The 144,179-nt window shown below is 38.5% G+C and overlaps 1 protein-coding gene across 4 annotated transcripts; it reads left to right on the top strand.

Annotated features, from left to right (window-relative positions):
* Nucleotides 1-58,318: 58,318 nt before the first annotated feature.
* GRTP1 (growth hormone regulated TBC protein 1) lies at nucleotides 58,319-136,406 on the top strand. 4 transcript variants are annotated; one of them, XM_078147339.1, is made up of 8 exons: nucleotides 58,319-58,470; nucleotides 61,714-61,865; nucleotides 79,610-79,768; nucleotides 83,730-83,854; nucleotides 88,205-88,301; nucleotides 126,283-126,455; nucleotides 126,577-126,762; nucleotides 135,990-136,406. In XM_078147339.1, the coding sequence occupies exons 2-8, from the start codon at nucleotides 61,859-61,861 to the stop codon at nucleotides 136,077-136,079; spliced, it is 837 nt and encodes a 278-aa protein (XP_078003465.1). In that variant the 5' UTR covers nucleotides 58,319-58,470; nucleotides 61,714-61,858; the 3' UTR covers nucleotides 136,080-136,406. The 4 variants fall into 4 exon arrangements, with proteins under 4 accessions (XP_078003465.1, XP_078003464.1, XP_020820848.1 ...); XM_078147338.1 differs by having other exon boundaries at nucleotides 58,326-58,496; XM_020965189.2 differs by lacking the exon at nucleotides 58,319-58,470 and adding an exon at nucleotides 58,970-59,856.
* Nucleotides 136,407-144,179: the final 7,773 nt, after the last annotated feature.

Here is a 144,179-nt window from a genome sequence, read left to right as displayed (position 1 = left end):
CCTGACTTTAACATATGGGATTGTTTGATTTAGTGAAGTATTTCTTCCCTATTCTATTTTACATGAAATGTATATTGAAAGGGTTGAAACTTGGAAGAATTTAGTGATCAAGAGTGCTCTTTATACTGGAAAGCTTTATCAAGGGAGGCTGTGAAAAAAAATCCTTTTCTGGAGAGTTTTAAAGAACTTTAGGCACCTAATAGAGACTTAATAAATGTTTGTTTTGCATTTAGGAACTATGCTCCCCAGAGGCAGGGAAATATCCTGAAAAGTCATATTTCTATTCCTTCCAGCCATGGGAATATTCATAATCCAGAAAGAAGTAGGATTTCCTTCCTTCCCTCCTCCCTTCCTTTCTTTTTTTTTTATAATCATGTTCATTATTAAGATGTTGAATTTTTATTTCTGTCTGTGCTGTTGTAAAGCAGGGTAACCTCTTATTTTTTTTTCTGTACCAGTAGGGAGCCATCACCACAAGATGCTTCCTTGCCTTTTGAAGGAGTTAAAGAGTGAGTTTGTGTTTTTAAGGGGCATTTACTCCCCTTCCTTTGCAAAACAAGTTGCAGGCACAGATCTTTCCAGAACTACTTCAGTAGCTCCACCTTTGGATTATGGAAGCAGCTGGCTGCCTTGTTAGGTATCCCAGAGAATATGGCCACTGGCAGGTGCCCAGATCTCTCTGACACAAAGTGCTGGGGCAAATTGGCGTGCCAACCAATAAGCTTTGAGGCAAAATAGAAACCAATGATGGGAATGCACATGTTTTCTTCTCCAAATTGTCCATGTCATGAAAGAAAGGTAGAGAGCTTTAATTAGCTATTGTGACTGTCCAGGATCAGTTTGCACAAAATGACTTTGGCAAACACAAACTTGGATTTGTGCAAAGGACTCCCATTTAAAAGCTTTAGGCTGAGGAGAGTTACGTGTGTGTGTGTGTGTGTGTGTGTGTGTGTTTTCTTCGGTACTTTCAATTTATCTCTTCTGTCCTAGATTTCCTTCTGTGTCCTGTCAATCAAAAGATGTCACTAATACTAGAGATAGGAACTGGAAAGTCTTATCTTGGTGGTGTTTCCTTAAAAAACACCCAAGTGTTTGGGACCTAGATAGATGTTCAAATGTCACTGATACTTTCCAAGGGGAGGTGAATTTCTCCATGGGTGAGAATGATCCCTCTGAGCATAAGTCATTTGCCCTGTCTCAGTGTTCGTTGGGATGAACTGTGCCAAGACTTTGTGAGGTTTCCTATCCTTTCCCAAGACATTGAGTTATGATAAAGTTACAAAGTTACATTTTTCTAAATATGCTGCATTTGTGCAGCAGAGATTATCTGGGGGCATGTTCAGGCTGCTTTCTTTTGTTTTAAATTGTATATATTCTTGCAGAGGCAAACCTTTGCTAATTAAAACTTTTTTTAAGGGCTGTTAGTAAGGACTTGATTCATTAATAATTATCACTCATTACTATCCACAGCAAGGATTTTGGCAGGTCTGATCTGTTCAGTAAAGGTCAAGCTGCTTAAAGCAGCCAATTAAAAGCAATCCCATAATCTTTTAAATGGCACAAAGCTTTGGAAAGTTACAGAGCAAATCAGGCGGTGTAAAGTTCATGCAAATGAGCTGCTTTCAGGCTGTAGGCAAGGGTTTCAAATTTCATTCCATTTGTGAGTTCTCCCCTTTACCAACTATGTAATTAATTTTTAAGTTCTGGAAATTGTATAAATTCTTTAAATGAAATAACTTCAAATAATGGAAGACCTTAAGAGAAGCTACAATGACAAAGAACAATGAACCAGGAGGTAGAATACTGGTTCTATCATTACTTATCCACACGATCAATGCCAAGTCATTAACTTCTCTGAACCTCATTTTCCTTGTCTGTAAAAACTGGAATAACAAAATGTTGGTTTACTGTATGATGGGATTTTTGTGAGGATCAAATAATCGAATGTATGTAAAGGTACTCTGAAAACTGTAAAGCACTGTGTTGGTCTTAATTATTATTTCTGTTGTTATTATAAATGTCTCCTGAATATGCACTTCTCTGACTTGGATATTAGCAAGCTTACAACCCCTCCTTTGGAAGAGTTGAGGACTTCATCCATCTTTTAACATCTTGAGAAGGTGCTCTGGAAACCTTTCCTAATTCATTGTGTTTCTATGGAGTTAGAAGCTCCATCTAACTTTCTCCCCTTTTATATCCTCATCTATAATTTCTAATGTCAGTAAGTATGTAACATACATATTTATTATACAATTCAGCTGTCTGGACTAGGAATAAACGATGGAATGTACTGTTCCACAGAGGAAGTAAGATCAGATGGAAATACTGCTAAAGAAGGAGCCAATTAAAATAGTTCTTTCGTAGGTTTCAGTTTGGTTTCTGGGTAATGCTAATGCCTGTGAAGCAAATGAGCTGAAGCCTAAATGATTTTACAGATTCACAGAATTTGAGGGTTCTCAGGAACCTTGACAATCATCTTTTTCAACCCATATACAAAAAAGAATCCCCTCTATCACAAATAGGATACATGGTCACTCTGTCTCTGCTTGAAGGCCTCCAAGGAAGTGACCCTACCAACTCCTGAGTCCACCCATTCCACTTTTGGACAGCTCTAGTGTTAGGAAGTTTTTCCTGACATCAAGCCTCAATTTGCCACCTCTTTGCAACTTCTATCCATTGATTATTAGTTTTTGTGGCTTTTTAAAATACATTTAAATAAAACTTTTAAAATAAAATTAAAATTGTATTTTTAAATACATAGTAAGTGCTCAATAACCATGGTTGTTGCTGATGACAATGATAAACATAGTCAAAAAGTAGCTGTTTTAGAGCTTCCTGAGGCCAACAAGTAATCTAACTGCTCTCCATTCATGGGGATGCTTATAGAGAAGCAAATCAGGTTCCTGGGCCTTTATTTGGCATATGGGACAACCAGAAGTAGAGAAAAAGAAAAGATGAAAATGCTAAAGTCACTGAGCATTTTATTTATAAAATAAGAAAAAAAGCTATGGTTTTAATTGCTGTATTATTAGGAAACGAAAAAAAAAACCCCAAGCATTTATTAAGCATTTATTGTATGCCAGGTATTTTACAAATATTATTTTATACAACAACCCTGGGAAGTAGCTGCTATTATTATCCCTATTTTATAGTTGAAGAAAAGGAGGCAAATAGAGGTTAAATGACTTGCCCAGGGTCACACAGCTAGTAAGTGTATGAGGTTGGATTTCAACTCAGAACTTCTTGACTCCAGGCCCAGAGATTTCTTCACTGTACCACCTAGCTGCCTAAGGTGCCTATTAAACTAGAAGACAAAAGAATGTCTTTAGTCATTTAAGTTTAAGTAATGGAAAATAACCATTTTCCTTCTCCAGATTATCTCATTAGAGAAGTTAGACAGAGTCAGTCTCTGTTAAAACCATCTAGCAGTTGCATGTCAGGCTTACCTAAGTTTGCCAGTAAGCCCCACCCATCTGGCTCTACATGCCTGTTTCTCCTAATGTTGCTAAAGGTGCTAGAGTATTTGATTCCATCCAAGTTTTTAAATGCTAGATCCATTCTTGTTTAGGTAAATAGAAGTTATTCCATAAGTAATTTTCATGAAGCTTTTCAATAATTTCTAAATTCTAAATTTCTAAAGATCAGTTGATAGTTCAGAGTGTATATTTATGCTAAAAATATTACCGTCATCTCTACTAAAGAAAGAACTGTTAAAATTCATAAAACCAAGCTAAAGTCTGGGTCTAATTACTACTGAGATAATATGTACAAAGGGAGGATATACTTTTCAAAAACTGCAATGTCATAGGAGACTTTTAAAGAATTTTGGATCATGTACTTGATTTTGTATATTTGTATGGTAACTTATTTATTTAATTACAAATAGCACTTTTTTTTACAATTTCTTTTTTTACGATTTATCGTCTTGCCTAGGAACCAAAAAAATCTTATAGAAAATGTGCACACACAATCTCAGAGCAAACAACTTTTCTTCAAGTAAACTATGACCCTGAAAAAGTATATTTAAAGTTATTCTATAAGGTAGAATTTTTGTCTGAAATGTCAGAGATTCAGTGTAGTTTCTCTATTCTCTCCTGGAGGACACTTTTACTATTTAAATCACAATCTGGTGACTATTGTTGAACTGCCACCATTATTTATTTACATTTCTTATTTGTATCATTTGTTTGGTTTTAAATGATGGATCATAATGTTAATGAAGGATGATAAATGAAGGATAATAAATACTAAATGAATTTTGTTTGAATTCTCTCCTTGTTGACCTCATTTGAAAGAAAGTAAACAAAAATAAGTAAAATGTGATCTATATTTCTTTACTTAGCATATATTTAAAAGATTCCTTAAAGAAGGTTCACCATGCTACATAGGGACTGCCTACATGGGTTTATGGGCAAAGAAAGAACCTCCCAAAGCACTGAGGATGACAGTCAACCATAGTAGGAAGATGCCATCTTGTGGCAAGTTTGAGATGGCCAGTTTTAAGTCAAAGCAACTGTGTAATTCAACCAACAATGTAGGGGCATTCACTGGAGAAACTGTATGCAATTTGATATAGGCTCTACATATACATTCATATTAAACCTATTTTTACATTAGTCATGTTGTAAAGAAGAATTGGAACCAATGGGAGAAACCATAAGAAAGAAAAAACAAAAGAGTGAGAGAGAAAGAGAAAGCAAGAGAGCAAGAGAGCAAATGGCGTGCTTCAATCTGCATTCAAACTCCTTAGTTCTTTCTCTGGATGTGGATAGCATTTTCCACCATGGGACTTTTGGAGATGTCTTAGATCCTTGCATTGCTAAGAAGAGATAAGTCTATCAAAGTTAGTCATGGCCCAATGTGGCTATTACTGTGTACAGTGTTCTCCTGCTTCTGCCCACTTCACTCAACATCAGTTCATGTATGTCCAGGTTTTTCTGAAATCCACTTGCTCATCATTTCTTATAGCAAAGTGCTTTATGAATCTTAAAGTGTTAATATTAGTTATCACTACTACTTACTACTACTACTACTACTACTACTACTACTACTACTACTACTACTATTACTACAGCACACTCCTACACAATAATGCACATCAGTAGTGACCAATGAAGCAACAGTCTGCAAGGGGAGCTGTCAAACTCAGCTAAGGCTAAAGGCATACATTTCAACGCATGATCCTGGACAGGCCCTTAAAATGTAATCCCTATGTCTGAGACTCTTATGAAATGCAATACATTTTGAGGAACTTTCTCATTTCCCTTGGCTCACAGTCCCCAGCCAGGGAAATAGATGTGTACCATGTTCAATTATTTCCTTGGGTCTTACTTTCCTCACTTACAAAGTGACCAAACTAGATGACTTGTCTATGGTTCCTTCTAGCTCTCAGTCCTATGAATACATTTAGGAATCAGGATTCAGCAAAGTTCCTAGTACACAGGAAAATGCTTAATAAATGCTTGATTGATTGATAACTAGTAATCCTCCATTTACTGAGACTGACTTTCCATTTACAAGCACGTGGTTGACAATATTACAAGAATTTTATTTATTTATTTTTATTTAAGGAGGAAAACAAAACAGATGATCCCTGAATGATCATTAGTTTCAGAGAGCTCTCTAAATCCCTAAGTTGACAAAAATGCTTTACAGTCACTCCTCTAATTGACCCTTTCTCCAAAAAGTCCTGTATTCATCTGGTATTCTCTGCTCTTTGAAGGTAGAGAAGAGGGCTTTTTTCCTTCTCTAGCTTCCTTCCATTCTTCATGGCTCTCTTCAACAGCATAACACGGCCACCTATTTCATGTACTTTCTCAGTCAAGTTTAGGATTAATCATTAAGGTTCTCCATTTTTTTTTTAGTGTCATATCTCCTGTGCAAGAAAAGATGCCTGAGTTGTCTGTTTCCCTGGCAGTACATCCTAAGTGACTGAAGGTGCAATTTGTAGAAAATTACATACAAAAGCCTTCCTATTTATTTCTTACACTTCTATTAAGTGGGGGCCGAGTCTGGTTGTTTTGATTTATATCTTGCCACTGGACCCAGATGGCTCTGGAAAAGAAAGTAAGGCTGGTGACTTTGCATAGCCCTCCCTCACTTAAATCCAATTCACTTGCAAGTCATGGCATCATCTTCTTGATGTCATGGTCCTCTTTGAGAATGAAGGACAAACAACAACTTTTATTAAGTATACTCTCCATAGATACATATATCACTCTTATAAAGATTATATAGTGACAAGAAAGCAGTCTTTTTGCATCAGTAGTTGTTGATATTCCCTTAATTACCTTTTTTGGGGGTAATAATACTATCTACAATTTTTTAAAAATCATTGATATGATAGCACCCTTTCTGGGTATAAGCTCTCTCGATTCACACTCATTTTGGAAGGCTGGGTCTCCAGCAGGTAGCTGATTACTATTCCCCTCAGATTTCTAGGAGTAACCTATGAGAGATGGTGGGAGAGTCTAGTAAGAGTCTGGTGGGAGAGTGTGTACTATTGTTCACAAACCCCCATTTGATGCGTTCTCCATATTAATAAATCAATAAAACACTATTAGTTTGTAGAAAAAGGCATTTACTAAAACTGTATCACAAAGAATAATAGTTAAAAAACAATTTGACCAAACTAGGGACATCCTCTCCCCTTTAATACACAAGATCCCTGGGGAGGATGGGATCAAGCTCAAAGTACAATGGTAATGAGGTATAGAGAGAACATGTGTAGACAAAGGGTACCTTCTAAATCCTGACACTGAAAATCCTTTTCTCATTTATGAGGTTTCTCCTTAAGTACAGCTCCTGGGCTCAGTATACCAGTACCTTTCTAGAATCCATAGCCAGCATTTCTCTACGTCATGAGTGGTCAAATTTCTGAAACTGCCACCATTTTGAGGAACTGATTTCCACCTCTCCCTTCAGGTACTTCCTTTGTCGTCCGTCATTGCTGCTCCATCAGAGTCTGTTCCCAATTCTAGATGTTTCCTGGATCTCTTATGACTTTCATGGTTTTCTCCGTCGCCTTTGTGCTCAAACACACATAGTGACTGGAGAAGGGAGGAGGGAATAGCAAGCTTCCTTCCCCACGTTGGCAAATCCAAACAATCCTCCTCATTCAAAAGCCTTCAGGAAGGAGAGTGGAGGACCAACTGTTCACACTCTTTATATTCACACTCAAGTGTAGCTTAGTCTTTGCTGAGATATCTGGTTTTTACACTTTGAAGCTGATTAAAAGGTTTTTCATTATCACCTAGTACTAAGTGCAGAGGTAGCAATCGACAAAACAAGAAATCAAGCCTTGGTTTGTAGACATTTGCCATTTCCTAGGTATGAATGCTCACACTGAAAATTTAACAGTTGGCTACCTTGAGCCCATGAACCAATTCTAGCACACCACTGGCACTAACTTTGAGTCACCATGGCCAAAATCAGGTTCCCTACCAACTTTCCACGTGGTCACTAGGACTAAGACCAGTCAGGTAATATCAGCACACGCTTCAGAGAATGGACTATAATTGCCTAGTATTTCATTATAGTATTTTCAGTGGGAGTAGGGGGATTTGAGATATTTCTAAAATTAATCCTCCAATGCTCTCAAAATTCCATCACCACCCTCATGGGTTTCATTCATTCATTCATTCGCCTATTATAAGTTTAATGCTGCATTAGTCTCTGGGAATACAAAAACAGAACATGGGTTTCTAATGTGTATCCAGTTGTCATTCCTAACTTCATCTTCTTAAATGTATTTTTCTTTTCTCATAACATAATTGGAGTCTGAAATGTAAGTATCCAAATATGATGAATCCATTGTCTTAAATGATAAGGCTAGGTCATTAAAGAAATATTAATACATTTTTCCATTTTCTGTGTATGTGTTGTCCCTTAAATTTCATCTCAGAGCTTGGGAACTGGTTCTATAATTAAAAATGTCTAAATGATATAGGGTATCCAAAAGACAAAATATCACAGTGTCAAGAGAGTTATGTTTCACGTTGGGGAAAATGTGTTGCAAGCCACTCCCTCTCTGTGCCTCATTTGCAAGTTTAGGAGTTATGCTAGGTGACCTCTCAGGTTCCAGTCAGCTCTACCTCCATGATCTCTTTCCTCAGTTATTTTTTTCTCTATACTTCCCACCAGCCTCTACCAATTACCAGGTTCCTTCTATTACTCATCTTACTCATCAGCCATGTTGTGTGATGACTAACATTGATAGACTTAGCCCTTCTCAGCAATACAAGGCTCTAAGGTATCTCCAAAAGTCTCATGATGGAAAATGCTAACCACATCCAGAGAAAGAACTATGGAGCTTGAATGCAGATCAAAGCACACTATTTGTTCTTTTTTTCCTTCTGTTTTGTTTTGTTTTTTCCTCTTTCTTATGGTTGCTCCTATTGGTTCTAATTCTTCCTTACAACATGACTAATGTGAAAATATGTTTAATAGGAATGTATATGTAGAGCCTATATCAGATTGCACACCATCTTGGGGAGGGAGGTAGGAAGGGAGGGAGAGAAAAATTTAAAACTCAAAAGCTTATGCAAGTGATTGTTGATAACTAAAAATAAATTAATAATTAATTAAAAATTCTTAAGCATTCTAAGTATAAGAGATGGATGGTGAGGGAGAAGGGAGAAGACTATGAAGAGAGATGTAGGTAATATAAAAACAAAAGGTATTGATTTTTTAAAAAATTTAGAAAACCTTAGATGGCTTGCACTGTATAGTCCTGTGGTGCTTTCTGAAATAGTGAACATTATATCTCTTATTAAAAATTTGGAAGTGGAAAAATAGTGCCAAATATAAAAGGAGTTTATAAAATTATGTGACTGATTTTTAAAAAACAAACCTACCAGAACTATTCTGAATGATGGTTGTTACCTTCAATGGAGTCACCTTAAAACTCCCCTCCCCGCTCTCCTCCTTTGAAGCTGCACAGATAATCTCTGCCTTTTTCTGGTTGTGGATGACTCATTTCGGTGTTGAGTCCCCCAGATCAGTTGCTAAGCTGGAACAGAGCTGATGTTATGGGGTGCCACAGAGAGTAGAAGAAGATCAGGGTTCTGGCTGGTGGCCCTCTTGGCTTCTGTAGCAAGATATGATTTCAGCCAGGGGTAAAGAAATGAAAAATAAAAAGGGGCCTTTCTCTGGCCTGGCATAATGGTGATGAAGACCAGTACTTACTATATGGAGAGAGGATTTAACTAACACAACATGACCATCCTTTCTCTGTGTTAACAACAATAAAATATGAGGTGTTTTTTTCCCCAAAAGCATAGTTGGCCATAAAATAAAGAGAATGATTCCCTTTTGTGGTTTACAAGTTCCAGAAACGCTTTGAGCAATGGCAGAATTGGAATAAGTGGACAGGTCTGCTCAACCCCCATCCCAAGGGTTCTGGAACTTGAGAGCACTGTGGAGGCAGACTATTTTGATTGTAACAAAGAGCACCAAGGAGTGAAGATTGGTTTTTCCACAGCCAAGAACATACCCTTCAACAGTGGCTTAGTAAATGTAATATTCATGAATGATAGAGACCATGTGCATGTGTTTATATATAGTCTAACAATAAATGGATTAATTATGGAATAAAAGAAAAGAAATGATCGATGTGAGAGATTCAAAGAAACCATACAAGACTTATATGAACTGATGCAAGATGAAGTAACTACAACCAGTAAAACAATATACACAATAACTACAAATTGTAGTCAAAAGAACAGAAAAAGAAACTGAATACTGGGTGATTATAATGATCAAGTTTGCCTCACAGAAGAAATGAGAAAATGCACCTCCTCTCCTCTTCTCAAAAATGAGGGCCTGCATATGTGGAATGTAACAGATACTACAGATGAAATTAATGTTTTAACTGTTTTTGCTGAACTTTTTTCTCTTTCTAAATCTTCATTAGAAGGGATGATTTGCTGAGGAGAGGAGGAGGAGGATATATTTAGAAATGAAAATTATGTAAAAACTGGAGAAATTAATAAAAATAAGATTTTTTAAAAATATTTCAGAACTCTGATCAACATAGTGATTTCAGAGAACTAAGAGTTAAACATGCCTCCCACCTCTCAAAAGAGAAGTGGTAGCCTATAGGTGCTAAATAAGAAATACATTTTCAGATGAGGGTAGTGGGAAACTTTGTCTTACTTGACTATAATCATTTCTTATTTGGGAGGGTTTTAAGGAGAAAGTCATTTGGAAGTGACAGCGAAAGAAAAAGAAAGCAATATCAATAAAATATTTTTTTAAAAAAAGGAACAAACCACTGTTAGAAGCTATAGATAGAAAATCTCCATAGCATTATGGTGGACACAAAGCACCAGCAGACTTCTTTTTGTTGTTCAGTTGCTGCATCCAAAACTTCATGAACCCACAGACTTTCTATCTATTTGCCAGGCCTTTCTATCCTTCACTATCTCTTGAAGTCTGTCCAAATTCATGTTCTTTGTTTCTCTTCCCAGCAGGTCATAATAGAGAGTTCTGACAAAAAAAGTTGTACATTGGAGAAGGAATGGCAAACCACTCCAGTCTCTTTGCCAAGAAAACCCCATAGACAGTACTAAAAAAACCTTCTAGCACCCACTAATCACCCAGTAAACAATTATTAACATGAAAATGTTATCATCCTTGTATTTATAGACTCTGGTAGTAGAAGCCTCTCAATGTAGCAAGCCGAAAATGAAGTAAAAAGTCGAGAGGAGATGATACATGATGGAACAATGAGAAGGGTGAGACTCTTTTAATACTTTCTAGATCCTGAAAGGGATTTGATTTTCATTTAAGATTCTGAAAGAATCTGAGACTGGCTGACTTTTTTATTGTGAATGGTCTCCTGTCTTCAGTTGCTCTAATTTTTAGGGGATTCCAGCCAAAATGGAACTAGAGATGTACCACCACAGTTTTCCCACCCTGTCATATTGGAGGTGGAGGCTGTCTGACAGCTTTCAGTCTGCTCAGTGATTGATGCAATCATTGCCACATCTCAAAGACACCAGCAATTAGTAGAAGGTCATGCCAACCTTCTGTTTGCCCAACCCCTCTAGATATAGCCTGAAACAAGTGAACATGACAAACAGCATCTTGTGTGCTAGTGGGAAGAATGTAGTCCTATGTCTTTCAAACATTCCTGGTCTACATCAGCCAGAGGAAGCTACATCTTTTCTTTTATGTGAGTCTAGGAGGATCTGTTATCTTAAAAACTGAGGGATCTATCAGAAGTTATGAATTACAGGGTATAGATTTAGAGCTGGAAGAGACTGAAGAGGTCATTGAGTCCAACACTCTCATTTTACAAAGGATAAAACTGAGGCCTGGAGAAGTGAAGTGACTCTGCTGTTTTGTCATTTCAGTCACATCTGACTCTTTGTGACCCAGTTTGGGGTTTTCTTGGCAAAGATACTAGAGTGGCTTGCCATTCCCTTCTCCAGCTCATTTGACAGACGAAGAAACTGAGGCAAACAGGGTTAAGTGACTTGCCCAGGGTCACACAGCTAGTAAGTGTCTAAGGCCAGATTTGAACTCGGGAAGATAAGTCTTCCTGATTCTAAGCTCAGTAAACCACAGTGCCATATATCATGGAAGTGAAGACGCAACATTCAAATGAAGGTCTTCTTGACTCCAAGTCTAGCACTTTGGCTAATGTGTCAGATGCAGGATGTGAACCCAGATCTGCCTGGCTCCACGCTCTGAATTCTCTGTACCATGCCACATCTTTCTTTTCTTTTATTCAAGATCAACCAGACCTTATACTCTCAACTATGGCCTCAGCAATGAGAATGCACAGAAATATTCCTGGGACCACTAGAGGGCTCTCCTAAGTTTCTATCAACTCAGGCAAATTTTTATTAATTGCTTTTGTTTTAAAGAAAAGGTCATAATAATATTAACAGCACCTGTAAATATTAATTTGCTGTTAAATCTTTCCTGGTCCTGACTTTTGTTAAAATTAGATCTATAATATTGCTTTTTAACCAAAAAGTATGACAACAGTGACATTTTCTTCATTTTTAACTATTCCACCTATTAAAAACATTATTGGTATATAAGTTTAGAAGTGTCAAGGAGTCCATCTTCCTAAAGTTGCCTCAGAAGCCTTTCACTAAATGTGCTATCTCCATGACTAATGTGGAAATTTGTTTTGCATTTCTACACATATTTGTAGTAGGTTTTGTTTTTCTTGCCTTCTCATTGGGTGGGGAAGGGAGAAAATTTCGAGCTAAAAAAGAAAAAAGAAAAAAATCTGTGCTTTAAAAGAATAAAAATTATAAAAAGGAGGCACAATCAAGACTGTGTGTATGTTTTTACAAGCACACATATGATCTCCATCATTCATGAATGTAACATTTCCTAAGCCATTGTATTGTTGGAAGGCTGTATAATTGGCTATGGACAAACCACTTCACTGGTACAGTTGGTTTTTTCCTCTATAAAATAAATGAACTAATCTTGATTCATTCTGAACTGAACTAAATTCAGTTCAATTCAACAAATATTCATTCTGGTACACTAAGTGGGGCTGAGGGAGATACAAAATTTCAATAAGATGTAATCTTTGCTCCATGGAGCTTAGAAAGAAATATAAGACATACATGCAATTGTAACACAAAATAATAAATAAATACATTAAAGGCATGTAAAAAAGAGAGATATGTAAGGTCCAAAGGAAGAAAGACAATGATTAATTGTAGCAATCTGGGAAGGCTTCATGGTTGGCACTTAATAAATGCTTATTGACCAATTGATGAAGGAAATGCCATGTGGACTGGGCTTTAAAGGATGACTTCTGGGAAAAGGTAGTCAGATGAATTTAGAACATCTCGTGAGGAGTATTTTTTTTGTTGTCAAAAAGTTATCATCTCGAACATTACCATAATAACTATGGAACTAATTGTTCTCTTTGGCTGATGCTTCCCATCCCGCCCCCTTTATCTCTAAAGTCCTTATGTTTCTGAAAAACTTTTTTCTAGTAATAGGGATAAGTTTTGGAAGAGATGAGGCAACAAATGATTGTCTCTATCTGCACTGAAGAAAATAGGATAGAATGGGATCTTGTCACTTTCTTGATTTTTGACTTATGACCAAATTCCATACAGAATCTACCATTAAACCTCTCAGGATAAGCTCTCCCTTGATATGTCACAGTATAATAATAAAGAACTATTGCTGGGACAAAGGGGTGGAGTACTGTACCCTTAGCTCTGAACCCATGCACATAGTGACCTCATTCACTCCAGGGGGAGCTTGGCCTTTAATGAGCAGGGATAAGCTCTTTTTCCCATATTCTTTGGCTCTTTATACCCCAACTCTGGAACTTGAGGGAAACATTACTTAAAGTTTAGTTTTGCTTATGTCTGGGATCTCCCCAAAGAAAGGAAAAGACGGGTACTCAATGTATAGTATGAATCAGGTATAGGACAGTTATTTATTTCCCTCACACAAAAGAAATGATAAACACAAACAACATTTACAAGCATAGATTAACAAAGACGTAAAACAAGCAACTCTGGTAATCATAATTACTGTTAAACTCTCCCAGAAGGTTGATACTTAAAACATCAAGACATGATGCACTTTCTGGTATTACCAAAAAGGCATTTTACATTTTACCTAGGCTTTGTACTAGCTGAACAATTTCCTCTTGTTTCATGTCTTCTTGAAAGCCAGACCAGGTGTTGAGCTCCTTTCCCTATTGGTAGTATGTTCTCTGATGCATAGACTTCCCTTGTTGTCAATCAGCTCCAACCAAGGAACCTAGTATCCCTCAAGTCTCAAATTCACAAGACTGCCTCCAAGGCTGGAATATCCATTTTAGGACCCCTGTTTGATCACTTGTGTTCAGGGAATAAAACGCAAAATATAAAAAAGGAAGTCAGGGTCTCCAAGACCCAGGCTTAACTCACTGCCATGGACTGAAAGACACCATGCTTCTAGAGTGAAGGAAAGAGTGCCACCCTCCCTCACCTAGTCACAGAAAATTTAATTAAAAAAGAGAAAGCAAAAGCTTGCTACACAGGCATTCAAGGAAGTGAGTAACCTTGTGGCTATCTCTCTATTCTAAACTGATGCATCCCCACTCACATCCATCACAGGGGTAAGAGACTAATCAAAGGCTTTTTTTTTTGGCAATTGGGGTTAAGTGACTTGCCCAGAGTCACACAGCTAATAAGTGTCAAGTGTTTGGTCTGAGGCCAGATTTGAACTCAGGTCCTCCTGACTTCAGGGCCAGTGCTCTATCCACTGCACCACCTAGCTGCCCCTAAAGGATTTCTTAATAATCCTGAAGCATCCAAGTCCTTAAGAAAGTCACCATGGAATACAACTCCACTACAATAGAATCAGAATTATAAAGCTGAAACATCCCTTAGAAATATCTAATCCAAAGTCATTTTTGTTTCTCACAAATTTCTCTGTTTCCCACAATCATATTAAATACCCATTATCTTCCTGGCACTGTGCTAGGCTGTATGAGACACAATAATAATAATTCATTGCCCATAAAGAGCTTGTGGGGGCTGCTGAAGTCAGGGAAGGTTGGAGCTTGAGCAGCTGCACCTTAAAGGATGAATAGCCTTTGAATTGCCAGGAGAGAAAAGAATAATGAAACCAATCAGTTAGAGAAACTTTTTTTAGGCAAGCAAATGTTTGCTATCAGCAGCTATAACTCTTGGTGTGCCCCTGAACAGAGCCTGGCTGTCTCTGCCCATGCCTAGGATGCCTGCAGGGCTGTTGTTGATAAATGCCAGAGAGCCTCTAAAAATAACCCTGGTACACTCGCAGGCTCCCAAGTTCTCCTTTAATTATTTATTGCCTGAGCTACAAATTCTGACATTCTAAAGGCCAGTGACTTTTCAGGGGCTGTTTGTTTTGCTGGATCTGGCTTCTTTAGGTTATTCTGGATGAGCAGGAACAAACAAGACCCCTGTTTGTCTGTTGCTAATGTTCTTCCATGGTGGCAATCTACAATTTTGGAGACAAGTCCTGAGGGTTCCAAGCCAGTCTTTGGAAGGCCTCTTAAAACAAACAACTCACTCAGAGTAAAAAGCCAGGTTTATTTACTGAACAGCTAGCCAGCCTAAAGGCACGAGGCTTGCCATCCTTGTGACAAATCACAACATCTGTGCCTTGACAGGTGCATTGTGGCTATTTTCTGGACATAGGAATGTTGTTGGACTTTTGTAACTCATCCATTCCAAAGAAAGCACAGAAGATACTTGCCAAAAAAAGAAAGCTATGTTGAAATTAAAAACAAACCAGAAAAAGATAGCTTTGGTAATGGAGCTAGCGTGTTATGCATAAGGGGCTGTCCACACACCAGGTACTGGAGGGAGTGAGAAAAAATCTGATAACTCTCAATACTAAAAATACTCCCTGACTCATACTTGAATGGGACCAATGCTGTTCTCCTCATGTGGCTAAACAGTAGGCCACATGTTGCTCTGAAATTAGCTTGGTCAGGACTTTTTTTTTTTCCAAAGACTGGAAAGCCCCCTCTCCAGGGCTTTTTTTTTTTTAATAAAACCTGCAGGGAAGGCAATGACAGCAATGGAAGTGGCAGCTGTGTTATCATTTATCATGCTATTCCCAAGGTCTAACACAAATTTTCCATCTAAGTTAACTTAGTCTTTCTTTATATGAAGTAAAATAAACACAGATGAGGGCACGGAAAATACATGAACACATAAATATAAACTAGGATGTCAACATCTAGCTTGGGTACATGCCTTGTGAAACAAAGTAGATCACTTAATATGACCCTTGCTTCCTACAGGATAGATCCCATGGACAGACAGGAGCTGTTGACCTTGGTTGGTTCCTTCTTTTCAATACTATCTGACAATCTACCATTCTTCTAGTCTCTTAGGTTCATACCTTTGGTGTTTTCCCAGCTTCCTCATTTTCCCTCACCCCATAAATCCAATCAGTTCCCACATCTTGCTATTTCTGCCTCCACCAACTCTCTTTCATCTGACCCCTTCTCTGTAATAACGTGGTCACCACTTTAGTGCAGGGCCTTATCACCTTTTGCCTTGTTTTTGGTTTCTCTGCCCCATTTCAGTCCATCCTCTGTATAGATGATGGAATGATACTCCTGAAGCATATCACTGTCCATATCACATTCCTACTCAGTAAACACCAGTGACTTTCTGTCACTTCTTGGATAAAATGTAAACTGTCCTGTTGAATTTTTAAATCCCTTCACAACTTGGCCCCAAACTATCTTTTCAGCCTCAATTAACGTTAGTCACTCTCTTCCACTCTGCAATTTAGCCATGCTGGCCTTCTCTATGTTCCTCAAACATGGCACTGCATGTGCTATCTTTGTGCCCTCCATGCCTGGAATGCACTCCCTCTTCCCCTCCTTCTCTGAAATTCCCTCTAATCCTTCAAGCACTGCCTTCTACATGAAGCTTTCCCCAAATGCTAGTGCCCTCCTCACAACAATCTAGTATTCAACTACTTTGCATTTAATATCTTTAAATTTGTTTTGTACATGTGTATGTCACTTTCCCTATTAGATTGTAAGCTCCTTGTGAGCAGATATTGTTCCTTTTTTTTTTTTTGTATTTGTATCCCCAGCACCCAGAACAGTGCCTGGAATATTTTATTGTAGTTGCTGCTGTTCAGTCATTTCAGTTGTGTCCAACTCTCCATGGGGAGGGTGTTTTTTGGGGGGGGTTTCTTGGCAAAGATACTGGAGAAGTTTGCCATTTCCTTCTCCAGCTCACTTTATAGATGAAGAAACTGAGGCAAACAGGGTTAAGTGACTTGCCCAAGGTCACGCAGCTGGTTAATGTCTGAGGCCAGATTTGAACTCAAGAAGATGAATGTTCCTGATTCCAAGCCTAGTGCTCTATCCGCTGCACCATCCAGCTGCCCATGGCATATAATAGGTGCTTAAAAATACTAATTGATTCTTGACTGGGCATATTAGATATTGCCCATCTCTGATAGAATATAAGCTCCCCAAGGGTAAGGACTGTTTCATTTTTGTCTTTGTATTCCCCCTGCCTAGTATAGCGTGGGGCTTAATAATTAATTACTGGTTGGTTGACAGATCTATTCTCAACATAAGGCAGTATTTATGAAGAGTCCCCAAGTACATGGTATGATGCCATTCATTGCACATTGAAATAAAGTAGTCCCTGATGGAAGTGCCTCATTTTTTAAAAGACTGAAGTACACTCAAATCGAAACTGTAACAATGATTAGCTGTGTGACACTGGGCAAGTCTCTTAACCTCTCTGAGTCTCAGTTTCCTCCTTTGAAAAATTAAGACAATAATGCGCATTTTCTGCCACGCAGGGTTTATGAGAGAAAAGTACTTCATACTCCTTAGAGCACCAGAGAAATGGTATTAGCAGTATTAGGTATTATTATGTACAGAAAGTATACAAATTTTGATATTCATTCTATGAAGTTTGTGAAATTTATTTACTCACTAGTAGACTAGATTTCAGTGCATGGACCGTGGGACCTGGAGTCAGGAAGACCTGAGTTCAAATGTGGCCTCAGATACTAGCTGTGCAACCCCAGGCAAGTCACTTAACCCTCTTTGCCTCAGTTTCCTCATCTGTAAAATGAGCTGGAGAAGGAAATGGCAAACCACTCCAATATCTTTGCCAAGAAAACCCCAAATGATGTAACAAAGCATCCAACATGACTGAAATGACTAACAACAACAAAGATTGGATTTCATATATAAATAAGAATGAAAATAGTAAAAGTATAATACTATAATTGGGGCAGATGGGCGGTGCAGTGGATAGAGCACCAAGCCTGGAGTCAGGAGGACCTAAGTTCAAATTCAGCCTCAGACACTTACTAGTTGTGTGATCCTGGGCAAGTCACTTAGCCTGTTTGCCTCAGTTTCCTCATTTGTAAAATGAGCAGGAGAAAGAAATAGCAAACCACTGCAGTATAAGACAACCCCAAATGGGATCATGAAGAGTGAACATGACTAAACAATAATAATGCTATAATTATTTTAGAAGCATTTAATAAAGAACACAGTTGTAATTTACGTGGACATCTCCCCTGAACTCACAGAGCTTAAATTACAATTAATAATCAGGAGCAGGTATATAGAGGGTAGGTGTTGAGGAACAATAACACAGTGTTTTTTCTTACAGAGCTGCCTAAGACATACAGAGATTATGAGCCTTCGCCATGGTCACACAGCTAGATAAGCATCCGAGGAAAGATTTTAGTCAAGGATTCCTAATATTAAGTTTGGCACGGTCATTATACTAAACTGCTTTTTGTGATGCATACCCAGGCAAAAACATGAGACAGCAAAAGCAATGCAAAATGACATTGTACAATACTGACACCACACATAGGTCAAGGAAAAACACATTTCAGGATGAAAAGACAAAAGTAAATAAACAGCTGGGGGTCGGGGGAGAGAGAAAGGAAATAGCTATGGAAACATCAAATTCAAATTAGACAGAAGATAGGGCAGCAACCTCATGGAGTGAATCACTGGAGGGGTAACAAAGACAGAGGAAAAATATTAGCCTTTCTAGAGTAGTTAAAGAGTGTGATTTAAATTAATAGTTATAATTGTTGTTTATCATAAGTAATTCAATTTATTACAAATTTAATTAGTACTCAAAACACTTATATTTCCTGTTTTGCAGTTGGAAAAACTTACGTAAGTTAATTGGCACTAGAAATATAGAGTTCAGAGAAGCCCTGAGATTTCTTGTCTCCACAACTTGTCTGTTTCCTTCATCTAATCTTTTCTGCTCATTGCAATATTTATAAAAACATATTTTTGAGCACAATGAAAAAAAATATTAAACATTAACATAACCTCTGCCTGGGCAGACAGGAGCCATATCTACAATGTGACTTATTCCACGTCTTTCTGTTCTGGAAGGATAAATTAATATTTGTTTTATAGAGTATAGAAAAGTAGTAGATAGAGCATCGGGCCTGGAATCAAGAAGCCTGAGTTCAAATCCACCTTCACACACTTACTAGCTGTGTGACCTTGAGCAAGTCACTTAACCTCTGTCTTTCTCAAGTTTCCTCAACAGTAAAATGGTGATAATTATAGCACTTGTCTTTCAAGGGTTGTTGTGAGGATCAAATAAGATAACATATGTAAAGTGTACAGTGTCTGACAGAGTTGGAGCTATATAAATGCTAGCTATAGTTGTTGTTATTATATCAAAATCTTCATTTTTAGTTAAAATGAAAATATTAAGAAATAACATATCTCCAACCTAAATCTCTTTCCAGGCTTTTTTTTTCTCTTTAGGAAAATGGGTACCACAGGCCAAAGGTGATAACCACACTTAACTATGGTCTAAGTAAGATCATTGCCTCTCCATCTACCTGAAGTGATTGGAACCATGACCCACCTAAGGGCAGTGTCTCCCCTGAATTCAAGGTCAATATGTTAATCAAAGGAAGGAAACTGGGAGCCCAGGATTAGGCTAGGTTGAGCCCAGATCAGACTCATTTGTTCCTGCCTATTTATCCTTCACATCCCAGGTGAATTTACCCTTAAGACAAGTAAGCCTGTGTACATGCTCATTCATCTAAGCAAAATAACCTATTAAAAGTTACTTTGCAATGCAAAGTAGGAATTTGGTTTTTCATGCCAATTTCCTTTTTGTTCACCACAGAAACATTCTCCTGAAAGTTTTGACTTGAGATTTGTTTCTGTGCTATTTCAGAGCCTAGGATCACAGAACAAAAAGGATTTCCTGAAAACATACCAGGGAGGTGAGGAACCAAGGCCTATGAGAGCAGTATCCCATTTGGGAATCTGAGTGAAAGTCCCCTCCCTCTAGTTACTTATATTTTTAAGTGCCTTTTGGTTATTTCTGGTGCCTCATTAAACAAAATCCATTTATAGGGTCCTCTGAGGATCTGTTCTATTTTCTTATGATCATCATACAGAGGAAACATAGTATAAAGAGTTCAACAAAGAACATAAATTAAGAGTGGATCATCACAGACATTTTAATGCTGGGACCATTGCGCTACAGGTTCAGTTTCCCAATCAGTAGCATAAATATGTAATAAGTAATGACTTATACCTAATCATACTTTTAAGAAACATGTTGATCACCATAAGATCATAGATTTAGAGCTAGAAGAGAGCTAGGTGATGCAGAGGATAGAGTACTGGACCAGGAATCAGAAAGACCTGAGTTCAAATATTGCCTTAGACACTTACCAGCTATATGACCATGGGCAAATCATTTAACTTCTGCCTGCCTCAGTTTCCTCATCTGTAAAATAGAGATAATAATAGTACCTACCTCCCAGGGTTGTTGTGAGGATAAAATGAGATACATATTTGTAAATCACTTTAGAAATCTTAAGGCGCTATTTAATTGATAGCTATTATTGTGATGTCGTTTAGTCCAACTCCATCATTCCACAGAAGAATAGAGGAGTTCAATGATTTGCCAAAGGTCACATGAGTATTAAGTGGCAGAGCCATCACTTGAGTCCAAGTCCTTTTACTCCAAATCCAGTAGAGTGGAAAGGGGTGGGGAATGCTTGATAAATAGAGAGAAAAAGTTGTAGATCCTGTCAACCCTAATTAGGAGTTGGCTGCATGGCATACTTTTGCCACTTACAAATTTGCAAAATCCAAAAGGTTTCCCTAACAGTCTGACCAGAAAGTCTTCACAAAGAATTTGATAGTAAAGTTGCAGAGCTTCTGCAAAATTTTCTAAGCCACTAAATGGTGTATTTGACTGCATAAGCTATGCTCAAGGTACACTTGCTGTTGGAGTAACTGAAGGTATCAGCCCTATAACAGTTCATCTTGCTCAAGATCTTTTAAGATTTAGAAAGCTTTATGAGGTAGGCAATGCATAGATTATCCCCATTTTATGGATAAGGGAACTGAAACTCAGAATGGTTAAAGCCTTCCCCCAGTGTTATACAGGTACAAAAGACTAAAGCCAGGGCTGCAAATTCAGGTTTTCTGATTCCAAGTTTGGTGTATTTCATCAATCTAAGAGCAGGGCTTATTGGTAATTTGCTCTAAAGAAAAGATTTCTAAAAAAGAGGATGGGTAACAAATACAAACTTATATGCCTGGTATCACCTATCACTGGTGACATTATTGGGAGAGGGCAGAAGGAAAGATTTCTGTGCCTGAAGAATTATTTTTCCTTCCTGTGAACTCTCATACCACTTTGCTTGTGTCTCTTGTCCAGTTTTACACTTTACTTTGAATTATATTTCTCTGTTGAAATGTCATATTCCTCCCTTTTTAAAGTATAAACTCCTAAAGAGCACATCCCATATTTTCTTCACCATCTATATATTCCCCCTTAGTGCCTACACATTGTTCTATATTAGACTGTTGCTAAGTGTTTTTAATTGAATTTGTCAAATTAAGTTCTATTTGGAAAGACGCAACATCTTATGAAGCAATTTTACAATTATAACCCTTGTGATAGTTACTCCTTAACACAAAGGGCCCAGTGGATAATCTAGGAATTGACATCACTCCCAGAAGGGTAGTCATGAGTTCCCTTTACAAGCACAGAGTCTCACTAGGCTCAAAATAAACAGATTTATTTAGAGTTTAAAGGAATCAAAAATAAAAATCATTTCAGAACCCACAAAAAATAGCATTATCCACTAGCAAGCAACCCATCCCCCAGAGATCTACATAGTCTTACTCATTTACAATAGAGTGTCCAACGTAGGAGGCCATCAAGGAACACAAGAGTGGTCCTCTACATTGGCACCTCCTATCGCATCTTGCATCTCTCCTCGGCTCCCAGGAGATGGCAGTCATTTGCCATTCTCCATGGCAACACTAATTTGCCTGCTTTCTCAGCTGCTTCTCCCCATGTAGTTTTCCCCATCCTCCAGCAGATGGCAACATACATTAATTAAATAATGAATCAATTCAGTTTTTTTTCCCTGTCTTTTGTAGTTTCTCACACTGAATCTTTTCTTATCATTCAGCAGGTAGTGGTCAATCTATGGCTCTCTGCCAGTTAGTACTATAGCTCCAAAAATTAGCCCCAGCTGCTTCTATTTCTAATGTCATCTTTGACTCTTGGTTCCTGACCCCAAAGATCCCACACAAATAGACTTTGCTAGGTTCTGAGGATACAAAGACAAGAATGAAAACGCCTGCCCTCAGAGAGTTTACATTCTATCAGCACAAACAAGACGTGCTCATAGATGTACATAAAAAATAAATAAAGGCGATGGGAGATGGAATGTTGGGTATAAGAGGAAAAGCAACTAAGCCAGTTTGTCTGGAATGAAGAATTCATGAAAGGGAGCAGGAAAAAAAGAGCCACTTCGTAAAGGGCTTTAAAATGCTCAACAAGGAAGTTTGCTTTTTTTGCCTACAGGCAGTGGTGAGCTGATAAACCAGCTTTCCAGAAAAAATGTACACAGGACACATTTTTTGAAAATATGTTATTTTTTCCTCAATTATGTGTAAACAAAAAAAAATTAATATTAATTTTTAAAAATTTTGAGTTCCAAATTACCTCCCTCCCTCTCTTCCTTTTCCCCTCCTTGAGAAGGCAAACAATTTGATATAGATTATACATGTACATTTCCATATCATCCATGCTGCAAAAGAAAAACATATTGTTCAGTGAAGAATTGTGAATGACAACTATTCTAAGCAATACAATGATCCAAGACAATCCCAAAGGACTAATGATGAAGCACATTATCCACCTCCAGAGAAAGAACTGATATTGATTGAATACAGACTGAAGCATGCTATTTTTCACTTTCTGTCATTTTTTTTCTTTTTATTCAAGTCTTCTTGTACAAAATGACTAATATGGAAATGTTTTACATAATTGCACATGTCTTGATCTATATCTGATTGCTTACCATATCAGGGAGGGGAGAAGGGAGGAACAAAATTTGGAACTCGAAATTTAAATAAAAATGTTTTTTAAAATTGAGAAAAAAAGAGAAAGAAATGTGCCCTTCTCCAGTCTTGTGGTACTTCAACCACTTTTCATGCTTTTAAAAATATTACTGACAGGGGCCCAGCAATCACTTTTGCCACTTCCTTCAGTGTAAGAGAGTAGAGTTCATCTGGGCCAGGTGACTTGAATTCATTAAGGACAAGTAGGTGCACTGATACTATTTCCTTACTTATTTTGGGTATTAATTTCCTATTGATCATTTCGCTTGTTCTGTCATTTTCAAGGTCACTCTTCTTGGCAGGGAAAACAGAAATAAAGTAAGATCTGAGAAGCTCTATTTTCTCTCCGTGGTCAGTTATTGTCCCACAGACCCCAAGTAAAAGTCAGACCCTTTCTCTCCCTTTCTCTAAAAAGAGGAAACAAGAAACCCTTTTGTTATCCTCAGAAGCCCTCAGAGACAATCTAGGTCACACTTAACTTTACCTGAATGCCATTATTATGCTCTATAGCAGCGTAGCTCCCATATCTCCTTCATCTCATATTATTATTCCCAATAATCAGAAATTTAGAATGTGTGACCCAAATAAAATTTTATTATATTGGATTTTAGGGAACATGGCCCACAATTCTCTTTCTTCCTTCTTCACATAGCAAGTTCAAGAAAACTGTTTTCTCTGCTATATAGCCATACCCAGACACTTCTGTGATATTTTGAGAAAATCTTTATTTAAACAAATAATGATTGAGTATAATGGCAATATAAACATGTCTAGTAAGACATTTCCCTTTTATTGCTTCTATTATAATCACATTCAAATGAAGGTAAACATAACCTTACAAGATACCCTGAGGAGTTTATACTATAAAAATAGTTCATTGGGGTCATTCAGGGATCAGAAGATTTGAATATGATCCAAAGGAAGAAATTAAATGGAAACTAAATTTTTTAAAAATATAATGATTTAGCATTAAAGAGAATAAACATTCAACCAAATGTGGCCTTTTCCTTTTTTTTTTTTTAATGAATATACATCCCCAAGAAATTATTTGCACATGAAGCACAAAGATTAGTAGCAGGTGATCTGGGGAACCAGCTGACCTATGGAGAGATGACCCTCCTATGGATCAGGTGGACTACTTCAGGTGTCATGGAGATGGGAGTGTTTTAGACTCTTATCAGTGAAAAAGATTCTTTTTTTTTTTTTTAAGAATGCTGAAGAAATCCCCTTTGGTCCCTGTGCTTGGGGAGATGTGTCAAGAATAATTGACAACTGAGCTATCTCTTTCCAACTCTGCCTCTCCATATGCATATAAATACACATCTACATATACATACACACATGCTTATATTACCCATCTGGGAATAAGGGTAATCGTCTGCTGGAATCTCTATGGATAGCTATTATATTGCCTTATCCATACTATTACTCTCTTCCACTAGAGATTCCATTAGAATGGAAGCTCCCTAAGTGTGGGGATGATTCTATTCTTTGCATTGGGAACCTCAGACCCTAGAACTGTGGGTAGTAGGCAGTACGCATTTTAAAAGAGTTTGTTGATTGTTTAAATGTAAGAGAGAATACAATAATTTTTTTGAAGTGTCTATACTGATGGGCTGGTAATTATTAAAGACTGTGGGAGAAAAAGACATCTTTAGCTATACCTAAAATATGCCGTATCTACTTTCCCATTTATTTTGTTACTTTATATTCTATACCACACTCTAACTCTAAACCACATTCTAATTCTATACACACTCTAGTTCAATGAACAAAAAGAAACAAAAAAGGTCTGTTTGATCAACTTTATTTTGAAGAAAAGGGTATTTATTGTTTTTCTCAGATACTCAAGGTCATTGACTGTTTCTTAATTGGCTTCATGTAGATATTTACTTTTAAGAGGTAGGACCCTTTCATGAGTAACTTTGTCTCCATAATTTTCTCAATCTCACAGATGTTCTCTCAACTGCACGCTGTACTATATCTCACCCCAAATCTTTCTCCTCCTTCTCGTTTATTTCCCAGGACTGTGCACCCTAATATGAGTGTCAAATCTTTGAGATCCCTTCCCTCTCCACTTTTTTGATCTAATTATTAAAGCCAGCCTTCTTCCTATCCATGACAGAGCCCCTTGGAGTTATGATTGTATAACTAGAACCTGAGTGTCCATCAATGCCTTGGAGTTCTACCCAAATTACCCAGCTACACAGTTGTGAGAAATAAACTTTGAACAACCTACCTGCTAACCAGAGTATAGTCTTATTTCTGCCACAACACCGCCTACTATATTCTCAGTTCTGTCTGCGATGCACTGGGGAATACAAAAGATGACTTCAAAATCCATGTCCTCAATAGAGGGAAAAGATGCGCACAGGAAAGAGTTAAACAATAGGAGACAGTGCTATATGAGATTGAGAGTCAGCATGGCATAATGGATAGAAAGTTGGCCTCACCTCAGGAAAAACTGAACTTTGCAAAGAAGTATACTAAATGAGGGTTCCCCTGATCTTAGAATCCTCATTATTCCTCCCAGGCTCCTTGGGGCTCACTTTGGATGTTGTGGCAAAAGAAGCTAATCAGATGCCAGTCCCACTTTCCCCTTTTTTCTGGGTTCTCCCCACCCCCACCCACAAAATACTTGTTCAACAATGTACTCATTTTACATTGCATTCTTTACTTCCATATCTTATTCCTATTTAAATCAGAACCTTCCTGGAGCACCAAATGATGCCTATGTACCCGGAAATCATTTCTTTCGTGATCAAGTAGACCCCATGAAAGGCCACGTGGTCAATTTGGTGCCAGCCATGCAAAGCACACCAGGCTTATTACACCACTCTATTAGATATGCGCCATCTCACTTGTAGTACTAATGCTGTTGTTCAGAAGATTAATCTAGAGCTTTGGATTCTTTCCTGATTGAATGCGGCATTTAATCCTAGAACTTGATTTATATGTTGACCCAGGTCAGTCCTTCCCTGTTTGTTTACCATCAAGACATGAGGTTAAAAACTCACCTGGGCTTGCTTAAATTCTTTAGGGTTGTGCCCATAGCGGCAGTGGTCACCGCTGGTTTTAGTTGTGTGACTTGAAGGGCTGTCATGGGGTAGAGAGATTTAATTTTTTCTGGACTGAACTAAGGAAAACCCTCCTGATAATTAGATCTATCATGAAATGGAAGGGGCCACTTTACTAGGCTGCATCAGTATAATCAATTAGTCAGCAAAATACCAAGAATTACAAAGTTGGGGGGGGAAAATCTCTTTTATAACATCTCTGGTCAGAGATTCTTTCAATTCTGTGATATCTTGCTGACTAATTGACGACACTGGTGACCAACAGACAATCATTTGGGATAGAGGATAGGTACTAGATCTGTCATGAAATTGATATAAGGAATTTCTGGGTGAGGAAACTCCCTCTACCAATTCACTTTGGCTCCGTCTCTGTAACATATATTCTTAATTGCATAGAGCACTGAAAAATTAAATGACTTTGCCAGGGTCACACAGCCAGTATGTTTCAGAATCAGAATCTGAATCCACAACTTCCTGACACTGAGGCTCCCTCTATCTACTAAGCCAACTTGCTTCAGCTGACTGCAAATGTGACTGAATATAATCTAGTGTAACATGTATTGTGAAAACTGCTCAAAAGCTGCAGGTACCCTTTGTTTTCCTCCTGCATATCCAGTTAGATGCCAAGGAAAAACTGAAGTGGAGGTGAGGAAAATTCTCAGCTAATGTAAAGGACTAAATTTGAGTGTCAGAAGAGGAGGTAAGTCATGACTGCACATATATAATTTCTATCAAATTGCTTACCATCTTAGAGAGGGGAGAGGTGAGGAAGTGAGGGAGAAAATTAGGAACTCAAAATTTTCAAATGAATGCTAAAATTTGTCTTTCTATGTAATTAGAAAAAATAAAGTACTATTTGAAGAGACTATAAAAAGAGAAGGTAAGTTCCCATGAGGATTTTCAAAGGGAAGGGAAGCCACAGGATGCTTCATCCAGCCAATTGACAGTGGCTCAGAGAGGTTCATGTTGGGCCTATTCTACAGGACTTCCTTGTAATTAGATAAATTCTGGGACCTGAAGTTCATTCTTGGGTTCACATGGATAACTGAGGGCTTTGCTTCACTCTGAGAATGAATTTAGGTGTCAGCTAGGTGACATGGCGGATAGATCTCTGATCTTGGAGTCAGGAAAAACTGAGTTCAAATCTGGCCTGAGATACTTATTAACTATGAGACCCTGGGCAAGTCAATTAACATTTCAGAGCCTCCAGTTCCTCATCTATGAAGTGAGGAATAATAATATTTGTATATAAAGCCCCCAGAGGTGTGGTTAGCCTGTTTGCTCACCCAATTACATGGTTCTTTTCATATTTCATAGAGAGATCACAAGAATATAGACACAACTTATTCACACAAATTTTCATTTGTGACTATATTCTGCCACAGTTTCCTCAACTATAAAATGGGAGTAATAAGATCACCTACCTCCAGGGTTGTTGTGAGGATTAAATGAGGTAATATTTGTAAAGTGCTTTGTAAGCCTTAAAGCATTATGCAATGCTAGCTATTGTTATTATTAACTCTTGGGTTTGGTTCAGAATTGGAATGCAGCTAAACCCCAGAACTTTTGCCTAGGATAAAATTTCAAGGCAAGTAGGATAAGGGGATCTTATAAGACCTTGCCAGATCAGTGACTCAGTGTATCTCAAGAGAAAGAGCTTCAGACATTCCAACAGGCCCAAATATGATGGTGTTCATCTCATGCCACCCTCTCTTTCTACTCTGTGTTCTAATCCTAGCAATCTCCTGACACCTTCTTCTTGTAGCCACCTGAACTCCTCTTTGTGCTGAATCTTCCTGGGTTATGATGCTCAGGGCAGAATATCAAGAAAGCTCATACACAAGCCACCCTGACGTCTGCATCTCACCACAATTCTTAGGTGTATATGTTTTTGTGAATCTATAAGCTATAGAAGGAGGGTGTGCAAACTATGGACTTTGTACTCCTCCCCAACCTGTTTTTCTTCTTTAGACAACTGGGTAAATAGGTCTCTTCTCATGCTTAATGTTTCTTTTTCCATATGTGCTGTGCATGTTCTTCTTTCCTGTAACAGGCCCCACTACACATTTATGTTGAGCATTTTAATATATATGTTTATCTAATGGTTGCTAGGGCATGACTTCAACACAGTCATGAAAATTTAATTGCAAGTCTTAATGGAACCTCTGGGGAAAGTGATGTGGATGGTCAAACAAGACTGGAGGAAAGAAAGTTAGCAACTAATAAACCAGTGTTTCTCATCAGGGGCAGGGCAATTTCTATTTATAGGAGAAAAGATGTTTGTGTACACAATATGTTTTCTTTGATTCAGGAATTCTCTGTTTGTCATAGTTAACTATAGTTGCCAACTCTGGGCAAGATGAAAGGTTTTGGGAGAAAGCCTGATAATACTCTCCAAGTACTGAGGATTAGGAAGCAAATAGATATACAAACTGGACACAAAGAGGTCCAGCCATATGACTCTTCCCAAAGCTGGAAGCCTGAGTCAGAAACATAATGATGGTGCTAGATAAGCTAGAGAACTGAGAGGCCCCAACTTCCTTTTTTTCTTTTATTTATTAGGGATTTTCTCACTTTTTTATTTGTGTCCACAGTCCTTAGTATAGTATCTGGTACACAAGAAGAACTTAATAAATGCTTCTCATTCATTCATTCATTCCCAATGGCTCCTCACTACCACCACCAATAGAACCTTCCCTTGCAACAGGTAAATAAAACCTGTTGTCCATTTCTGAAAATCTTTGTTTCATTCCTCACCTAGTCAACCACCTCTTTGTTGAAAGGCAGAATGGTCCCGTATTTTTCCAAAGAATTAGGGTTATCCATTCCTGTACCCCACCTCTTTCCGTCTTTGGCCTTGTACAGGGCCTTTTTTTTCCCAATAGGCATATCTCTCAGTTTTTCTGACATGAAATCTCGCCCCCCATTCCTTGTTGTCAAAAAATGTACTCCCATGACTCCTTTTCCACCATCCCAGCAAACTATTTAGCTGGTAAGAAATGCCCATAATATTTGTTTATTTGTTACTCAGTTCCTCTATGTCCTTTGTGTCTGCTTGTTTCAGAGATGTTTGTGTTAGACTGTAAGTTACTATATGGCATGGATTCCATCTAGGTATCTTATTGTGTGGGAACAGCTAGGGGGCACAGTGTTTGGGGATACTAGAGACTCTGAAATCAATCTTTTCTTTTCCTTTTGTTTTTGTTTTCATTTTTTTGATGAGGCAATCAGGGTTAAGTGACCTGCCCAGGATCACACAGCTAGTGTCAAGTGACCTGCCCAGGATCACACAGCTAGTAAGTGTCAAATGTCTGAGGCTGAATTTGAATTTTTTTCCTTTTTTAAAAGCTACATAATCATACTATTTGGGGCAATTAGGTGGCATAGTAGATAAAGCACTGGGCCTACAGTCAGGAAAACTCATCTCCCTGAATTCAAGTCTGGCCTCAGACACTTACTAGCTGTGTAACCCTGGGCAAGTCACTTAATCCTGTTTACCTCAGTTTCTTCATCTAGCAAATGATCTAGAGAAGGAAATGAAAATCCCATGGTCATGGGGTCATGAAGAGTCATATAGGACTGAAACAACTGAACACCAACACAGAGAGTTTGGTGTAGAAACACTTAATTACCTTTTACAAAGGAATCTTTACTTCAAAGGTATAACAAGAATAAATACACAAAATCCCTGCCTGACATCATACATACTACCTCAGTGTCTGGGGAAGGAAGAAGAATTAGGTTTACAGCCTCAGTTACTATATACCATAGTCCTACCAAGTTCCAAGTGCAGAGCCCTCCTGGGTTTTTGTTCTGGTACCCTGGATTCTCTGGGTTTGCCTGCTAGGCTGATAACAACATTCTGCCTAGAATCCTTCCTTTAAGGTCACTATGGCTCTAGCTCCTCAGTCTGGGGACTTCACCACCTGAGCTTAAAACTGAAAAGGACAGATGAAACAGATCAAAACCCAAAGCTCAAACCTTGGAGGCACAGGGAGCATGGAGCCATTTGGATCTTAAAGGGAGAAAGGGAAGGTAATCTTTGATCTGCACCCAAGTCAATGCATGGCAGCAAAGGTTTGAGAAAATAGAAACTTCAATCCCACCAGCTGGAGAGAGAGAGAGGGGGAGAGAGAGAGAGAGAGAGAGAGAGAGAGAGAGAGAGAGAGAGAGAGAGAGAGAGAGAGAGAGAGATTTCCATTGTGATAGTTTTAAAGACAGATTATTCAAACTATGAAGCCCAGAAAAAGAGGTCATGTATGAGGCTATTTATCTCTGAAGCAGAATCCTGACATCTCCCACATGGGTGCTTCCATCTTAGGTATTTGGGACGTTCTCAGTAAAGTCCTGTTATATAAATATCAAAGACAGCAAAACTACTAGTAAGGTACCTCAACCCCCCCCCCCAACTAGATAAATCTAACCACAAAATAAATAATAAAGAAGTGAAGGAAGTGAATAGAATTTTAGAAAAGTTAGATGTGGTAGACCTCTGGAGAAAATTGAATGGGGATAGAAAGGAATATATCTTTTTCTCAGTGGCACATGGCACCTACACAAAAATTGACCACATACTAGGGCATAGAAGCCTCACAATCCAGTGCAAAAAGGCAGAAATATTAAATGCATCCTTTTCAGATCATGGTGCGATAAAAATTATATGTAATAAAGGGCCAAGGAAAGACTGACTAAAAATTAACTGGAAACTAAATAATCTAATTCTAAAGAATGAGTGGGTCAAATAACAAATCATAGAAACAATCAATAATTTCATCCAAGAGAATGATAATAATGAGACAACATATCAAAACTTATAGGATGCAGCAAAAGCGGTTCCTAGGGGAAGTTTTATAACTAAATACTAACATGAATAAAATAGAGAAAGAGGAGATTGACAAATTGGGCATGTGACTAAAAAAGCTAGAAAAAAAACAAATTAAAAATCCCCAATTAAATACCAAATTAGAAATACTGAAAACCAAAGGAGAGATTAATAAAATTGAGATTAAGAAAACTATTGAACTAATAAATAAAACTAAGATCTGGTTTTATGAAAAAGCCAAATAAAATAGATAAACCTTTGGCAATTTTATTTAAAAAAAGAAAAAAGAAAACCTAATTACCAGTATCAAAAATGAAAAGGGTGAATTCATCACCAATGAAGAGGAAATTAAAACAATAACTAGTAACTATTTGCCCAACTGTATACCAATAAATTTGACAATCTTAGTGAAATGGATGAATATTTACAAAAATATAAATTGCCCAGATTAACTGAAAAGGAAGTAAAATACTTAAATAACCCCATCTCAGAAAAAGAAATTGAACAAGTCATCAACGAACTCCCTAGGAAAAAATCTCCAGGGCCAGATAGATTTACAAGTGAATTCTATCAAACATTTAAAGAACAATTAATTCCAATACTATACAGACTATTTGAAAAAAATAGGCAAAGAAAGAGTCCTACCAAATTCTTTTTATGATACAAATGTAGTGCTGATACCTAAACTGGGAAGAGTCAAAGCAGAGAAAGAAAATTATAGACCAATTTATGAGTGACTCTGATACACTTAGGTCTTCTCAGCAATACAAGGATCTAAGACAATTCCAAAAGACTCATGATGGAAAATGTTGTGCACATCCAGAGAAAGAACTATGGAGTCTGAATGCAGATTGAAGCATACAGTTTACTCTCTCTCTTTTTTTGTTTTGTTTTATTTCTTCTTTCTTGTGATTCCTCCAATTTGTTCTAATTCTTCTTGACTAATGTGAAATTGTTTAATAAGAATGTATATGTAGAGCCTACATCAGATTGCACGCCATCTTGGGGAGAAGGGAGGTGAGAGAGGGGGAGAAAATTTTAAACTCAAAAACTTATGGAAATGAATGTTGAAAACTAAAAATAAATTTATGAAAAAATATAAATATTAAAGGTTTGTTGTTGTTAATTAGTATGATTTGTTGTTTTTGTTGTTCAATCATGTTGGATGCTTTGTGATCCCATTTGGGGTTTTCTTTGCAAAGATGACTGGAGTAAGGTTTGCCATTTCCTTCTCTAGCTCATTTTACAGATAGGAAATTGAGGCAAACAAGGCTAAGTGACTTGCCCAGGGTCACACAGCTAGTAAGTGTCTGAGGCCAGATTTGAACTCAGGAAGAGGAGTCTTTCTTGACTTCAGGCCCCTATGTCTATCAACTGTGCCACTTAGCTTCCCCAATGAGTATGATTATGTAGTTTAAAAAGAAAAAAAAAGATTGATTTCAGAGTCTCTAGGATTCCAAAACACTCAAATGTTTTCTGTACCTTAATGAAGGGAAGAATGATAGGATTTAGAACCGGAAGGGTCCTTAGGAAGCAGCACAGTATACTGGTCAGAGCACTAGATCTGGAGTTAGAAGATCTGGCTTAGGTCCTGCCTCTGACACTCCCTGGGTGACCTTGGCCAAGTCCCAAAACCTCACTAGGCCCTGCAGATTGCAAGGATTGGCTAGAGAGCCTCCTAGGTCCCTTCCAACTCTTGACTTAAGATCCTCTGAACTCCCTCATCCTAAAGACAATGAAACTGAGGCCCAGGCAAGTGAAGAAATTTTGCCCAAAGTTGTCCAGATAATAAGTAACAAGCCAATCTTGTTTCCACTCTACCACTCCCTAGGCTTTATGGAGCCAATTAGATTTCATATAAATACCATCAAGAGGACATATCCCCAATTGATGAATTGATATAAAAGGGAATTACTGGCTTCATCAACAGTCCAAAGGAAGGCTGGAACGCTGCCAAACTCTGCCTGTCCCCAGGGACACTTTTGTCATTTATGAGATGATAAGAAAGGAAGATCATTTTCTTAGGGCAAACCAGTTAACCAAAATTCACAGTGAGACTGATAGCCTCAGTCTGCTTTGAGTTAAGCAAATATAAATAAGCTTTTGATACAAGGAGACATCTTCCTTCATTGACAAGTAACTAATTAACTTAATTCCATCATCTAATAACACTGATGCAAGGCCTACCATGTCTGCCTTCTGCCTTAGTTCTGTGATGAGAAGTTTGTTTTATTCTTTATGATAAAAGAGTTCTTGATTATCTATTGCAATGGGTAAACAGTTTGAATAAGTTATGACTTGGGAGTGGTGAGGAAACAGGAAGCTTGTCTCTTCCTGACTATCAGACTATAATTTGGGACTAGGGGGATTATCTGTCAAGGCTTTGATAATCCAGTTGCTATCATTCAATCTATCAACAATCTTTATTAAGCTCCTACAAATTGGCGGGCATTGTGCAAGTTGGAGGAAATAAAAATACACAAATGAAGCAATCCCTACTCTCCAGAAGCTTGCCTTCTATTTAGAGAGATAAGATATGTATGTATGTATGTATGTATACATATGTGTGTATAGATGTGTATATGCATATATATGTGTGTGTATATATATACATACATATATATATGTATGTATATATATGAAAAATACCTCTCTCTCTCTCCCTCCTTCTCTTTCTTAGACCTGCCTCTCTCCATCAAAAAAAACCCTAAATGGAGTCACAAAGAGTCAGACACAATTGAATATAACTCAATAACAAGATAACAAGTTCTACTTTTGACATGTTGAGTTTGAGATGGCTCTGGGAAATTCAATTTGAAATGTCCAATAAACATTTGGTGATGGAGTATTGAAGGCCAAGGGAGAGACTGGGACTCAATGCACAGATCTGAGTTACCTATTCAACCTGTTGAACTAAAGAAGTCACCAAGAGAAAGAAGGAGAAAAGAAGAGGACCCAGGAAGAACCATGGGGGAACATCCACAGTTGGGGGGCATGATATGAATCATATGTTCCCAAAGTGGGCAATACTGACCTCTCGGGGGTACTGGAAACATTCCAGGGGGTTGGAAGTAGCCTCAGGTGCAACTGAGGGGTGTTGAATAAAAATAAGGGGGCATAAGAAGAGAAGGTAAGAAATTTTTGAAAAACCATTCATACATCTTTTGTCTGTTGTGTAACAGAGGTAAAGGTATAGTTATTACATTATTTTCCAAATAAATAATGCAAAATGCAAGTTATAACCAATCAGTGGTCAAGTTCGCCTAAAGGTCTTAACAAGCAAGTTTTGGTAAGCTATCACATCACCTGTTGTTGGGAAGTCCAGCATGCATCAGCGGGAATATATGTGTGTAATAACTTGTTCATGATACAATACTGTATGGTTACATGACAAATATTGCCTCATCAAAATTTCAATGCAAGAGAAAGCCCACAAATTTACAATAAATTATTGAATTTAAGGTGCATCATTTTTTAAAAATCATATTTTTTTAAATGATACAAATTTTTTTAAAAAAATCATTGAAGGGTTAAAGAAACTAGATTTTCAGGGCAGGGTGCTGAATGATTTTTTTTTAATTTTTATTTTGTTTTGGTTTTCATATTTTCACATTAGTCTTGTTATAAAGAAGAATTAAAACCAATGGGAGGAACCATGAAAAAGAAGAAACAACAAAACAAAACAAAAAAAAAGAGCAAATAGTGTGCTTCAATCTGCATTCAGACTCAATATTTTTCTGGATGTGGGTAGCATTTTCCATCATGAGTCTTTTGGAGTTGTCTTAGATCCTCGCATTACTGAAAAGAGCTAAGTCTATCAAAGTTAGTCATCGCACAATGTTGCTGTCACTATGTACAATGTTCTCCTGGTTCTGCTCACTTCACTCAGCATCAGTTCATATAAGTCTTTCCAGGTTTTTCTGAAGTCTGCTTGCTTATCATTTCTTATAGCACAATTCCATAATATGCATATACCACAACTTATTCAACTATGCCCCAATTGATGGGCATGCCCTCAATTTCCAGTTCTTGTCTACCACAAAAAAAGCTGCTATAAATATTTTTGTACATGTGGGTCCTCTTCCCATTTTTTGATCTCTTTGGGATACAGACCTAGAAGTGGTATTGCTGGGTCAAAGGGTATACACAGTTTTATAGCCCTTTGGGCATGGTTCCAAAGTGCTCTCCAGAATGGTTGGATCAGTTCACAACTTCACCAACAGTGCATTAGTGTTCCAGTTTTCCCGTATCTTCTCCAACATTTATCATTTTCCCATTTTGTCATGTTAGCAAATCTGATAGGTGTAATGTGGTACCTCAGAGTTGTTTTGATTTGCATTTCTCTAATCAGTAGTGATTTAGAGCATTTTTTCATATGACTATAGATAACTTTAATTTCTTCATCTGAAAATTGCCTATGCATATCCTTTGACCATTTATCAATTGGGGAATGACTTGCATTCTTATAAATTTGACTCAGTTCTCTATATATGTTAGAAATGAGACCTTTATCAGAGACACTGGCTGTAAAAACTGTTTCCCAGAAGCAGCTAGGTGGCACAGTGGACAGAGTTCCGGCTGTGGAGTTAGGAGGACCTGAGTTCAAATCCAGCCTCAGACACTTGACACTTACTAGCTGGACAAGTCACTTAACCCAATTGCCTCATCAAAAAAGCAAAAAAAAGAAAGTGTTTCCCAGCTTTCTGCTTCTATTCTAATCTTGGTTGCATTAGCTTTGGTTTTGTGCAAAAACTTTTCAATTTAATGTAATCAAAATCCATTTTGCATTTCATAAAGTTCTCTTATCTCTTGTTTGGTCATAAATTCTTCTCTTCTCCATAAATCTGACAGGTAAGCTATTCTTTGCTCTCCTAGTTTGGTTATATTTCTGTTTCTTCCTGTAACTCCCTTAATTTCTCCTTTAAGAATTTGGATGCTATACCATTTGGTGCATATATGTTTAATAATGATATTATTTTATTGTCTATGATACCTTTCAGCAGGATGTAGTTTCCTTCCTTATCTCTTTGATTAGATCTATTTTTTGCTTTTGCTTTGTGTGAGATCAGGATTGCTATCCCTGCTTTTTTTTTTCACTTCAACTGAAACATAATAGATTCTACGCCAGCCTTTTACCTTTGTTCTATGTGTATCCCTCTGCTTCAAATGTGTTTCTTGTAAACAACATATTGTAGGGTTATTTTTTTTAATCCATTCTGCTATCCATTTCCATTTTATGGAAGAGTTCATCCCATTCACATTCAAAGTTATGATTACTATCTGTCTCTTTCTCTCCATCCTATTCCTTGCCCCCTGTTTATGCTTTTCTCTCTCCTTTCTCCTTTTCCCTTCCCACTAGAGTTTTGTTTTTGAGCATCACCTCCTTCAGTTTGCCCTCCCTTCTATCAGCCCCCTCCCTTTTCTTTCCCTTTTCCCTTACCACTTCTTCCCTCCCTTCTATCCATCCCTTCCATTTTCTTTCCCCTTTCCCCTCCTACTTCCTATAGAGTAAGTTAGATTTCCATACCTCACTGATTATGTTATTCCCTCTTTGAGTCAACTCCATGAGAGCAAAGTTCAAACAGCAATAGGTCTTTGTTCCTATTGTGATGTAATTTACCTTTTTCTGCCTCCTCCTTTCCTCTTTTCCCAGTACAATCTCTTTTCACCATTTAATTGGATTTTTATCATTACATCAAAGTCAACTTGTACCTACACCCTCTGTCTAAGTATATCCCTTCTAAATGTCATAATAAAGATATAGTTCTCAAGAGTTACTAGTATCAGGGTAGCTAGGTGGTGCAGAGGGTAGACCACCAGCCCTGAAGTCAGGAGGACCTGAGTTCAAATCTGGCCTGAGACCAAACACTTGACACTTATTAGCTGTGTGACCCTGGGCAAGTCACTTGACCCCAATTGCCTAAAAAAAAAAAGAGTTACAAGTATCATCTTCCCATGTAGAGATGCAAACAATTTGCCCTTATTGGATAACATATTGTTGTTTTTCTCTTTCCTGTTTACTTTTTTGTCCCTTATTTCATTGAATATCCATCTTCTCCCCTGAAAGATTATGCTCAGTTTCACTGGGTAGTTGATTCTTGGTTGTAATCCAAGCTCCTTTGCCTTATAGAATATCATATTCCAAGCTCTCCAATCTTTTAATGTAGAAGCTGCAAGGTCCTGCATAATACTGACTGTGGTTGCACAATACTTAAATTATTTCTTTCTGACTGCTTGCAGTATTTTCTCCTTGACCTGATAATTCTGGAATTGAGCTATAATATTCTTTGGCATTTTCTATTTGAGATTTCTTTCAGGAGGTGACTGGTGGTTTCTTTCAATGACAATTTTACCCTCTGGTTCTAGGATCTCAGGGCAGTTTTCTTTGATGATTTCTTGAAAGATGCTGTCCAGGATCTTTTTTTGATCATGGTTTTCAAGTAGACCAGTAATTCTTGAATTATCTCTCCTGGATCTATTTTCCATGTCAGTTGTTTTTCCAATGAGATATTTTACATTTTCTTCTGTTTTTTCATTCTTTTGATTTTGTTTGACTGATTCTTGATGTCTCATAAAGTCATTAGGTTTCACTTGCCCAGTCCTAATTTTTAACAACTTGTTTACTTCAATTAACTTTTGTACCTCCTTTTCCATTTGGCTCATTTTACTTTTTAAAGAGTTCTCTTCAGTGAGTTTTTGTGCTTCTTTTCTGTTTGGCCAATTCTACTTTTTAAGGAGTTGTTTTCTTCAGTGTACTTTTTTTTTCCCATTTGGCCAATTGTATTTTTTAAGGACTTGTTTTCTACAGTCATTTTTTGTGTCCTTCCTTTTCCAAGCTATTGACTCTCTCTTGCATACCTCTCATTTCTTTTCCCAAGTTTTCTTCTATCTCTCTTATTTGACTTTTAAAATCCTTCTTGAGCTCTTTCAAGAAGGCTTTTTGGGCTTGAAACCAGTCCATATTCCCCTTTGCAGTTTCAGATGTGGGTATATTAACAATGTTGTCCTCTTCTGAATTTGTGTTTTGATCTTCCCTGTCCCTGTTGAAAGAATCTATCGTCATTGTCTGCTTCTGCTTTTTGCTCATGGTGTTTGCCTATTTCCTGGCTTTTAAAGTTGAGCTCTCCTGATGGAGCACAGGGGGCACTGACTCAAGCTTCTTGTGCTGGGGGCCAGGAACCTGGTCACTGGCTTTGTGTGCTAGGGCTTCTGGTGCTGGCAGCTTGAGGCTATAGGGGTCTGGCAGCTTACCTGGTGTCAAGCTGGGGTCAGCAACATGGAAGCTCTTGGAGTGGGGTAGAGGTCTGGCTCCTGGAGGATGCCTGCTCACTTGGGCTGCTCTGAAGCACTGGAAGGTGTGGCTGCTGAAGGGCTCTTGCCTGTTGGCACACGTAGTGGTTTTTCAAGCTGGAATCTACCAGTTTCCCTGCCTGTGCTCACACACTCAGGGGAGAGGGGATTCTGGTGGTGGCACTTGCCCGCTCCACCACCCTGGGGCTCAAGATCTCCCACTGGTTTGCTGAGGTGGGGCTTGCCACTGGTTTGCTGGTACACCTCCTGTCATCTACTGCTCCCCTTCCACCAGAGCAAGAGGGACCTTTACCATTAATCCTCCAAGCTTCCCAGGCTAGAAGACTGTTGCACCCATCTCTCTGCTTGCTCAGCTGTTCCAGGGTTTTTCCTGTGGCAATATTTTCTGGATTTTTAGAGGCCAATAAGGGAGAGTATGAGTGACTTACTGCTTGCTCCACTATCTTAACATTTCTTTTTTAAAAGAGGGTGGTAGGCCAAATAATTTTGGGAACCTCTGACATGGATGACAAACCGATAAAAGAGATTGCGAAGGATCAATCAGTCAGATAGGAGAACCAATAAAGAGGAGTATCATGAATGCAGAGAGAAGAGAGAGTATCTAGGAGTAGAGAACGATCCAGAGTGTTAAATGCAGCAGCAAGTTAAGAAGGATAAGGAGTGAGAAAAAAAAAACCATAAAAAAAATCACTGCTAATTAGAGAAATGTAAATTAAGGCAATTCTGATGCTCTATCTCACAGCCATCAGAGAAGACCAAAAAGGGAAATGATAAATGTTGGAAAGCTATGGGAAAGCAGGCAAAATGATACACTGTTGGTGGCCCTGGGAAGGGGCACAACCATTCTGGAAATCAACTTGGAATTATATTTAAAAATTTACTAAATAATATGTACCCTAAGACCTAGACATACTCCTACTAGACCTATGCCCAAAAGAGATGAAAGAAAGAGAAAAAAGTCCTTTATGTATATAATATTTATAGTAGCTTTTTGTGGTGGCAAAACTCTGGAAACTTAGGGGATGTCCAACAATTCACAAATGACTGAATCATAGTATATGAATATGATGGAGAACTACTGTGGTATAAGAAATGAGGAAATATTTTCAAAAAGAAACAGAAAGACATGAAACATCACACAGTAAGCAGAATCAGAAGAATTATTTATACCGTAATGTCAATATTAGGAAAATGAACAATTTTGAAGATTTTTATAAACTAGTTAAGGATGAAATAAGCAGAACCAGGAGCATAATTTATACAATAGCAACAACACTTTAAAAACAAACAACTCTGAAATCTTTAAGTACCATGAGCCATACGATAATCATTCATGATTCAAAGGCCTGATGATGAAACATGCATCCATTATAGAGAGGTGATGAATTTAGGGTACAGGGTAAGACACTTATATTTTTGTATATAATCCTTGAGGGAATTGTTTTTGTTTGACTATGCACATTACTTACAAGAATTTTGTTTTTCTTTTCTTTTTCAATGTGGTGAGAATAGAAGGGAGAAAAATAGATTTGTTATTTTTTTTTAATAGAGAGATGAGTGGTTGTTACAGATGTGAAATGTTGCATGCACTTTCAGACAAGGTCACTGTATTATTAGTTTTACTTTGTTACAAGGGATCTCTCAGGAAGTAGGAAGGAATCTATAAATATTTGGAACATAAAAATAAAGCACATAAATAAAACTTTTAAAATAAAGACCAACAGATTTGACAATTAAGAGATCATTGATAACTCCTCCAAACAGATCAACAAAATGTACCAGATGGAATTGTGACTGGGAAAATCAAGAAAGCAATCACATTGAGATATTTTTTTTTCCTCGCCCAGGTGGACATAAAGAGATAGACAGATTTGCACCTGATGGAATCTGGCCAGGAGCACAAATGCAGAGCATTCCAGCTTAGGGCAAGGAGAGGTCCCGGATCCAGCATAGAAGGACATTTTAGGGCTGGGCTCTGAGCACTGTGAATGCCTGGGCTTGCTCTGCTGCAGCTGCTTTCTTGGGGTATTGAGTGTTATGCTATTCCAGGATCTCAAGCATAACTCAGGCTTGAGATTTGCAAGCTTTTGGTACTCTTTGAGTGGTATTTTCCAGGGCAAAGTCTTATCCTAGTCTGAGTTCTGCAAGTTTCTGACCTGGGTTTGGTTCTGAACAACAAGCCTGTGAGTTTGCTTTGTTAGGCTTTCAGTAGACTGCTGCTGCCTAAGACAGCTAGGTGGCACAGTGGATACAGTGCCCAGCAAAGCAGTGGCTGTGTGGCTCAGACCTCAAGAGCAAAACTGGGTCTCAGAATAACCAAGACAGGAATCTCAGGCAAGCAGCTCTGTCACTCTTAACCAACAGAGCTTTCCGGATAACTGGTTAACCCCAGCAGCAGTTGCTGTTCGGTCATTTTAAGTCCTGTCCAACTCTTTGTGACTCCATTTGGGGTTTTCCTGACAAAGATACTGGAGTGGTTTGCCATTTCTTTCTCTAGTGTGTCCCCCTTTTACAGATAAGAAAGCTGAGGCAAACAAGGTTAAATCACTTGCCCAGGGTCTGAACTCAGCAAGTAAATCTGAGGCCAGATTTGAACTCAGAAAGATGAGTCTTCTTGGCTCAAGGCCTGGCACTGTATCCTCTGTGCCACCTAGCTGTCCCAGGCTTACTGAAAATCTAAACAAAGCAAACTCACAAGCTTGTTGTTCAGACCCAAACCCAGGTCAGAAATTTGTAGAACTCAGATTAGGGGGTCAAGGACAAAACTTTGCCCTGGAATAGATCACTTTAAGAATACCAAAATCTTGCAGGTCTCAAGCCTGAGTTATGCTTGAGATCCTGGAATAGCATAACACTCAATAACCCAAGAAAGCAACAGCAGAACAAGCCTAGACATTCCCAGTGCTCAGAGACCAGCCCTAAAATGTCCAAATACAGGAAGTAGGCTAGAAGAATGAGCAAACAGAAAAAGAATCCCATCATTAAAAACTGTTATGGTGACAGGGATGCTCGAGGTATAGACTTAAAAGAAAATTTCTCCAAAATTTCTACAAGTAAAGCTTCAAAGAAAAACACAGCTTGGGCACAAATTCAACTAGAATTCCTGGAGGAGATGGAGCAAAATTTTTTTTAAGAATTTAAAAATATATTTACAAAGGAAATGAAACCACTTGGGAAACGAAATGAGAGTCATGGAAGAAAGAACTGGAAAAGGAATTAGTAGCTTGGAACAAAAGGTACAAAATTTTGCCCAAGCAAAAAACTCCTTGTTAATTACAATGGACCAAATATGAGCCAAAGACTCCATAAGAAAATAAGGAATATTGATCAAAGTTAAAACACTGAAAAAAATTAAAGAAAATCTCACAGCAAAAACAACTGACCTAGAAAACAGATTGAAGAGAAACAATTTAAGAATCATTGAACTACCTGAAAGACATGACCAAAAAAGAACCCAGACATCATATTTCAAGAAATCCTAAATGAAAATACTTCCAGGTCAAAGAAATAGTCCAAAAGAAAGAGTTTAAGAACTAAGGAGCCACAGTCAGGATCACACATGATTTAGCAGTGACTATAAAGGAGTAACATGCTTGGAATATGATATTTTAGAAGATAAATGGCTTACAACCAAGAATAACTTACCCAGCAAAATTGAATATAATCCTATGGGGGAAAACTTCCAAGCATTCCTGATGAAAAGACCAAAGCTACATAGAAACTTTGAAGTTCAAACATAAGAATTAAGAGAAGTATAAAAAGGTAAATATAAATAAAGTTAAAGGGACTAAAAAAAAGGCTAAACTGCTTATATTAGCTATGGGAAAATAATACATGTGTCTCTGTTGAACCCTATCATCATCAGGTATCATAGAAGGAATCTAAGTAGACAAGGTCTAGAAATGGTTCTGTTAATATCTTAATCTTCAGAGAAAATGCAAAGAGAGAGGAAGGGGAATAACCTGGGGAGGAATTAAGGGAAAGAAAAGTTAGGGGAAATTATCTGATAAAAGTACTAATAAAAAAATTAAAAAGTACTAATAAAAGCCTAATAAAAGTACTAAGTTAAACAAGGAGGAGGTGGTGATGGGAGCAGCCAACACTTCAACCTCACCTTCGTCTGAGTTGTTTAATCAGGGGAAGAATACACAGACACTATAGAAATGCATTTCACTCAATAGGGAAATAAGAGAGAGAGAAGAGAACTGGGGTGGGGGAATTTAGAAGGAGGGTAGATTAAGGGAGCTATTTGTCCCAAGCAAAACAAACTCTGAGGATTACAAAAATATTTCTCTTTTTGAAGCAGCAAAGAATAGGAATCTGTGGGAATGTTCATAAATTGGGAAAGAGATGAACAAGTTATAGTATATACATATGATGGAATGTGATTATACTATAAAAAGATTATAAAGGAGATGGTTTCAGAGTCCCTGGGAAGACTCGTACGAACTAACTGATGGAAAGTGAAGTGAACAGAACTAGGAGAATCATTTAAACAAAACAATAATATTATAAAGACAACTTTGGAAGAATTAAGAACTCTTATTAATGTAATGACTATCCACAATTCCAAAGGTCGAGTGATGAAACTTGCTATCCACCTCCTGATAGAGAGATGAAGGACTCAGAGTACAGAATGAGACGAATTTTACTTGGAAAATGACCAATGCAAATATTTGTTTTACTTGACTTATACATATTAGTAAGGGCAGCTAGGTGGAACAGTAGATAGATCACTGTCTTAGAATCAGGAAAACTTATCTTCATGGGTTAAAATTTGGTCTCAGACAGTTACTAGCTGTGTGACCCTGGGCAAGTCACTTAACCCTTGTTTGCCTCAGTTTCCTCATCTGTAAAATGGGCTGGAGAAGGAAGTGGCAAACCACTACATTATCTTTGCCAAGAAAACCCCAAAACAAGGTCATGAAGAGTCAGAAATGACTGAATAACAATACATTTGTAACAAGTTTGTTCTTTTGTTCTCTATGTGGGTGGAGAAGGAAGAGGGTGAGCTGTCTGAAAAAAATATAATTTCAAAAGATAACATTATTGTAAAGACAAACGATGTTGAAAGACTTACAAACCCTGAGTAACATAGTGACCAGCTACAATTCCAGAGGACCAATGATGAAACATGCTACCCCCTGAAAGAAATGTGAAGGATTCAGAGTGCAGAATAAGATATTTTTTGACGTGACCAAGGCAAAATTTTGTTTTGTTGACTATATATGTTCATAACAAGAGTTTTATTTTTCCTTTTCACTTGGTTAGACAGTGAGGTGGGGAAGAAAAGGATGATTTTTGCTTCCTGAAAAATATAAACTTTAATTTTAAAAAAGATTATTGGTAACTTTGAGGAGCAGTTTCAATTGTATGATGATAATGGAAGTCAGATGCTGAAGGGTTGAGAAATGAATGAAAGGAAAGCAATATGAATAGCTTTTTCTAGGAGTTTTTCTGAGAAATGGAGAGAAGATGATACTTGAGGGGATACTAGAGTCTAGTGAAGGCTTTTTAAGAATAGAGGAGACTTGGGTATGTTTGAAGACAGAGAGAAAGAGAGATTAAAGATTTGAGTTATGGCCTAAATCCAAAGACTCTTCTCCTATCTCTACTCTTCCCTCCCCCTAAAAAGAAAAATCAGCATGAGATAGTCATTCCAACCACAGAAATTATAATACTAGGAATCTTTTTCTGCTCCCCAACCCATATTCAACAAGTTTATCATCTAACCTCTCTTTACCCCCCTCCCACTCCTCAGTACCAGGGTACTTGGTTGCCAGTGTTCCGACCCAGGCCTCTTGCTAGCCAATCTCCACGTTGCCTCAACTCTTCCCCTTTTTTTTCCAAGTGAATGATCATCAAATGAACTCAAGGCTGAGGCCTGGGGGATGGCTACCACTGCTCCTAGCCAGCTCTCTTCCATTCAGAATCCTTATGATTCAGAGTCACAGGTGAAAACTTCCTTTCTCATGCCCATCCAAGTCAGCCCTACCTGTATCCTGTATCCCTATCCCACTCTACAGTCCCATGGGACTCTAACGAACTGCCATTTCTTTTTACTAGATGTCTTCTTGTCCTATGTCTTCCATTTTCTCAAAATCAGAAACCTGGTTCCCCCTAGAGGACACTGCATTTATATCCATCTTCTTGAGTCTAGTACTGAATTTATCACTTTTCATGCTATCTAAAACAGTGGGCCCATCAGGAGGAACAGACATGTTTCATGCTTTTCCTTCTCACTTCTAGACTTTCCCCCTGTCATCATCACTCAGCAATCATCCTTTTTTTGAGATTCACTCTGTACTGATAGAGATCCAGGTCACAGGATCATGGGTCCATAGATTTAGAAATGAAAGGGAACCTTGAAGCCATTCAATCCAACTTCCTTATCTTATAGATAAAGAAACAGGTTCAGATGACTTTCCAGAGTAACACAAATAGTAAATGTAAAGGGCCAGTTTTGAACCCAGATCCAGGAGGCAGTAATCTAGAGGTTGCTAGACCGTTTTCTCTCTTTTCTCAAAGAGGTACCTGATTCTATCTTCCTTTCCACCTTAAGATGTCATCTTACATCTGTGAAGCCCTCATTTTTCTCATGTGTAATATAAAGGGGTTGGAAAAGATGACTTCTAACGTCTCTTTTAGTTCAACACATATGATCCCATAATCCTTCACTTTCACAAACAAACTCCTAGAAAAAAACTGTCTATACCCACTGCCTTTATTTGTGAATTCCCACCTATTTCTCAGTCCTTGTGGTTTGGTTCCCAATTTCACTAGTTTACTAAAAATGTTCTCTCCAAAGCTATCAATTATCTCTTTATGGCTGTATAGCCTTTTATCCATCTTCATCTGTAGCATTTGACACTGTTGATCAGCCCCCTCTTAGAGATACTCTTGGTTTTTCATTATATTGCTTTCTCATAGTTCTATTGCTATGTGCCTGACAACTCCTTTTCTCAATCCTTTTCTCTTTTGGTCACCTCTTGAGTTTCACTGTCATTTTTTTTACATTTGCCTCCCAAATGTACATGTGGGAGCCTTCATCTCTCTCTGGAGCTCCAGCCCTACATCATCGACTGTCAGTTAGATATCTCTGCCTGGAAATCACCTACGCATCTCAAATTCAACATGTCCAAAACAGAACTCATTGCCTTTTCCCCAAACCAGCAGTGTATTGCTAAATGTTTAACAACTGACTTTCTGGGACAAAAAAAAGTATATATTATATTTTCTTTAAGGCAATGGGGTTAAGTGACTTGCTCAGGGTCAGAACCAGTAAGTGTTGAAGCTGGACTTGAACTCAGGTCTTCCTGATTCCAGAGCTGTGCCACCTAGCTGTCCCTCATATGCTACAATTTTAAGTTTAATCTGCATTATGAACATTTTCTTCATTACTTTCTTAAATTTAGTTGATTGTTTAGACTTCAGAAAGTAATAGAGAAAATGTTCATAATGTAAATTAAACAAAAAATCAAGCCCTGATTTGTAGCACTTGCAGATTTCCGAGGAGTAAATTTTGGCAATGGAAAGTTAACAATAGACTTTTTATAAGACAGATATGCCAGCTCACCCCCCGCCCCAAACCCACTGCTCCTAACTTTCCCATTTCTAACTATAGCATCACCATCCTTCCAGTTACCTCGGTTTGCAACTTCAACATCATCTTCAACTCGTCACACTCTCCCTTACCCCCCCATATAAAAGTTGGCAAGTCTTGTTGACTGCCTTTACAACATCCATCTCATCTCCACATCTACAACTCACATCCATTGAATCCTTTCCCTTCCCATAGCCACCACTATGGTTTAAGTCTGAGTTACCTGTTGTCTGGACTGTAACAATAGCACACAAAAATGTACTTTAGGAATTCCCTTCCTTAAAAAAAACTTCTAGGGGCATTTAGGTGGTACAGTGGATAGAGTACCAGCCTGGAGTCAGGAGGACCTGAGTTCAAATCTGGCCTCATACACCTAACACTTAGTAGCTATGTGACCCTGAACAAGTCACTTATCCCCAATTGATTCACCAACAGAAAAAAAAAAAGGAAGAAAAGAAACCAGTGGTTCTATATTATCTTTAAGATAAAATACAACCTTCTGTTTTAGACATTTAGAACTCTTTGTAGTTTTGTTCCAAACTGTCTTTCCAAGCTGATTATACCTCATTCCCTCTAATATATTCTGGACAGACATGTCTGCTTACTGTCCAATATACAACATTCCCATCTCCTACCTCTTGCCTTTTCAGAGGTTGTACTCCATTCCTGCAATGCTCTCACTCCTGACCTTTACCTCTCCAAACCTCTAGCTCCAGTCAAAGCTCTGCTCAATGCCAGCTCCCACAAGAGACTTTTCCTGATGGCCCCTGATGACCAGAAAGTAATGCTCCTCCTCCCAAATACATTTTATTAATTTAGTATATAGTTTGCCTTTATGTAACTGGGAGTAAGTTGTGACCCCTCAATAGAATGTAAGTTTTTTGAGGCCTTCCCTCTGCTAATTATTTCCCATTTATCCTATATGGGTAGCTAGGTGGCACAGTGGATAGACTGCTGGACTTGGAGTCAGGAACACTCATCTTCCTGAATTCAAATCTGACTTCAGACACTAGCTGTGTAACTCTAAGCAAGTCACTTAACCCTGTCTGCCTCAGCTTCCTCACCTGTAAAATGAGTTGGAGAAGGAAATAGCAAACCACTCCAGGATCTTTGCCAAGAGAACTCCAAATGGGGTCACAAAGCATCAGACATGACTGAACAACAACAAAATTCATCCTATACACAGCTTGCTTTGTGTGTGTGTATGTACACACACACACACACACACACACACACACACACACACACACACTTTTTTTTTTTTGCTTTTTGTCTCCCCTATCAGATTGTAAACTCCTTGAGGGCAAGAACTGTCTTTTGCCTCTTTTTTCATCCCCAGCACTTATCACAGTGCTTGACACATAGTAGGCATTTAATAAATGTTTATTGTTTGTTGATTGACTGATTGGGAATTGTTTTGTTTTGCTTAGGTATCTCAAACATCTGGTATAGCACCTGAGATATAATAGACCCTTGACAAATACTTGTGGAACTGAACTAAGCTCATTTATCATGGAGAGAGACTAGATAATTAAAATCCAAACACCTCAGGATCATAGATTTGGAGCTGGCAGGGTTCTCAGATGCCATCTAGTCCAATCTCACTTCATAGCCTCACACATGAGGCTAAGACTAGACTAAGGGAGGCTAAGTGACTTGGTTACACCAATAGTAAGCATAAGAAGCTAGACTAAAACCCAGGTCCTATGATACCAAAAATAATAAGCTTTCCTGATGCTTCACTATTCCTAGTATCATTTGTTGTTCAGTTGTTTTAATCGTGTCTAACTGTTCATGACCCCATGTGGGGTTTTCATGGCAAAGATCCTAGAGTGGTTTGCCATTTCCTTCTCCAGCTCGTTTTACAGATGAGGAAACTGAGGCAGACAGAGTTAAGTGCCTTATAGCTAGTAAGTGTTTGAGGCCAGATTTGAGTCTTCCTTACTCCAGGCTCAGCGCTTTATCCACTGTGCCTGGCTGCTTTCCTGGTATCATAGGACCTGGTGAGCCTGAGGTATCTGGATATTAATTATTTAGACTGATGGACAGTGAAATGACCAAAATGACATTATTTGGAGAAAGAAAGCATATCTAAATATGACAATAATCTGGCCTTACTCTCCTAGAGTGAGGCTGGTTACATCTCCCCCTTAGAGTTCTAGAGGTATCCCAAAAGAACTGGGGTGATTCTCAGAAATTCCTTCAGCTCAAGTGCTGATTCTAGTTCATTCTCCTACTGTTGACTAACAGTGATTAGCACCCCAATTCCACTTAACCAATCCATGTCAACTATTTTTTTTTTTTACAGAATGCCTCCTAGTACAGAATGTGCTAATGCTTGGAGATGAGAAATGAAAAGAAATGTATAGAGATGAATACATAGGCAAGTTTGACTAGAAAAGAGTGTGTGTCAGATATGTCTGGAAAGGTTGGCTAGCACCAGACTGTAAAAAGTTTAAAATGGAGTTTGTATTTTATCTTTAGCTACTTGAACAGGGTCATACCATGGCCAGACCTATGCCATAGGAATATTATTTTGGCCGCTATGGGTAGTACCAATTGGAAAGGGAAGAGACTAAAACTAAGCAGTGAGACCACTTAGGAAACCATTGCAATGAACCAAGTAGGATGTAATAAACACCTGATCTAGGGTGGCAGCCACATGAGTGGAGAGAAGGAAATGGATGCAAAAAGTGTTTTGAAGGTAGAATTAAAGAACAAGTGATTATTTATGGAGGAAGGGGAGAAGGGGAGGAAGGAGTCAAGGATCACTCTGAGGTTACAAATCTGGTTGACTAGAAGGATGGTGATGGCCTCAAAAGAGCAGGAATATTTGGAGGATCAGTAGGTTTGAAAGGAAGAGATATTATATTTTAGAGAAGTTTTTGATGTCTACAAGACATCCAGGTACAAAATGTCTAACCTACCAGGCAACTGGAGATACAAGACTGGAGCTCAGAAAGAGATTAGAGCTAAATGCATAGATTAAGCAGTAATCTACATAAAGATGGTAACTGTACCCATGAAAGGTGATGAGATCACTGAATGAAAATATAGAAAGAGAAGAGAAAAGTGCCTAGGATCTAGGGTGGGGTATCACCCATGGTTTAGGTGTTGGGACATGGATGATGATTCAGCAAAGGAAACTAAGACAGAGTGGTCAGACAGGTTAGAGAAGCAGGAGAGAGCTGTGTCATGAAAGCTATGAGAGACAAGAGTATCCAGGAGCATTTGACACTCTCAAAAGCTACAGAGAGGTCTTGCAGAATCAAGAATAGTACTTTGGATTTAGTAATTAAAAGGCTTGGTAACTTGCAGATCGAAAGAGATTGAGTAGAGAGTTAGGTTGTGAGAACCAAAAAAAAACTGGAAAGACCCTCAGTGATTGAAGAATGGGTAAACAAATTATGGTGCATGAATATAATGATTATTGTGTCAAAAAGAATTACAAATAGGAAGACATTAGAGAAACATGGAAAGATTTATATAAAGTAATTTAAGGTAGGTGGCAGCTAGGTGGCACAGTGGATAAAGCCCGGCCCTGAAGTCAGGAGGACCTGAGTTCAAATGTAACCTCAGACCAAACATTTGACACTTACTAGCTGTGTGACCCTCGGCAAGTCACAATTGCCTAAAAAAAAAAAGTGATTCAAGGTGAAGAAAGCAGAGTCAAGATAGCAACAGATAAAAAGACTAAAGCATAACATCATATTTTAACATGATGTTATGACATCATGATGTTAACTAACATCAACATGGGGAAACAACAAAACTCTAGTCCAATATAATGATCAATGTTAATCTTGTGGACTACTCCCAAAATAATCTAACTTTTGTTTTTCATTTAAAAGGGATATTTTATTGATTGATGCCTTCAGTCCTTACATCAGTCATTTTCAACATACCATCCCTTCAGTCTGAACTCTCCCTTGTAACAGATAAAAACAATTTAAGCAAAAACATCTCATAGATTATCTACATCCAAGTTTATTTTGTTTTATTTCATTTTGTTTTAAATAGGAATTTACTTTCAACATGGGTTTGTTTAGTGTTTGATGGTCAGGAAGTATTTATTGTGTCAAAACAAAATGAATCAATTTTTTTAAAAGAAGTAGGAGGAAAGGAATTCAAAGCAACAAAATGTAGATTACTTTTTTTTTTCTAGAAGTTTGGCTAAGAAAGAGAGGAGAGATAAAGGGAAATCTTTTGAGTACATGGTAGGGTCAAGTGAAGGGTTTTGTTTTTTTTTTAACTAAAGAGCATTTATTGTATTCTCTACTAAGCCTTTGAGTTTTGAGGACAAAGTAAAGGGTTTTTTTAAAGCTAGGGGAGACCTGGACATGTTTATAAGCAACAAGAAAAGTTAGTCTTTTAAAAAGGATAGAAAATAATAAAGAGAAAGGATGATCAGAGGGTCAAGCTCAAATCTATCAATTACCAGTCATTTATTAAGTACCTACTATATAGCAGGCACTGTGCTGGTCATTTACAGATATAAAGACAAAAGTAAAAGTCTCTGTCCTTGAGGAACTTACTGTATACAGTACATACAACTTTAGTACATACTTACTATATACTAGATAAATGTGTATATTTATATACATGTACATACATATGTACATGAGTATGTGCATGCATACACACACACACAACATACACACACACACACACACACACACATATATATATATATATATATATATACATACACATATATATGATTTTTAGTGACCCTGGGCAAGTCACCTAACTCTATTTGCCTCAGTTTTCTCATCTGTAAGATGAGCTGAACAAGGAAATGGCAAACTACTCCAGTTTTCTTTGCCCAGAAAACCCCGAATGGGGTCGTGAAGAGTCATACACACCTGAAAACAACTGAACAACAACACTACACACATATATACATATGTATCTAGTACATACATACACATGTGTAGCTAATATACAAAATAGTTAACTAGGTGATTTTAGGGGAAAGCAGCTGGAGGAATCGAGAAAAAATTCATGTAGAAGGTAGCCCTTTAGCTGAGCTTTTGATCAGTCCATCAATTATTTGTTAAACACATATTATGTACCAGGTCATGTCCTAGGTGCTAAGAATATAAATACAAAGAATAAAACAGTTCTTCCTCTCAAGGAACTTACATTCTATCTTGGAAGACAAGTACATATATAAGTATATAAGAATAAAGATAAAGGGAATAATTGAAAATAAGTACAAGATAGCTAAATACAAGGTAATGAGGCAGAGAGGGCAGTGAGAGTTGAGATCAGGAAAGGCTTCCTGTGGAAGGTAGTGTTAACCAGCATTTTGAAGGAAGAGAGAAATTCCATGAAATCAAAGTGAGGGGGCATATGCTTTCTAGACATAATATATGGCCAATAAAAAAGCATTGGATGGAGGATCATGTATGAGAAATAGCAAGAAAGTCAAATTGGCTGAACCATGGGATCATCAAAGGGGAGTAACATAAAATAAGGCTGGAAAGGTAAGTTGAGGCCAGATTGTGAAGGGTTTTAAAGGCTTAACAGAGGAATGACTTCCAGTCAAGCCCAGGTCCCTAATCCATATGTGTAGAATCCTACATGCTTTGGGATTTCTGTGTAGACTCAGCTTTCTGGACTTAGGAAGTTTCATTTGCTTTTTCTTTTGAGATACTTTCTGTGTCTGGCTCCAGACCAAAAGGAGAGATACCTTATAGAATAGAGGAAAGGTAAAGTACACCAGCCTCCTGGCACCCAGAGATGATTTGCTGGCACCAAATTTCATTTGGTTTCTTGCCTAAAAGTGAGGAGGTGACTTCCAGGAGACCTCAGGTCCTATATCTGTTTGGGGAAAGTGACTCATAGTCTGCAAAGCTTGATGGGAATCAGGTTTCCTTTAGAAACAATAAGTTCACTTTTTTTGTCTTTTATTTTTCTTTTTTGCCTATGGGCTCAGAAAGGCCATTTTGAGTACCAAGGAAGATACTTGTTAACTTCTAAGCAAACAGTAATAATCTTTGGTAAACTTTGTGAAATATTCTTTGTTTGTTGCATCTGCATCAGGGCTACCTTCTACATGAATATTTGGGAACAATTTTGGCTAGTGATTTTTACCTTAGCATATGAGACTATATCAAGTTGCATCATATTAAGTTGTCTTTTTCCTGTACGATACTAAGGAAGCAAGCAAAAGACAATGTTTATGCCACCCGAGGACTCCAAGAGGATTGTTCTGGGGTAGAAACATAGACAATGTGTTCAAAACATCCTTGCTGATTTGCTGAGAAAACATAAAAGGGACTAGCCACATTCATGAGAGTGCATCATCATGATTGGCTGAGCAAATTCTCCATGCAGGAGTGGCTGGGCATCTTGCTTTTGGCAGAATCATTATGATGTGTATGGCAGTTCCATGGATGGATAGTGGAACACACATAGCATGTGGTTACTAGTTCCAATCATATGGTGGATAGGAGGCCCTTTGATTGGCTAGGCAGGCATTCAAAAAGAACTAAGACAGCCTCACCCATTCTCTTTGGCCTCACTCTGATAACTTGACTCTTCACTGACAGCATCGAGTCAGAGACAATGCTTAAGGAGAGCTATTTGGAAGGGCCTTCTCCATGGGTCTACATCATTGGCTTCTGCCTTTGTTCTTTTCCATTTTAGGATTGGAGCCTCTGATCTCGTGAGTTTTCAAAAAATCAGGAGGGCAAGTAACTTGGACTTCTGGGCATCCAAGCATCCCTGTATCCCAGGGTCCCATTTTCCCAGCCAGCTCAGCATCTGATGCCCAGAGGGGCAGGGAGAGACCTTGGGACTCAGCTGAGATGAGAAGTCATCTAGTAGTCAACATGCATGTGAACATGAACTTGGTGGGAACAACGTTATGCAGAATCTGTGCTGAGTGATCTTGTACTCCCCAGAGAACAAGGAGGGAGTGTGCCCCCTTGATGTTGAGGGGGAAATGTTTTTACTTTTGTTCTTCTTATATCTTTGAAGTAAGCTAATTTGTGCTAAGTGTCTAAAATGGAATTAAGGTACTACTCATTGACACCTATTGTGGGGGCTTGAACCCCTCAGGATACCCATAAAATCCTGAGGGAGAGATGCAGCAGGTCTTACTCTCCCAACAGGTCTTACTCTGGGAGAGTAAGACCAAAGCATAATGGATACACTAATTATATCTTTTTGCAATTCAATTGACTTTTTTTCTATTAATTTAGATATTATGCCACTGGGTGTATGTACATTTGGCATGTTTTATATCTATGATACCTTTAAACATGATGTGATTTCCCTGTTTAGAGTATAGGGTGTGTTCAGGGAAGACTAGTACCTCTGGTGGGAGGGCTGCTGAAGCCTTTCAGGGTCACTTTCCACCTTTGGTGTCTACCTGTTCCACTTAACTCTTACCTGTGGCTCCAAGAAGCTGTAGCATGAGTAGCAGCTACAGCCCAGTAAACCATTTTGGCACACGGGCTAAACCAGGTTGAGGGTAACCCAGGGGTCTCAAACCCATAGGTGAGTTAGGGGGTGCCTACCCCAAGCATGTGAAGACTTCCCCTGGTAGAATGGGTGGATGAGAACAATTTGTTCCAACAACCATGAAGGCCGTTGAAGCAGGCACTGTGGAGCTTGGTTAGACACCAAAGATGCCAAGGTCATCCACTGCATCTTGAGCCATCACCAGTCATCTTGACTCTGTCCTGCCACTGGAGTGTGACGACTCTGGAAAAGAGTGAGACTGACAATTTTGTGCAACTCTGCCTCACTTAAATCTAATTTACACATGAATCAAAAGACATCACCCATACCATTTTACCATTTTTCCCTATCTCAAAGTCCTGTGCTGACAGGCAAGTGACAAAGCAGCAGGTGTGGAAACACCGGGAGCTCTAGTCACAACCCTGCACACAGGTGGCCCAGTCCATAGGGTCATCTTCTCACTGGAAGCAGCAGTGGGATTTGGCAGTCCCCTCAGTGTCTGAGCAGCCTTTGAAGGCCCACACTGCTCACCTCTTGGTGTGAGGAAGGAGCTAGAAAAGGCACTCTAAAAATTGTCTGCTTACCCAACCTTGGCCTGATTACCGCAGCAGGCAGGGATCCCACCCTGTGGTGGAAACACAAAAAAAATGTAGAAAAACTTCTGCAAAGATGGTTCTACTTACCATAGGTATGTGGAATGTGTGCGCACTTATAGACAACACAAAATCCAGTGGGCCTGAAAGAGAAACAGTTCTTGTTGTGAGAGAACTCAGCAGGTATCGCATCGAAATAACAGCCCTGAGTGACACAAGGCTGGCAAATGAAGGCCAACTTGCTGAAGTTGGAGCAGGATACACCTCTTTCTGGAGTGGCTGCAGTGAAGAGGGGCACCTTGAAGCTGGTGTAGGTTGTGAAATAAAAACTAATCTAGTGAACAGGCTTGTATGCCTACCAAAAGGAGTGAATGACAGACTCATGACAATGCGATTGCCACTTGCTGGAAAATGCCACCATTATCAGTGCCTATGCTCCCACCATGATGAACCCCAATGAGGTTAAAGAAAAATTTTATGAAGATCTAGAGACTCTTATCATCAATGTGCAAAAGAGGACAAGCCTATAATCCTAGGTGACTTTAATGCTAGGAAGGCTCAGACTACCAGACATGGCAAGGAGTCCTTAGGAGGAATGGAGTTGGAAACAGCAACAATAATGGTCACTTACTATTGAAGACTTGTGTATCTCATGACCTTCTCATCACCAACACTGTTTTCCATTTACCTAAATGCAATAAAACCTTATGGATGTACCCTTTCAGCAATCATTGGAGTCTTAATAGACTATGTTATTGTAAGGAGATGAGACAGACAGGATGAGAGAGTGATTAAGGTGCTGAACTGATCATAGACTTATCCTCTCCAAGCTAAATATTCATATTCAACAAAAGTTGTGGTCCCAGGGCAAAATGACTACAAGACTTAATGTCAACAGATTAGAATGCTTCTCTGAACAGGAACAGTTTGTTGCTAACTTGGAGGGAAAGTTGAACCGACACACAGTTGACAACAGTAGAGCAGAAAAGGAGTGGACCAGGTTTCCTTGTATAAAAAAAAAAAGACAAACATAGGAAATTATATTTTATTCTAGAGGTTAATGGAGTCAGAGGAATTTATTTAATAGGAGAGTGGCATGGTCAGCCGTGGACATCAGGAAAATCACTTAAATAACAGTGTGAAGAAGAGATTGGAAATAGCAACTATTTCTGTTCTGGCCAGAAATTCTGAGGTTTTTCCCTTCCCAGACTGATTCTTTCATGAAGGCAAACTAGGCCATCTTTTGCCTCAAATCTTACCTTGCTTTTAATTTTTGAATGGGCCTTGCCTCAGACAAACTGAGATCTGGTAAACAGCTTAGCCTAAAAAGGCCATGGTCTCCTATTGCACCCAGGGCCATTGACAATCATCTCGACTTATATCTTGCCACTGGACTCTGTTGACTATGGAGGAGAGAGACAGGCTGATAACTTTGCACAGCTCTGCCTCACTTAAATTCAGTTCACTCACAAGTCAAGACATCACCCTCCTGATGTCCTTGGTCCTCATCGAGAATGAAGGATGAACAACAACAATCAGTGAGAAATAGATTGGAATGGACAGAGACTTGAAGCAAGGATACCAATTAGGAGGCTATTACAATACTCCAGGTTCAAGGTGATAAGGTCTCTGCCAGGATGGTGACTGAGTGGAGAGAAGTGGACAGTGGAAGAAGATAGGATCAGGTAGATGTACTGTCCTTGGCAAGAAGGGCCATCTCTTAGAAATTAGAGCAAAAGAGTAAACATGAGTAATGATGTAGAAATTCTTGTGTCTAACAGTGTTCTGCACACAATACATATTTTACAAGTGTTTCTTAAATCCAATTTGATCCTCTTGCAGCACAAGAGAGTGGCATGAGTACTGAATTCAAAGTCAGAAGATCTGGGTTCAAATCCTACTTCAGACTCTTACTAGCTGTGTTATGCTTCAAGCTATTGAAGCACTCTCTACAATGCATCTATAAAATTAATGGGATAAACTAGGTAATCCCTAAAGTCCCTCACTACTACAAGTCTGTAACCTAACAAGAGATCCTATGATGATTCCCTAAGACAAGGACAGTATGTGTTATCAGTCCTGTGTTACAAGTGAGGAAATTGAGGTCTAGAGTGATTAAATGACTTGCCAGAGGTCACATGCTATTAAGTGATAGAGCTAGGACTAGCTCCTGTCTTCAGACTACTCATTCTTTCTTCTTGCCACTGTTCCACCATGGGGACAACTATGCAATGATTTCTGATAAATGGATTACACAGCAAACAGACCCCTGACTGTCACTAGTTTGTAATAATTTTTTAAAAAGCAATCCTTTAACCAGTTTCAGTATCAAAATGGTTTACTTACAATCTCTGTTCAATGCGCATTAATGTTCTTAATGTTTAGAGGTCAGAATGCTTCTGTATGTTTCATACTCAAATGTTTGAATAGAGCCTCCATTCTCTACCTCTACATCTACTGCAAAGTTACACCATTTGAGTCTCAGGAGGACCTTTAGACAAAGAAACTTACATAATGAAAAAGGACACTATGGTTGCTCAATTGAGCCTAAAGTCTTCAAGCTTTTTATGGTTACACACTCAGCAAACTAAGAGTGAGGGCATGAGTGGCACCCAGGAACTGTTGCTATGGTAAAACAGGCGATAACCTTTTTTAGTATTCTTCAAGGTTAGTTAGAATTCAGAAGAGGAAAAAAGGTTTCTATAGCATTCTTTAGCTTACAAACTGGTTGTATCCCAAAAGTTTGCTTGGAACTCAGTGTATTTTCCCATAAAAACAAATTCTTTATGGTAATTGGGTTCCTAGGCCAGTCAACCCATAATGTGTCAAACAATAATTCACATTTTTATAGTACTTTGTTAGTTAACAAGCATTTATTAAGTGCCTACTGTGTGCCAGGCATTGTGCTTAAGCTTAGCTGGGAATACAAAGAAAAGCAAAAAAACTATCTCTGTTCTCAAGAAACTCACAGGCTAATGGGGGAGACAACTTTCGAGCAATTATGTACAAACAAGATATATACAGAATAAACTGGAGATACATTTTCCATCACTTCATTATGTAGAAAGCACTTTCCTTTCAAATATATTATAAGATAGGCTATATCAATGACCATTTATTAAGCTCCTACTGGCATATAGCCAGGCACTATACTAGGTAGGAAGGATACAAGGACATAAAGGAACTTGCATTCTGTTTGGTGGAAACAACATGTAGGCTGCTAACTATATACAAGTATTATTATTTCCATTTTACAGATGAGAAAATCACATTTCAGAGATTAAGTGAACTGTCCAAATCCACACAGCATGGATTCATACTCAAATTTTTACTCACTTTAGGTACAAAATTTAAACTGCCGAAGTTATATTTTTTGTATAACATTGATTTTTACGGGAAAATGCATCCGGAGGGGTCCATCCATTCATACAACATGAATGGAAACTAGAGTGCTGGGGGGTGACGGTGTTAGGGTAGGGGAGAGAGTAATGGAGATCTGGGCCACAAATCATTTAGCTCTACACATTTGCATTACTGAAGATACCCATTTAGGTCAATTCCTTGACAAAGGACTGGGAAACACACTTCAGTAGGGGATGAAGTCGCAAACATCATTTGTAAATCAGGACTACACGAGGGAAGATAAAATCTTTGTAGCAACAAACAGTTTGGTTATTTGCCTTTTTAAGATCCAAAAGCAAAAGGCAATTTTATCTGTGTTTTCCTGCAAAAAGTATGGCAAGTACCTAGGTTTCTGACTCATGTTCCCAAGACTATGAAATTATGATGTCTGGAAAGATGGCAGCAAAGTTGCATGGAGGAGGGGAAAAGATTACCAAGTCTTCCTAGTTATCTCCGTTTTCAGTTGGGAGCAATATCTCCTTAGGGCATCTGGGATTAACCAACAAGGTGGCCTCATCCATACTAGGCAGGGATCATGGATTTATTTCTTTTGAGAAATCCCATCTGCTAATCTTTTCAGTAACCATTGCTTGACTATTTTACCGACTGTTTCTCTGGCAGCAATTATAATTTTCCAAAGGCTGGCTCACTGGAAAGTCAGGATTTGATTAAGGGTGTGGAGGCAAGAAGAGTAGGAAGAAGATTATGGCTTTGCCTCCGTTCCTTCAGTTTCTCAGTCTGTTTCAGGCAATTAGCTATAACCCCCCGGGGGTGTTTTCGTGGCTGCCGAAAGTAAGGAGGAAATGAGGCATACCACTTTTAGGTGGGTCCTCCAAGTGGAGGGAGGGATACGGGATTAATCAGTTTTGAGGGTATGGAAGTGCTGTTGTTGGACTTGTTTCCACGTCTGAAGGGAGGTTAGAAGGGAGAAAAGAAAAAAAATTGTAGTAGTGTTATCTCTTCTGCAGATGTAAATAAAAACACAAACCTAGAACTAAGTCTGAGCTTTCAGACTCGCCTTTATCTTTATAGCTAAAAATTTGCATTCTACTAAGCTCCGGGAAGAATGGGGCGGGAGGAGGAGGGAATAGCATTTTCTTTCCTTAAAAAGCTGGCTGGACACTCCGCAAACCACGAGTAGCTGAATTCTACTGGTGGCCAGGATTTGCAGGATTCCACGAGAGCTCCCGGCCTTCGCCTCTTGCACACCATGGCTCGCACCCTGCGATCCCCCTCCCCCCACAGGGGTGGCCAAGCAGCTGGTATTTGAGTCGTCCGGCCGGATCACAGAGGTCGGTCGTTTCTTACGGGCGTTTAGGTAACGTCCGGTTTTTTCAAGTTTTTATTTTGGTGACCCTCCCTTCCTCACCCCACTTCTACCTTATTTTCCTTCCCTTGGGTGGGTCTCTCTCTCTCTCTCTCTCTCTCTCTCTCTCTCTCTCTCTCTCTCGCTTTTCCTTGGACTGGAGAAGAATTCACATTCACGCCTTAAACTTACAAATGCCAGTCCAAACATCATGCTTCCTGCTCGGAACCACAACTGCTGCTAAATCAGAGGAGAGATGGAGGGGCCGACAAGTCCCGGGCCACCCCTGAGGCCCGCAGCGCCTCTGAGCACCCCTTACCCAGCTCCCACAAGCTGTTAGAAGTGACTTTCATCAGGTCCCACCAGGGCAAGCTGGTGACCCAAACAATCCGGGAGTCCACTCCCTGCTAGCCCACTCCCAATCCAGCTCCTCGGGTAGCTAAGTAGGAGACAGAGGGGTGGAGAGACAGGCTCCGCCCTCGGCGTATGACTGACAGCCTGGGTCAAGGCAAAGGGAAAAAAGGAGACGCGGACGCGGGGGAAGCGAACTAGATGCCAGTGGGAAGCCAGAGGAAGCAGGTTAGGAGTGCGAACAGGAGATGTGTGCGCTGCCGTCCCTGGGGTTCTAGCTCAAGATTTCCTCGTGAAGTTCTCTGCTGCGGAACCACAGTGTGACCTGTCTAAATCGATCAGGGCCAGGTGTAGCCTAGGTGACTTCCTGCGCCTTTGCGCTTGGCTGCTTCCAGGCCTTCTGGTGAGAGCCAAAGAACCTGAGGCTGAAGGGAGCGGAGAGAGAGCAAATGGGGCCGAGAGCCTGCCCACCGCCCCCAGGTCCTAAGTGATGGGCGTGCCCCCAGGCCGTTGGGCTCCCTTGGCCCCGTGCCCTCCTTCTTCTGCTTGCTCTATCTCCTCCCGGTGGCTCTCAGGCCGGAGAGGAGATAAGTAGCTCTTGGAATCCCAGCCGATGAACTTCGGACCCTGCACCACCCTCCTTCCACTGGTCTCCTGCTTTCTTATCGGACCTGGCTCCCGCAAGAGCTGCGGAGGCCGCTGTTCTTAGTGGGGACACTTTTCACTCCGACGGGACATAGCGTGCCGGGTGGTGCTGCCAGCCCCGAGCTAGCGAAAAGCAGAGAGCCTCCTCTCGCGTCCTAGCCGGTGCTCTCTCCTCTCATCCCGGCCCCGGGCTGCTCCTCCCACCCCGGCTCTTTCGCCTCCCCATCCCGCCCCTGCCCCACATTTGGACGCAGCGCTCGAACTGCAGCCGTCACTCGCTCGGGATGGAACCCTCGCGGAGATCACCGCCGCCTTCCATGGAAACGGGGCGCGGGGAGCACGAGGCATCGCAGGTGGCCAGGGAGCGGATCCCCAGGTATCTGCGGTGGGTTCGGAGCTTCCCCAACTCCGGCCCTTCTGGTCGGCCCCCGAGAGGGAGGGCACGAACCGCCGCCCGGACCGGAGGGTTGCAGGTGTGCGCTGTTGGGCTGCGCGGAGCTGGGCTGAGTGAGGAACCAGGGGGCTGTCCTGGCACAGGGCGTATTCTTTTCTAGTCAGATTTTTAGTGAGCCATTCTCCCTCCCCACAGTAGGTGCTCGATTTCCCTCCCTCCCTCTCTCTCCCTTTCCTTCTCCTGCCTCTCCCACTCCTCCCTCTCCCACTCTCTCCCTTCGTTCCTCCCTTTCTTTCTTCTCTCTCCTCTCTCCCTCTCTCTCTCTCTCTCTCTCTCTCTCTCTCTCTCTCTCTCTCTCTCTCTCTCTCTCTCTCTCTCTCTCTCTCTCTCTCTCTCTCTCTCTTTCAGTAAACCACAACTGCCTGGCAGAGTTGTGATCGTTATATTTATAATCATTTCACTTGGAATAGTATCCAGAAGCCTCCTTTCTAGTTGGCAGAACGACAATTTCTTTCCAGGACCACAGGGGTTCGTTCTAGGGGCCCACAGTGCTGTTGTCCCCCACCCAATAAGGTAGAACTTCGACCTGAGTGGGCTGGAAATCCCGCTAGCAGAGAGCCTCAGCCCATTCTGGTCGCTGTGGTCTCCCTTTGAGAAGCAGGAAGAGAAGACATTCATTCAGTCACCTAACAGAAGAGTATTTGATAACTAATGGTTTCTTTCTGGAAACTATAGACTTTTGGAGCAGGAAAGGGATATTAAGGTCACCATTTTACAAATGAGGAAACCGAGGCCTAATGACTTGTCGAGATCACAGCAAGTTAGTCCAAGAGGCACGATTGGAAGTAAAACCAGATCTGACTTCTAGTAGCAGCAGCATCAGCAGCAGCAGCAGCAGCAGTAGTAGTAGTAGTAGTAGTAGTAGTAGTAGTAGTAGTAGTAGTAGTAGTAGTAGTTACCATTTATATAGCACTTTCAGGTTTGCAAATTGTTTTTACCAATATTATCTCATTTTATCCTCATAACCACCCAGGAAAGCAGGTGGTAGTATTATCCCATTTTACAGGTGATGAAACTGAGCCAGAGAGAAGTTAAATGACTTGCTTAGAGTCACACAGCTGGTGTCTCAGGCCAGGTTTGAATACAGATCTGGATCCTGGGGCTCTTTTCACTGCCCCACCTTGTACATGGGAGACCTCTGTTCCAGTCCCAGCTCTGCTACCAAATTCTTAGCTCTGTTCTACTTCATACTGTTTTTCCTCAGTTTACAACAGTTAAATACTAAGTATTGGCATATCATGAGACTGTCTTTTTTTGGTCCACATAGCCTTGTGTCGTTGTTGCCCATGCTGGGGTAGATCTCCCGAATGTAAAAACAGAGAATTAGCTTCAGTTAAATGTTAAAAAAAAAAAAAGCTTCAGACTTTGTGTCTGGGTTTTAAACATACTTGAGTTAAAGATAAAAATCTTTCCTATTAAAAAGAAGCAGGTGATCGAAAGTTTTATTCTGTGTATTCAAGGTATCCAAGCATGTAGGCACATATCCTTTTTAAGTTGGTGTATATGTACACCATGTATTTGCTTTTAACTTCCTGCTTTGATAGTACAATTTTGAGCTAAGCCTAATGAAATTATTAGCAGCTATCATCTTTATGTTTAAAATTATTATTCAATTCCCTAAGCATTCATAAAGTGTGTTCCAGGCACTTCTGAAACAGATAAAAATAACGCTCACAGAGCTTTTATGGGGATAGAAAGGAATGAAACCACACTTACACAGAGAAAGAAATGCAAAATATTTACAAAGTTAATTGTACTTGTTTCCTCTCCTAATATCAGGATCGATCCATATGGATTTGAAAGGCCTGCAGACTTTGATTATGCCTCTTATGAAGACTTTTTTTCCACCTATCTAAGGATACTCACTAACAGAGCAATCAAGTGGTCAAAGCTTTTGAAGGGAAAAAATAGCGTCCAGAAAAATATGAAAGGTGAGCTTTAAGTTGTCGTACACCAACGTGATTTCATTCATATTCTCATCAAGTGCTATTTTGAAAATGGACAAACTTCATTATGTAGCAACTTCAGCGAAGCTGATATGTGCTGAACTTTTTGGCTTAGATATTTTTAGGGCCAGGCTGTTGAACTTAAATGCTACAAGGCAGCAGTCCAGCCTGAGCACTTTAATTATCCAAGGAGTAAGAGCTGGAGGAGGGGGAGAACACCCTCAGGAAATTCAGTGGCACTCTGACAATTGAGTAGGATTTCTGTGGGATAGAGAAAGAAAGGGAGTGTAAGATGGTTTTTTCTAAGTTTTTACAGCTTCAAGGGTTTAAACTGGATTGAGGCTTTTGAATTGTTTATTGGACTAGTTAGCTGTCTCTGCTCTTGCTTTTTCTATGAAGGTGGTCACCCCTATTGCTAGGAAAACCTGCAAAGGGTTTTGTGAATTTTTGCTGCATTCTTTCCTACTACAGAAAGGTAGAGAATGGGAGGGGGAAAGAGGACCAAGGATTTAGAATCCATCAATCAAGAAACATTTATTAAGCACCTACTACATACCGATCATTCAGTCATGTCTGTGACCTGGTATGAGATTTTCTTGGTAAAGATACTGGAGTGGTTTGCCATTTCCTTCTGCAGTAGATTAAAGCAAACAGATTATGTGACTTGCCCAGGGTCACATAGCTAGTGACTGTCTGTGGCCAGTGTTGAACTCAGGTCTTCCTGGCTCCAGGCCCATTAGTCTATCCACTGAGCCACCTATCTGCCTCTAGCTAAGTGACAGCAATTGTGTGCCAGACGCTGTTAAGTGCCAGAACTAGAAGACACCTTTGCTATAGTAGAAGAGTCCTGAACTCAAGATCAGAAGAGAGTAGGTTCAAATTCCACCTCTGACACTTACCATGTGAGCCGGGTCTATGAACTTCATTTTTCTCATCTGTCAAATGGGCATACTAACAGACAAAGTATTCTCTCCCTCATAAGGATCAAACGAAATTTTCAAATCTCAAAACAATATATAAATGTCAGCTACTGTTATTATTCTAAAGAAACACTCCCTCCACTAAATCAGGTCTTTAATTTACAGTGTTAAAAAATAATGACATTTATGTGATACTTTAAAGTTTGCAAAATTTTTATATGCATTATTTACATGCATCATCTCATTTGAGCCTCACAAGCAATCCTTCAAGGTACATACTACAGGTATATATATGAAATAACTGAGGCTGAGAGAATTTAAATGACTTTCCCAAGGTCACACAGCTAGTAAGTATCAAAGACAGGATTTGAACCCTGGCGCTTCTCACTCCAAGACCAGCACTCTAGGTTCACATGACCTCCAGGTTGCCTTAACCGACTCAAAGTGTCCCAACTAATGAGTGACAGCTACCTAGGACCAACACCCTGGCCTCCGATTCTTAAGTGTGTCCTTTCCCTTGCTGATCTCATTATTGCTTGTTTATTTTAAGATCCTACCTACTAAACCCATTTATCTTTTCTCCTTTTTTAATATCCTTTTGAATACTGTGTTTAACCTTGTTTCTGGAGTTTGGGTTTTCTTTCTTTTGTATGGCAGTGGTAGAAGGCTGATAGCATGACCACATCATTAGAGATTAAATATCAAGCGCAAAATTGTTATGCTTGGACTAATTATGAATGCATAAATCCCATGAATTTTCCACCTTTGGTTTTCTAGGTTAACTTCAGTATAATCAGCTTTGTGACATCCTAAGGTGAAAGCCTTTATGGGACTGAATAATACATGTTCACTCTAGAAATTAGTAATCAAATGGATAATTTTTAAGAATCATGTCACTGATTTTTAATATGCACACACTTGAAATTGTCATACATACATACAGATCACCTCGTCCCCCTCTTTAACTTTTGACTGTTTTTGGCCCTTATTTATTTTCTTTTCCTCTCTGGAGATTCACTTGTGCTTAAAAAATATTCTTTGGAATTTTCCTGTCATCTTCATTATTTCCCCCATCATCATGTCTTCAGGTTTAAGTAAAGACAAACAGTTTCTACCTCCCAGCTCTTGCTGTCTCCAACTCACAATATTAACCACAAGTATGACTTCTATGTTCTCTTAGCATAAGCAGAATATGTATCAATCATTTGGTGTTACAATCAAATATTTCTTGTTTTTCTTTTCCTTCAGCTTAATATCTAAAGGGGGAGTAATTTTTAATTTTTTTTTCAAATGAAGATGTACCTTCTCTCTTTCTCACCCCTTCCCCCCAAATTAGGGAAGCAAAAAACCCTAACTGAAAAGCAAACAAAAAAACCCTCCTCTTACCAACATATTCAAGCAAAACAAATTCCCACATTGACCATGTCAAAGAAAAAAATGATTCCTCTCATCATCCATCACCCAACAGGAAATGTGTAACCTGTTTAATCATGAGTCCTCTGAGCTCATGGTTGGTCATTGTGTTGATCAGAATCCATAAGTTTTTAAAAAGTTGATTGTCTTCACAATATTGTTGTCGTATAAATTGTTCTCCTGATTCTTTTCACTTTTCTCGTCATCACTTCTTACAAGTCTTCCCAGGTTTCTCTGAAACCATTAAAAGGGGTGGGGGGGCATTTTAAGGGGCCACATTCATTTATGCCCAGTGACCAGGAAAGAAGTAACTAAATTAAGAAATACTTTTAAATCCAGTAAGCTTATAAGGTCTCTCTATCTTTTTGTTGACTTTTAACCTTTCCTCTCACTCTGACACAAATTTCATTAGTGGAAGGTATATTTCTATAAGGGAGAAAAGACGACAAAGCGTGAATAACCTTCTGGCTTCTCTTAAGTGCTTCACAGTGTGCCTAGTTTGGGGGGTTGGGGGGAGCAGGCTGGGAGGCTTATGAGTTTCCAGAATGCCAATACACAAATGGCAATTGCAAGAACATTCTTAAAAGTCTGAAAATAAGAAATCCTAGAGATTTTCTCACCTTTTGAATTGTCTGTGCTACTGCTCAGCCCTTTTGATATAGATAATTGAATGTTGATTGTATCGGGCATCTGCCATCTGTTCCTTCAGCCATTTGAGTTAGGTCGGTCACATTACCCCAAGTCATAATTTTTGATCTTCTAAAAACCTAATTTAGCATTTGGGAAAGAACAAGAATCTGGATAGGAAATTAAATAATTTAATTCTCACCTACAGGAATAGATCTACATTATAAATTTAAATAAGACACTTGCTACCAAAAAATTCCAGAAATGATCTTAATTCTATGCTACAATGTATAGTAAGTTATGGTAAATGGAAACAGGTTGCAGAATTAGGCAGATGGCATCCTATAGGGATCCCCAACCCCCTTTAAACATTAAGAAACTCTCATACTCTCACATGATATTAATTATAATATCAATATCTTTTGATACTGAGGAGTTAAGTGATATGGCTAGGGTCACACAGCCAGTATTTGTCAGAGTTTGGACTTGAATCCAAGTCTTCCTGACTCCAAGGCCAACCTTCTATTCACTATTCTATGCTCCTCTCATGTACACACATGCACACACACACACACACACACACACACACACACACATACACATATGTAATTTTGAGTCATTTCAGTCAAGTCTATCTCTTCACGATCCTATTTGGGGTTTTCTTGGCAAAGGTACTGGAGTGGTTTGCCATTTCCTTCTCCAGCTCATTTTACAGATGAGGAAACTGAGGCCAACAGAGTTAAGTGACTTGCCCAGGGTCACATAGCTAGTGAGTGTCTGAGGCTGGATTTAAAATCATGAAGATGAGTCTTTCTGATTCCAAGCCTAGTGCTCTATCCATTGTGCCATCTTGCTGCCCACTTGTATATGTACATTTGGCTATATTTATGTATTTAAACATGTAAACATATTTCAATTATAGATGTGCATATCTATGTATATCGATAATGAAACAAATGTATATATTTTAGGACGGTCATGTTACTACATGACTATATAACTACTACTACGTAACATTTACATTTTATAAAGTCTCTACTTTATCCCCTAATAGTCAGGTGACCTATGTGAAGTGTGCCTGCAATATACATGTATGTACATATAGCAACGGGCAGCTAGGTGACACAGTGGATAGAGTGCCAGGCCTGGAGTCAGAAAGACCTTAGTTCCAATACAGCCTCAGACACTTTCTAGCTATGCGACCCTAAGCAAGTCATTTAATCCTGTTTGCCTCAGTTTCCTCATCTCTAAAATGAGCTGGAGAAGGAAATGGCAAACTACTTCAGTATCTTTGCCAGGAAAACCCCAAGACGGGTCACGAAGAGTCAGACACTAATGAAATGACTGAACAGCAACATAAATAGAAAAACTGGCTATTACCAGACAAAAGACAGAATGAGTAATGGAAATTCATCAAGATTTTCTTACTCGATGCTATTTTAGTTATGGCATCAGTAAACCAGTACAGTATAAATAAGACATATTAGTTTTGTTCCTGAGACTCATAAATCCATTCTCGACTTCATGATATTTACGAAGGGTTTAGCACAGTGCCTAAAACTATATATAATTAGTAATAGGTGCTTTATACGTGCTTGTTCCTGTTTTCCCCTTGTGATCTCATTTCAACAATTATTAAGTATATATTCTGCGTTTGGTTCTGTTCTATATGCCGAAGATACAAAGACGGAAATGAAATAGCCCTTGCCTTCAAGGAGCTTACATTTTACTGGGGGATGCAACACGTACACAGATAGGGAAATGTAAAGTCAGTTCAGGAGGAGAAAGTACTAACAGTTGCCTAATTTCTGTTGTCTATCCTAACATCTGTACAATGGGAGAAATTAGGTATTTCTATATCTACCCCACAGATGTTATGGAAAGATTAATAGTTAACATAAGAAGTAGAAAATAGAATAGAAAATTCCTTTGGGCCATATTAATAGTAACCATAAAGTTTTAATGGGTTATTTTTTCACTTCAAAAAAATTCACTGATTATAAGTAGCTGTCGGTTTTTTCAATGATTGCATATGAAAATAGTACTTTAAAACATTGTTAAAGGAAAATAAAATAGTTACATTAGTTTGGTTAGAACATGTAGCTTCTTTTCAAGGTAAGGCAACATCCTCAAAATAACAATGTTGTACACTAAGGCTTGGACGTACTTTGAATGTCAGCTACACAGTGTCCCTTTTGTTCTAAGGTTACTTAATGAAAAATAGGTTGGCTCAAGTTTCCTTAACCCCCTCCCTTTCTTCTGTGTTTATATATTTGTTAGAAATTGTACTAGTTTCACTTTTACACAAATTTTTTACTCATAGAAAGCACTTTGTATAGAACTAATTAGATTCATTTTTTAGTGGAAAACAATGTATGAATGAATACTCCCATACTTGTACCTAATAATACTCATGAGACAAACATTTGAAACAGGATGAAGAATGTGCCAAAATAAATGGAAATTTAGCAAAATAAAATTTGCCTGAAAGTAAGAATTGTTTCTCCTTCTCAGATTTTACACTGATTTCTAGGCATTTGCCATTAACCTTCTGATATAAAGGTTTCTTCTATAGAAAGTTTTTACTTCATTTCTTTAATTCTCAAATTTCTAGCAGTCCAGCTGCCATTTAAAATGAGTATTAGAAATACTTAATCCATATACTGGAGTCAATATGAAATAACTTTCAATTTTGCCATTTAGAAAACAGTTTTTGTGCTAAGCTTTTTTCCTTTTAAATATCTCAACCAATATTAGTTTTTTCTTTTGTGTGAGGACTTCTCTTACTTGAAAATGAGTATTTGACAGTAACTCAACAAACCAGACTTTTGGTATACATGCTTTTTAGGAGAGTTTGGAGCAATTACCAAAACTGAAATTCAGGAACCAAAAGATTTAATATTATTTCCACTGAAATCTTTTTAACTAATATTCTTGCAAAAACAGATGTATTCAAATTTGATTGGTAGAAAGAGCATTGGATTCAGAGTTTGATATGGGTTAAGGCTACCTGTGTGAGCCTTGGCAAGCCAAGGCTATGCTTCTCTGGACCTTAGAGGGTTGCATAAGTTGACCCCTGTGGTTCTTTTCAGCTTTAAATTCTTTTAAGCCATTAGCTAAGGTTCTCTATCAGAGAAGATAGATCTAGAGCCATCAATTAATTAATAAACATTTATTAAGTGTCTACTACGTGCCAGGTACTGTGCTAAACTTTGGAATCAGAGAATGTTAGACCTAGAGAGGACTTTGGAGAATATGTAGGCTAATGCAACTTGGGCATTTATTGAGGGCCTACTCTGTGGACAATACTATAGAAGATGCTGGGGGTAGGGAAAAAAAAAAGAAGTAAAATCATGGTCTCTGATCCTGTAGAAGTAAAGGTGCCTTCAGGTTACAAAGGAAACAAAACTTCAGAAAATAACTTGAATCCAAAGCCCATTTCTGTTCCTTGCTTCCTGTGTGACCCTGTTTCCTAATCTCTAAAATATGTAAGTTGGACTAGGTTATCCCTAAGGTCCTTTGTGAACTGTGTTCACATGGGGTGTCCCAAAAGTCTTAATGCAGTTTACTAAATCTTAAAACTTTATTAAGACTTTTGGGATACCCCAAATATGAGAACAATTACAAAGCAACACATCAGTTGTGTATATCTATAAATTAAAAAGTGATAAAGCCACCCAGAGCGATGGACTAATTGATTGGGATTAATCAACCAGCATTTATTGAATCTCAGTTGGGGGAAAGTTAGGGAATGATAATATTGCAGCTATTACATGCCAGGCTAAGTACATGGAACCTGGCTTTGCAAAGTCAAGAATAATTATGCCCTCAAGAGCTTTTTGCATTCTCTCCCCTAAAGAATATATATATATATATATATATATATATATATATGTATATGTATATTATATATATATAATATATGTATATGTTCAAATCCGGCCTCAGACACATAACACTTACTAACTGTGTGACTCTGGGCAAATCACTTAACCCCATTGCCTAACAACAAAAGAAGAGAATATATATATATATATACTTATATATATTCTTATCATATATATATTATTATATAAGAATATATATATGAATATATATATATGAGACATATATAAATATATAAAAATAAGTACAGGCAGAGGGTGTTCTGATAATTGTTTAACAACCAGCTTTCCTGGGGTGGGGGGGGAAGGAGAATGTATCTAGGACACACTTTTCAGTTTAATCTGAATATTGACTTTCTTTATCACTCTCTTAAGTCTAGACAATTTTTTAAAGATCAAGCATTTCTTTATACTGTTTGCTGATTTCCAAGGTGTAAATATTCAGCATTGAAAATTTAGCAATTCTCAAGCTGGTTGGAGCTTTGCTAACTGCAGCACATCCCTGAGTACCAAGTAATTTTAGGGAGAGAGGAATAAGCAGCTGGCAGGATCAGGACAGGCCTCATGCAGAAGGTCTCACTTGAGCCGGACCTGGACCTCTAAGAGGAGGAGTGAAGAAGGGAGTGCTGTCTGTGCACAGAGAACAGACTATGCAAAGGCGTAGAGGTGAGAGAAAACGTTTAGTTTGAGAAAGAGTAAGAGAATCAGTTGGACTAATCCACACAGAGTATTTGAATGAAAGTAATGTATAATAAAGCTGGAAAGACATGTTGGAATCAGGTTGCAATTTAAATACTGAAAGAAGAGTTTATATTTGATCAGAGACAGTTTGTAGCACAGTGGATAGAGCAGTGGTCCTGGGGTCAGGAAGACTTGAATTCAAATCCATTTTCAGATACTTAGCTGTGTGGCCCGGATAAGTCACTTAACCTCTGCCTCAGTTTCCTCAACCATAAAATGATCAGAAGAAGGAAATGGCAAATCACTGCCAGTATCTCTGCCAAGAAAACTCCAAATAGGGTCACAAAGAGTTGGACACAACTGAGAGTGACTAAATAACAACAAAAATGGCAATAATAATAGCCATTCTCTCCCAGGGTCATTGGAGGATCAAATCAGATAATATTTATAAAAGCACTTAGCACAATGCCTGGCACGTACCAGGTGCTATATAAATGCATATCCACCTTCCCTCATTTTAGAATCCAGGAGCTACTACATAGAAGATAAATTGGAGAAAATTCCTCCTCAAAATTCCTTCCTGAAATAGGAAGATCAATTTTGAGGGTATCGCAGTAATCCACATGAGAGGTGATGAGGGCCTAAACCTGAGTGATGGCCACGTGAGTATAGAGGAGATATGTGAGAGATGTAGTGGACAAGATTTGGCACCTGAATAAGTATATGGGATTGAGGAGAGATAAAAATGACTCCAAGACTGTGAATCTGGGTAACTGGAAAGTTTGTGGTACCCCTCCACAGAAATAGGAAAATTCTGAAGATGGATGTCTTTGGGAATGAGAACTGAGTTTGGCTTGGCCATGATGAGTTTGAGATGCGTACAGGACATCCAGTGTGAAATGCTGAATAGGAAATTAGTGATGCACAATGTGCTTAGGCAAGAGTATAACTGGATATGTGGATCTGGAAGTCATATGCATAGAGATGATACTCAAATCCTCAAGAGTTGATGGGGGGGGGGAGAGAGAGAAGAGAGGAGAGAGAGAGAGAGAGAGAGAGAGAGAGAGAGAGAGAGAGAGAGAGAGAGAGAGAGAGAGAGAGAATGTAGTGAGAAAAGAGAAGAGGGTCCAGGACAGAGCCTTATAGTACACTTGCTACAGGGGACTGAATATCTGAATATAGATTATGATCCAGCAAAGGAAATTGAGAAGGAGAGAAGAACCAGTGAGAGCAATGTCACAAAAACTGAGAGAGGAGAGAGTATGCAAGAAGTGAGGGTAGTTCAGGTATCAGATGCTACAGAAGAGTTGAGTGGAATGTGGACTAAGATTTGGCAATTAAGAGATTAGTGGTAATTTTGTAGAGAGTAGCCTCAGCTGAGTGATGAGGTCAGAAATCAGGTTGCATGAGATTGTACCACAGTACACAGTATGGTACCTAGGTTGTATACTTAATCTATTCCACTGACCTACCATTCTATTTCTTAGCCAGTACCAGAATGTTTTGATGATCACCAATTTGCAATGTAATTTGAAATCTGCTATTGCCACCTTCCTTCACATTTTTTATTTAATTGATTCCCTTGATGTTCTTGACCTTTTGTTCTTCCAGATGATTTTTGTTACTGCTTTTTCCAGCCCTATAAAATAAATCTTTTGGTAGTTTGATTGGTATGGTACTGAAGAAATACATTAATTTTGGTAGAATTGTCATTTTAGGGGACAGCTAGATGGCGCAGTGGATAGAGAACTGGCCCTGGAGTCAGGAGAACCTGAGTTCAAATCTGGCCCCAGACACATAATGCTTACTAACTGTGTGACCTTGGGCAAGTCACTTAACCCCATTGCCTAACCCAAAAAACAACAACAAAAAAAGAATTGTCATTTTATTAAATTGCTTCAGCCTACGCATGAGCAATAAGTATTTCTTCAGTTGTGTAAATCTGTCCCCATTTGTGTGAAGTGTTTTGTAATTGTGTTCTTATAGTCCCTGGATTTTTCTTGGCAAATAGACTACCAAATATTTTACATTGTCTACAGTTATTTAAAACAGAATTTTTCTATCTCTTCATGCTGGGTTTTATTGTTAATATAAGGAACTGCTGATGATTTATGTGGGTTTATTTTATATCCTGCAACTTTGCTGAAGTTATTATTTCAACTAGTTTTTTAGTTGATTCTCTAGAATCATTATTCCTTTAATTTATTTTTCTTGTCTTATTGCTATACTAGCATTTCTAATACAGTATTGAATAATAGTGGTGATAATGGGCATCCTTACTTTACCCCAATCTTATTGGGAACGCTTCAAGTTTATCCCCATTACAGATAATGGTTGACTCTTCCTTTCAGATAGATGCCACTTATCATTTTAAGAGAGGTTCCATTTATTCCTATGTTTTCTAGTGTTTTTAATAGGAATAGGAGTTGTATCTCGTCAAAAGCTTTTCCTGCATCTATTGATATAATCATATGATTTTTTTTGTTTTGTTATTAATATAGTCAATTATGCTTGTAGTTTTCCTAATATTAAATGAGTCATACATTCCTAGTATAAATCTCATGTGGTTATAGTATGTGATTTTTGTGATATATTGCCAATACTTTCTCTTTGACTTGCGAACTCTGGAATTTGGCTATGATATTCCTAAGAGTTTTCATTTTGGGATCTTTTTCAGGAGGTGATTGATGGGTTTTTTCCATTTCTATTTTACCCTCAGGTTCTAGGATATTGGATAGTTTTCTTTTGTAATTTCTGGAAATATGATGCATAGGCTTTTTTTTTTATCATGGCCTTCAGGCAGTTCAACAACTCTTCAATGATCTCTTCTGAATCTATTTTTTAGGTCAGTTGCTTTTCTGATTGGATATTTTATATTTTCTTCTATTTTCATTTGACTTTGTTTTGTTGTTTCTTGATTTCACAGGTAGTCATTAGCATCCACTTGCCCGATTCTAATTTTTAAGGAATTATTTTCATTAGTGAGCTTTAATACTTCTTTTCCTTTTTGACTAATTCTGTTTTCTAAGAAGTTTTTTCTTCAGTATTTCTTTTGTGCTTCTTTTACCAATTGTCTTTTGATATTTTTCTCACATTGCTCTTACTTCTTTTTCCACTTTTTCTTCTATTACTCTTATTTGCTTTTTTCTTTTTTTTTAATTTATTTTTAGTTTTCAACAATCACTTCCTTATTTCTCCTCCTCCCTCTCTACCTCCCTCCCCAAGATGGTGTGCAATCTGATATGGGCTTTGCATATACATTCCTATTAAATATATTTTCACATTAGTCATATTGTGAGGAAGAATTAGAACCAACAGGAGGAACCACAAGAAAGAGGAAGCAAAACAAAACAAACAAACAAAAAAGAGCAAATAGTATGCTTTGATCTGCATTCAAACTCCATAGTTCTTTCTCTGGATGTGCATTTTTCATCATGAGACTTTTGGAGATGTCTTAGATCTTTGCATTGCTGAGAAGAGCTAGGTCTGTCAAAGTTAGTCATCACAAAACATGGCTGTTACTGTTCTCCTGGTATAATGTTCTCCTGGTTCTGCTCACTTCATTTTACAGATGAAGAAACTGAGGCAAACAGGGTTAAGTGACTTGCCCAAGGTCACACAGCTAGTAAGTATCTGAGACCATATTTGAACTCAGGTCGTCCTGACTCCAGGGCTGGCACTCTATACACTACCACCTAGCTAGGGGGTTGGGAGGAGTATTAAGTAAAGGAGATATATAGCAGGAGAAAGACATAAGGTTTAAGAAGCTTATTCCTGTTAGGAGATAAAAATAAGATGAGAGTTGAACAGGGTCAAGTGAACATTTTTCTGGTTGTTGTTGTTGTTTTAAATAAAGGTGTTACTGAAGGAAATGAGTAGAAATGCCAGACTGGGCTGAAGACTTGAATGGAGGAGTGGGACCCTTCATAGGACAGGCAGGACTAGAATCCAGATCTTACTGGCTCAGAGGCCAGCTCTTTCTCTGCTACATGTACCACACACAGACTCTCTTTTTACATCATTTTTTTTAGGCAATTGAGGTTAAGAGACTTGTCTAGGGTCACAGAGGTAGTAAGTGTCAAGTGTCTGGTTTGAGGGTAAGTTTGAACTCAGGTCCTCCTGATTCTAGGGCCGGTGCTCTATCCTCTATGACAGCCTCTCTTTTTAAAAAATATATTTCTTATTTTCACTTTGCTTTCCTTTGCTCAATATATGCTTATAACAAAGATTAAAAAAGAAAGAAGAGGAAAAAAATCAGTTTAGCCAAACCAATACTGCAAATGCATCTGACAGCATATGGAATATTCTACATCCATCGTCTTCCTCTGCCTTTGTAGAAAGGAGGAATTGCATTCTCTTAGAGATATACTGAAATGTTAATAGGAATCCTTGATTGTTTTGAGGTAAATTCATTTAAGGTATGAGATTATCTAGGAAGGTAGCAAGTTTAAGAAGAGAAATGAAATCACCTAGGCAGGCCCTTTAATAATAGTAGCGTGTATATGTTGCTTTAAGAATTGCAAAGCACTTTACATATGCTTGATCCTCAAAACAATCCTATGAGATAGGTGCTACTATCATGCCTACTTTAGAACAAATTCCTCATTTTACAGATGAGTAAACTGAGGCCCAGAGAGTTGAAATGACTTCTCCCTGGTCTGTAGTAATTGGCAGAGACTGGATTTTCTTTGGTGTGTGTTCAGGTTATCTGATATCAATTCCAGCTCTCTTTTCTACTGTAACATGCAAGGTTTCAAGCACCCAATGTGGGGAGCTAGCCAAGGAATCCATCCCTAAAGAAGTAATAACCTCGTCTAGCAGTGCCTGAGATGAAACTGAAAGGTGAGGCAGATAAACAACTCATGAAGATGTCATTTCATTTGCAGAATGGCTTCCAATGGTGCCAATGGGTATAGAATAGAAGGAGCTGGTGATAGAAGGAGATGCTGGCCTGAAGAGTCAGCAGGTTGAGAAGTAAAAATCTGAGATGGGTAAGGGAGTGTGTTTAAAGGTAGTTATCAACACCGAATCTAAGGTTGAAACAAAGGGTGTCATTGGGTTGTTTAAGGACTATGGGTTTGAGGATTAAAGGACTCCCTGAAGACAGAACTGTAAGTAGGATGAGCAAGATTATTGGTAAAAAAGTATAGCGTGAGCTGGAGGTGTTGGCAGCACCAGAAGACCTTGGAGGGAAGCAGCAATCTCAAGCATGTTAGTGACTTGGAAAATGGTGGGTGTAGAACAGAATATAGGGAAGCAAGAAACAACTTTTCAGAAATTTTTCAGGGGAAGGGCACAGGACAGTCTTATTCAGACAGCAGTCAAATAGGAAGTGTAAGCTCTCTGTTCCTGGAAGGAGTAGCGGTAGCTGCCCGAGTTAGGAGGTAAGAGGAGTCAGCCTATCCTGCCAGAGTCCCTCCTGCAGAAGGACAGCTGGGCCACTGGCCAGTTAACCTCAAGTCACTGCATCAAGCTCCTGCTGGGTGTTCTTAGAGGGTTGGTAGCAGCAGGTAAGCTTCTGTGACTCTGTTTCTGTCACCACTGGCCATCGGCCCGTGCCAGGTGCTATATGTGGAGAAGTAGTTGTAATCGATACCCATAAAGGCATAGATAGCAATGGCCATAAATGTTAGAGAGGCTCCAGGGAGGAGGAAGAAGGCCCCTGTCTACCATGAGTGGTACTGATGGTATATACTCAGGTATATACCTGATGAGTATTATACTGATATCATAATACTAATATTGGAATAGCTTATATCAATCCATCTCTTTTAAGAGTATTCTTTTAAGGACTGTAATCATGCTTAGCATGTGGCACTGGTTCATATCACATTGTTTGAGACCTGCCAGGAAGGTCCTCTCCCAGCTGCTCTGAGATACCTGGATGCTTTTGTGTTCCCAGGAAAACGCTCTACACCATGAATACAACAATGTAAATGGGGGAAGAGGAAAGGGAAAAGAATAAGTTCCTACTGTGTGCCAGGCACTGTTCTTAAGTGCTTTACAAAAATTATTTCATTTGATCTTCACAACAACCCAGCAAGATAAGTGTTACTATCCCTGTTGTAAACCAAGGCAAACTGTTTAAGTAACTATATAGCTATATAGCTACTAACTCTGAGGGTGAATTTGAACTCAGCTGACTCTAGGGCCAGCTCTCTATCCACTGAGCCACCTAGCTGCCTCTAAATGGAAAGAACAACAGCAAAACAATTGGAACCAAATGCTGTGTTTTGATAATCAAGCTTGACCTCAAAGAAGGCACTGAATCCCACTTCTTTGCAGGGGTGGGGGACTATGTGTGTGGAATACTACATATGTCAGACTTTTTGAAATCTTGCTTGGGTTTTGCTGCAGTTTTTTCACCTCTCTTTTTTATTCTTTGTCATGAGGGATGGCTTTCTGGGACGGGGAGAGAGGAGAGACACATTGGAAAATATGTGATGTAAAAACAAAAGATATAGAGGGATCTTTCATATATTATAGAATATTTTACATATGTTATAGAACATACAAAATTTGTATTTATATATGATTTATACATATAGGGATATATAAAATAATTATAGAATACACACATGTATATATATGCAGAAAATATGTACTAATGCAGATTCAGAAATCATTATGGAATACACAAAATTATGTTTCATATTTATATAATATATGTAACATGTATGATACAATGTATTTAGTAAAAATGTATTTGGTAAATATATTATAATTAGGATGTTATTTATATATAAACATATAGCTATATAATATATAGTTACTAAATATTTATAATTATTTAGTAAATTAGTAGATTTATAATTATTTAGTAAACAATTATAATATAATGTAATTACTAAATATATGGTAAATAGATTTAGTAAATATATTATGTATGTATATACTACATATAGTATAAATATGTTATATACTTTTGTGTATTCCATAATGATTTCTGAATATTAATACAAATTTTTTTGCATATGGCCCTGGCCTTTCAAAGACATGCATTTTCTTCATTTCATCCTTCCCCTCTGGCCAAAGTAAGGTGGAAAAGTCTGGCTATTTGACTGCATACCTGAGAATCATAGGATTTAGAGCTAGAGATGTATAGATGTCATCTATCTATTCATAGCCCTTCATTCATACAAAGGAAGGAATGGAGCCACAGAGACGGGACGTGATTTGCCTTTGGTAGCAGTGATACTTTAGCCCATGTCGTCTGCATCCAATACCATTCTTGGTTTTACTATGTGTTAGATAGCTCTTAGGAGCAGCTAGGTGGCTCAGTGAATAGAGTACTAGTCTGGAAGACTCATCTTCCTGAGTTCAGTGCTGGCCTCAGACACTTATTAGCTATGTGACCCTAGGCAAGTCACTTGACCCTGTTTGCCTCAGTTTCCTCATCTATAAAATGAGCTGGAGAAGGAAATGGCAAACCACGCCAATATCTTTGCCAAGAGAATCCCAAATGGGGTCAATGAAGAGTCAGACAGGACTGAACAACAACAAAACAATAAGATGCCTCTTAAATGTTGTGGATTGACTTGAAAAAGTCACAAACCTCTTCTTTAATTCAGGTTGATCTGCCTAAAATTAGCTTTTCGAATAAGCTAGCCTAAAAGAGAGATGTCAGAAATTAGATAGAAACAGGGCCGCTAAACCATAGCAAAAGATCTTTAGGGCATGTCCCTTTAGCAGGTGTCCCCCTTAAGTGAGCATCTCCCTTAAGGAGCCATCTCCCTGAAGCAACCCTCTCCCTTGGGGAGCTGCCATCCCTCTTAAGCTGGGATCTCCTTTAAGCTGCGTCTCCCTTAAGGGGTGGAGGAGCCTGCCTGGTGTGTTGTGTTATACACAATAAATGCCTTTACTTGATTTAGAAATGGACTGAGAAAATTCTTTCAAGATGACCTTGTACCCCAACATTTTGGGGTACACCCTAAACCTCAACATTTTGAGGACTATTGTTTCTAGTGTTTTCTGCCATCTCAAAAGAAAACAGGTTGGTGAAACTTGAAGAGCACCGAGAAGAAATAAAAGCATTTTCCAATACATTCCACTGGAAGGACACCTTTCTTCTGGGGAGGATTCTGTTTCAAACTGTGCTAAACTGTTCACTCTTCCCCCTTGACCTGGCCAGGAAGAATGTCATTCATTGCAACAAGCATGCTTCCAAAGTACAACGTAGTTATAGGCAACAAGCCTATAACCAAAGGAGCAACCATTTCTTTTCTTTTTTAAAGGATAGGAGACAACTTTTCATCAATACTTTTGGGTACCAAAAAGTGTTAAAAAAATAAATAAATAAACAAAGTTTAAAAAAAATAAAGATCTTTGCTGGCTACACATTGACTTAGAAAACCACATTTTTAAAATTTTATTTAATAGTTCCCAATTACATTTTAGTCTGGTTCAGACCTTCAGGAGGGTTTAGAGCCCTCAGAACTAAAGAATCCCAATTTTGATTCCACATACGATGGAGGGGCTTTTGTGACTACAACGAACCCTAATTGAAGAGTAGACTGGCCTCAGTTGCTTGGTGCTTTGTAACGAATTCTGTCTCTTTATCCTTGGAAGGTTATTTAAGCATCCCTTCCTATTTTTACCAATGTCTTCTTAGTTTCTAGAAAACAATACAATAAGTGATTGTATTTCCTTTTTCTTTGACTTCCCGTGTGTGCATGTGTGTATGTGCATGTGCCAGTGATCTGAGTGGGTGTTCATAACAAAAGCTGTATGATACCTGGGAAAGAGCACCAGATTTAGAGAGAGAGGAAGAATCCTGCCTCCATCACATATTAATTTGTTCTTGAGAAAGTTGCTCAACCCCTGGATTGATTGATTCTGATTTAATTTTAATGGTTTTACTCCAAACCAATTCAATAACATGTTATATGGCTCCTATAATTGCAGTATTGTTCTGAGGGCTCCAGAAGGTGTTAAAAGGTAAAAAACAGGGACCTCCCTCAAACAGTTTTCATTCAAGTCAAGGAGACAAGAAACCCTTAGGGAGCAAAAACAATTTGCAGTACCATGGAGACATACAAACTATATGTGAGTTCTGAGGGATATAAGACATGGCAATAATCAACATGAAATAGGGTTTAGTCAACAGAGACGTCTTAAATGGAGTGACTCTGGGACTAGGTCCTGAAAAGGAATGTAGAGAGAGATGTGGCCTGGTTGAGAATAGTATAGGCAAGAGGAGAGAACAGAGAGCTTATTATTATGAGTTATCCTAAGTGTTGGATCTATTTTCTGGTTTCCTTTAGGGTTCAGTTAAGGGGCCACCACCTGTATGAAACCTTTCCTTATTTCCCCAGCTTCTAGTATCTTCTACTCCACCACCCACCTCCAATCACCTTTTATCTACTTTTAAAATACCTATGTTTTTACATATTTGTTACAAGCTCCTCAGGGGCAAGGACTGTTTCATGTTTGTATTTGTATCTGTAATATCTAGCACAGTGCCAGCATACAGTAGATGACTAATAAATGTTTAATGATTGATAAACGCCTTATGGCTCATGACTTTTTATTAAAACAACAAGACAACTAGTAGCATTGAAACACCTGTCAATTTTAGTTGTGTCCAATGCTTTGTGACCCCATTTGGGATTCTCTTGGCCAAGATACTGGAGTGGTTTGTCATTTCCTCCTCCAGCTCATTTTACAGATGAGGAAACTGAGGTAAACAGGATTAAGTGACTTGCCCAGAGTCACACAGCTAGTAAGTGTTTGAGGCCAGATTTGAACTCAAGAAGATGAGTCTTTCTGACTTCAGATCCTGCATTCTATTCACTTCACTAGCTGCCCTGTGAACACACTTAGAACAATGTTATTAAAATTGTCCTCCCCATTAGATTATAAGTTAGTTAAGAATAAGGACTGTTTTTTGCTTTCTTTGGATGGTGCCTGGCACATATAACTTATTGATTGATGGTTGATAAATAATTTGGCCTTGATGTAGAATGTGTATTGCTTATTGATTATGCATATTTTATTTTTTAAAATAGGTTTTGGAGTGTGTACAGTTTTTGGTGAAGGTGTATCAGGTTTTTGTTGTGGTCATTAAGCTTGTGTGGCAAGGGCTGGAGGCATTCGAGTTTCATTACTATTTGATCCAAGGTCCTTCTTTTCTCTGGATTTCCAGTTCTACTTAGGCTTTGTCTTTTCCTTCCAAAGCTGACTTTATGGTGTTTTCTTCTTTCAGTAAAACGATATGTAAGGAAAGGTGTTCCCAATGAACACCGCGCATTTGTTTGGATGGCCACAAGCGGAGCCCAGGAACAGATGGACCAGAACCCAGGATATTATCGGAAGCTACTGGAAGGTGAAAGAAATGACAAGCTGGTGGAGTCGATCAAGACAGGTGACATCCTCCTCATTCCTACTCCAATGGCAGTGAGTGTTAATGATGAAAACTAGACAGTGCTGTAGGGGACAGCAAGCTCTGCTCTCACAGTTTGACTCATTTAATTAGACTTAGCACTAGTGAATGAAATTGTATATTGGATATAATAATGAAGATTAACAAATTGTTCTTAATTTGAAAAGGTAGCTCATTTAAGAAAATGGTTTTGGTGGTTTAGATGGAGAAATGAATATGAGGCAGTGTGGTAGAAAGTTAGAATCAGAATCAGAAGACCTGTGTCTTTAGGCAAGGTATTTAGGCAAGGTATTCTCAGGGCTCTGGGTTACCTTTAGATTCAAAAGAGCAGAACAGGCAAAGACTGGCATTGGAAGGAGAAGCCCTTCCCTAGGAGATCCCTACACCAATAAAACCACAGGTCTTCTTTTAAAAGGGGGGAGTGAGTGGGAGAAGGTGAGAATGAAAGATGTAGTAGTTAGAGGGCATTTGAGTCTGGAAGGTTTGGCTTCAAATTCTTCTTCTGATACATGCTATTTGTGTGACCCTCATCAATTTTCATAACCCCTCAGTGCCCCAAGGCAACCTTTTAAGACTATAAGCAGCAGACAGGTTATAACTCTACCTTGGCAAAGGGAGTTTCCATACCCAGAGCTCCCCTCCACTAGGGAAATCACAACAGAACAACAACAAAAAAGCAGGGTTGAACATGTGGGGAAGGAAGTTGGTGGGGACATACAGATACCCACACCTAGGTTTCAATTTTTAGAACTTCCTTTTTAGTATCAATCTATAATAAGTTTCCAAGGAGGCTGATTTTTCTAGTCTCTTATTTGCTTTCATGTTATTCATCTATTATCTCTGTGTCCACCTCATCTTCACATCATCTTAGAATTGATTACCATTAAAATGTCAATGGAAGATGATTCTTAGCATTTGGTTTTCTCATTTCATATGGAAGAATCAATATTTTTTGATGCTGTAACACAATTCAGGTAACAGGATATGAGAGTTTTAAAGACTAAACTAAAATAATGAATGGTGATATTTTAGAATTAACTGGCCAATATTCCTACCTATAGACCTCTCATTTTACACCTTTCTGCATTGTAAATGACAATCAATTGTCAAAGGGTGGAAAAAGGAAGAGTGAGAGTAGAATGTACTTTGCCAGTTGAGAGAACTTATAAAAAAAAAACCTATCACATCTTGTATCGTGTCTATGTTCTTTTGAAATAGCTCTGCCTCTTAGATCTTACCTTTTTTGAGAGAAATAAAAATGTAGACCTATTGTACTTAATGTCTTATTGGAGATCAAATGAACTTTTAATGGTGTGAGTTTTAAAATACCTGTAATTATTCAAAAGTTGCATTTCCTTGGATACGAATGAGACTTTGGTCCAGTGCGTCCTCAATTGCAATAGCTCCTGGTCCTGTGATCTTATCGTGACTATTTTCCCCAGCACCTGGAACTCAAAGTTCAAAGGGCCTCCAGCTGAGGACCAGAGAACTGGGAGCTAACCAGGCATTCTGGTCAATGGTTGTCAACCTGTCCCCAGTTTTCAGAATTCTTGGTCAGCTGAGGTCAGCACAGAACAGATGTGCAGCCAAAGGTCTCATAGCATGAGTTAAGTAGGTGACTGCCCAGATAATCAGCCTGGCTGTTAGTCACTCATCGTGGCTAAAACAGCTCATTCTGAATTTGGAACAATAAAACCTGGTTTGGGGTAGAATGCTCAGATTAGGAAAACAGAATGGGATGTTGTTGTTGTTTTAAACCTGTCTGGTCCTCTGTCTCTTAGGCCATATTGCCAATGAGGTTAAATTTTTTAAATTGAATGGGATTAAAACCCAGGGTGAGTTATAGACAATCCATGATAATTCATAAAATTTACTCTCATTTGATCCCTATGATAATTTTCCTTGTGATGTTATGAGCTGTCTGGATATTTCTTATTTGATGGCTCCAAGTAAGGAAGAAGTCTGGTACAATCTAACAAACTCTAGTTCCAAGATTGGAGGAGCTAGTTTCACTGACACTCCCTTTGTGACCTTCAGCAAGTCATTTAACCTCCACATGCCTCAGTTTTCTTATCTATAAAATTAATAGGTTGGGAATGCCCACCACCTACTCCTTCACAGAGGTGGGAGGTCCACAGTGTTACACGTTGTATATATTTTTCAATGTCTCGATCAATGGTACTGATCATATTTTCCTCTTAAAAAAGTACTATTTTTTCAATAGGATGACTCTGTGGGAGGTGGAGGGAGAGAATGAGAGGGGATAGCTATTATGATGTAAAAAACAGAAGAATCCAAAGAATTTTTAAAAGATTCTCAGATGTCCCATCTAGCTCCAGAGCTGTGACCCAAAGGACTGATTTTCATGTAAAATTGTCAGTGTCCATTAGGATTACCATAAATGATGGGATAGCAAACACTTACTGATTTAAGTGAGAGTTTCCACCCCCAGATTTGAAGAGGGGAAAACATAAAATTGATATTGAATCTGTGTTTTTACTGCTTATGTACAAAATTAACATTTAGGAATCAATTTTAAAATGTTGCAGCTTATTTTAGTGATGTCTGGCCACTCACAAGGCAATAGTAAGTTCTGAAAAACCGTTAAAATGTCAAAATTTTACAGAATTGGTTGTCAATATAGAGTGGATCAGAGGAAAGATGATGTGGTAAAGAGAGACCTTGCTGAAAGATGTTAGAATGTGAGAGATACTGAAAGGATGGAGGAAGCAGGGGAGCATCCGAAGGAAGAGGGTGGGGCAAAGAGGCTCTTCTGGCTAAAAGAGGCTTCAGTGAAGGGCACACAATGGTCGGGTTAATGCTTTTCATCTAATTTGTTTTTTTAAACCAATTTAAATTTGTTTTTTAAAATTTTTATTAATATCATTTGTTTTCTTACCTTGATTTCCAAATATTCTCTACCCTCTCACCCAAAGACCCATACCTTGTAGCAAAGAGTGAAAAAGGAAGAAAAATAGCAACCAATAATAAATTAGGTGTTTGACAATACATGTAGTGTTCCCTAAACCCTTACCCTCGTCCCACCTTTGCAAAGAAGTGGGGAGGAAGGTTTGCATTTAATTTCACTTAATTTTGTTTGTCTCTATATTTCTGGAAGAGGTCTCAAAAATCTCCCCTTTTTCTGAACTGACAGAATTATGACTTCTTTTCCAAATCCAAGGCAAAAAAAAATTGCATCTATTATTATTCATAGCCCATAGCCTTTACAGTTAAAAATCCTCTTTAACTGAGTGTACCTTAATCTTTAATTATGAGAATAACTTGAGTGAGATATGGTGAGGAGAAGGAATTTGCTTACAGTCATAGAAAGGGATAGGGAAGGAATGAGACAAAATTCTGTAGCACTTTTGACCTCTTTCTTTTTCTCATACATGTTCCTATGACCCTCATACATGTTTCAAGGATGCCCTCAAATATGAGAGCATCAAGAATCCCATTCATTCCTGTCCTGCTTCATGGTTTCCCTGCACAGAGCTCCAGACCCTCCTACTTTGAGTTGCAGCAGATGGAGCACACAGCTCTGGGTCTTTCCCCAGCAGTCTCTAATGGTCCTTTGTCAACCCAACCTTGCGCTCCCATCAATAGAACCCATGGAGTGTGTTCATTTCTTTCCCTGATTTGAAGGAGTGAGTTCATATAAGCCAGTTACTTTAAAGGAAGTTACAAGTTCTTTAGGGATGAATCCAATAGTGAAGGAATCACTGCTCCATCTTGAATCCTTTCGAGACTATAAAATTTCCCTGCCTTAAGGAGGAGTTATTGGATGAATTGAAGTCTAAATAAAATACAAGAACATTACAGGGCATGGTCATAAGCATTCCCAGTAGTTATGTGTGTTAGACATACCGTCATTCTGAGTGCTTATTTTCATCTGTCTTCCCAGTTCATATCTTCCTCTTATTCTTCTCATATGCATCCATAGACATGAACAGGACATTTCCAGACAATGTAAAATTCAGACAGACTGCTGATCCCTGCTTACAACATACCCTGTACAATGTATTGGTAGCATATGGACATCATAATCGAGGTGTAGGATATTGCCAGGTAAGTACAGTCTAAGCTACCCTAAATAATTGTAATAAATAGATGAAAAAGTAACAGCCATGAATATATTGAGCATTAAGAGCTATTCCTTGCAGATATAGAAGTTAATTTCTGACATAGAGGGAATGTAGTCCTGGGCTTGGAATCAGGCAAGATGTACTATGAAATCTTGCCTCTGACACTTACTAGCTATGTGACTAAGCAAGTCATTTAATCTTTTTAAGCCTCAGTTTCTTCATATGTAAAGGGGATAATAATAGCACCTACTTCATAGGATTGTTACGAGGCTCAAATGAGATCATGTGTATAACACTACTAGTAGCTTGGGTCCCCAGACGGGTGGCTGTTACTACTTCCAGAGATCTAGGGATGACCCTGCGTGTGGCTATCCTGAACACTAGCTCACTAGCCTCCACTGGTACATTTCTCCTTGATTAGACAATAGACTCAGTTCTTTAGCAAAGTCATTATTTACTCAAATGGCATAGCAAGGGCAGTGATTTGAAAACATTTGCTCTGATGCCAGGAGCATGCTTTCCCATATATACACCAAGTCCAAGGTCAAAAAGAATGGGCACAAACTTAAGGTATGGTAGTGATGAGGTACAAGTGGAGGATGCCCATGTGGCCAAAGGTTCGCCACAATTCATTTTGCTGTTAGCTGGGCTGGCAGTTTGCTGGGCGGGCTTCTTGCAGGGCACAGAGGCTGTACTGGACATGTAACTTAGTTGCTTTTCCTAGGGTTTCTGTGTGTTGGCTGGAAGGGACAATCTGCCCCTGGGCTGGGTCAAGCAGATCACTCAGTGACTGTTGGCTCCTTACCAGTCTCCTGCTATTGCCTGCGCTCTTAGGGCACAACATTTCTGCTAGACTGGGTCTGCTAGGTCAATCAGCTTATCTCCAGCACTCATTTTTTGATGGATAAATTGTAGTCAGCTAGATTTTTCAGCTATGGCAACATTTTTCCGTTCTCAAAAGTCCCTTCCCTCCACGAGCTACTTAGGGTAATTAGTTTCATGTTACCTTAGGGTAATTAGTTTTAATTCAAGTCATTTTTACGTTCTATACTCCTTTGGGAATTTTATGAAGACAGGGGCTAGAAACAAAGGTATAAATGCTTTCTATGACCTGGAGGCGTATTCATCATCTTGCTGGCTTCTTCATATTGTCAAGAAAAACATTAATACTGTACTGTGAGTCTTAGGAACAATTCTTCCTGAAACCGTTTTTTAAAAACATTAGAGAAATGTCCAAACTGGGGTAGCACTCCCCTCCACCATGGCTTTAGATATCCCTCTCTCTAAGATTGTTTGAAAGTTATATTTATAGACATTTTGAACAAGGGAAAGATGATTATATATTAAAATACAGTTTGGAGTTAATATTCCAAAATAATAGTCACTATTCGATACCTTGTTTTACCACTCCCATAAAGTGTTCTGGAGTAATCAAAGACACCTCTTCCCTGAGATCAGTACATTAATCCTTTCTCAGTGGAAAAACAATGGAGGAAGAAGAGTAATTTAATAGCTCTGCCACTCCAAGAGGTAAGAAGGCAATGATCTAAACAAGGCAAGCATTAAATCTGATCATCACCTTTGATCTATTTCCTGGCACCTTAGCTCTCTTTTTTAACCTTTTATACATTTTCAAAAGAAAAAAAAAGTCTGGAAAGAGTTTTTAGATTTGAGAAATGTAATTTTCATTTGAGCTAAGGAGGTTTTTAATATGTTTCCGTAATATGCAATTGACTTATTTATCCCTCCCAGCCTTTCAGCTTTCCACCTGAAGTTTTCTCACTTTACTTTTCCGTATCTCTGACTTTTAGCCTCTGCAGACCTTCATGTTTTTGCTGGTCTCACTGGGGCTCTACCCAACCCTTGCATGTCTATAAAATGCTTTACAAACTTTAAAATACTATTAGCCATTTTTCAAATGTTTAATGTGAAGTGATTGCTTTTTGTAATTGAATTAAAGTATCTGAATGTCAGTCTGTCTTCTATATGCTCATGGAAAGCATTTTCAGGATAACTCCATCAGCAGACAGGACAATCAAAAATGATATGTAATAATACTTTGTTCTCATTTTTTTGAAGACATTCTTAATGATCTTAAACTCCTTGGATGAATTTTTGTCTTGCTACTATTCTTTTATGCTCTGTTATTCTTCAAACTGTTACATTGCTGGATAAAATGACTGCTTTCTGTAATTGAATGAAAGTCTGTATCCTGCTATTATTATTTTATCTTCTAGACCTAGAATTAGAAAGACCTGAGTTGAAATCTAGCCTTATACCTTTACTAGAAAAGTCATTTAACTGCTGTCTGTCTTGGGCTCCTCATCTGTAAAATGGGGATCATAATAGCACCTACATCCTAGGGTTGTTGTGAGGAATATATGAGATATTTGTAAAGTACTTTGTAAACCCTAATGCATTATATAAATGCTTGCTATTATTATTATGTAAACTGTTAAATAGGTACGTAAAATGCCTGCTTTTTGTAACTGGAGGAGAGTATTGGGATCTAAGATCATTTTCTGTAGGCTCACTAAAAATATCTTCAGGGCAACCCTAATTGTAGACAGAACAGCAGGCATGGTGTCCTGATCCCACATGGTTTTGATATTATTATCAGTATAACTAACATTTGTAAAGCACTTTAAGCTTTCATCATGTTCTTAGTTTTCAGTATAAATTTGCATGAATTACTGAAGAAAAAAAAGTCCTTCCCAGTGATGTACGTGTAAAGTGGTGTCAGTCTGGAAAACACTTATTTCTTACATTTAATGAAGCTGTTTGAGTCAGACGTTGTATGTTTATGTGTGTACGTGCTTTCGATTGTCTGCATTTTTTTCTATGGCAATACTTTTTCAGTTATTGCGCTTCCTAGAGAGTAAAGGTCAAAGCACCAGGCAAGGAAAAAAAAAACAAACCAAGAGAGTTTGAAGGTGAGGGCCAGTCCAGCCTTGTAAGCTTCTGTTCTGCAGACCTTGCTGGCTACTGAAATGCTGCCTCCTGGAATGTTTTCAGAAGAGCTGTCTTTTGTGCCCACTCTGTGAAAGCACCAAACAGGCTTCTGTCACCATGGTTGCAGGCATCAAGCTATCTGCTGTCATGAGGACTGAAAAGCAGCTTTTGAGATTTTTAGGCCTTAGTGCATGAGGCACACACAGAGAAAGCCAGACTGACTCAAAGAGTTTTTGGAAAGGGCCAGTGACAGATAACTGAAATAGCTTGTGGCCTCCACTTAAAACTCAGCTCTGCAAGATGGTTCTAGTAACTTGCTTAATGTGGCGTTCTGCCCAGCAGAATCTGGTTGATTTTAGCTGTGTTACTCCATTTGGAACACTGTTTTTCTCTTGTGATTGGATACAGTTTGAGGAACCCAAGGCCATTTAGCTGCCTGTCATCACAGATTAATTCTGGGGGAAAGGGAGGAAGGAGGGGGAAGGTACAGGAGAGAGGAATGAAATAAGAGAAGCTTTTCAAAAAGCCAGCCTCAAAGAGCAATAATAGATACTGGTTATCACTGCATCTAAATAATTCACTAGATTATATTTTTACATGTTCTTTTGTATACATATAAGTATTGAATGTATGAAGCCAAAACTGTTGTTGTTGTTAGAGTTAATTAGACTGAAACCTTATCTTTTATTACCAAGGCTTATTTATTTTTTTCTTCAACAAACCCTGGTTCTATATTTAGTGTTTTGATCTCCAAATTACCTTGTAAATTTCTGACAATCATTACAGCTACTTTTCTTAATAGACTTTTTCCTCTACTATTTATTTCCATATGAATTTTAGCTGTCTAGTATATTTTATGCTCTATGATAATTTTTATGTAACTGATTTAAAAAGTGTCCCAAAAGTCAGTGCAGATTTAAGCTATTAAAGACTTTTGAGACACCTTGTATATTAGATTAAGGTTTGGGAAAACCTGGTATAGGTTATTTTATATAATTTTACATATTTATATATATATATATATTATATAGGTGATAAGTGATTTCTTTCCTTAGGCTGTCATCAAATTATGAAAACTATTGCTAAACATCAATATTCAAAGGAAGTGTTAGAATAGTTTTATTAAATATCTTTTCTTTTCCTTCTTTCCTCCATTTCCCAGTCCTTTCCAAAGAGACTTGATTATAATTCATAACCAAACAGGAAGAATGCAAATGGCTTCCAGAGTTTCATTTATTATTATCATTATTATTATTTCTATATCTGAAGTATTATATTTATTGGGTCGGACAGGGTAAACTGGAAACTGGTCTTTAATGTGAACTTAAAGAATATTTTAAAGCCCATTATGAATTCCTCTTCATTGTTCTTTCTATTGTAGGGAATGAATTTCCTGGCAGGATATCTGCTTCTCATTACAAAGAGTGAAGAGCAATCCTTTTGGTTACTGGATGCTCTTGTGGGAAGAATATTGCCTGGTATGTTGAAAGCTCCTTCTGTAATGTTGGATTTTCTTCCAGCCATCAGTTAATTTTTTTTTTTGGCATAGCTAATGAGTCGGCATTTAGCTAAAACAGAGGTCAGTGGTTTGGGAGTTGAGGTTTATCATTTTATTGCATTTCAGGTGGAAGTAGGAAAAATATTGAATCAGATTGTTTTCAGATAGAACAGATGAGCTTTTTTAGTACTTATTGCAGTTTATCCCACTTCCTTCCAGATCCCAGTGTTGGACTAAGGCCATACACTTGATCATCTGTTGGTCAATCTGTGCCCATTATAATGAAACTTCAAGGGACATATTAGATCTCTTGCTAAGCTATTTTCTATCCTAGCCATTAAAAAGGATGAAAGGGGCTTACTTGTTAATGTGTTCTTAGACACTGCCAATTAAATGGACATTTTTTAAGGAAATCCCCCTCCCTACTTTTGGGTCCATCAGTAAACATTTGTTGCTTCACTATTCTGTACAAAATACTGTGGGGAATAGAAAGAAGGACACAATCATGACTACAGATGTCTTGCAAAGAAGTGTAGGAGCTGCTAGATGGTGCAGTAGACAGAGCACCAGCCCTAGAGTCTGAAGGACCTGAGTTCAAATCCAGCCTGCATACATGGAGGGAGTTTCCATACTTAGAAATCTCTATACTCATGAAACCGCAAACCTAGCCCTCAGATATTGAATTGAATTCCTATATTAGTTCAGGTCCCAGGGAAAACTCTAGAGGGTGGGCCAAGATTTAGGGTAATTATATCACACCGTAAATCCCCCTCCCCATCCCAAATATAATTTGCTTTGAAATAGGCTATTTTTTTTAAACAATCTGGAGCCACCCAACGGAATGGGAGACAGGTAACTACGTACTCTAAAAATAAATATTCGAATATTAGCCAAACATCTAGTTATCCAAATTAAGTCAGCCTTCTCCTTTAGTTTCTGGAAGGAAATTTTTTTATTGTTTAGATTTTGGCCTCATAATTCTTAGAGATGTTAAATTCTGGTTAAGAGAGATCTGGTTTTGAATTACCACCGAAAACCAACAGCTGCCTTATAGATACCTGAATTCCTTTGGACTTGGGAATCTTCACTAGCCTTTCCCATTGCCCTAATGATTACGAATCATCATACCATGCCTCTTACACCTGGGCCATCAATCTCATTTCCCTCCGACTTAAACCTTGGACTCAGCCTTTGGGCTGGTGGGCTTTGATAGATGAGCTTTCTTCTTTTCTTGCTGAAAACCAGGCCTCCATGTCACTTCTAAGCCATCTCCTTAACATGGTGCCACTCATTTGCCCCCACTATCCTTTTTGTTTGTTTGTTTGTTTGTTTTTGCTAGGCAATGGGGTTAAGTGACTTGCCCAGAGTCACACAGCTAGTAAGTGTTATGTGTCTGAGGCCAGATTTGAACTCAGGTCCTCTTGAATCCAGGGCCGGTGCTCTATCCACTGCACCACCTATCTGCCCCTTGCCTCCGCTATCCTATCCTTTCCATCTCCCTTTTACATGTCATCTTCCACCGTTAGAATGTAACCTCCTTGATGTCAGGGACTTTCTTGTTTGCTTGTATTTGTATCCCTAGCAGAACAGTTCCTAGCACATTGCAAATGCTTAATAAATGCTATATCTATCTATGAATTTAATCATAGTGAGTGAGCAAGCACTCGTGTGTCAAGACCCATAGCATAAGTGTTATGAATACATTTTTATTAAAATCTTTATCTTCCTATTACTACTTTTTCAGGCCTTGGTCAGTTTGACCCAGTACTGATCCATCACTCAGATGCATGCTGATTTATACAACTTTGTTTTTAGCAGTAATAATATTCACGAATCTAGCCTACAGAAACAGTCAATAAGAGGAAGAGGCCATAGGAATAGAGTGAACTTTTAGGGTCAAGGAAGCTCTTTTGGCATGGTAGAGTCCAAAAAGGTCAGGATCCCAGAAAGGTTATTTTTCTGAGATTGGTTTATTTCAATTCTTTTTTTCTTGTTCCATAAATTGAGACATTTTATGTTTTTGTAAATATTCATTCTTTCATCTGATTTTCCAGTTATGTTGGGATATATTGGACAAAACAGTTTCTAATAATTTCCTTTATTCTTCTTTTGTTGCAAATTCTCCTTTTGATTTTTGATACTGGTAATTTGGTTTTCTTCTTTTAATCAAATTAATTAATGGTTTTTCTATTGAAAACAAAAACAGTTCCCAATGTTATTTATTAATTCATTGGTTCTTTGCTTTCAGTTTTGTTCATCTTTATTTTGATTTTCAGGTTTTCCATATTTGTGTTTAACTGAATTTTTTGGACTTACTGGTTTTCTGGCTTTATTAGTTACGTGTCTAGTTCATTGATATAGCTTTTTTCTCTTTTATTTATGAAAGTGTTTAGAATTTTTTTTTCCAATAAGGTCTACTTTGGCTACATCACCCAAAGTTTTGGTATGTTATCTCAATATTGTCATTGTCTTTAATGAAATTGTCTGTTGTTTCTATTAATTGTTCTTTTACATATGAATTCTTTGGAGTTTAGCCATTTAGACTACAATTCACTTTAATGCTTTCTTCAATGGCTCATTATTAAATATAATATTTATGCATTGTGGTCAGAAAATGATGTTGTATAATATTTCTGGTTCTTTGTATTTGTTTCTAAGGTTTTTGTGCCTTAATACATAGTTAGTTTTTATAAATGTGCTATGCACAGCTGAGAAATATATATACCCACACACATATATGTGTGCATGTATGTATACATATATGTGTATATATACACACACACACACAAACCTTCCTATTCTCATTCAGTAATCTCCAGAGTTCTATCATATCTAACCATTCTAAAATTTTATTCAGGTATTTAACTTCTTTCTTATATTTTTTGTCAGATTTTATTTACCTTTGAAAGTGAATCATTGAGGTGCCCCATTATTATAGTTTTATTAGCTATGCTTCTTTTTCCTTTTCCTTTAGGTATTTGCCATTTGATGCATATATGTTAAGTATTTATATTAATTCGTTATGCTACCTTTCAGAATAATGTTGGTTTTCTGTTTATCTCTTTTAATTAAAAGTATTTTTGCTGTTGCTTTGTCTAAGATCATGTTGACTACCCTCCAATTTTTTAGTTCAACTGAGGCGTAATAGATTTTGCTCTAGTCCCTTATTTTAGTTCTGTGTGAGTCTTTATGTTTCAAGTATATTTCTTATAAACAACATATTATGGGATTCTGCTTTCTAGATTATTCTGCTATCCTCTTCCATTTTATGGGTGAATTTTATCTCACATTCATAGTTATCATCACTAATTGTACACTTACCACCATCTAGTTTTCTTACATATTTTTTTTGTCTTTGCTCCCTAAACTCTCTTTACAAAGAATGTGGTAAGAGAGGAGTATACTTAGCACTAGTGGTCTGTAATTCAAATAATCTTCATCTGCTCTCCTGTCACTTTTCTCTTCCCCTCATCGAGACCCTGAACCCAGTTTCTTATCCTTTCTTTCCTTTTAAATGCCTCTTCATGAGCCACCCTCTGAAGCTAGAATTGGTTTTTTTATAACTAATACATCCCTAAGCCTACCTACTTTTTTATTCCTGCCGTCTCCCTTCTTCCTATTTCTTTGTTGAATTTAATATGTTTCTACACCAAACTCTTTCTCTATATGTTTATGTATGTTTGTGTTTACCCCTTTTTGACTGGTACAGATAAAAATGAAGGTCAAGTGACAACCACTCCCTCTACCCTTTTCTCATTATTTGTATAGTTTTCTATCACCCAACCCAATTATGTAAGATAAGCTGTTGAACCTTTCCTTCCCCTTTCTTCCCTTTTGTTTTCCCTCCCTTTCATTCTTTCATGATCATTAAAACATAATAAAACCATTCACAGGTCCATTGTCTTGTTTAACTCCCTCAGTGAACCATGATTTTACTAGGGTTTTGAGCCGACATATCAACTCGCCCACTGAAACATAAATACTTCATTTTTGTGTAGTCTCTTCCTAATTGTTCACTTATATTTTACCCTTTTGTGTTTCTCTTGGCTCCTGCATTTGTATTTCTAAGTTTCTGTTCAATTCTGGGTTTTCCATCGAGAATGCTTGTAAGTTTTCTATTTCATTAAAGATCCTTTTTCCCACCTTGTATTATAGTTTTGCTGGATAAGTTATTTTTGGTTGTAAGCTTGTATCTTTTGCTTTTTGGAATACCATATTCCAAGCTCTCTGCTCCTTTTAAAGTCGTAGCTGCTAAATCCTGAGTAATTCTGACTGACTTCTAAGTATAGTATTTGAACTTTTTTTTTTCTGGCTACTGGCAGTATATTTTTTTAAACCTGGAAATTCTGTGTTTTGGCCCTGGTGTCCCTGAGAGTTTTCATTTGGGGGCCTCTTTCAGGAATGACCAATACGTTCTTTTTGTTTTTACTTTGCTCCCTGGTTCTAAAAGATCTGGGCAGTTTTCTTTCATTATTTCTTGAATGTGATTTCCAGGCTCTTTAGGGAGGGAGGACAGTGGGGAATCATTGCTTTCAGGTAGTCCAGTGATTCTTAAATTATCTCTCTTTGATTTTTCTTCCAGGTCAGTGTTTTTTTCTATGATATACTGTCACAAGTTAGATTTAACAAAAAGGCAAACTGAGATATTTCTCTGAGCAAAATAACCTTTTTATTATCAAGACCGGCCTGAGAATAAGATGGGTCAATGACTGCCTCAGTTTCCAGCCAAAGACCTTGAGCAAAATGACAGCTCCCTTTTTGTAGGTTCTTGGGGGAGTACAGAACAAAGAACAGAACAGGGTGGGTGACATCATGGAGTTGAAGGCAACATGGATTGTTTACATAGCTGAGGCATGGGGAACAATATGACTGGTTAAATCTGGGAACGGGGGCTAGCAACAATCCCTCTAATTCCCTCCTGTGACTAAGAAATGTTCATTGTTTGAGTCTACCTGTAAGATGGTGGCCCAAACTTCTTTGGACAGCAAACCAGACATCCTTGAAGGATAGCTTGGTGGTATAAAGATATTAAGCCCCACTCCCCCAACATTAACTAAATCCCTTGAGGCAAGAACAGAACAATGATTATTAAGAGAAATGGATTTCTAAACTTAACCTATTATAGTTAGCTGAATTCTGAACTAGGTTATATAAACAGAGAATTGTGACTTACAGGACAAAATTAATTAATTGTAAATAGGATCAATTAAAAAAATGAAGCAGGATTAATTTTAATCTTCACAATACTTTGCATTTCTTTCTACTTCTTCAGTATTTTGACTTTGCTTTAATTTTTTTTTTTTTGTATCATGGACTTGTTAACTTCTGTTTGGTATATTCTAGTTTCCAGGGATTCTCTTGTTTGGTAAGGTATTGTACATCTTATACAAAGCTGTTAACTTTTTTCAAGTCTTTTCTCCAAAACTCTTATTTCCTTTCCAGTTCCTTCCTGTAGCACTATCATTTCATTTGTAATGTTTTAAAACTCTTTTTAAAACTTCTTGCTTCCTTCCTTCCAGGAATTCTAGTTGACCTTGTGACCAAGTTGTGTTTTTCTATGAGGCTTTGCCGGTAGGTCTTTTGAAGTTATTTTCTCCATCCCAGTTTGTGTCTTGAGCATCTATCACCATGATAGCTCTTTTTCATGGGAATCTTTTTGTTATTGTTGTTCTTTATTCTTTCTTCCAGCTTACTTCCTGAGTTGTATTAGAGCCAAGTTCTGTACACTTCTGGAGGGTAAGTCAGGGCCTTTTTAAGTCCTGTTTTATAGTTTCTGGGTCCTGATGCTGCTTTCTCAAGGTATTAAGTATTGTGTTCTTCAGAGATCACAGGGGCCCCTCAGACCAGGGACCTGCAAACTTTAATGCACCCTAAGCAATCTGTTCTAGGGTGAAGTCTGATCACTTTGCAAATCCCAGTCTGGGTTTGTTTGACACAACTGCAGGCTGGCCCCTGGTATCTGCTAGCTGCAAGAATCTTCAAATTTGGAGCAATAGAACTGTGTGTTCCCTTTGAGTCTGAGCTCCCTTCCCTGGTCTGTCAGATTGTCCTCAGAGTGGTCTAGGTCTGAATCCACAGCTTCTCTCTAGAGTTATTGCCTTATAGCTGCTGCTTGATTCTGTTCCTGCCCAGTCCACAGCCTCAGGATGTGGATCTCCTAGATAGGTGACTTCTTTTTGCCCTAGAACACAGCTGCAAGTCAGCCTCACGCTTAGCCTCAGGTCCATACTGTGTCTCCAACCTAGTTCTGAGGTCACAGAGGCACAGCTGCTGGCTGGCGTCCTGTTCCTGCACCCTGCAAGGTACAGAGTATCACTAATCGTTGTTGGATCTGTGACCACTCCTTGTCCAAGAACACTGCCTCAGGTCTGGCTGAGCCTAGCTTCATGTCTCCTTCTAAATCTTAGCTGTCCGAGTCAAACACAACTCCTAGCTAGCTCCTGTTCCTGCTCCCTAGACTACAGAACTTACTGTTTTTTCCCCTTGGATTTCCTAATCAATTCTTTGTCCGGCACTCTACTTAGATATTTATTGGAGTAATTATTGAAAGAAGGCTGTGCTGTGCTATTTTCTCTAACTGTACCATCTTGGTCACTCCCTTCATGACCACTTCTTGACCATCTATTCGGAATCAATATTAGTAGGTGCTTAACTTAACTTAATTAATTTGCATTTTCCTTTGGACCTCCAGGGCTCTACTTACGACTTCCATGGTACAAATATTTCTTTGAACTCGCTAAGTAACTTTCACAATTAATCACTGTGGTTAAGCCAAGGCTTAGTTCCCTCAAGCTTCCCTGAAAAGGACTCAGGGAGAAAAGTGCAACCTCTGTCATATTTTCAGGTCAGAGATGATTTGTTTACTTTATTAGCACACAAGCAGAGTAGGAATTTTGAGGCAGGAAGCACACAGGGGTACCCCATTATAATTCTAGAACACTGAGCCCAGGGAGCTATTCTGTATGATTATCTATCTGGATGACTCATTCTGACCTGGAGCAGTTAAGGTAATATATGAGTGGCCTGAAAATCTGGTTAAACCTGGTTCTTCTTTCATTATGCAGAGAGCATCTAGGGACAGCTTCACTCAGGCTTGGGAGGATAGGGCAGGTGCATTCTCCATTGTGGGTATACTTCTGTGGGGGACACAATCCACAGTGGCAGTTGTTATTTCTAACATTACTGGATAGCTATGCTCTCAATTTCACGCCCATTCCTTATATACCTATTTATGTGGATGGGCAAGCATAACATTGGTGCAAAGAGTGGAAGAGGAGAGACTTAAGTTGGTTTTGCTGTCATAAATGGTAGGGTTTTTTAATATGTGCTGTACTGTGGTATGCAGCCAGCAGTGTGGGTCCTGGAACAGAAACCAGCTCCTTTCTTTTCCTGAGCATGGGGTAGAGAGGAGTGCGGGGGAGGAGAATGCAGGAGGTGTTGGAAAAGAATCTTTTCTTCTGTATTGGAGAGAGCTTATTATCTGTCACTAAGGGGATACACAACCTGATTACTTAGGAAGCGATATATGTATGCATACTAGGTTGAAAGCAAGTTGTTTATAAGTTTAAAATTAGATATTTAATATTCTCTCCAGGGTCTGACTTATGCTATGCAATTTTTTGGATCGAAGCACTATGACTTTTCAGGTCTTTTATATGGACACAATTTCATTTTTCCTGGGAGTTATTTCTACACAGACATAATATCATCTGATTATCAGCAGGCTTTTTTTTTATAAAAGTGTACTTTTTAAAGTAATAATGATCTTATATTAATTGTAATTCAACTAACAATATGGCTTATTCATCATCATTCATACTGTATCAATTTACTTAATAATACAGGAAACCTGAGGAGTTAACTCAACCTTTTCAAGTTCACTCAACCTCAGAATTGACTAAGAGTGCGAATTCTTAATATGATTAATGGGTGAATAAATCACCACTTTAAGTGGGGGGGAGGTGAGAGAAATCTTTCAGTAGATTAAGCCAATCAAAACTTTTTTCTTTTTTGTATATCATGATTATTCATTGGTTTCCATTCCATTAAATCAGGGCTATGTGAACTAAAAGAAGATTAATTCACAGAATCATAGAGTTATATAGGTAGAAGAGTCCTCAAAAGTCAGATATGTCAACGTGAACTCTGAAAAAGAATCTCCCCTACAACTTAGCAGACAAGTGGCCATCCAGCCTTTGATAGAAAATCTCCAACGATGGGAACACCCATTATCTTCCAAGGCAGCTCAGTCTGTTTTTAAACATTGCTAACTGTTAGGAAATTTTTCCTAATAATAATCCCAAATTTGCTTCTTTGTGGCTTCTGCTTATTAAGTAAAGCTGATGACTTCGCATAGCCCTGCTTCAATTAAATATAATTCACTTGACTTGCAAGTCAAGACATCACTCTCCTGATGTCATTGGATGTCACTGGCCTTCTTCAAGAATGAAGAGTGAACAACAAGAACATTGCTCCTGGTTCTGCCGTCTGGAGCCATACAAAGTTTGTCTGGAGTCATGCTTCCATACATTGGTTCTTCAGGCAGCCATCATATTTCCTCTAAGTCTACTTTCTCCAGATTAAACAACCCAGTTCTTTCAACAGATACTCCTATGGCTTGAACTCAAGGCCCTTCACCAACTTGTTTGCTGTTCTCTAGACACTAACTTATCAATATGTATCAATAGTTACTGTTATTGTCCACGTACACATATGCATAAGTATACACACATATACTATCCAGTAACCCTTGTTCTGGTGTGTGTGTGTGTGTGTGCATGTGCGCACACGCGCGCACGTATATATATCAGGGATAGATACTCTTCTCCATCCTCCACATAACAACCAAATTGACACTCCTAAAATACAGATAGGACCATGGCCCTCCCCTGCTCAGAAAGCCTCAAGGACTCCATAATGCCTGTAGGATAAACTCTAAACTCGTCTATTTGGCATTTAAAACTCTTTGCAATCTGTTTCTGACCTATCTTCCCAGACCAACTGTGTATTATTCCATATCATATCTTCAACATTCCAGCCAAATTAGCATCCTTGCTGCTGTCTATATACAACATGCCCTGTTCCTCCTCTGTCCCTTTGCACAGACTATCCCCCACATATCCTTCCTTCCTTCTTTTAATCTCTAATTGCTTCAAAACACATTTCAGGTGCCATCTCCTATATGACACCTATCCCGATGCCCCAGTTGCTAGTACTATCCCTTCACTCCTGAAATTGTGTTTTCTTTGCATATGTTTTACACTTGTTCAGTTGTTTTTCAGTCATATCTGACTCTCTGTGACCCCTTTTGGGGTTTTCTTGGCAAAGATACTAGAGTGATTTGCTATTTCCTTCTCTAGCTCATTTTACAGATGAAGGAACTGAGGCAAACAGGGTTAAGTGACTTGCTCATGGTCACACAGCTAGTAATTTTCACTTTGTAAGTGAGGCCATGTTATACTGATATTTATAAGCAGTCAACTCTCTATTGTTCCCAGACATTTTATTTGTGGCAGATTTTATTGTCAAATTCTTAACATAATTAGTAGAGTACCTACATTATACAGAGTTGTTCTGAGGATCCAGTGAGATAAATAAACTGCTTTGCAGACAAATTTTAAAGCACTATATGAATTCTAGACATTATTATTATCATCATCATCAATATGGCTAATACAGAAATGTTTTGTATGATTTTGCATCTATAATTGATATCATATTGCTTGCCTTCTCAGTGAATGGAAGGGAGGGAGAGAATTTGGAACTTGTAATTTAAAAAGAAAAGAATGTTAAAAATAAATAATTCAAAAAATAAATAAAACTGTGTTCATGGATAGAAATTTTATAGGAAGAAACTGAAAGGTTAAAATTTGTCACTAAAAAAAATCATCATCTCATTACAAGTAGTCTCTAGCTACTGAAAAAGATGCATTATAAAATTGCATCTGTAAGTTGAGTTAGTCATATGAAATGCCAGATACATTTTCCCAAAGAGGAAAAAAATAAAACAACTGACATATGACCTTTTAAAGTTTATAGAGAACTTTACATACAGTTATTTCACCTGATCTTCACAAGAAGTCTTTCAAGAACATGGATATATAGAGTATTCAAGGAAGACTACCACCTCTGGTGTGAGGGCTTGCCAAGCCCTTTTCAGGGCTGATCACCTTTGGTGTCTACCTGGCACTCGGTTATCACCTGTGGCTCCAAGAAGCTGTGGTATGCTCAGTGGCCACATCCCCAGTAAACCGGCTTGGCTGAAAGGCTAAACCATGTTGAGATTAGCCAACAGACCTCAAGCCCTTGCTGAGTTAGGGGGATGTCTATCTCGAGCCTGTGAAAATTTCCCCTGGTGGAATGGGCAGAAGAGAACAATTTGTTCCAACAGTCATGACGGTGACTGAAGCAGGTGCTGTGGAATGTGGAGCTTGGTCAAACATTGAAGATGCCAAGGTCATCCACTTCATCCCAGGCTGTTTTCTCCTGCCACTAGACTTCAGTGACTCCAGAAGAGATGAGTTTGTGCAACTCTGCCAAATTCAGTTCACCCTGCGATGTCAGTGGTCCTCTTCTAAAAGGAAAGACAAACAACAATCAGGTACATACAGTTATCTCCACTTTATGGATGATGTAAAGACTCAGAAAAGAGAAGCAACTTGCCTGTGGTCATACAACAAGGAAGTATCAGAAGTATTTGAACTCGCATCTTCTCAAAGTCAAGCACCCTGTGCTGGTTCCCAGACTGTCCCTCAGAAGCCTATTTGACCCTCAGGAAACTTGAAATAATATTGTACCCACATGTTCAATCAGTAACAGCATATTCTGCCATGGTGGGAAAGGAGAGCATAGTACCTTGCTGAGGTGCAACGCTGCCTCCACAATAGCTATCTTTGTATGGGAGGGAAAGAAAGTCTATTATTATCAAAATTTGTAGTATCTTACTTTTACTTCCTTCTGTCTCTTCTTTGTTTCTCCCAGAGCATCTAACACAGTGGCTTGCACTAGGTGCTCAATAAATCTTTTTTGTGTAGATATTATGGATTATCTTGTCTCTTGGGTCAAGTGTACAAGGAATCCTTGTAATCAGCACAGATAGGAGAGTCGACTGTCTACCTGTTCAAGCTTTTCTTTTCCTTTTTGAATACAGACCTGAGGTAGAATAGTAATAAGTTTATCAGCTAAGTCATCTTGTTCAAGAAATTACTTTCCCTAATGCCAAAGGACAATTCCTTTTTTTTTCTACCTCTTTTTGATGTTTGAAATATTACACTTTAAGTATTTTACTTTTTTCAATTACATGTAAAATTTTTTAACTTTTTTTTTAAATTTTGAATTCCAAATTCCCTCCCTCCACCCTCAATGAAAAGGCAAGCAATTTGATATAGGTTATACATGTGGAGTCATGTAGCACATATTTGTGTATTAGTCATGTTGTGGAAGAAAACACAAGCAAACAAACAAAAAAAAACAACCCAAGAAAAATAAAGTTAAAAAACATATACTTTGATCTGCATTCAGACTCCATTACTTCTTTCTCTGGAGGAAGACAGCTTTTTTCTGATGTTTGAAATTATTTTGAAATCTAATTTAAAGAACATGATTTCGGCCCCGTTGTCATCCTTGTGTTTTGTAAGCTCTGTTGTCTTGCTGGTGGTTTTTGGTGGAACTGCCACTGTCAGATTCCCAAGACATATACTATTTTTAATCCATCTCTATTTTTAATTTTATTTTATATTGATAGCTTTTCTTTTTACATCACCTTTATTTCAGTCCTGCACTCCTTACACAGTGAGCCTGCCCTTGTAACAAAGATTTTAAAAAGACAGAGGAAGGTGGGAGGAAGCAGTTCAGCAAAACCAACTAGCACACGGTAAACCATTTCAGGCAGTATATACAATATTCCAGACTCATAGTTCCCCATTTCTTCATAGAAAGGAAGGCATTTCCCAATTCTTATTCAGGGCCAAAACTGGTCATTATAAATGTGCAGTGATCAATTTCTTTACTTTCTTTCCATTTATATCGTTGTAGTTATCGTTAATTTTATTTTCATCTGCTTAATTCACTCTGAGAGGCATACTTGTAACTATTTTCTATTTATAGAATATAAATTATTTCTTCTAAGCACAGGGTACCTTTGTCAAATTTTTAAACTATTATCCATTTTTTAACAACCTCGTGTGATAGGTAGAATATATTTTAAGAATAAATCTCAGTGCCAAAGGACTCATGATGAAAAATGCTATCCACCTTCAAAAAAAGAACTGATAGAATCTAACTGCAGATCGAAGCATACTATTTTTCACTTTTTTTAACGGTTTTTTTTGTTTGTTTTTGGTCTCTGTTTTCTTTCACAACATGACTAATAAAGAAATATGTTTTGCATGATTGCACATTTATGACCTGTATAAAATTGTTTGCCATCTTAGTTAGGGGGGAGAGGAGGGAGAGAATTTGGAACCCAAATTTAAAAAAAATGAGTGTTAAAAATTGTTTTTGGGAAAAACATTTTTTTTAAAAAGAATAAATTTCTTCATTCTCTAGCCCTTCATTCTTTGCCTTTCAAAATTTATTACTTATTATTCCCCTTTCTATAGTCTATGTCTCACTGAAATTGTCTTTGTACAGCTTGTCCCCATGCCCAGAATAGACCCCCTCCTCACCTTCCCTCTTAGAATCCCTACTTTTCTTCAAGGCTAAACTCAGGTGCTTCCTACTATAAGATAGACTGATAGATCTCAACTAATCAATCAGTGAGCATGTATTAAGTACCTACTTGTGTACCATGCATTGTTGTAGGCACAGGTATTAAGTTGAAGGCATTAAGACAAAATGAATTAACTCAGAGAATTCACATTATAGAAGAAGAAATGGCACATAGGTATATAAGTAAATACAAAATACAAAAGATAACTCTAAGTGTCAGATACTACTCATTAGTATTTTCTCCCTCCTCAAATGACCTTTTATTTATTTATTTGTGTGAATGTTGTATTGCTACTGTAGAATGTAAGAATGAAGACAGAACTGTTTTTTTTTAATTTTGTCTACTAAGTATCAAGGACATTGTTGGCATCCATTGCAGGCTTTTTGCATTAAATTGAATTGGACAATTGAAGTTTTGTTTTTTTTAAAGCTCTGATCTGGGCTTAAAAGTCATTATGATAGGAATTGTGACTGAATTATGATTTTGAATAATATTTAATATGGCCTTGAATATATCACTTAACATTATTTTTTGTTGTTGTTTGTTTGTTTGGTGAGACAATTGGGTTAAGTGACTTGCCCAGGGTCGCACAGCTAGTGAGGGTTATGTGTCCGAAGCCAGATTTGAACTCAGGTCTTCCTGACTCCAGGGCCGGTGCTCTACGCACTGTGTCAACTAGCTGACCCTTAATGTTATTTATTGCTGAAGAAGTGGAAGCATCAGGAAATTATGGGAACAGTATGTTGACAGGAAGAGAAGATAGAAATTCCATTATCTAGCCAAATCCTCCCCATCCTTTTAAAATTTCGTCCAAGTCTCATTTTTCTTCTGTGACCAGGCCTATCTGTTGTAGCCTTCCCTTTCTTTCAGTTCATGTCTTTGTTCAGTCATTTTTCAGTCGTGTCCAACTCTTCATGAACCTGTTTGGGGTTTTCATGGCAAAGATACTAAAACTCCTTCTCCAGCTCATTTTACAGTTGAGGAAACTGAGGCAAACAGAGTTAAGTGATTTTTCCCAGGGTCACATAGCTAGAAAATGTCACAGGTCAGATTTGAACTCATGAAGAGGAGTCTTTCTAATTCTAAGCGCAGTACTCTATTAACTGTTCCACCCATCTGCCTTCTTTCAATTCCTACATTACTTACTATCTGTCCAGTCTAGTTTAGAACTTGATTACATATTGCCATATATTCTTTAATTGCTTCTCTGTTTAACTATAAAACTCCTAAAGGTGAGATGGCATATCCTCTGTACTGAGCATAGCATCTAGCTGTTCAACAAAAGCTCAGATAGTTTCTTTTATAGCTATAAATAGTGTTGATATAATAACACTTAACTAATCATGCAAATGTTTATAAGAACATTCAGCATTCTCTCTTTACTTCACAATGAATTCTTGCTAAAAAGCTAGCTGATTAAATATCTCTCTCTTTCTAGATAATCCATCACTTTAATCTTGTACTCAGGAAGCATATTCTACTCTCTTCCTCTATGTAATTATTGAGTTCCACCACTGGCACAGGTATCTTCCGTTTAGATGCATGTACTTGATAAATCATCCTTTCTACATTAGCATTTTTAAGGAGCCATGTAGCCCAAATGAAGACCCATCAGTCAGTAGTTACCAAGACGTGTACTAAGAATAATGATGTTCACTTCTGGTTTGGGGACATAACTCAGGTGTCCCCAAATGATTTCAGGGGATAACATGAAATTCTTAAATCAAAATTAATTATAAAGAAAATAATTTGTAATTCATTTTAAAATATAAGTGTAAAAATCCAAATGTGAGCTCTGCTTTGATAACATTGTGTACTGAAGTTTTGATTCTTTGAGGGGGCGGGGAACCTGCAAGCTCGAGGCTGCATGTGGCCCCTTAACCAGAAGAGTTTTCATTTTTATGCCTTCTGTCTTATTATAGGCGGGGGGAGGTAATTTCTTTTACACATAATACCTCACACTCTTGCTCTAGAGATTAAGAAAAAAAATTTTTTTAATTAGTACCTGTTAAGTTTATTAAGGGAATTTGTTCTATGCGGTTTGTATTCAAAGGGCCACACTTGAGGACCTACAGGGTTGCATGTGGCTTCAAGGCTGTAGGTTCCCCACCCCTGTAAGGTTACCCATGATTCACAGATCATATACGTCAGCGTCACCACTATAACGTCAGAGTTAAAAAGATATGTATTTGTGGCACTGGGAATTGTTGGAAGGGTGCCGTGCAGGATCCTGTATTTTTATTGTGTTCTACTGTAGAAAGTAAAATGCAACTCTTTCAACAAACTTGTATTAAGGTCCTATGTAGTAGGACATAATACAGGCAGCTGAGTGGCCCAGTGTATAGTGTTAGACTTGGAGTAAGTAAGGCTTCAGTTAAAATCTTGTTTCTAAATAAATCATTTCATTTCTCTCTCAAAAAAAAAGGAAGGAAAGGAAAGGAAAGGAAAGGAAAATCATATGCAAAAAGGCTATGTTTCCTTCACATGTTTTCATCAAGGATACCCTTGAAACCTACTTAGACCATTCTCAAAAATTTTATAATGATGACGAGGTCATATGAAGCGTGGGTTTGTAGTTGCTGGCGTCTTTTCAGTTTCCTAATCAGGAATAGGATCAGGATTATAGATTTAGGGTTAAACAAAATCTTAGAAATCATCTAGTTCAATCTCTTCACTTTACTATAGATAACTAAGGCTGGAAAGTTGTTGCCCAAAGCCACATAGACAGAAGTCAACAAGTCACCAAGCATTTATTAAGCTCTTACCACTGGGCAAGTACTGTAAATACAAACAAAATGGAAAAAAAGACAATCTGCCCTCAAGAATCTTAGATTCCAAAGGGGGAACAAACACATAAAAGAGAGCTAAAATTGAGAAGGGGAAGGGAAATGAGGTATATAAGGGGAGAGTTATAGACAAAATCCTGTGGAGAAGCAGGAGTGAGAGGGTAATTCCAGTGTGAGAAGTAGTCCAGGAGTAGAGTAAGCTTCCAGGGTGAAGTGGCTGGGTAGACAAAGTCCTGTGGAAGGTCAGGAGTATAGGCTAGAAAGGAATGGAGCAATGGTGATTAACAGCTGTGATGCAAATCCATCTCATCTGAATTCAAAACCAGTCCTCTTTTAATAATATTGTCTGTCATCTTTTCCATTCTTTTGGACTTTCACATCTTTGTTGTTGAATCATTTCAGTTGTGTCTAACTCTTTGTGACCTCATTTGGCATTTTCTTGGCAAAGATTATGGAGTAGTTTGCTATTTCCTTCTCCAGCTCATTTTACAGATGGGGAAACTGAAGCAAACGGGATTAAGTGACTTGCCCAGGGTCACATAGCTAGTAAGGGTCTGAGGCCGGATTTGAACTCAAGTTCAAATTGATTCCAAGTCCAGTGCTCTCCACTGTGCCACCTAGCTGCCTCACATCTTTGAGGCATCTTGAATAACATGAGCATATTTAAAATTCAGTCGCCTTTAGCGAACTTCTTCTACCTTGTTTTAGCCTAGGCAAGACACTCATTCTAGTTTCATCTTCTTAAATACGATTTCCATTTCTTTGGGTTTCAAACCTGGGTGACTTAAGAGAATGGTGGTACTATTGACTAAAAGGTGCAGAAGTTGGGAGGGGATCTAGTTTTGTGGGGGAAATTTTGTTTTGGGTGTGATGGATCTTGGGTGAGTCGTTCAGATGTCTCATAGCTAGCTGGATTCCAGTTAGAGTAAAAGGTGCAAGTTGGAGATATAAATTTATGAGTTACCTCCTTTAGGTGGTACGGTGGACAGAACACTGGGCAAGATCAGGAAGACCTGCGCTCAGCCTCAGACACGTAGTAGCTATGTGATCCTGGACAAATCACTTGAGCTCTCTCTGCCTCAGTTTCCTTAACAGTCAAATGTGAATGATAGCACCTACCTCCCAGGATTGTTATGAGGATTGAATGAGATAATATTTGTAAAGCACTAAGCAGAGTGCCTGGCACATAGTAAGCATGGTATACATGTTAGTCGTCCTCTTCCTCCTCCTCCTCATTATCTCCCATTCTTTCTCTTTTTCACTTTATCCAGGATCAAGGGAAGAAGGTTAAAGATAGTACAGTTCTTGAGTTTTCCTACTTCGGGTTCTTTTTTGTCATTTAAAATGGATTCTATAGATAGTCAATTCTCAACCGTCTGCACTAGTAGATTCAAGTAGATGTGTGAAAAATCCCAAATGATGTCTAGTTTTACAAATCACTTGTACAAGCCTATATCAGATTGCATGTCATCTTGGGGAGGAGGGAAAATTTTAGAACTCAAAATCTTGTAAAAGCAAATGTTGAGAACTAAAAATAAATTAATTTTAAAAAAAAGAAAAAATCACTTATGCTTTCTTTGACTTTCCTTAAGCTCAGGTTTGATTCCCGTACTCACCAAACTTCGTGGCATCCTATTGCCTCTAGGATAAAATATAAATTTCTCTGGCATTTAAAGCCCAACATGACCTTTCCAACTTACCTTTCCAGCTTTGTTATCCATTACTCCCCTTCCCATACCTCATGGACCAGCCAAAAGGGCCTTCAAAATTCACACACGATATTCTGTGCCTTTGCTCTGGCTGTTCCTCATGCCTGGCATGCCTCCCTTCTCACTCCAAGTGTGTGGAATCTTTTTTTTTCTTCAAGACTCAGCCCACACAATGCCTTCTGATGGCTCCCGCTATGTTTTTCCTCCCCAAATCACATTGAAACTATTTTGTCTGTATTCTGTATATTTTTATACATACATATCAGCTTTCTCATTAGAATGTAAGCTCCCTGGTGGCAGAAACGGATTCATTTTTGGTCTTACATTCCTAGCACCTAACATAGTCCCTGGCACTTAGTAGGCATTTAATAGGTTCTTGCTGATTGACTAATTGGAAAGCTTTCATATTTATTCAGGCACTTAGATGAATATGTGATCTCATGGATGTGGGCATTCCTTGGGTTGATACAGATTACAGCCCTTATCTGCCTTGTGTGATTCTTGTCCATGTCTTTCCATAAATTAACCACAAACTATATCTACTATGTTGCAAGTCTTTTTCATCTTGTAATGTTTTAGTAGTACCATTGTGAAACACAGGCTGCCTACCTGTTATTCTTTACTCTTGCTATAATTTTGTGTCTGGTCATGTGTGTCCAAGTAGATGTTCTTGTGTTTTTAAATATCAGGATCTGTACTGTTCTGGGAATTCTGAAAGCTTATAAGAAAACAAAACCACATTGTAAAAATCTGACCATTTACCTTCCCATCCAGCTTGATTACCCCTTTGTTCTTACTTCATGGTGTATCACAGTGTACCCTAATGCACTGATGTAGTGGGAAATCTTGTGTCACTTTAATCTTTGTTCACAAAATAAAATGGGTACACTTTGTTCTTGGGAAGGACTATGTGTATATATAAGGAAGGAAGTGAAAGTTTGTTTGTCCTAACATCGGACAGAAACCAGACTGCTCACCTAGTAGTTGGTACAATAGAATTGTTGTTACTAGTATCTCTTTCCTTTTGAAGTCTGGGTACTGGCCTCATGAAAATGTCCCTAAGTCAGCCAATCGCACCATAGAATTGGGTGGTAACCAAAAGGAAGATTCTGTGGCTTTGCCAGCTTTTATAGACAAACATCTGCTTTGTAGTGAAACGGTATGGAGAAAGAAGCATAAACACTTTTATTTCTAAAATAGATTTCTGTTAGTATGATGAGGAAGGTTGGAGGACAGAGTAGCCTGAAATATGTATTAATGATTCCAACCCATGTTAGCCATGTTTTTAAAAAGAAGCAAAAAAAAAAGTGAAAAAATTATGCTTAATCTTCATTGAGACTATAGCAGGGGAAGCTAGGTGGCGCAATGGATAGAGCACCGGCCCTGAAGTCAGTAGGACCTGAGTTCAAATTCAGCCTCAGACCAAAACCCTCGACACTTACTAGCTGTGTGACCCTGGGCAAGTCACTTAACCCCAAACAAACAAAAAAGAGACTATAGCAGTTCTTTCTCTAGAGATGGATAGCATCTTTCATCATAAGTCTTTCAAAATTCTCTTAGATCATTGTATTGATGATAGCTAATTCATTTACACTTGATCATCATACAGTGTTGCTATTTCTGTGTACAATGATCTCCTGGTTCTTTTCACTTCATTTTACATCATTTCCAGTATTTCCAGGTTTTTTCTGAAATTATCCTGCTCATCATTTCTTATAGCACAATAGTGTTCCATCACAATCATTTACCACAATTTGTTCAGACGCTCCCAAATTGATGCACATCTCCTCAATTTCTACTAAATTCTTTGACACCATAAAAAAGCTGCCATAAATATTTTTGTATATATAGGTCCTTTTTTTTTTTGAAATCTCTTTGGGATACAGACCTAATAGTGGTGTTCCTGGGTCATAGGGTATGCACAGTTTTATAGCCCTTTGGGCATAGTTCCAAATTGCTCTCCAGAATGGTTGGATCAGTTCATAATTCCACCAACAATGCATTAGTGTTCCAATTTTCTATATCACCTCCAATATCTATCATTTTCCTTTCTGTCATATTAGCCAATCTGATAAGTGTGAGGTAGTACCTCAAAGTTGTTTTAATGAACATTTCTGTAATTAAGAATGATTTTGATCATTTTTTCATATGATGATAAATAGTTTTGATAGGGCAGCTAGGTAGTGCAATGGATAGAGTGCCAGGCCTGGAGTCAGGAAGACTCATCATCCTGAGTTCAAATCTGGCCTCAGACCCTAGACAAGTCACTTAACCCTGTTTCCCTCATTTACTACTGTATATCTGTAAAATGAGCTGGAGAAGGAAATGGCAAACCACCCTAATATCCTTGCCAAGAAAATCCCAAATGAGGTCACAAAGAGTCAGACATGATTAAAAAATGACTGAACTGATAGCATTGATTTCTTCTTCTGAAAACTGCCCGTTCATATCCTTTGACAAATTATCAATTGGGGAGTGACTTATATTCTTATTAATTTGACTTAGTTCTCTATATATTTGGGAAATGAGGCCTTTATCAGAGAAACTTGCTCTAAAAATTCCCTTTCCCCTCCTCCCCCTGTTTCCTGCTTTCCTTCTAACTCTGGCTGCATTGGTTTTGTTTGTGCAAAACCTTTTCAATTTAATGTAATCACAATTATCCATTTTTCATCCCGTTATCCTCTCTGTCTCTTACTTGGTCATAAATTCTTCCCTTATCCATAGATCTGACAGGTAAAATTTTCCAACTGTGAGTCACAGTTTAAGAAGTGCTAAAGGGACCGCAAATGGGAAAAGTTTAAGAAGCCCTGCCCTATACCCGGTTTCTGCCAAATGGTTTTCCAGTTTTCCCAATAATTTTTGTCAGTGAGTTCTCATTCCAAAAACTTGGAACTTTGGCTTTGTAAAAGGCTAGATCACTATGGTCATTTACTACTGTGTACTGTAGCATACAGTTGTGTACTTCATCTGCTTCATTGATCCACCATTCCATTTCTTAGCCAGTACCAGATTGTTTTGATGATCATTGCTTTGTAATAGTTTGGGATCTGGTACTGCTCAGTCACCTTCCTTCACATTTTTTGTTGATTTGCTTGATATTCTTAATCTTTTGTTTTTTACAGATGAATTTTGATATTTTTCCTAGCTCTATAAAATAATTTTATGATAGTTTGATTGGTATGGTCCTAAATAAGTAAATTAATTTAGGTAGAATTGTCATTTTTATTACCTTGACTCGGGCTATAGTTTTCTTCCTGTTTTTCGCTCTTCTTGGTTCAACACCATATTTGTGTCATAAAAAGAATTTGGTAGGATTCCTTCTTTGCTTATTTTTCCAAATTGTTTGCATAATATTGGAATTAATAGTTCTTTAAATGTTCGGTAAAATTCACTTATGATTCCATCTGGTCTTGGGTTTGTTTTTTTCACAGGGTGCTCATTAATGCCTTGTTCGATTTCTTTTCTATGCTAGGGTTACTTAAGTATTCAATTTCATTTTCTGCTAGTCTGAGCAATTTATATTTTTGGAAATATTCATCTACTTCACACAACTGTCAGATTTATTGGCATATGATTGGGCAAAATAACTCCCAATAATTGCTTTAATTTCATCTTCTTTGGTAGTCTATTCAAACTTTTCATTTTTGTTACTAGTAATATGGTTTTCTTTTTTTAATCAAATTTTAATCAAAAATTTTTAAGCAAATTGACCAATGGCTTATCAATTCTGTTGGTTGTTGGTTTTTCCCCCCCATAAAACTAGCTCCTAGGGAGACAGAGCCAAGTTGGCTGAGTAAAAGCAGGGATTTGCCTGAGCTTTCCTCAATTTCCCTCCAAATACCTTTAAATAATGACTCCAAACAAATTCTAGAGTGGCAGAACCAACAAAAAGATGGAGTGAAACAATTTTTCAGCCCAGGACAATTTAGGTGATCTGCAAGAAAGGTTTGTCGCACCATGGTGAGAGAGGAGCACAGTCCACGCCAACACAAAAACCAGGAGCAGGCCTTGGGGCAACTGAATTAGTGGCAATATTGGTGGTTTCCAAACCTCTCAGCCCATAGATGCCAAAGACAACTTAGAAGGTCAGCAGGAAAAGTCTCTTATACCTGGGTGAGAGTGGAGCACAGTCCAGCCCTGACCCCAGCAAAGTAGGAGCAAGTCTTAGGAGCCACTGAATCGGCAGTGGCAGTGGCTGCTTCTGGAGTTCTCAGCCCACAGACAGACAACCGGTTAGAAGGAGATTACAGGGTTCTCTTTGCTGGCACTGGGGGCAGGACTCTGTTGCTTTGTTTATACTTGGATCTGGGTCTCAGTCCTTGGTCTCAGTCCCAGGGTGAGTAGGAGCACTAGCACACCAGAGCTTGTGACCACAGTGGAGCAGGAACCCATCTCACAGTACCAGGGCAGAAGAGAGTGCTGGTGGTCACACACAGGCCAGGAGAGGAGTAAACATGCCTCTTCTTAGATCATACAACCTTGGAAGAACTCTAAATGTTCAGGTCCCTAGAAGTATCTATGAAAACAGCTGCACAAAACTCCTGAAGCTTGGGACAGTTCACCCTCCACACTGGAAGCAGAGCCCTACCTTAACAAAGAGTTAAAAGTCAAGTATTGGCTGGGGAAATGAGCAAACAATGGGAAAAAAATTCTGACCATAGAAAGTTACCATGGTGACATGGAAGATCAAAACACACACTCGCCAAAGGGCTATAAAAATGTGCATACCCTTTGACCCAGCAATAGCACTTCTAGGGCTATATGCCAAAGTGGGAAAAGGGCCCACATGTACAAAAATTATTTTTAATTTATAGCAGCTCTTTTTGTGGTGGCGAAGAATTGGAAATTGAGAGGATACCCATCAACTGGGGAATGGCTGAGCAAGTTGTGGTATATGAATGTAATGGAATGCTATTGTGCTATAAGAAATGATGAACAGGCTGACTTCGGAAAAAACTGGAAAGACTTGTATGGTCTGATGCTGAGTGAAGTGAGTAGAACCAAGAGAACTTTGTACACAATAACAGCCACATTGTGCGATGACTAATATTGATAAACTTAACCCTTCTCAGCAATACAAGGATCTAAGACATTTCCAGAGGCCTCATGATGGAAAATGCTATTCACATCCAAAGAAAGAACTATGGAAGTTGAATTGCTATCTTTTTTTTTCCCTTCTGTTGAGTTTCATTTACTCTTTCTGATGGTTCCTCCTATTGGTTTTAATTTTTACTTACAACTTCACTAATGTGAAAATATGTTTAATATGAATGTAAATGTATAGCCTATATCAGATTGTGTGCCATCTTGGGAGGGTGGTGGGGAGGAAGGGGGAGAAAAATTTTAAATTCAAAAGCATATGGAAGTGATTGTTGATAAATCAAAATAAATTAATAAAATTTTAAAAAGAAAATTATACACAATTAAAAAAATACACACTTAGAAGAAGATAACAAAATCAAAGCTCCTATATCTAAAGTCTCCAAGAAAATATGAATTGATCAATTGATGAATTGAAAAAATACTCTAAATCATTATTGATCAGAGAAATGTACATTAAAACAACTTTGAGGTACTACCTCACATTTATCAGATTGGCTAATATAACAGAAAGGAAAATGATAAGTCATGCAAGAACTCAAAAAGGATTCTGAAAATGAAGTAATAGAGGTAGAGGAAAAATTGGTAAGAGAAATGAGAGCGATGAAAGAAAATCATGAAAAAATAGTCACTAGCTTAGTAAAGGAGACACAAAAAATACTAAGGAAAAAACAAAAAAGCAAACTAAGCCAAGTGGTAAAAGAGGTCCAAAAATCCAATGAGAAGACTGCCTTAAAAACAGAATTGGAGGCTGCTAGGTGGCACAGTAAATAGAGCTCCAGTCTTGGAGTCAGACCTGAGTTCAAATTTGGCTTCAGACACTTGACACTTACTAGCTGCATGACCCTGGGCAAGTCATTTAACCTCTATTGCCTCACCGAAAAAGAAAAAAGAAAGCAGAATTGGCCAAATGGGAAAAGAGGCATAAAAATTCACTAAAGAAAAAAACTCATTAAAAAGCACAATTGGCCAAATGGAAAAGGAGGCACAAAAGCTCACTGAATAAAATGATTCCTTAAAAAATGGAATTGAACAAATGGAAGTTAATGACCTGATGAGAAATCAAGAAACAATAAAACAAAAGAATGAAAAAATAAAAGATGATGTTAAATACCTCATTGGAGAAACAACCAACCTGGGAAATAGATCCAGGAGAGATAATCTAAAAATTACTGGACTACCTGAAAGCCATGATAAAAAAAAAGAGAGAGAGAGCCTAGATATCATCTTTCAAGAAATCATCAAGGAAAACTGCCCTAATATTCTAGAACCAGAGGGTAAAATAGAAATTGAAATAATTCACTGATCACCTCCTGAAAGAGATCCCAAAATGAAAACTCCCAGGAACATTATAGTCAAATTCCAGAGCTCCTGGGTCAAGGAGAAAATATTGCAAAGCAGCCAGAAAGAAACAATTCAAGTATTGTGGAGTCATAGTCAGGATATTAGAGATTTGGCAGCTTCTACATTAAAGGGTTGGAGGGCTTGGAATATGATATTCTGGAGGGCAGAATAGCTAGGATTATAACCAAAAATCACCTACCAAGCAAAACTGAGTATAATCTTCCAAGGGGAAAATGGATATTCAATGAAATAGAGGACTTTCAAGCATTCTTGATGAAAACACCAGAAAATTTGACTTTCAAATACAAGACTCAAGAGAAGCATAAAAAGGTAAACAGGAAAGGGAAATCCTAAGGGGCTTAATAAGGTGAAACTGTTTACATGTTTACATGGGAAGATGATACTTGTAACTCAAAAGAACTTTCTCATTATTAAGGCAGTTAGAAAGAGTATATGTAGACAAAGGGCATGGGTGTGAGTTGAATATGAAAGGACAATATCTTAAAAAAAAAAGAAACTTAAGGGGTGAGAGAGGAATGTACTGGGAGAAAGGGCAAGGGAGAGGTAGAATGGGGTAAATTATCTCACAAAAGAGACAAGAAAAAGCTTTTACAGTGGAAAGGAAGGGGGGAGGTGTTGACTCAAAGAGGGAACAACACACACACTCAATTGGGTATAGAAGTCTGTCTTACCCTACAGGAAAGTAGGAGGGGAAGAGGATAAAAGAAGGGAGGGGTGACAGAAGGGAAGGCAGATTGAGAGGGGGTAGTCAGAAGCAAAACACTTTTGAGGAGGAACAGGGTGAAAGGAGAGAGAGCATAGAATATAAAATAGAGAATAGAAATAGGATGGAGGGAAATAAAATTATCAATAGTAACTATGAAAACTACTGATAATTTTATTTCCTTCCATCCTATTTCTAGGATATAGTGAATCGAGTCAAATTATAAAAATAAGAGTCATTCCCCAATTGACAAATGACCAAAAGGTCATTTTCAGATGAAGTAATCAAAGCTATCTATGGCCATATGAAAAAAATGTTCTAACTCACTATTGATTGGAGAAATACAAATTAAAACAATTCTGAAGTAGTACCTCATATATATATTAGACTGGCTAATAGGACAGGAAAGGAAAATGGCAAATGGTGGAGGGGATGTGGGAAAAATGAGACATTAATGCACTGTTGGGGGAGGTGTAAACTGATTCAACCATTCTGTAGAGCAATTTGGAACTATGCCCAAGGGGCTATATAATTGTGCATACCCTTTGACCTAGCAATACCAATACTAGGTCTGTATGCCAAAAGAAATTTAAAAAAAAAGGGAAAGGACCTATACGTACAAAAATATCTAAAGCAGCTCTTTTCTGGTTTGGAATTGGATTGGAAATTGAGGGGATGCCCATCAATTGGGGAGTACCTGAACAAATTGTGGTATGTGATTGTGATGGAATACTATTTTGCTATAAGAAATGATGAGCAAGATGCTCTCAGAAAAACCTGGAAAGACTTACATAAGGTGATGCAAAGTGAAATGTACTGTGTACAAAGTAACAGCAATATTGTAAGATGATCAGCCGTGAATGACTTAGCTATTATCAGCAATTCTATGATCCAAGACAGCTCTGAAGGACATATGATGAAAAATGCTATCCATCCCCAGAGAAAGAACAGATGAGGTCTGAATACAGATTGAAGTATACTTTTTTTTTAACTTTATTTTTCTTGAAGTTTTTTGTCTCTGTTTTCTTTCACAACATGACTATTATGGAAATGTTTTGCATAACTACACATGTATAATCTACATCAAATTGCTTGCCTTTCAGTGGGGGGGAGGGGAGGAGAGAAAGGGAGAGAATTTGGAACTCAAAGTTTTAAAATCAAATGTTAATTGTTTTTACATGTAACTGGGGAAAATAAAATACTAAAAAAAAAAGAAAAAGAAAAAGAAAAAACCAAGCTCTTAGTTTTCTTACTTTCAATTTTATTCATCTCTCCTCTGATTTTCAGGATTTTCAATTTGGTATAAACACCAAGGGATTTTTAATTTGTTCCTTTTCTAGTTGTTTTTTTTTAATTGCATGCCCAGTTTTTTTCTCTTTTTATTGATGTTAGTGTTTAGAGATATAAATTTTCCCTTAGGTAATGCTTTGGCTGCATCCCATAAATTTTAGTATATTGTCTCATTGTTGTCATTCTCTTTAATGAAATTATTGATTGTTTCTATGATTTGTTCTTTGACCTACTCATTCTTTAGGATTAGATTATTTAATTTCCAATTAATTTTTAGACTGTGTTTCCATGGCCCTTTCCGAATGTAATTTTCATTGCATTATGGTCTGAAAAGGATGCATTTAATATTTCTGGTTTTCTGCATTTGTTTATGAGGCTTTTAAGTCCTAATATCTAATCAGATTTTATAAAAGTGCATGTACAGCTGAGAAGGCATGCTTCCATTTTATCCAGTTTTCTCTTATCTAACCTTTCCAAGATTCTATTCATCTCCTTGTCTTATTTATTTTATGGTTAGATTTATTTAGTTCTGAGAAAGGAAAGTTAAGGTCTTCCATTAGTATACTTTACTATCTGTTTCCTCCTGTAACTCATTCAACTTATTCTTTAAGAATCTGGATGCTATGTCATTTGGTGCATATATGTTTAGTATTGATATTACTTTATTGTGTATAGTACTTTGGGCAAAATGTAGTTTCACTGCTTATCTCTTTTAATTAGTTCTATTTTTGCATTTACTTTGTCTGAGATCATAATTGTTACGCCAGTCTTTTTTTTTTAACCTGAACTGAAGCATAATAGATTCTGCTCCAACCCCTTATTTTAACTTTCTATGTGTCTCTCTATTTCAAGTATGCTTCTTGTAAACAACATATTGTTGGATTCTAGTTTCTAATCTGTTCTGCTATTAGCTTCCATTTTATGGGTGAAATCACCCCATTCACATTTACAATTATGATTACTAACTGTGTATCTCCCTCCATCCTCTTTTCCTCCCTGTTTATCCTTCTCTCTCTCTCCCCCTCCCTCCCTCCCTTTCTCCCTCTCCCTCTTTCTGCCTCCTCTGACACTTCTCAGAAGTCTATTTTATTTCTATCCTCTGCTTTCTTTAATCCACCCTCCCTTCTATTAGCCCTCTCCCCTACTCTTATCTGATTCTCCTCCTACTTCCTTGTTGAATGAGATCAATTTCTTTACCCAGCTGAGTGTTTATGTTATTCTCTTTTTGAGCCATTTCTGATGAGAGTAAGGTTCAAGCATTGCCCATGACCCCTCCATCTTCCCTTCTGTTGTAAAAACTGTTCCTTGAATGCCTCTGTTATGTAAGATAATTTTTCCTTTTCTTCCTCTCACTTCCCTCTTCTTCCAGTGCATTCCTCTTCCCCACCTGTAATTTTTGGAAGCGGGGATCATCCCAACATAATGCACTCACTTTTATGCCATCTGAATGTGTGTATATCTCCTAATTGCCCTAATAATGATAAAGTTCTTTGGAGTTATAGATATCATCTTCCCATATAGGAATGTAAACCATTTAACTTTGTTGAGTAGTGCCTTGTGATTTCTCTTTCATGTTTACCTTTTTATGCTTCTCTTGAGTCTTGTTTTGAAAGTCAGATTTTCTATTCAGTTCTGGTCTTTTCAATCATAAATGCTTGAAAGTCTTCTATTTCATTGAATATCCATTTTCCCTCCTAAGGATTGTACTCAGTTTTGCTGGGTAGGTTATTCTTGGTTGTAATCCAAGCTCCTTTGTCTTCCAGAATATCATATTACAAGTCCTTTTGCTCTTTTAATGTGGAAGCTGCTAAATCTTGTGTTATGCTGACTGTGGCTACACGATATTGGAATTGTTTATTTTTGGCTGCTTACAATATTTTCTCCTTGATCTGAGAGCTCTGGGATTTGGCTACAATGTTTCTGGAATGTTCCTATTGGGATCTCTTTCAGGAGATGATTGATGAATTCTTTCAGTTTCTATTTTACCCTCTAGATTTAAGATACCTGGGAGGTTTTCCTCAATAATTCCTTGAAATATGATGTCCAGGGTGTTTTGTTTTGTTTTGCTTTTATCGTGGCTTTCAAGTAGTCCAGTCATCCTTGCATTATGTTTCCTTGATCTATTTTCCAGGTCAGTCATTTTTCCAAAGAGATATCTCACACATTCTTCTATTTTTTTCATTCTCTTAACTGTTTTATTGTTTCTTGATGTCTTATGGAGTCATTAGCTTCCACTTGCCCAACTCTTAATTTTTAACAGTGAGCTTTTGTACCTCTTTTCCCATTTGGTCAATTCTGTTTTTTAAGGTGTTATTTTCTTCAGTAGTTTTTGTGCCTCTTTTATCAAGCTATTGACTCTCTTCTCATAATTTTCTTATATCACTCTGATTTTTTTTCCTCGCCTCTCTTATTTGATTTTCAAAATCCTTTTTGAGCTCTTCTAGGAATTCTCGTTGGGCTTGTGTCCAATTCACACTTTTTCTTTGAGGCTTTTCTTATAGCTTTTTTGACACTGTTGTCTTCTTCTGAGTTTATGTCCTGATTTTCCCTGTCACCATAGTCACTTTTTATGGTCAAGATCTGTTGTTGTTGTTGTTGTTGTTGTTGGTTGATTGTTTTTCTGACTTATTAACTCTAACTTTGTGTTAAAGTCAGGCTCTGCTCCCAGGGTGTCTGTCGGGAGCCAGTTTTTCAAGCTTCAGGTTTTTCATGTTGATGATTTCAGAGCTAGTTCTGGAGGTCTGCAAGTTTTTGGTGCTTGCAAGATGGTGTGACCCACGGAGAGGTAAGGTCACTGTTCTTCTCGCCTGTGCTCTAGTCTTTACCCAGGAAGGGACTTTGTTCCTCTGCAGCTACAAGTGCCAATGCTCCTTTTGGCCTTGGAACTGCAACTTGGACCCCTGCTCTCCAGAGACCACAAGCACTAGTGTTCCTCATTGCCCTGAAACTGCATGAGGGCAACGCAACAAGGTTATCAACTCAGCACCAGCAAAGGGTCCCTTGTAATCTTTTCCTGACCAGCTGTCTGACCCTCTTACCATCTGTGGGCTGAGAGCTTCTGAAGCTGCTGCTGCTCTTGCAGCCATCTCCAAGGCCTGCTGCTGGTGTTGCTGTGGCATGTGCTATGTTCCAGGCTGACCACTACCACTACAGAACTCTCCTGCTGACCTCCTAAGTTGTGTTGGGCTAGAAAAATGTCTCACCTTGACTTTTTGTTGGCTCTGCACTCCAGAATTCAATTTGAGGAGTTATTTTAAAGTTCTTTAGAGGGGAACGTTGGGAAAATTCAACTGGGTAGCTGCCTGTACTCTGCCATTTTGCCACTGTAACTTTCTAATGCTAAAATTATCCAGGCTTAATCTTAGCTATTATAAAGTGCATATGTAGACCTTAGATATGTTGCCATATCACTTATGTGCATATAGTCATATATGTCACAGGCTACACAAACACAGTTTGGGAAGGAGTTTCAAATACTTATGTCCTATATCCTTTTTCTTCTTTTCTTTTGTCCAAGTAGTTTGTGATTAACTTTAAAAATAGAGACAGAGTAGATGTATATTAAAACGTGGCTTTTTAATAAAGCGGTCACCAAATAAATATTATCTTTATCCACTCATCCTGGTGTTTATGTGGACTTTCCCCATATATCTTAATTCTGTAAATATTCTTTTTTGTAGGTCTGTTTTCTTTACTTCCCATTATTTACCTTAATTCAGTGCACATCCTTCCACACTCACATGTGGAGCTGGAGTCAAACCCTGGTTCTCTGACTACACTTTCCATGTCATTACATTGCCTGTTGTGTATCTTGTCACTTCCTAGAGAGTCCACATGGGCTGTGGATGGTATGGCCAGGAGCTAGAGGCAGCATCATAATAATTTTAGGAGCTTTCTACTACTCAGAGAGCAAGTACATGTGTGAAGCCAAGATTTTGCTTGGGAATACATTAGAGTGTGAGCTCCTATAAAGCAAGGACTTTATATCCTTATATAATTATAATTATATCCTTTATAATATATCATCCTTTAGCACAGTGCCTAGAAAATTCTAAGGGCTTAATAAGTGTCTTTTCATGACTGACTGACTGATAAGATTCATCTTCCCTTCCTAGGAATCTCAGGGCCATACCCGGGATTCCCAAACTACTGTTAAATAAAGGTATAGGCATATATCTTTATGTAATGGGCAAGGGTCAGTATGATTGCCAAATGGCTGGGAGATAATAAATGATATGGGAATTCATAGAAGGAAATGAGAATATTCAAGTTTTGTTCCAGGGACTGTGTAGACTCATCTAGCAATTGGAGTTAAAGAAACTGAGGTTTAGAGGGTGATTTTCCTAAGGTCCCCAGTGTAGTAAGTGACTAACTAATTCAGGATCTGAATCCAAATACAGCACTCTTTATTCTGCATCACACTGTAGGGTCTGAAGTAATTGTCTTTAGATTAAAAATTACATTTATTATTTATGTTATGGAAATGCTTGTTTTATTCCATAAATTAAAAATAAAATAAAATTTTTTAAAAAATAAAAAGAATGTGAACTACCTGAGGGTAAAGGGAAAAAAAAGATTAAAAATTACAGAACAGTTGCCAATCTGAATCAGTTGGAGCGAATTTCCTTACTAGTATTTCTCTATACAGCTAAAATCACGGGTCTGAACCAAAAAAAGAAAAAATACTATGAAAGAGGAGGAATGAATTCTTACTATGATAATATTATGGTGCTTGTAAACTCTTAGTAGGGAGTATAAAAAGATAAGGGCATTGAGATTTATAGAACTTTCTTTCTTTACAAACTGCCATCAAATACCGTTAAGCCCTCACCTACTCCATTTGGTACCCTGAGTATACAAAAATGGCATCTATTTTCTAGGAGCTCATTATGTCATAAGGTTATGTTTTCTCATAGAAGGCATCATTAATAATACACAGAACATTGTTTTAGACGTCAGTGTTTAGCTAATGAATTCCCTCTAAGAGGAAGGTAATGTCAAAAAATTCTCTATTGTATTTCTAGAGTGAGGGAGGAAGAAGGAGAATTGACCATATTATTAAATTATTCTCAAAGGTGTGAATGTCCATAAAGACGCTAAACTTTTATGAAAATGGTGGGGAGGATGACAATAGCAATATGATGAAACACATTTATTTATTATGTACCTACTTAGTCAAGGCTTTCTTTTTATATTTTTGTTGCTACAGTTTTATTAAAAAAGCAAAAAATATTTCCTGGTAACATTTAAACTCAGTATATTTATGTGACATCCAAACACATCTTCCTTTAGTTCCTTCCATTCATATTTGTGCAAGGCTACCTTTGGGGGGGGGTTCCCCCTAGAACTGAAATTTCATTAGTGTGGAATACCGAAGTAAATTAGCAGGCAGCCGACTCATTTGTAACTTATAGTCTTCGAGTCACCTGGGACACTTAAAATGAAGTGATTTGTGCAAGATCATACAGCCATATGTGTCAGAGGAAGAACATGAATCTGGAGCTTCCTGAATCCAAGGCTAGCTTTCAATCCATTATTCCATGTTGTCTTTCATGAGTATCTATATCTAAGTGCATACACATGTGTGTATATACTATATGTGTACATACACATATGTATGTATGCATATGTGTGTGTGTGTGTGTGTGTGTGTGTATATATATACCCATGAAATACATCTATATATTTTAAGATTCTCTAGATAACTCTGTACCTTATTCCATGTTCAGAGCTCTGCTTGAGACCTAGGTCTCTGCCTTTCCTCATCTCTCTCTCTCTCTCTCTCTCTCTCTCTCTCTCTCTCTGGTGAGAGACAGACAGACACGTTTTTATATACATGTGTTTATATATGTAGCAATACCAGGCTTATGAAGAAAAAAGCAGAACTACTAATAAACATGTTTTTTGCTTGTCGTTTTAGTTCTGTCAGGCCTTGAACCCAGGGCTTTTTTATGCCAATACAAATGCTCCATCTGCTATGCCATGGGGGCTACCTTTCCTTAAAATCTCTTTGATCTGATGTCCATCTGATTAAGAATCAGTATTGGGAGCTGGGGGCAGTGCGGGGGCATCCCATAGGCAGTTCCAGAATCAGTAATGGTTGTCCTACCTCAGGCTTGTGAAGAGGGGAAAGTGGAGAAGGTTCTGGGTTTAATTTAATTAACATACCATGATGACCTGAGCCTTGTGATTAAGCATATTACAGTTTCTGATACAGGGACTTTATTTTGGGAATCTCTTCTTAAGCTCTCTGTAACTGAGAACAAGGTCATGGTAGGATTAGCCTTTATCCTTTCTTCTCAGCAAATCCTGTTATTGTTCAGGGATGCTGGAAGCCAATTTCATTTTAGGCTGTTTTTGCTGTCACAGGCATTGCTTGTAGAATTCAAGTCTGTGCTAAAGACTCCAATAAAAAGGAGAAGAAGTGCTGTTAAAAGACTGTTCCCATCCCTATCCCCTGCAAGTGGGATGTTATATAATGAAAAGGGAGCAGAGGAAGGTAGGGGAGCCTTGCCTGTCTTAGCACTTTTCCCCCATCATATCTCATAAGGGTAAGGGAGTTTGGCACATTCTTCAGGATCTCCTGGTAAACATATAAACAGTAAACAGCATTAACTGATATATCTGTTGTTTTTTAAAAAATTCTGAAGACAGAGAAAACAAGAGATGGTTTGGTGAGGCCAAAAAAAATAAGGAAAGTTTAACCTAAAATGATAGGTACAGGAAAAGGGTCAAGGGGGCCAACTGGGTGATAGCCTTTTCTGTAGAAAATCCAGTGTAGATAATTGAGAATATTCTGCTTATATACAGGGAACAGATAGAATTAAGATTCAATGTGGTTCTGGCTAACAAGTTTCGTACATTATATGATCATTATCCTAGTATCATCCCCAGATCGGCTGAGAGCAGTGTCCACATGGGACAGACTCAGTACAGGTTCATCATGTTTAAGGGGAGCTTCAGAGCTGACCTTCACCCTCTTGATCCAGCTCCCTCCAATGACTTTCAGGTTGCAGTTTCCATGTTTACCTATCATTCCAGCCTTCTCACTCCTTACTCTTTGACTCAGTGATGCTGGCTTCCTTGCTAGCCTTGCACAAGACTCCCAATGACACACATTTTCCTAGTGACTGTTTTCCCTGCCTGAACTGCTCTACCTCTTCTTCACCTTCTCCTCCTCCTCGCTTCCCTGGCTTCCTGCAAGTCTCAGCTAAAATCCTCCCTTCTGAAGAAGCCTTTCCTGACCTCCTCTTGACATAGTGCCTTCTCCCACTTGATTATTATCTCCCAGTTATCCTATTTCTTGTTATTGCATAGTCGTCTGCATGTAGTTTCCCCCATCAGTCTGTGAGCTTCTTGAGGGCAGGAACTGGGTTTGGGTGTGGGTTTTTGTGGTTCTGTGGTTTGTTTTTGTGTCCTCAGAACTTTTCAGTGTACCGCTGGGACATTTTGAAGAATTAAAGGATCCACTTGCTGTTCCTATTTCATAGCCCCTAGCTGGTTTGCATGTCTGGGGAAAGGCTCTTACTAAAAAGCCAGGAGCCATCTCCTTTCTCTTCGCCACAACCTGTAGCCTATTCCTGACCCTAAGGAATGCCAGCCAAGGAGCCTCTTGACCTCCTAATTCTCTCTCAAGAATTGGTTTGAAGCCCAAGGCTATCTCCTACCTTCTCTTAGGCCAATTCCTCCTTCAAGTCAAGTCAAGTTACTAAGCTTTTATTAAACATCTACTATGTGCCAGGCATTGTGCTAAGCCCTGGGGCTACAAAGAAAGGCAAAAAAGCCAGCTCCTGCCGTCAAGGAACTCACAGCCTACTGGGGGAGACAATATGCAAACAGCTATGCACAGGCACAGGCGAGATACATACAAGATAAATGGGAGATACTCTCGGAAGCAAGGCACTAAAATCAAGAAGGGCTTGCAGAAGGTGGGACTTTAGTTGGGACTTGAAGGAGCCGGGGAATCGAGGAAGGCAGAGTTGAGTAGGGAGTGTATACAGGCAGGGGGAATGCCTGATGTTGAGAGATCAAGTTCGATGTGCAAGGAACATCAAGGAAGATGGGGGAGGCTTGGGCATGTTTGTAGACAGTAGGGTTAGGGAGAGATCAAAGAGCAAGGAAGCTTGGTGTCATCATGAAGAGCACTGGGCCTGGAGTTAGAAAGACTCAACTTCCTGAGTTCAAATCTGGCCTCAGACGGAGGCTGTGTGATCTCAAGTCACGGTTTGCCTCAGTTTCCTCATCTCTAAAATGAGCTGGAGAGGGAAATGGCAAACCGCTCCAGGATCTTTGCCAAGAAATCCCCAAAACGGGATCATGAAGAAGAGTCAGACGTAACTGAAAACGACCAGACAAGAGTGTGTATAATTGATATCACAATGCTTGCCTTCTCAATGGGTGGAGGAGGGGAGGAAGGGAGAGAATTCAGAACTCAAATTTTAAAAAACAATGAATGTTAAAGATAAATCAGTATTCATTTTTTTTTAAAAGAAAAGTAGTGAGAGAATAGACATAGTAGAAGGGCCAGTCTGCTGGAAAAGATGGAATGGAAGGGGATTACTTGAGCAAATAGAGGTTACAAGCAGCAGGCTCACTTCTTCATGTGAGATAGGAGATAACAGCAGGAAAAAAAATCTTAGTGATATGAGATAAGAGCGTTTTTGGAGAATGACCTCGATTTTTTCAGTGAAATTTGAGGCAGGATTCTCAGCTGAGAGGGAAGCCATGAGATAGTTTGAGAAGGGTTGACAAGGTTTAGAAAAGGCACTGTGGTGAGTGGAGTAGTGAATCAATTAGAGAGATATAAAAGGATTGCCTTGCCTCAGTGAGGGCTCAGTTGAGATTAGATAATTTAGAAGCCATCTAATGTGTTGTAATAGAAAGAAATCTGGACATAAAATCAGCCAATTTGGTGGGTTCAAGATCCACTTCTGACATACTCTTGCCTATATCCCACTCAAAATGCTTTCCTTCTTAAAGTCTCAGTTTCCTCATATGTAAAATGGTGGTGTCCTCCTGGATACTATCTTCTCTGGGATTTTTTTTTAAATACATCTCTCTCTTGGGTCTCCTCCTACCTAACAATACCTTCTTAGTTTCCTCTGGTGGATGACCATCCCATACACCCTGACTGTGGGTGTACCCCAAGGTTCCATCCTAGGTTCTCTCCTCTTTCTTAATGACCTCATCAGATCACATGGGTTGGGTTTTCATTTCTATGCAGATGGCTCCCAGATCTATATTTCCAGCCCTAGTCTATCTCCTTAGCCTGAATAGCGCATCAACAATAGCCATTTCAAACTGAACAAACTTTCAGATTGAACATTTCAAACCAGTTGTCCCACAGTCATCTTAAATTCTTTTTCAGAATGTTCAGAATACAGCTCATTGTCTTTCCCCTTCAAACCCACCCTTTTTCAGAATTTTCCTGTTTTTGTCAGGGGAAGCACCATCCTTCCGGTTACCTAGCTTTTGAACCCTGGCATCATCTTTGACGTTTCACTTCCCTTTACCCCACATGTTAACTGCTGAATTGTTTTTCTTTCTACCTCCACAACCTATCTCCCATCTGTTCCCATCTCTAACCCACACAAACACCTAAAGCTTTGATCACCTCCTGCTTAGCCTTCTGCAGTGGCTGCCTGATTTGCCTCCCTGTCTCAAATCTCTCCCCTCTCCGATCCATTTTCCACAGTAATTTCCCCTTAAGAGCAGATCTGACTCTGTCACTCCCCTATTCCCTGAACTCCAGTGGTTCCCAATCACTTCAAGGATCAAATAGAAACTTCTCTGGTTGGCACTTCCAGACTTTACTGCACAGTCCTCCCCTTCATTCCCTGGCTTTCTACTACTCTTCATGTACTCCACTCCATTACTTATCTTCCTGCCTTTGAACTGGCTCTTCCTTGTGCTTGAAATGCAGCGTTCATCTCACCTTGTAGAATCCCAAGGCTCTTCAAAGCCTTTCTTGATTCCCCTCAGCAGCTTATGCCTTCCCCCTGAAAATCACCTTGTAGCTATTTTATTATACATACATATATACACATACACACATATATACATTTATGTGTGTAGATAGATATAGATATAGATATAGATATGCACCTCCCCCAGTAGAATGTATATTCCATGAGGACAGGAGCTGTTTCTCTTTTATCTCTGTGTCCTAGTTAGAATTTTTTTTAATTACAAAGGATGGTTTAAATAGGAACTGTTATTATTAATCTAACCTCCCACTCAGTGTAAGAAATTGATTTTGCAATACTCTGACAGCAATCATCTATTTTCTACTTGTAGAGACCCAAATAATGGTAAGCTCAAAGTCTTTAAAATATAGGCAAAAATAAAATAAAATGTAAGCAGTTCCAGTTTAAAAATTTTTTACCTTATGTTGAGTCAAAACCTGCCGCCCTGTAATTTCTACCCATTGTTCTCAGTCCCGTCCTCTGGAGCTGCACAAAACCAGCCTAAGTCATCTTTTAGGAAGCAAATCTTTAGACACGTGAAGTCGGCTATCATGTTCCACCTAAGCCTTTCCTTCTCCAGGTTAAACATTTCTAATGCCTTCATTTCTTTTTAATGTGTTGCTTAATGGATCAGTGTCAACCTGAGGAGAAGTTTCTAATGTATCAAATCTGGCCTCAGACTCTTACTAGATGTGTGACCTTAGGCAAGTTGCTTAACCACTGATTGCCTCAGCTTCCTCATGCTGTAAAAATGAGGATAATAACAATACCTACCTTAAAAGGTAGTTATGAGATAAAAGTGCTTAGCATTGTTTTACCTGGCACATAGTAGGTGCTATATGCATGCTTATGCCCTTCCCTCTTCCCTGCCCCCCCAGTGGAATTTTGTGTACCTTCTAGATGCTAGAAATTATGTACCGGTAAGTGTTTAACAACCAGCTCTCTGGAACGTGCACAGGACAAACTAAGTTTAATTTTCATTATTAACCTTTTCTCCATCACTTTCTTGTCTTTCTTTTTTTATTTTTATTTTTATTTGTTGCTTTTGGGTGAGGCAGTCGGGGTTAAGTGACTTGCCCAGGGTCACACAGCTATTAAGTGTCAAGTATCTGAGGCCAAATTTGAATTCACATCCTCCTAACTCCAAGGCTGGTGCTCTATCCTCTGCGCTACCCCCTAGTCTTTCCTTTCTTGTCTCTGGAAAATAGAGTGCTATCTCTTCAGAAGGTCTAAATTCATCCTATTTGGGAAGGGTCTAATGAATTTGTTTCTCCAGTACTGGAGCACTTCTTTTCTTCTGTCTCATTCTTCTACTCAATACTAGTTTTGATTCCCGTCGCCTCTTCAGAATCCTTTTCATTCATATTTACTTTCTGACTTATTTCTTTCATCCTGTCTATTAAATTAATCTTCTCTATTAAATTAAAAGACAAGAAGTATTCTACAAACGCTTTATTTTCTCTTCTAATAGGCAGATCAGCTTTCAGGGGCCACACATGCAATCAGTGACCTTAGGCAGGAACACAAGCAAAGCACAAATTCTTTGGACCAGTCACTGCAGTAATTCCTTTAGCATCCCTTCCTCCTAGTTTTCAAGTTGAGCTGCCCTGTTTTGGGGGTTCTCCCCTGGAAATTCCCTCTGAAAAGTGCCATAGTAAATTGCTTATTGGCTCCAGTGAAAGAGATTTGCAGACTCCCAAAAATTTGCAACTGAAATTGAATTGCCCATTGTTCAGCAAATTCAAGCATGTTTCCAGCCCTCCTGTTATGAAGAAAGACAGCAACTGCAGTTTGTAGGTATCAGATAAACTGAACAGGGCAGTGAGTGCATGGCTGAGAGCATACTTTATTTTAAAGCACCAGTGCTCCCCCCAGTGGTCATTTCAAGAAGCAATTATTGAAGTCTGTTTGACTTCCAGACCAAAACAGTGTTAGGTTTTTGTGGATGACTGAGGGGAGTCCTCCATGTATTTCTTCCCTTAATTTGGTCATCTTCATTTTGAACGTGTGTCCCGTGGTGCTAGTTTTGTTTTTTAAAAATTGAATGAACAAAGGAGATGTGTTAAGGTTAGCAGGGAAAATGGTAGCTATTTGTGAGTCCAAAGAGTACCAGATTTGGAGTCTGGGTTTTAATCTCAGCTCATAAGAGTCAATATAGCTAAAACTCTCTGGGCTTCATCCTCCTCATCTGTGAAGGGAGAGAATTGTGCTAAGGTGCCTTTCAACTCTAAAATCCTGTGACTTTTATGATTGAGTTGATACACCTTTTTTAAAAAATACATGATATTCAACGACATGTTATTTTTTTCCATCCCCCTGTTCTCTCTAACAAAGATTACTATAGTCCTGCAATGATGGGTCTGAAAACAGACCAGGAAGTTCTTGGTGAGCTCGTGAAGATGAAAATTCCATCTGTGGCAAACCTAATGGACCGACACAACGTCATGTGGACCTTAGTAGTCTCCCGTTGGTTTATTTGTTTATTTATTGATATACTCCCAGTAGAGGTAAGGACTTAAATGCATTTCATTATGACATTCCCTTAGCATTTTTTAAATCTTGAATATATACTTAACTTATTTTGCATACAATTAAGTAGTCTGTTTTTCCACTTTTGTTTTTCTACAGACGGTACTCCGAATTTGGGATTGTTTATTCTATGAGGGTTCAAAAATTATATTTCGTGTGGCCTTAACATTAATTAAGCAACACCAAGCCTCTATTCTGGAAGCTACTAATTTCCCAGATATATGTGAAAAATTTAAGCAGGTCACAAAGGGGCCATTTGTCACCGAATGTCACACATTCATGCAGGTAAGCTTTTTTTGTTTGTTTCATGCTTAATCGAAAAGGAGGAGAAGCTGTAGTAGTAGATGTCCTTTGCAAATAATATACCAGACCAGAACTGGGAAAACTGCAACCCCCAGGCCTAATCCAGCCCATCTGCCTGTTTTTGTTTGACCCATAAGCTGAGAATGGTTTTTATATTTTAAAAAGTGTCTTGACCCCCATGCTACTAAAAATAATGTTTTAAGTTACACTCTGCTCTTATTTCATCAACGCTTCCTTTATTCAGGGACCACCAGCTATCTAAATGATAAGCCTTTTGCTTCCTCCCCCATTCTGTTGCTTAGCTAATTTACTGCTTATAAGCATAGCTTCTAGGGCTTTAAAAAAAATCGGTGAAGGATATGAAGATTTGGGTGTTATCACCTTGTAGAGACAAACAACAACTCTGATTAACCCAATAACCAGCCGCAGTATTGGAGGACCCATAATGAAATAGGCTACCCACTTCCTCAAAGAGAGGGGATGGACTTAGGGTGCAGAATGAGACAGATATTTTTTGATAGGGCCAATACAGGAATTTGTTAAGAGATAAATTAATAGTTTGGTGGGTTTTTTTTTTTTAACAGGTGAGAAGTGAGAGGGAGGGGAACTGTCTCAAGCTTCAGTCTTTTTTTACACTGCTGTTTTCAGAGCTAGTTCTTGGGATTTGGAAGTTTTTGGTGCTTCCAAGGTAGTGTGATCTGGGCAGAAGTGTGGTCACTGCTCTCCTGGTCTGCACTTTGGTCCTTACTGATGAAGGGCCCTTGATCTCTTGAGATTGCAATTGATCTGTTTCTTTGGTCCCTGATCCCTGGTAACCAAAAGCGATAACTGTTCCTCAGGGCTTCTGCTTCCTCTTAACTGAAAGTGCTCCTCTGCTCCCTTGAACTATGATCCAGAATGGTTATAGGCAATGGAGTTGCCAAAGAGAATTCGGTGCTGCATTCAGTGTAAGCACAAGGGTCCCTGTGACCACTTTCTGACCATTTGCCAGGTCCCAGTACAGTCTCTGGCTTGAGGGCTTCTGTTGCCACCTCTGGTGTCCCCCGACTGGTTCCAGGATGGCCTTCACTCCCATATCACGGTTCTTTCTTTTCAACCTACTAAGTTGGGTTGGGCTAGAAGACCTTTTGTTGAGAAAGAGGTTAATATCTCTATGATATACACAAATATATACATATATACATTTTATTTATATGTATGTATATGTGTGTATATATAAATATATAATATATATAACATATATATGTGTGTATACACACACATACACACACACATATATATACATATATGTATATATATATATTTTTTTTTTCCTGTCTCTCTAAATAGAATGTAAGCTTCTGGAGAGTAGGGATTGCTTCATTTGTGTATTTTTATTTCCTCCAACTTGCACAATGCCTAGCAATTTATAGGAGCTTAATAAAGCTTGTTGGTAGATTGAATGATAGCAACTGGATTATCAAAGCCTCGACAGATAATTCTCCTAGTCCCAAATTATAGTCCGATAGTCGGGAATGGACAAGAATTCAATGTGAGGTGTTATTTTAATGTTTAGAGGTGTTATGTTTGAGGGGAATGTTGAGAGAGCTCAGTTGAGTGTTTTCATTCCTCTGCCATCTTGGCTTCTCCCCTGGAAGTACTCTAGTGTGGATTTGTACAGTTTCTTCATACCTACCTCATGGGAAAGTAGGAGCTCTACCTTTATGTAGGGGATGGAGGCAGTGGGAAGGGAAGGGACACTGCAGAGAGAAAGCTAAAATGAATACTGATTTATTATGTTGCATCTCTCAAAAATCTTGGGGAGGACAGGAGAAAAGGTAGTTAAAATTATTGACTAGATTTCAGTGGCTTTAATTTTGTCCTGTTTCTTATGGGAAATTGAGAGTTCACAGTATTTAACTATACCATTATAGATCCAGTACAATCAGTTAAGAAGCCAAATCAAGAAGATCAAGAGTACGAAGGGGGGATGGGAGGAGTGGAGCAGCTAGGACTGTGACTGGAAACTCTGCCTAGGGGTCTGGCGTCATGGAAATCTTCCTGGCCTGATTCTTTGGAGTAATCCAACCCTATTCAGGACACTTTTGTCCAAAGGAAGATTGGATTCCTTGTTGAAGAAAAGAAAAAATCTTAGTGGCTTTTTAAAGGTGTGTTTGAGAGAAATAAATACTGTGATGTTTCAGAGATGCAGGATTTCATGGGTGTTGGTACTGCCACATGAATGCAGACTGCAACATCTTTCCTGCATTAGCAGGCAGTCTTAGAGAAAGGCCGTAGCCATTTAAAAGATATATCCCCATGCTAATGAGATGAACAAAGTAGAATACAGATACAGATAGTAGTCTTATAGGATATGAGTGGTTGTTAAGTAAGATGCAAACCTTAACAGGCTGTCAGCTGCAGAGCCTATCAAAGGACTATTTAGAGTAAGTTAGTACAAGTTCCAAGTTCTCTAGGGGGCTTACGTAAGTGTTCTCAGGTTAATTTTGGCTTCCAGATGGCCGATCAAAAAATTTTGTGGCTTTATAAAGGAGAAAGTTAAGATGACAGATACACTGGTTTGTACTAGGGGACAAGGAAATTGTGAAGACCCTCTGGAAGTTTCAGTTCCTGCTGCTTCTTCCTCAACAGAGGGACAATGCAGTACTGTGAGTGAAAGCTAATGCCTCCAGTCTTTTAGTTGCCGTAGGAGTTGGCTTTCATCCTGCTAGGCCTGTTTCCTTGGCAGGAAAAATTTAATAGAAGTGAGGGACTCAGGACTTCACTGGTAGCCCATACATTCAGCATCACCAATGGCTTCAATTTTAGTAAGACTGTCCTCCTAGTATTTGTCTTTAATTTTGTTCTTTAATGTAGTACTCAGTAAAAAATTTTATTGGGTTTCTAGGCATGTGTGTTTTTAAGAAAAGAGTCAAATCCGGCCTCAGACACTTGGCAAGTCACTTAACCCTGATTGCCTCACCAAAAAGAAAAAAAAAGTGAAGAAAAGAGTCTAGTAAAGGATAGAGTTAGTTAATGTAGGAAGGCCAGTGGAAAGACGGGCACTCTGATATGCCAGTTATCGAAACTGCAAATTAGTTCAACCATGCTGGAAAGTAATATGGAATTATTCTAAGAAAGTGACTGAAATGTTCGTACCCTTTGACCAAGAGATCATATGCTAATATGCTAAGCATATTCTCCAAGAAGATTAAAGATAAGACAAAAGGTCCCATATATACAAAAATGTTTGTTGTAACTCTTTTGGTAGTAGGGAAAAAAAAATTAGAAATAAATTAGATTGCCATCAGTTGAGAAATGACAGTATAATTTGTGGTATATACATGTAGTGGAATATTGCTGTGCTCTAAGAAATAATGAATATGAAGCATGCAGAAAAACAAAGGAAGCTTTATATGAACTGAAACAAAGTGAAATAAGAAGAGTCAGAAATCCTTCTCCCACTAAATGAATAAAGCACTTACTGCAAGGATACATGATTTTGTTGGTATAAGTATTGCCTCCCTTAAGGCAGCTCACTATCCCTCTATATAACTTGGAGGATAACTTGAATTTAGGTAAGCTAGTTTTTAAACAATAGACAAGTCACTCCATCTCTAGGCTCATACTCAAAGTTTTTCCACCTTGATTAGGACCTGCTAGAGCTTGTGCTATGATAGCATAGCCTTTGGGAACCAGGGTCATCTGCATGCCATAATGAAAAATCAGGGGAGGAAATTTGTGCAAGAAATAGCAGAAACAAAAGCTAAAGAAAAATATAAGTCTAAATTGTTGAAGTATTCATTTTAAGAACATGTTTCTAATTTCATTTAGTTTTGCCAGCAGTTACTGGTTAATTTTTAATCTTATATAATGTAGATATGGTAAGGACACAGCTTTTCATCCTCAGGACAAGGTTGTCTCTCTATAGGTATCAGGTCCCCCATTTTCCCTTCCCTTTTGGAGCGCTCTCAAAAAGAAGCCATGGGGTCTTCTGTGTTGGAGAAAAAACAGAAAATAAGACTGCCTCCATTAAATTCCAAGACTCATTGGAAGATGCTGATCCAAAGAGGAGGTACGTGGTCCACCTTGTAGAAGAGGCAAGTGGGACAGATTCACCATGAGTGAGTCATTATACCCAGAATGGAGGGAAGGAATTCCCCCAGCTATCTAAAGAAGCCATGTGTATGAAGAGTGGGCTGTAGAACCAGAGGGCTAAAAAAAAGAAAAGGAAAAAAAACCCTAGAAAATCTCAAAAGGCTAGGGGCAATCTCACATGGAAGCATGAAGGAGATTTTGTACTTTGAGATTCATTCCATAGAGCAAATTGCTTAAAGAGAAAAGAAAAGAATCAATACTACCTGCTAGAGGAGAGTTGAACTGAAGATAGCCATGGAATTGAGTGACAGCAATAACAGTAAGACCCATGGGACCTACCAGGAACTACGGGGAAGCAGTGATTGGAGGAGAGCTACTGGCAAAAGACCCACATGGGAACTTGGAAGGGAGCAGATGAAAGGATTACGGAAAAGGACTGTGGCTACATAGCAGCAAAACCCAGTGTTTTGGATCTGGGGTCCCTACCAAGGACAGAACTGTAAATCATGGAAACCACATAGATTTCTGGAAACATAGTGGCCCATAGGAGAATGGATCCAATTGACTCTGTCTACGGGCTTGGGTAAAAGTCTTTTCTGTATACGTCACTGCTTAACTAGAATTATTCTGTATTTGGAAGCTTTGTTAACCTGAGTGCTTGTAAGGGAAGTTAGAGGCTACCTTTGGATTAACAGATACCGAAGTTTCCAGGTTCCACTGTTGTCAGGACAACAAGCCAGAGAATATGGGATAGGAAGCAGAACCAAGATGGTGAAGTAGGAGGAAGCAATACAACTGAGCTCCCCTCCATAAGATACCTCCAAACAGATCTGGAAATACACCTGAGTATAATGCCAGAGGGGAAAACATGAACCTTTAATGAAATAGAAGATGTCCAAGCATTCCTGATGAAAAGACTAATGCTACATAGAAACCTAGAAGTTCAAACACAGGAATTAAGAGAATCCTGTTGGGGAAATCCAGAAAAAGTCTGTCCAGTATAAGCAGACAGAGAGGTCTGCAGACACTGGGGACTGGGGGAGAGGAGAAGAGTTGGGAAGCACTCCAGGGCCAGGAGAGGCTGTACACCAGAGCAAGATCCATAAGGGGATGCCATGAGAGGGACAAACACCAAACCGGTATCTTTGGTGCCTACTACCCCCTTCTCAGAGCTTCAAAGTGGATTGAGAAGGGGACCAGAATGGGGTTGGCATTCCCATGTAGGGAGACCCTGGAGAGTTCAGAAGCAAGCAGCAGCTGTGTGCCTCAGATCCCAGAAACAGAACGAGATCTCCATCCTGGCACCTAGCCTACCCTGCAAAAGAATAACCAAGGCAGGAATCCCAGGCCAAAGGGAAATATATAGTTCTGTCACTCTGAACCAACAGAGCTTTCTAGCAGGCTGGCAGAAGCTGAGTCCAACAGCAGTCTTGCACAGCTCAGAGCAGAGAAGCAGCAATCAGACTTTGCCCTTGATTAGACCACATTGGATGCAATGAAAGTTTGTGGGTCTCCAAAATGTCACAAATTCTGGAATAATACAACACTCCATACACAAAGAAAGCAGCGGATCTTCCCTCCAGAAGTGCAGTAGAGTCCCAGCCCTAACATCAAGCCCAAAGTCAGAAAGTTGACTTGGCAGAATGAAAAAAATTAAAAAATAATTCCACCATAAATAGTTATTATGTTGTCATAAACATAAACCAGAAGAAAATAATTCCAAAACATCTGCAAGCAAAGCCTCAGAGAAAAACACACCTTGAGCACAAACTCAACTAGAATTCCTGGAAGAGATGAACCAAAAGTTTAAAAAAAGAGTTAAAATATTTTATAAATGCTTGAGACAAAAAAAAATGGAAAAGAAATGAGAGCTATGGAAAAAGAATTGGAAAAAGAATGAATAGCTTGGCAAAAGATATCCAAAATCTTATCCAAGCAACAAATTCCCTGAAAATTAGAACAGATAAAATAGAAGCCAAAGACTCTACGAAAACAAAGTTAAGAGATTGAAAAAATAAAATGAAATATAAGGTATCTCATAGCAAAAACTACCAATGTAGAAAACAAAGAAAAAAATTAAGAATTGTACTACCAGAAAACCATGACCAAAAATAGAGCCTAAACACCATATTTCAAGAAATCTTAAAAGAAAACTGCAGATATTTCTTAGAACAATGGGGCAAAGTAGAAGTAGAAATAATCTACTTGTCATCTGGAAAAAAACCCCAAATGAAAACTCCCAAGAACACCATAGCCAAAATCTAGTTTCTAGGTTAAAGAATAATTACAGCAAGCATCCAGGAAAAATGAATTCCTGTGGACCCACAGTAGGACAACTCATGATATAGCAGCCACTACTATAAAGAAGTGAAGAACTTGGAATACAGTATTCCAGAAGGCAAAGGATATGTAGGCTTACAGCCAAGAATAACTTAGCCAGCAAAACTGAGTATAATGCCAGAGGGGAAAACATGAACCTTTCATGAAATAGAAGACTTCCAGGCATTGCTGATGAAAAGACTAAAGCTACACAGAAACTTTGAAGTTCAAACATAGAAATTAGGAAGCTACTTTGATACTCATGATAAATAAGGAGTACCTGGATGCCCTTGATAAGGTCAAGTCATTTGACCCATTTGGATTGTAATGAGAAGCAAACTAGGGATACAGGAATAAGGAGGTGGTAATACCCACTAGAGTTGGTCCTGTTCTGGGAATCATATTTTAAGATGGATGTCAATGAGCCAAAGAGCATCAAGAGTAGGTCATCCAAAATAATGAAGGGTCTTGAGTTCATTTTATTCAAGGGTCATTTGGAGAAAAAAATAAAATAAAAAAAGAAATCAATGAACTTCTAAGAAGTCTTAGTTTCTTCATCTGTAAAATGGGGATAGTAATAACATCTCTCTGCCTTACAAATTTATTGTGAGGAGAACCAGCGGGAAAGTATTCTGTAACTTTTAAAGTACTATGTAAAATGTAATAAATATATAAAATATATTTTATATAAATATATTTAGTCCATTAAATAATATATAACATTTAGTCCATAAATAATATATAACATTTATGTATAATATATAAATAGTAGTGATGATGATGATGATGACAACGATTATAATTTCTTGAAATATGGAATCTCAGGTTTGTTTTGTTTTATGGTCACAATTTTCAGATATCCCAGTGAATTTTAGATCATTAAACAGGGCTTTTTGACTTGTTTTCCAGGTCAATTGTTTTTGATAGTACATTTTTTTCTATTTTTTTTAATCTTTTGGAGTTTTGTTTTCTCATACAATTACTGCTTTCTGGGTCATTCTAGTTTTCAGGGAGACCAATTCTTGGGTAAAGATTACCACCTTCTGTTCTAACCTATTAATTCCACTTGCCTTTCTTTCTTCCCTAGTTGTTATTCCATTTAACGTTACATTTTATCTCTAACTTCTTTTCTACCAGATACTCTAGCAGTCTCTGTGGCCAGAACATTCTTTTCTCTGAGTCTTTCCTTGGACTTAATTGGAGTTACTCTCTTCCTCTTAATTGCTGAGTCATTTTCTTCTGTTTGCTCATATCTTCTGTCTCATTTGTGGATGGGGGCATTATGCTTATGTCATACTCTGCTCCCCCACCATTTTCTCAACGTCCTCTCTGGCCATTAGTTTCTTTTCCCTATAACACAAACCTGTACTCAGCCTGTGTGTCCCCTGATTCTGATAGTTGAATGTTGACCTTATTTTGCTAGGAACCACGTCTTCATACCATTTCCTGGCAATCTCCCCTCCATGATACATATCCCTTCCTTCTCCTTTTTCAGCTTCCCTTTAATATCCTGTCCTCTCCAATTAAAATGAGAGGGCAAGGAATTGTTTTGCTTCTATCTGTATCCCCAGCACTTAGCATAGTGCCTGGTACATAGTACATGCTTAACAAATGCTTTATTTATCTATCTCTACTTTTGGATGGTATGGACAAGCCCCAAGACTGGGACCAGCCTTCTGTAAGAATTCCCTGGGTGTTTTGCTTCAGGTTCCAACTTGCTTAACTTAAGTTTTGGCTTCAATCCCTTCTCCATCTCCTTTTCGCATCATTCTGAAGCCAGAATTGACTCTCTCTCTTGCTGTGACCCTGAAGGGTCCCAGTCAGATGTTTCTTATTGTCCTGAGAGCAAGCCCCCTACAAGACCCCAGGTACTTTGCTTCTCAGTTGCTACCCCGTTATTTTCTCTTGCTATAGATATGGAAGGTGAAGGCTGGGCCTGGCCCTGGTCTCTTATCTGCTGTCATGGATTTGGGCTGCATACACACTCTGGCAGTCTTTTTGTGGGGTTCTAGGCAGGATGATGAAACTTAGAACTATTTCTCTTCCTTCTGGTGCATTTTTTGAGCTTTACCTGTGGGTGTTTGTGGTGGATCTATGCTCCTTTAGGTCCTAACTTATTGCCACCTTCCCACAATTTCATATCAAGTCAATGACAATATGTTAACATTTTGTAACTAAAATATTTTGAATAAAGAGGGTGCTTTTTGTAAGATTTAATTGTATATATACTTTTGATACTACTACTAATTCATTAAAAGATCTAAAGAGTTCATTAATTCCTTCAGTAAACATTTACTAAATGCCTACTATATGCTATGCCCGAGGGATAAAAAATTGTTTTTTAAATGGAATAGTTTCTGCCCTGCACAAGCTGAATTTTTATTTGGGAGTGGGAATTCTACATATTAGGTAAGGAATAATGGAGGCAAAGGAGAAATACAGAAACAAATGCTCTAGGAAAACAGGAAAAAAAAAGATTCTTTTGTCTTAATTAAATGAGCTATATTACGTACATGGTCTTATGCCTGGGTTTTCATTTCATCCAGAAGCTGTTAAAGTCCTGTCTATAGGAACCACTTAGTAAATTGTAATTATCCATCTCAACTTAGTGAATAGCGTTAAGAATAGATAGAGATGTTAATGGATCTGTGATCTTGCGTGTGGGTACTCCTTCTGTCAGGGGAATTAATTTATCAACCCACCCAAGCCTTCTCATATTCTTTGAATCTTCTGTTTCCATAAATCCTCTACCCAGTAATCCTGGTGGGTTAAGAACCTGCAAACCATTTCCTAACTAATTTTCTCTGTTCCAGAAAATATTTACAGAACCTGGAAGTTTGTCCACGGCCACCATCACCAAACTTCGAAAGAACTGTAGAGAAAAGCTACTTGTTCAGGGATAAACCAACCATGTCTTAAACTCCACATTCCTCCTGCACTTGCACTGGCTGAGAGAACTGTCTCTTCCACAGTGGACAGGACTAAGTTTTCCTGCTTCTCTCATATGTGTGGGTGTAAATACTCCCACTGTTTCACTAAACTTTGATAATGATTTTTTTTAATGATTCAAAATCATGTCATTCTGTTTTCCACTTAGAATGTGAGCTACACATTGATTTCTGAAGAGAAATATTTTTATCTGGGGCATTAATAATAATAGTATAAAATTAAACTATCTGTACACATTGTCTAAGTATTTGTACCTAAATAAAGTTATGTCAACCCACGTGGTTCTTTCTTTGTGACTGAACACAACCAGCAGCTTTCAAGATGTGGATCCATGTGAAGTGACAGAAGCATGGGTACAACAGTGAACTAGGCCCATTCTGCTTACCATAGAGTGAAATTCAAATGTTTTCCATAATCTACAAATAATTTGATTTGTCTACCTTTTGCCTTTTATTTTATTTTTTTTTTTGCTGAGGCGATCGGGGTTAAATGACTTACTTGCCCAGGGTCACACAGCTAGTAAGTGTCTGAGGCTGGATTTGAACTCAGGTCCTCCTGACTCCAAGGCCAGAGCTCTGTTCACTGTGTCACCTAGCTGCCCCTACCTTTTGCTTCTAACTTTGTTTAGTCTTCCTGTGGTTAGGCATTAATCCTTGTAATAGCAATGCCAATTTCGAATGTAGTCTACATTCAGTCTCTAAATATTAGCCCAGAAGCCTAGTCTTACTCAATACTTCCTGTCATCCTTATTGATGGCGGGGAAGACAGCTATGGTGATGACACCTGAGCTGCAGGTATGGGTGAACAGTTTGGTTGGTACCTTGGATCCCCTACTTCATTCTAGCTCTCATGAGATAAAAATGAACTCTCTAGTAGGGTGGGGCGCCTTCTAGCCCCTCCAAGGGCCCAAGGGTGCTACTGCTGAACAGAGAAGCAATGTTGACCACCATCTCCAAGACCAGCTACTTCATTTATACTGGTGCAAAGGGGTGTATGGTTGTTCAAGGAGGACTAGCTCCTCACATGTGAGGGCTTGCCAAGCCCTTTTCAGGGCCGTTCGTCCGCCTTTGGTGTCCATGTAGCACTCAGTTCTCACCTGTGGCTCCAAGAAGTTGCAGCATGCTCAGTGGCTGCTCCGCAGTAAAGCTGTCTTGGCAGTTGGCTAAACCAGGTTGAAGGCAAACAAAGGGCCACAAATCCAGTGGGGTGTCTACCTTAAGAATGTGAAGAATCCCCCCCGCCCCAGGAATCAGATGTTCCAACAGCCACGAAGGCGGCTGAAGAGGACACTGTGAAATGCTCTGAGCTTAGTCAGACATCAAAGATGCCAAAGTTATTCACTGCATCCCAGGCCACCACCAGTCATCCTGACTTTTGCCTTGCCGCCAGACTTCGATAACTCTGGAAAAGATAGTGAGGCTGATGACTTTACGCCACTCTGCCTCACTTAAAATCCAATTCATGCATGAGTCAAGATGTCACCCTGTGATGTCATTGGTCCTCTTAAAAAAATGAAGACAAGGGGCAGCTAGGTGGCACAGTGGATAGAGCAGCAGCCTTGAAGTCAGGAGGACCTGAGTTCAAATCCAGCCTCAGACCAAACACTTGACACTTACTAGCTGTGTGACCCTGGGCAAGTCACTTAACCAACTGTTTGCCTAAAAAAAAAAAACTTGTCAGTCTTTTGTGTCTCTTGTCCCATTTTGCCATTCAAACCCACCAATCCTCAAACATGGATCAACCCTCCCATCTGCTTTCTTGGAACCTACTAAGCTGCTGAATGCCTTAGGAAAAGGCACCCAAAGGAGGTGACTAAGTCCATTACAAATACATGTGACCTTAACTCATATGGGCCCTCTCTTTTGCATAGCATTTTTTTCCCTCCACCATTGACTGTCGTAACTCTGCAAAGCAGCTGCTTCAAGCTTCCCTTTTCAAGCCCTCAGTGCCACATTCCTGTCCCTCAACAGATTATAAAACCTCCTGCTTTATCAACAAAATATGAACTCACACAATCTCCTGTTCCACACCTCATACTCGGTCTTTTACCAGCCTTCTCCTTAAAATTAAAAATAATTATCAAGCATGTGCTGCATTCTTCACCCCAGGCTTTAAGCAAGAGGTGGCAGAGGCCAACCCCTCTACTTGTGGCTGATTCTATCCCATTTCCTTCAGGATCTTGCCACACTAACCATTTCCTTCCTCTTTTCTTCAATCTCTGCCTGGCATTTGGTTTCGTTCCCAGTAGAATATTAAGTTCCCTGAGGCCAGGGGCTGATTTTTCTTTCTTTATATCTCTAGTGCTTAGCACCATGCTTGTCATCTAATAAATACTTGCTGAATTATCTACAAATACAGTAATGCATATTTAAAAAAAAAAACCTTTGGGGGGCAGGTAGGTGGTGCAGTGGATAGATCACCGGGCCTGAAGTTGGGAGGACCTGAGTTCAAATCCGGCCTCAGACACTTGATACTTACTAGCCGTGTGTCCCTGGGCAAGTCACTTAACTCCATTGCCTACCCTCCCCAAAAAAAACCCTTTCAATTGACCTTGCCCAAGCTGTCTTATATCCTTTCTCTGCTAAAGCCTTACTTCTTTTGGCCTTCCATTTCTTCACCACTCACTTTTCTATTCCTTGTAATCTGACTTTTGAGCCTACCACTTTCCTGAAACTTTTCAAGTTAGCCAGAGACCTGTCAACTGCCAAATCTCATGACGTGTTCCTTAAGCCGGGTCCTTAACCTCTTTGACTTCCGAAGTTTCCAATGCTATTGACCATCCTCTTCTAGTACACTCTCTTCCATTGCTTTCTGTGACACTGGCCCCTCCACAGAGTATGGCATTTTCTTGTTCAGTCGTTTCCAGCCATAGCTGACTCTTCATAACCCCATTTTGGGGTTTTCTTGGCAGAGATAATGGAGCGGTTTGCCATTTCCTTCTCTAGGTGTAGCACATAGTAGGCCCTTAATGTTTACTGATTGACTCACTCCTCCCTGCCTGCTTCCTTCTCAAAATCTTCCCCGGATGTATCATCTATCACCTGTCCCTCAATGCCAAGTGGACATTGAGAAGATGTCCCTATAACATCTCAAACAAGTCCAAATGGAACTCATCTTCCTTAATTTACTCCTCCCTCAACCCTACTGCTTTTTCTATTGATAGCACCACCATCTTCCTGGTCTATATACTGAAAGTAGTTCTAAACTCTCCTGTCCTTCACTTTCTTCCCATATCCAATTAGTTCTGACTCCTCTTGCTTATATCTTCATAGCATCTGTGCATAAATCATATTAATTCAATTTAATAAAAATGTATTAACTTATCTACAATGTTCAAAGCTAGGGCTGGGGATACAAAGACCAAAAAAAGCCTTCAAAGAACTTGCATTCTACTGGGGGCACATGACTAAGTAGAAAACAGATAAAAACTATGGAAATCAATGAGGTATTCAATCAGGACGTGGCATCTGTCTTTAATAAAAATAAGGTTTTTGAGAGGCAGAGATGAAGAATATGTGCATCTCAAGCATGAGAAACAGCACCAAAGCATAAAGGTTGAAGATAGAATTGGGGGGCGAGGGGAGGGGAGAGAGAGAGAGGAGTAATGTGAAAAAACCTGGATGGAAAACTAAATAGTCCAATTGAGAAGGGCTTAAAATTCCAGCCTGTATGCCTTTTGTCACAAAAGCTAAGGATTGGAAGGAAAGTCAGAGGCTATTCTAGTCCAACTCACATGTGGAAAAAAGACCTCAACTATATCACACTTAAAAAGTGGTCACAAAGCCTTGGCTTGAATGTTTCCAACAGGGAGGAACCCACTTCTCAAGGCTCCCCATCCTGCTCTTGAATAGCTCTAATTGTTCATTTCTCCCAAGAAATCAAGTCTAAATATGCCTCTTTGCAAAGAGGCAAACTTGAAGACAGCTGGCATGTCCCTCCTAACCCTTCATCAAGTTAAATATCCCTAGCTCCTTCAACTGATCTTTATATGGTATGACAGAGGTCTTTCATTCACCTCCTTGCCGTCCTCTGATCACTGTCCAGCTAACCAATAGCTTTCTTAAAATATGGGACCCAGAACTAAACATAATACTCCATATATAGTCTGAACAGGGCAGAATACACTTTCTCCCTTCGCAAATTACCTTGCATTTTGGAACCTATGCTTCTTAATACAGCCTGATCATATCAGCTTTCTTGGCCACATTAAGGACTTTGAAAAACACTGGATTTACAAAGATAAAAAGAGAAAGCAATCCCTACTCCAAGGGAACTCAGGCTCTACTGAGGGATACATTTAAGCAGCTAAATTGTTGTTCAACAAGAAGGTCAATAATTTGAAGTTGGAGAACAGTAACTGCAGTGTTCATGCCCAGAAATGCTTCTCTCAGGTGAAAACCGAGCTGTCTTGATGTTAAGGATTCTCAAAAGTTGAGCTAAGAAAACATGCCAAACTTAAGGCACAGCCTGTATAAAAGAAGAGGTAAAACATGAGATGTTGGGTTTGGGGAACAGCAGGCCAGTTTTACTGGAGTGTCAAGTCTGTGGAGTTCAGAAAGATAGACTGAACCAGATTGTGAAGAACTTTAAATGCCAAACTGAGCAGTTTCTCTTGTTTAGTCATGTTTCAGTTGTGTCCGATTCCCTGTGGCCCCTTCGGGGTTCTCTTGGCAAAGATACTGTAGTGGTTCGTCATTTCTTTCTCCAGCTTATTCTACAGAGGAGGAAACTGAGGCAAAGTTAAGTGACTCGCCCAGGGTCACATAGCTAGTGTCTGGGGCCAGATTTAAACTCAGGAACACGAGTTTGTATTTTATCCAAAACGCAATTATACTCCTCCGAGTGGCAAGGTCAAAACCGTGCTTTAGGAAGATTATTTTGACAACCATAATAATAGACAGAAGAGACTACAAACAGGGAAATGGCTTTTGCTTTAGCTCAGGTAAGAAGAGATAAGGTTGTCTAAACTAGGGTGATGACCAATTGGATATGAAAGGGTAATAAGCTAGGAAACTATTTAGATACCAAGGAGGTACAAAAATGGAACCTTATCAGGAAAAAAGGAAGTATGTTAGGTGTGGCTTGAGGGGAAGGGAAAGATCAAGTTCTTTTTTGGATATGTTGAAAGACACCTATGGGACAGCCACACAGAGTCATCTTAAAGATCTAATCATGAGGTACAGCTAAGCCTAGATATGATTTGGCAGACATACATGGAAAGATAATTGAATCCATGGTCGATGCTGAAAACAGAGTTGTAGTGAGAGTAGAGAAAGTGCCCAGGACAGAGCTTGAAGGCTACAAAGTTAGGGCAAAAGACATGGATTACCATCTACCAAAGAAGACAGGAATACAAACTGGTAGAAACAGCTGAAAATCAGAGGCTACGAGGTAAGGAAGGCCTTCAGGAGCCAAAAGCAGCAATTTGTAAAGCTTAAGAAAAAAGGCCATCAGATTTTGTCCTTGGAGAGGTTTGTTGAGGGGTGGAACAGAAAGCTAGGTGGAAAGGAAATAAATGGTCATGAAAGCAGTATTATTTGGATGGGGAGAGATGCAGAATTAATTGTAGGTCTAGGGTTGGCAGCCAACTGAAGATTTTGCAGATCTGGAAGATTTGAGGACTATGTTTATAGGAAACAAAGGAGCCCGATAAGGGCAGGAAATGATGCAGGGGGAAGATTAAAGAAAGAGGTGGGAAGGGATGGGATGAAGAAAACAAGTAGATCAGGTGGTCACAAGACATTAAAACCCTTTGAATTTTTGTCAGTGTTGGTGAAAATGAATCTTTGAACTCGTGTTTAATACTTTGTATCCCTGGCTTATCAAACTTAGTGTAACAATCTAGCCTCTCAATGTTTTTGAATCTAGTTATCCCTAACTTTGAGGCGAAGAGCTTCCGAAGGTAGGATGCCAAACATTCTGCCTATCTTTCTTTAGGCCTAAACTCAACCATCTCCTCCAATATGAAACTCTCTACTTACCCCTTCCCCAGTGTGGTGCATTTCCCTTTCCTCCCAATTACTAGGCATATGTTGCTTCAGTATCACATTTCTCTAGAGGTCCTTGAAGATGATCGCGTGCATGCGTGCGTGTGTGCTCGCATGTGCCCGAGATGTTTTAAGGTTACCGACACACCCTCATATTCAAACAGAATTCCAACCTATCTTTTAATGACTGCTTTGGCTGATACCTCCTTCTCAGAGCCATCTTTCCTTCATTAGGTCTTTTTGGCATTTCATCTAGCACAATAAACTCTATAGGTATGTTTGGCAAAGTCGAAGGTTTGTCCTGGGTTTTTTTTAGTTTGTTTTTCACATTTTTATCTATTAAATCTCTCCATCAAACTTAATTACCATTGACTTTTGCTTGTCTTCCAAAATTGAATCCTCAAATAATGAAGATTTATCATCCTTTTCAAACAGACGACTCTGAAGGCAATTCTAAAAATGTTTCCTGTGATGACAGCATTGTAGAAATGTGTTTAGATGTTGAGTTGTTCACTTCCCATGGCACAGGTAAAACTGAATATAACACACATGGTCTATCAGTGTGGACAAAAAGGACTACATGACATTAATGTGTATGCGAAAGAAGAAGAGTTTCAAAGTAGTGTTTTCAATTAAATTCCTTTAAAGGGAAGGCTAACATTGTCTTGTTTTTCAATATCCTCAGCACAGTACACAGCAGGCACTTAACTATCTGCTGAATTTGTTAAAAACCTAGTATAACTCAGCTCACAGAATGAATGCACAAATTGTGGTCCAGGGATCCCTAGAGGTATATGCAAGGTCAGAACTATTTTCATTGTAACACTAATGCACTTTAATTTGCTATGGTAAATGCATATACAAACTAAAGCTCTTCAAGGAAAGAGGTCCTGAAACCAAAGTTTTAAGAACCCCTGGCACAGAGCAAGGACTAAGTAGCCTAGAAATCAGCTCCTGTTGAAAATGATGTTAGAGATGTGGGAAAATTCGAACACTAATACATTGTTGGTGGAGTTGTGAAATGATACAACAATTTTGGAGAGCAATTTGGAACTATGCCAAAGGGCTATAAAAATGTGCATACCCTTTGACCCAGCAATACCACTTCTAGGGCTATATCCCAGAGAGATCATACAAATGAGAAAAGGACCCACATGTACACAAATATTTATAGTAGTTCTTTTTGTGGTGGCAAAGAATTGGAAATTGAGAGGATGCCCATCAATTGGGGAATGGCTGAGCAAGTTGTGGTATATGAATGTAATGGAATACTATTGTGCTATAAGAAATGATGAACAGGCAGACTTCAGAAAAACCTGGAAAGACTTATATGGTCTGATGCTGAGTGAAATGAGCAGAACCAGGAGGTTGTACACAGTAACAGCCACATTGTGTGATGACTAATACTGATAGACTCAACCCTTCTCAGCAATACAAGGATCTAAGACATCTCCAAAGGCCTCATGATAGACAATGCTATTCACATCCAAAGAAAGAACTATGGAGTTTGAATGCAGATTGAAGCATACTATTTGCTATTTTTTTTCTTCTATAGCGTTTTGTTTCCTCTTTCTGGAGGTTTCTCCTATTGGTTCTAATTCTTACTTGCAATATCGCTAATGTGAAAATATATTTAATAGGAATTTATGTGTATAGCCTATATCAGATTGCGCACTGTCCTGGGGAAGGAGGTGGGGAGAGAGGGGGAGAAAAATTTAAAACTCAAAAGCTTACGGAAGTGATTGTTGATAATTCAAAATAAATTAATAAAAAAAAGAAAAGAGAACAATATTTGTGCATCTCCAGGCTTCTAGAATTGCTCATATTCTCCCAGATTCTTCAAAGATTATCAAGAGTGGTTCCATTATCAAAACTATAAGTTCTTTCAAAATCTTAGCAACTACTGCATGTCAGCCTGGATATCTGAACTTATTTAAAGTTGTAACATGGTACAATCAAAAAAATAAATATTGGAAAGATAAAAAGAAAAAAAAAAAGAAATTGGCTCCTGACCCCATCACCACCCCACCCTCCCCCCTGCCCAGTACATATATACCCCAGAGCAGG

This window comes from Phascolarctos cinereus, unplaced genomic scaffold, assembly GCF_003287225.1.
Source record: "Phascolarctos cinereus isolate Bilbo 61053 unplaced genomic scaffold, phaCin_HiC Scaffold_7;HRSCAF=346, whole genome shotgun sequence".
Lineage (NCBI taxonomy): Eukaryota > Metazoa > Chordata > Mammalia > Diprotodontia > Phascolarctidae > Phascolarctos > Phascolarctos cinereus.
Note: the sequence above shows the minus strand (reverse complement) of the source record. Positions and strands in the feature narration are given on the sequence as shown.

Excerpts from the sequence above, each read along its gene's own strand:
- GRTP1 (XM_020965189.2), top strand. The coding sequence starts at position 59,765 with ATGGAACCCTCGCGGAGATCACCGCCGCCTTCCATGGAAACGGGGCGC. Across the intron at positions 61,866-79,609 it reads CGTCCAGAAAAATATGAAAG|TAAAACGATATGTAAGGAAA; the intron begins GTGAGCTTTAAG and ends TTCTTCTTTCAG. Across the intron at positions 79,769-83,729 it reads GGTGGAGTCGATCAAGACAG|ACATGAACAGGACATTTCCA; the intron begins GTGACATCCTCC and ends ATGCATCCATAG.